Source organism: Mixophyes fleayi, chromosome 1 (genome assembly GCF_038048845.1).
Source record: "Mixophyes fleayi isolate aMixFle1 chromosome 1, aMixFle1.hap1, whole genome shotgun sequence".
NCBI classification, from domain to species: Eukaryota; Metazoa; Chordata; class Amphibia; order Anura; family Limnodynastidae; genus Mixophyes; species Mixophyes fleayi.
In genome coordinates this window covers 102,919,308-103,041,203 of record NC_134402.1, presented here as the reverse complement: position 1 = coordinate 103,041,203, position 121,896 = coordinate 102,919,308, and the positions used below count along the sequence as shown (strand labels likewise).

Here is a 121,896-nt window from a genome sequence, read left to right as displayed (position 1 = left end):
AGTTCTCTGTACAGCGCTGCGGAATCAGTGGTGCTATATAAATAAATGGTGATGATGATGATATGGAACCCTTGGCTTTCCCCCCTTTCATCATCCGACAGAGGACCAAGGTCTTTCTCAAAATCAGATTCATGTTTTTGTGAGGGAGTATTTTCAATCTCGAATAAGAGGTTATAAAGTATTGAGATGAGATCTCTTGTTGTGGGTTAAAGGCATTTTCGTTCAAAGGCCAATGTCTTTATGAATCTAAGCAGCTAGGAAGCAAGGTTATAAAAATATTTCAACTGTATATATTCAAATACTTTAAGATCTGGTGCTGGTATATTCTGGGTAAAATTATCCAGAATGAAACATGCTGGGATGCTTTAAGTCAAAATGGACACCCATATGTTGTCACCTCCAGAACACTTGAGGGTTTAGTCCTGGTGGTAAATTCGAGTTATCTCATATGGGAGTCAGTGATATGGTGGGCATGACATTTATCCCACAGCTGACAAGAGAAATGGATAATCAGGTGGGAATTATATGTGCCCTAGGGAGCCCTACTAAAGAGGTCAAGTTTGACAAATTAGAATAATTCAATTTCAACCCAGATTTTCATGTAAGGGAATGAAAACCATGTCACTATGTTGCTGAGGTGAGTTGCAAAATAATATAATTTAATATTTAGTAGAAAATCACACAGAGCCAAAATCCAAGAAGCATTTTTTCTCTAGGTTTTCAGGATTGTCATTGGAACTTGTATTTTTAAGGTTTGAAAGATATATAATATTTTTGAGAGAAAATTCAGCTTAATGGATATTATTCTACCCAGCTAATCAATGTTTGCACCATTTAAAGTCTCCTTTTGTGAGATTGCATGGGAGTAATTATGTGAATATAAATCCTCATATTTATTAGTTATGTAAACTTCCAAATATTTAATTTTAGACTTTTACCACCTAAAATTATTGTAAAGCAAATGTTGATCTGAGATCTATATGGGCAACACTTCTGTCTTATGTAAGGTTGATTTTGTACCCTGAAATTGCACTATATCGGTCTAGATTAAATTCAATTTGGGAGGGATTTGTATGGGGATTACATTGTCAAGAGATAATCATCCACGAAGAGGGAAAGACTGTATTTCTGTGATCTGATTGATATCTCTTTTCTATATAATAGGGGATATTCTAATGTGAACAGCAAGCAGTTCAATGGGCATCTTTGCTGTGTGCCATCACACCACGTAATTTCTGTGCATTTAGGAGCGAGATTCGCTGAGAATATTAAGAATAGTTTCATTAGATCTCCTAACAGCTGTAGTGAGTGTTGATTATATTATCATGTAGACTCATTGTAAGGTGTGTTTACTTTGACTCAACCAATATATAAGAAACCAGAAGAGTTGGATGGCTCAACACCAGTCAATCTTTTGTAATTAGATATCCAGATTTGTTATTATGTAGACTGGAGAATACTATCTATACATTATATATATATATATATATATATATATATATATATATATATATATAATGTAAAGAAATAAAGTAGTTCAATACATTTCTTGCAACTGCAGGTCATATATTGATTTGACCCCTCCATAGTTCTGCAGGTTAAATTAAATAACATCTTCATACCATATAGTCCATGAATTAGGAGTATATAGGTACAGGATTGTAGTGCATCCAGCATTTTTTATTATTAAGATCACTTTTTATGAGTACATTTTTTATTCTATATTTTGCATTCTAAATAAACTTTAATAAAGGTTATATTTTAACAAAAGGATGGTCCGAACACATGTTCAGTAAAATAACAAATTATTGAGGATTTTGTGCACCTAAATAAAGAAACTTCTGTTCTTTCTTCTCCCTACCTATGATATTGTTTTGTTTCCAGGTAGCACCCCAGTCAAATAGATATATATGATATATAATTGAGTAGTATATACTACTCATGAACATTCTCTTACTAAACTGGGCTAGAATCCTATAGTTGGTGCGGTTAAAGTCTCCTTTTGTGAGATTGGATGGGAGTAATTATGTGAATATAAATCCTCATATTTATTAGTTATGTAAACTTCCAAATATTTAATTTTAGACTTTTACCACCTAAAATTATTGTAAAGCCAATGTTGATCTGAGATCTATATGGGCAACACTTCTGTCTTATGTAAGGTTGATTTTGTACCCTGAAATTGCACTATAACGGTCTAGATTAAATTCAATTTGGGAGTGATTTGTATGGGGATTACATTGTCAAGAGATAATCATCCACGAAGAGGGAAAGACTGTATTTCTGTGATCTGATTGATATCTCTTTTCTATATAATAGGGGATATTCTAATGTGAACAGCAAGCAGTTCAATGGGCATCTTTGCTGTGTGCCAATATATATGTGAAAGGGAAGGGAGTTAGTCCCACTGATGGTAAATCTAGTGGAGACATTAGAATACAAAGAAAGTAAGCCCATTAGGAATTTACCACTAAATCCATACATTGTGAGGGTTTTCTCCATGACAGGCCATAGTATCATAGCATCCTATTAACGTTTTTTTCCATTTCCAATGATGACAGTACAATGGGGATTTTTGGGTAAATGGCTGTATATATTAAATCTATTGTGCAATGTATATTATCTTCCGCTTGCCTGTGCGAAATGAATACCACATGATCATTATAAATAAAATGCAGTAGCAGGTCTTTTAAGCCGAAGAGCAAGTTTCTTGGTGAAAAGTTTGATATCACAATTTAATTATGAAATTGATCTATTACTAGAGCAATTGTTCAGATCATTTTCTCCCTCTGGAATTACTACAATTTCTGGGTCTGGGAAGGGAAACCTTTACCTTCCAAGTTGCAGTTAAAAATACAGAACAGGTGTTATGGTTCTGTTCAAAACCCAATTCCTTGATTACAGCCATGGAGCCAGACACATGAAATAAACGTTTAAACTGTTTATTGCAGTAAAGGTATATTCCAGGGAAGGCAAATAAACAGTAGACAGTTCAAGCTGAATGAAACAACGGATTTCCAGATCTTGGCAAACATATAAATGATAAAGAAATGCAGCAAAATAACCTTAACTGAAACCAGGAACAGAGCCACATGAGCAGGCTAGCAGCTTCAATAACCAGCAAAGGGTTTTAGGTAAAGACAGGCATATATAAGCCACAGACAGGTGTGGATAATTAACTAGCAGTGCTAGTTAACACCTGATAGAGGAACGGCCGGACAGCAGCTCCTCTGGAGAATCACAGATACTGCAGGGTAATGTGCACACGGGGTAACAAGGCAAATCATAACACAGGGTAAAATGCACACAAAGAAACAAGGCAGATCATAATAACTGGTAAGGGAATAGAATTTGTTTAAAGATTTTCACGATTTTTGCTACTTTACTCGTTTCACTTACTTTCTTGGCTAATATTTCCTTATTTAGAAACACTAGAGTGCTTTGGATTAATTTAGGCAAATAAGTCTCAGATAAAAAGTCATGCATCAGGTATTCACAATTAGGGGGTAATGATTTTTGTTTGGATATATTATACAACGCAGTGTTGTAGTGAACAACCATACCGATCTGCACTGGATCATATGTCAAGACAGTTTTCTGATTTGTAATGGATTTAATTTTCCCCCTGGAGGTTTTCCTCTTTTTTTTGTAGTATTTTTGGTTTAATCTATATAATGTAACTCTTGTGTTTTAGGTAAGGAGCTGGTTTGGTTCTCACATGCTGTGATGTGTTTAGAGTATGTATCTTTCTTGGAGGATAATGTATGGTCCTTTTCCAAGGTCTCTACCTTCTCAGTTAGGTTGTTCGCTCTTTTCTTGGAGAATCTATAACCATTGCGGCTTTATTGGCCTCATACTCTGTTACTCTGGAAATGTCCAGGGGTTAACTGACAATCTTTTGTTGGAATATTAGATAATTAGGGAACAATTTCTGAATGATTGAGGAGGGATTTTTATTTTTTTGCATAATCTATTTTTATTGAAGTGAAACAGCATATACATATGTATGCAACAGTATTAACACATAAATATGGTACTTAAAGCATTCCGTTGCACAACAACAATTGCAGATTCACCCAAAGTGGTGTATTATAAAAGAAAGAAAATAAGGGGGATAGAAGGGGAAGGCTGGGAGGGAAGGCTTGGGGGGGGGGAGGGGGGAGTTGGGCCTCATACATTCCACTGAGCAAACAACACTGTGTCTTACAACTCAATCCATTCCGACCACAGCACGTAGAATGCTCTATTTCTATCCTCTGCCGAATAAATTACTTCATCCATAGCCATATAAAAGTCTATTCGTGTAAACCATTCTTTTATAGTGGGGACTAACGGTGATCTCCAGTGGACCGGTATCACAGCCTTAGCAGCGCTATTAAGGAATTTTACCGAGGACTTTTTGTATTGAGAGACTGGCATATTAGTGTCGTTGAGTAGCCAAAATCTCGGGCAGTTTGGTAATTCGGTTCCCACAATTGATTTGGAGATGAGAATAACCGCATCCCAAAAAGGTCTGATTGCCGAGCATTCCCACCAAATATGTAAAGGGGTGCCCGAAGCTCCTCTACACCTCCAGCAGACATCAGGGACCCCAGGGAACATCTTTGCCAAGAGACTGGGGCACCGGTACCACCGAGTTAATATTTTGTAGTGTGTTTCAACCACTCTTATACTAATTGAGCTGGCTTGAGTGCGCTGAAATATGCTTCCCCAGTCCGACTCAGATATGTCCATGTTTAACTCCCGCTCCCAGTCCCTGGTGAATTTGGGTAGCGCTTTGAATGAATGTACGATCAAAATCTTATATATAGATGATAAGGTGTGCCGCCGTACAAAGGGTCTCAAACTGCGTGCACGTCCTACCTGCCTTCTCACGGACTCCCCTAGAACCTGCAAAGTGTCTCAATTGAATATGCCTCCAAATTTCCACATTAGGTAGGCCCCAATTGGTCTGTAGATCAGCAAATGGTATGACTCCAGACCTGCCCACCAGCTGGCCGACACGGGTTATCCCCGCTTGGATTCAATGTTGGAAAGACTGTCTTGAGAAGCCCGGGGGGAAGTCTGGATTGTCGAAAAGTGCCGTCAAGGGAGAGTGTTTTGTGGAAATGTTGGGAGTAGTTCGCAGCTTTGACCATCTAGCCAGGGTGGGGGAGATAGTCGGGTGTTTAATCGTGGGAAGGGAAGACTGCCATGGGACAAGATCAATAGCTGTATCTAATACATAATCTTCAATCCAAACCCATTGCCTGTCTCCTCCTCCTCTTGTCCAGTCAAGAGCCCTGTTCAGCATAACAGCATCATAATATGTTAAAAAATGTGGCAGCTGAAGACCACCGTCATATTTGCGCTTATATAGTATGTCATGCTTGAAACGAGGTTTCCTGCCCCTCCAGACGAAATGTCTAATAGCCTTATGTAACTCATTGAACCATGAGGTGGGGACATGGATTGGGAGTGTGTGAAGGAGATATAGAACTCTCAGGAGTAGGTTCATTTTCACAATGTTAACTCTACCTGTCAGGGAAAAGTCCTTCTGAAGCCAGTCCCTTAAGTTGGAACGTATAGTTGCGGTAATGGGTAGGAAGTTATCCGTGTAAATCTTTGAGTTGTCTTTGTTTATGATCACCCCCAAATACTTAATATGTGTGGGGTGCCAGGCAAAGGGGAAAGCCAACTTCAAGCCTTCAATTACGTTAGGTGGAGTGGAAATATTGAGAGCTACTGATTTTGAGAAATTAATTTTAAAATTAGATAACTCTCTAAAAACCCGGAATTCCGATACTAAATTCGGAATAGAGACAATTGGGTTCGTGAGGATAGCAAGAAGATCATCCGCGAAGAGTGCTAATTTAAATTCTCTATCTCCCATCCGGACTCCGAAGATATCCAGGTTTGCTCTAATTGACCGCGCGAGTGCCTCCATACATAAGATAAAAATCAAGGGAGAGAGGGGAGGGATTTTTTAAGTCTCCAGATGCTTCTTGGAACTTTGAGTAGTGGAGTTGGACAGAATAATCATCACAGGCTTATGCTCAGGCCTGCATATAGGGAAGATTTTGGATGATTTGAATCTACCAGCAATAGTGTGAGCAAGCCATACTATTTCAATGTGGTAGAGTAGGGTCACTTACACCCCCTTTGAGGCTTTTGGATTGGTGTAGGTGGAATCAAGTACAGGTCAGACTGTAGCTAGTAGAACACCCAGAAGGGAAAGTATCAGGTGAAATAGGATAGGATATAGTGGGTTTGAGCAAGAGCTTTACAGATTGACGAGTCTGGTCATTGAAGCGTAGGTCAGAAGATATAACAGGGTGAGTATCTTGTGACATAGTCAGAGATGTACGAGGGGGAGGGGTTGGTTTGGTTTGGGTTTTGAAGGTAAAGGTGAGTAGCTTGAATTGAATTCTGTAAGTAATGGGAAGCCATTGTAACAATTTGCACAGTGGTGCAGCACTTTCATTGATGCATTTAAGATGGATTGCAGTGGGGAAAACCAGATGAGAAGGCCAGATAGTATGAAGTTGCAGTAGTCAAGGTGGGAGATCATGAGAGAATGGATAAAGGTTTTACTAACGCCAAGAGGAAAAAAGGGGTGTACTCTGGGAATGTTCCAAAGGAGATAACATGGCAGAGCACAAAAATGGATGTGTGGAGTAAATCTGAGGGCAAAGTTGATGATGACAGCAAACACAGGGAACTGGGGGGGGGGGTGTAATATTGCAAACTGTGTGGGAGATTAGAGGGGAGGTAGTGAAACTGGGAGGAGGAAAGATGATAAGCTCTCCTTTGGAGTTTTTGAGCTTTAGCTACCATTGGAATACCCAAGTAGAGATGGCAGAGGCAGTTGGACACACCAGATAAAAGAAGAAAGCGATCAGGAGGTGGAGAGATAGATTTGGGTGTCAACCTCAACTGAGTGGTGCTTATTCCAATTAAATTGAAGGAATGTTTAAAATGGTAGTAGGTAAACAAGGATAGAATAGTGCTGCAAAGGTCAAAGGAGTAAAGTGTGTCCAGGAGAAAAGTGTTGTGGACTCTAGTGAAATGGCAGGTATGTTAAGGAAGATCTGTAGGGACAAGTCAAACTTTGACTTGCCATGAGTAAATTGTTGGTAATTTTAGTGAGGATAGTCTTGGTGGAGTGTAGATGGTGGATGTCTAATTGCAGAGGGATGAGGGGTGGGTGAGTAGAGAAAAATGGGTCAGGTAGTTATACACAAGCCGATCAATTAGTTTGGAAAAGGGAGGTGAGAAATGGGGCAGTAGCTGGAGACAGTAAGCAGATTTCTGGGTCAGTTCCAAAAGACTAGAATGTATGCATGCAACTGTGTATGGCAGAAAGCTACTAAATAGGCACCTTAGCACAAAATGGAATGCATGATATGATAAGGTTTGGATATTAAGTAGACTGCCATGGATTGACCTCTGAAAGTAAAAGAGTTTCTTGTCCATTATATGACTTATTGGCGCATATGCAAATTTTACTATGTATATTGCTTTATCTTTCTACCTACTGTGTTTTTAGCCTTGTATTACATCATAAAGCAGAGATATTTAATATAGGACACAACTCTACAGTGATCTGTATTGCAGGCAACTGCAGCCAGAACAGCTTTGTCCTTTCTCAATGGGTATTTTATTTTTACCTTGTTCAGAAATCTGCTTTTACTGACTGGGACCTGGTGCTGACCTTGTTCTTTACTGTGTACACTAAAAGAAAATTCCGTAATAATGCCTTTAGCTTTGTCGACTTTTTTTTTTTTGTGAACCGTAAATAGCAACAAGTTTGATATAAATAAAAATGGTCTGCTGTAGCATACATTGCTGCTGACAATATAGTTAATTGATCAGTCAGTGATTTGGAATGTGAAACAGACTTTTACAGAAAAATGAAAGCAGAATGAACAACTGTAACCAGACAATGAAAGCAATTTTACAGTCCCATTATATCATATAAGTAGCAAAGTGACCATTTAATGGGTCTTCTTGGCACCTACAAACAGCACCACATTGTATTTTCACACTAGTCTTTAGGAAAGGAAACAAGTATACTCATAGCATTTCATAGCCATCTCAATGTTCTGCAGCCAAAGGGGTGTGGCATATCAATTTAGGGATGTGATACAAAGAGACATGGGGGTAAATGTATCAAGCTGAGAGTTTTTCGGCGGGTTTGAAAAGCCAATCAGATTCTAGCTATCATTTATTTAGTACATTCTACAAAATGATAGCTAGAATCTGATTGGTTGCTATAGGCAACATCTCCACTTTTCAAACTCGCCGAAAAACTCTCAGCTTGATACATTTACCCCATGGTTGGGACATTCAAGTGCATGATTCAATTGGGCATGCGACTTGACCAATAAAGTGAGTGTCGGGTTTAGGTACAATTTTATTGTTGCTGTTGAAATGTTTGAAGTTAAGTCTATTTTGCCAGATGTCGGCTCTTAAATGCTAGTTTCTAGTTATACCACTGCTCCACCAACTCCACTCAGTTTGATGTCAGTCATTCTGTAATTAATGGTGAAATCATAACATTATGTCACTATGCTGCCTCTTGTGATACCATCAATGATATCACTCAACAATATCTTCTATTTTCATGTCACTGATAATGATGGCAATGTCATCAATTCTAACACTCATTGCAATTGTCATGTCCACTATGATGTCGTTTAGGATCAGTTAGTAGCAACAGTTTTAGATCACTAACTGCTAACTCATCAGTCTTACTTACAATTATTGTCACCTGTAGTGATGTAATGTAACCCAGTTTGAGATAGATTTCATAACTCATGTAATACAATGTAGTGTCTTCAGTGATGTTGTCTAATATGTTCAGAAACGTTATCCATTGTGACATCAATTCTAATGTCATTGGAGTGTCACTCATTGTAATCATCTGGAATGTCATCTATCATGACTTGTCTGGTGATGACAAGAATACCTAGTGTGATACTGGAACAAACTGATGGTGTGCAATTTAGCTAGCATCATCATCATCACCATTTATTTATATAGCGATTATATAGTGATTCCGCAGCACAGTACAGAAAACTCATTCACATCAGTCCCTGCCCCATTGGAGCTTACAGTGTAAATTCTCATACACAAACAGAGAGAGACTAGGGTCAATTTTTTTGATAGCAGCCAATTAACCCACTAGTATGTTTTTGGAGTGTTGGGAGAAAACCAGAGCATCCGGAGGAAACTCACGCAAACACAGGGAGAACATACAAACTCCACACAGAGAAGGTCACGGTCGGGAATTGAACTCATGACCCCAGCGCTGTGCGGCAGAAGTGCTAACCCCAGGCACTAAGCAGACATTTAGATTGATGAACTAAGCAGTTTAAAATTAACAACAGGATCTTTACATGTACTCATTAGAAAGTCTCTAGAAATTAGAGCAGTTTATAAATGGTGAGACGGGTAGTTGTTAGATTTAACAATTCAAGACTCAATGGGGCTGATTCAATTCTTCCCGATCTGCTGTGGAGTGCCTCTGAAACAGTTGCATGGACATAGAGGCGCGCAGGAAACGTCATGATTTTGGGGTACATTAGTACCCCAAATATGCACAGTTGGTCATTGTGGTGATGTTCGGTGGCACATTGCACATATTTGAATTGCCCCCAATGATTCTTGTCTATATCCTACAGGGAATATGAAAATATTCAAATAAATCTCCCCCCAAAAAACACAACTTTTTTAACATTGAATCCACTTATCTACTGCCTTAATATTCACCAGAATAACTGTATTTTTTGAGACTGTGGTGTTCATTTTTATATTATGTAAGGCTTTCACCTAGAAGAAAAATAGGTGCTTTAGTACACATATAAACACGGTTTGCCATATTAAACACAACATTCACAAACTATATCATGTTTATTTCTGTATTGGCTGCTAAATAAGTAATCATCTGTGGGTAAGTTTGTGAAATACTTCTGGAAGTGAAAGGGCTAATGAAACAAAGTACTTGTTCAGATATAGCTGCCATCATTTTAAAATAATATCCAGGATCTCTGCAGATAATCAGGTGTGTCTCAGCACGTACTGTACAATACTGTCTACCACATGTGGTCCACAGGGCCACCAAAGCAAACACAGCAGTTGTATTCCTGACCTGTCGTCCGAAGTCTCCCTATATCTTGTCTGCATTGTGCTGTGGCTGGGATCAGAGTCTTCCAGTTCTGACCCTGGCAAATATAGTGAGACCCAGTATTTGACAATGAAAATAATCTGGCTAAATCAGAATGAATGCGCTTCACTCAGATTTGCTTCCAGACTGTCTGGAGAACTATGTAGCTTAGACTCGGAAGGTTGAAATATGCAGAGGAATGTGATGCTATGGGAAGAGGTGATGGCAGGGGTAGAAAGGGGAAAACTTCTTGCTACAGGATTGGGGAGGGGGACACGTGTTGTTACAAAGTGGGGGAGAGGAACACGTGTTGGTAGAGGGTAGGGGAGGAGAAAACGTGTTGCTAGAGGTTTAGGGAGGGGGAAGACGTGTTTCCACAGGGTGGGTGAGGGAAACACATGTCACAGGGTAGGGAATGCGAAATGTTGCTACAGAGATTGTGATCATGTTGGTTGTTGGTGGTGGTGCTAGTGGGGGGGGGGGGGGGGGGGTAATTAGGCTTGCTGTCAGATGTCCACAGTGTCCAAATTAAGATGCAGGAAATCACAGCAAGGTTTTAGGATAACACAGATAAGTGTAAATATTGTTAGCTTTGCATGTAAATCTATGTCTGGGTAAACAAATTGCATCCTGATTTTAAAAATAGCCTGTGAGGCTGTGTCTAAAACTGTATAAAAAGAAAGTCCTTGTAAACTGAAATGTATCATTCTGATGTTCCATCTGACTTGACCACCGATACTTTTAATCAGTAGAACTATCCTTACCAAGACACTTGAGCAAAATAAACTTCACACTCTGCTTCAAGACCCTGTTTGACAACTTCTTCAATATTGCTGTAATCCTGTGACCTACAGTTAGACCCAAAATCTAATCCGTTTCCGGCTGTCTGATGTTTGGACCCAGCTCCTAGTACCACCACCAAACTGGCTGCTACCCAGCAGCTCTGGCCAGTGTGATAGGCCAGGGGGGATCCATCTACAGCACCCTGATCCATAGTAAGTGTTCAGGGGTACCAGCCCAAGTGTACCAGCATGGGAGTACACTAGCAGCGACAGTTACCAAGAAGGAACGTGGTTCTGGGTGCCATAAGAGTCCAGTGGTGGCAGCAGGCTCCTCCTCCTACTGCGGCAGGAGGGGCATATTCGGAATAACGAAAGGGGGCGGTGGCAAAGTAAGCCCAGCCGGTTCCCAGCAACAACAGACAGGGTAGCATAGGCGGTCCATCCTGTCACATTCCTGTTTTTAGAGTTATCTGTGGAGAGTGTATAATATGACCTCTGAAAACCTACCTATTCAGACAAGCTTATAATATTCCTCAATCACCATCTTAACCTCACTACCTTTAGCCTGTTACACAATTTCACACAAGACAACTACCCCCGGACCAACATTGTTGTGTGACAGGATCATTTAGCTTATGAGTCACCTTACCTTTGCAGTCTGGCTGGGCCAAGATGCAAAATGTATACTTAACCTCATGTGTCAATCTCCCATTGTCCCATAGATTGTAAGCTTGCGAGCAGGGCCTTCTCACCTCTTTGTCTGTTTTACCCAGTTTGTTTATTAGTTTATTACGTTTGTACCCAATTGTAAAGCGCTACGGAATATGTTGGCGCTATATAAATAAATGATGATGATGATGATGACCTTCTGATGAGATCCTTGAATATGGTGAATCCAGGCTTATCAAAATCCTTTCACACGGCATCATTCATCTGCACTCTACAAATTGTACACTCAGGATGTTTTGAGCACACCATCTGTAAAAGACGGAGTAAACTAGGTATCGTTGATAACCTACATTTGTCCTTTTATAGTAAAAAATGCACTTTTAAAATTAGACTTCTAAGGAGGTATTTACTAAAACTACTAAAATAAAGGAAAAGTGGATTTGTTGCCTATAGCAACCAACAACATCTAGAATGTACTAGATAAATGATAGCTAGAATCTAATTGGTTGCTATGGGCAACACCTCCAAAAGTTTCCTTTTTTAAATGTTGTAGTAAATCTACCTCTTGGTTTTAACATACAGAAGGACTGATGGCTATAGGAATCCATGACCTCTAAGTTACCATGTAATTTGTCCAATTGCTGGTAATGTGCATTTAAAAAAAATAGTGTGAAAGACCTTTTTAAAAGAACAAGCGTGACATCGAAGCAAAATATAAACGTGAAACTTCATATTTTTTTAAATTGAATAAATCCTGTTCCATTCAAAGTTCAGTCACATTTAAAGCTCTAACCATTACATTATGCTTTTTTTTTAATCCTTTATTGTTTTTCTTTATTTGGCAATTAAAACAAATATAGGGTCTTCACTGTGAAGACATTACAGGGTATTGTACATGAATCACAGCAGTGTGTTTAGAAGCAGCCTGGACACTGTACAATAAAAAGTCTCTTTGATAAAGCTAATGCATTATATAAACATGTAGTACTTTGAGGACGAATTAAGCTAACACCTTTTCTTCAAGTATTGTCTTTACGAGAATTGGATCTGCCCGGCCATTTGTTGTCTTCTGGACTAAGCCAATGAGTTTGTGAATAACTTTAAGGTTTCCTTGTTGTATTGCAGCAACCTTTAAAAAACAAATACACACTATTACAATGCAATAATACATTATATTAAAGAGGAGTTAAACATGAAAGATATTATGCAAAAACGCTCAACTTTACATGAGATCCTATATGTTGTGATATGAAGTGTGAATTATACTATATTCCCATAGATTGTAAGCTTGAGAGCAGGGCCCTCTCACATCTATCTGTATGTATTACCCAGTATCACTTTATTACGGTTATTCCCCATTGTAAACCACTACGGAATTTACTGGTGCTATATAAATAAATGTTGATGATGATTGCCACCTAGTTTCATAATTGCTTTTAAAGTGGTCTAAAGGTACTGCACATTTAAACATTGTTGCTGGAATGTAAGCCTGTACATTTGTCTATAAAAAGAGTAAATTAAATATAATTTTTACTGTATTAGATGGATATTTATTTATAAGTGACAATTATTTTTGTTTATACAAGTCATGAGAATTGTATTACTATAAAAGTCTATGGGGTATATTTACTAAACTGCGGGTGTGAAAAAGTGGAGATGTTGCCTATAGTAACCAATCAGACTCTAGTTAACATTTATTTAGTACATTTTACAAAATGAGTTAGAATCTGGTTGATTGCTATAGATAACATCTCCACTTTTCAAACTTGCAGTTTAGTAAATATACCCTTAAGTTATTTTTGTATCTAACAGTGATTAAAGCAATGATGGGTAACAGGAGACCCTGTGCTGCATGCGGCCCTCTGAGTCTTAACCTGCGGCCCCATCTTCTTCCTGTGGAGGGGAAGGGGCATACAGTCTGCACCATATGGTCTACATCTTTCCTCCTTGGGAAAGAGCTGCATGATTTGTGTAAACCATAGTAAGGAATTTTAAGCTGGACCTTGGTATGCACTCGTGTACTGTAAAATGTTTGTGTCTATTTTTTGCTCCACTTACATATGTGAACAGGCACTCTCTTTAAGGGGCACTTAAGAACAACAAGCGGAATAGGTTAATTGATGGAATCCTCTCTACAGAATTGCATTGAGACTGTCCCAGCCTTTCATCTAACTTTTAAAAGCTTGTGGAAATTCTGGTCACCCAGAAGTCTCACTGAAATGGCAGAATTATAGATTTTAATACTTGTTTATCTTACAATAAAATGCCTGCTGATATGTTATTACAGATGGCTATATATTTATTTGATTACATGTATTGTTTTAACTTATTACTGAAATTAAAGGGAATATGTGGCCTTCTTAAAGGTTAGACAGACTACAGTGGGCACATATTGAGTAACTTACTCAAGGAAGGACTGAAAGATAGACAAGAGCAAGTAAAACAACAATGGCTATGAATACATAGTAACAAGAACTTAAATCAAAAGTCCCATCCCATATTTTACAGTGTATATACTAAAAACAGTATACAAGTAGGGGTAATTTACAAATGCTGGCGCCGTAGACAACACTGTTCCTCTTTTGTTATGTCATGTGCTGACTTCTGTGCACTTTTGATGGTTTTCACAGGTACCTGCATGGCTTAACACACCAAGATCGCTCCTATTGTGAGGAGCAAAAGTTTACTCCTCCTGATAGAAACATTTGGGTGTAAAGGTGCATTCTATACTAGATGTGGTAGCTGCAGTAACATGCCTAGATTTACAGCCAGATGGAAATTGCTTAGTGTGAGGAGACATTCTAAAGAACGCCAGTGGTTAGAGATTACTTTTAAAAATGTTTTATATGGGTTTGTGTGTACACATAAAAACAATTATCTTTTATTTGTAAAATGCAGATGATAGTGTTGTATTATTACCTCTTCTTTGTGTCCATCCACAATTCTCTGACAGATGTCTTCTACTTGTCTCCTATCAACGAGTTGTCCTAGATTCTTCTCCTTAACAATCTGTGTCGGGGTCTTCTTGCCTTCCTTGCACAGTTCCTGGAACACCTACAGTTTATCAAGAGCAAATCAATCTGTAATCCTCTCTTGGGTTCAGTTTCTCTGACTGATACTTATTTGCCTAAAGTGAGATCACACATTTTACACTTTGCAGTATTTCTAATGTGTGATCTAACAATTGCCCTTGTACTAATGAGACTACTGAAGAGGCTTGATAACATAATTAAGTTTCAGATTAAACGGAAAAAATCTTAATTGCTTTTTAGCATCAACAAAATACATTCAACATGAGAGAGTAAATAGTAGTTAAAGTTATCTCTTCCGCTTCAGTGATCCAAGGGACCAGAGTGCTATTTTGCAGTTCTTCTACATTGTCCATTCTTTTCAAAATGTAGAGAAAGTGCAGTTTTGTAATTCTGTAATTCATACCTTTTACAGGACCTCAGGTCTACAGAGTATGACTGTGTTTTAACAATCTGCCCTTTAGACATTACAGATGTATGAAATTCCCCATGCAGTATATTCTTTTTCTTCAATTAAGCACATAACACGCAAGTTGTGTAAAATATAATTTTGTTTAACATGTTGAGGAACTAGGTACTTTGTGTATTAGCAATCAAGTTACGAGAATGTCTTTTGGTAGCTTTTATATGCATAGAAAGAAGGATCAGGCCTTTTGCAAAACTAATAAAACAAAAAGTAAAGCAAGCAGAAAATTATGCTTAAACTTACATCTTAAATCGCGATCTCTAGTTTGGATCTGAAGGAACGCAAGCCGTTAGATCTTAATAACAACTGAAGAATTTTTAGGACTGTGTTGTCCACAAGACAGAAAAAGATCCTTGCCTCAAGCAGCATTTTGATGCTGCCGGCAAGATGCCTTTGCATGATTAAACATAAGCAATATTAAAATAAGTGACGGAGAACAGATATACTGTTAGGAATTACAGAACTGAGAAAATAATGTGTCAGTGTGGCAGGCAGAACATGGTGAAACAAATGACTACCGGCCTGTAGATAAGTGGACATGCATGTATATTGTACAGAGGTAGCATGCATCAAACTGTCTTAGTGAAGTGTGATGCTGACATAATCGTGCAACCATGCATGGCAATTTCTCCAGGTGTCATTTTAATGTTAAGCAACAAACCATTGCTACGTTTCACTTCCAACCACATGGTTTGCTGTTAAATCATTTTAAGTATAGGAGGTCATGGTGGGAACACAGTTCACACTGAATGATAGCATGCTGGAAGTATTGATTTGCAGGTCTGCAAAACTGTTTTTCCACTTGAACTCTGATGTATCAAGAAATAAAGAAGAAATGACTTAATTCTCATTTTAGATACAATGGATCAAGATGGAAGGTAATTGTATTTGCAATGTAATAAATAATTGTTTTGGGGAATTGTTTATTCAAATATAACTTATTTGATAGTTGTGTATATGTGTTTACTTTGCTCTCTTGTTATAATGAGCAGAGTTCTTAGGGACTCATGGAATGGAAAGTTGCCATTGTTTACCCTTGCAGCCACTGTCCTCAGGGAGAGCCACAGCGCTTTTTCAGGTTAGGGCTTCCAGCCTCTGAGAGAGAGTGCACACTCCCTAAGTCACTTATTAACCACTTTACTAAATAAAAACTACAACCTTCTCTTTTTTTAGTCCAAATTTGAAAAAAAACTAAAACAAACTATGAATGACCATTGTCAGTCACACACAAGTGCCACTCAATATATCATCTGGTGGGGGCCTGCACCTCTTTATATATATACTAGGTAAACCCAACGGTAACCACCTTAAATGAAACTGAAATGTAATGACTGAATTATTTTATTAACAGAATGCAATAACTTTTTTATACACTACATTACATGAAGAAATGTTAACAATAGAGTACAATGAATAAATAATTTTATATTATAAATCACTATATTAAAGTAACTAAAGAATTTCTTTATACACTACAGTTACATTACTGGACATGATCAGCATTCATTTTGATACATGTTTCTGTTTAAACGCAACATAAAGCTGTCCATGTGTAAACACCGGTTCTGGTAAACAGTCCAACCTTTTGAAGGTTTTGTCCTTGACTCTTGTTTATTGTCATGGTGAATGTGATAATTACGGGGAAAGAGAAAGAAAGGGAAAGAAGTGTCGCTTGGTTGTAGACAAATGCATGGTAATAAGATGTGTTTTCCTTCAGCCTACCCAGTTAAAACCATTAGATGTAATGTATTGAGATGTATATGCATCACCTGAAGCCTTGTTTCATTAACCAAACCTTTGCTAGTGTCCAAATTTTAACATAACATAACAATAGCGCCTACTTTTAAAGTAAAGTCATGTGGTGGCATCCTGCTTAATATAACTGACTGTAAGATCTTTGAACTGTACACTCTGGGCGAAAAGTAAGGGTTCCACCGCGTTGACATGCTCGAGGGTGAGCTCTTCTCATGTTTGTTGTAAACAAAGCGAGGATAAGTAAATAATAAAATAACACAGCAGTCCGTTATTGAGATCACCGCAGGACGCGCTGATATATGTGGCTGCAAATAACGGTCACAGTTTCGAGACCACCCAGCAAGTGCACAGAGAGAGTTCTCTAACTGTCACAGTTTCCACAGCAACCAGCAGATGCACAGGTGAATTGGCAACGGTCACATTCCAGAAGACAAAGCAAATGGCGAGCAGATGTTTGCAAAATAACTCCAAAACGATGCAACCGATTACAACGCCAATATTTTTCTACAAATCTAATGACCAAGACCTTTAATTTGGAATATGATGCCCTGCTCAGACAACGGCATTATAGAATTAAGTCACTCATACATAGCTATTATAGCTAATTTATATATATATATATATATATATATATATATATATATATATATATATATATATATATATATATATATATATATATATATATATATATATATATATAGGGATAGTTGAAGTGTTGGATCTTTGTGGATCACTATATAGCAGGTCCTGGATAGCGCTCCCTTTCCGATTGGTGGCAATTCCAGATGCTACATCTCAAAGCACCTGGTGGAGAAAGAAATGCTACAATCCCATGTGCAATCGACACACAGCCGTGCACAGTACACATCTGGAGGCAGAGGAGAACACAGCACACAAGGAGAGAACCAAAGAACCAGAGGACTGGAGAACATCCCCTGCAGTGGGCTAAATCAGTTACCTCATCCCCGTCCCACTACCAGCTGCTACTGCCAACACTTGCTACTAAACTGCACGGACAAACTCTTTCTTTACAGCATCCACTGTTACCTCCGCAAGGACCACAATTTTGAGCTGTATTGAGCTGTATTTTTGCACTTCCCCTCTGTACGCTATTATGTGGCCAATTCTAAATCAGGTTCTTATTGTATAATAAATATCGTCTCAGCAGTGGGTTCCTAGTAATACATTTCCCAGCAAGTCCTTCAAACTTTAGTCCTACATTGGGTTAAGATTACACAGACACCTTATGTGCAATGGAAAGCTTTTAGGGTCTTTAAAATGCACACTGACCTTACCAGAAGTTCTTTTCAGGTATTATCCAAGTCCTTCACCCCAGAACCAATTGATCTATATATATTGCACTGATCAAAAATACATTAATAGCTATCTGCAAGTTGGATATATGGTTCTGTATGCATAGTTTATCATTCAAAACTACTTTTTAAATCTAATACTAAATAGTTGCAGGTGATAGTCGTTATTTAATAAGAATAATAAATAGATGCATGCAAATAACTTCTATTTCCATCATCATCATTTATTTATATAGCGCCACTAATTCCGCAGTGCTGTACAGAGAACTCATTCACATCAGTCCCTGCTCCATTGGAGCTTACAGTCTAAATTCCCTAATATAGACACACACACACTCACACACAGACACAGACAGACAGAGAGGGAGAGACTAGGGTCAATTTTTGATAGCAGCCAATTAACCTACCAGTATGTTTTTGGAGTGTGGGAGGAAACCGGAGCACCCGGAGGAAACCCACGCAAACACAGGGAGAACATACAAACTCCTCAAAGATAAAGCCATGGTCGGGAATCGAACTCATGACCCCAGCGCTGTGAGGCACAAGTGCTAACCACTAGGCCACTGTGCTGCCCATTTTGAGAATGCTTTACTAATTTAGGTTTCCAAAGTAGACAAAAAAAAACTAAATTATGTCATAGCTCACCGACCTGTACATTTGGCCTATGTGAGGATACCACCCTTAGCTGAGATGGCAGTTACCCTCTGTGGGATTCAACTCACTCGGGTAGACCAGAATATATCCAAAATAAGACTATTACGACAGCACAACACCACAAGACGTTCACAAGTTACAGGGTAAATGGTAGCATGTATCCTCTGCAGCCTCTTGCAGTCAGCACTCCAAAGCAATAATCTCTGTCTCTTTCAGGGTCTTATCCTCCCTCAATATTACCACTACCGATTAGCAAAACAGTTAGGGTGTCCCCCAGCCTAGGATACTGGCTCACACCGACCCTGTCCTGGTAGGGTTTCCTCCAGCGGCACCACGATGCCTGGCCCAGAGTCCTTTTTGCTGATGTCTTGTACACCAGGATCCTCCAAACTAGAATAGCTCCCCTGGCATTCTCCTCTCCCTATATTATTTTCTGTATACACAGGAAGTAGGGTCAAATGTCTCAAGAAGGGATCTCCCAGTCAACACTTTAGCTGCTAGACATACTGTCCCTATTATCTTGATTATACAATAGAATGGCTTGACTCAATCAGCTGTTTTGGCTGGATACACTACACATGGGGTTACAATAGTACATCAAGGAATGACACTGCACGCTTACATGAAGCAATAAGACTTTTGACACATTATATCAGCAGTGTTACACAATATAAGTCTGTGATACCTTTTGATACAATTACATTTATATTGATACATTTCCCCATGCTATTTCAACCAATATATTACTGTGGAGGCATATCATTTAGATTGTTCTAACTTCATTACCTCTCAGATTACCTGTTGACCAAGCTAATTAACATGGGCTGCCAACTAGTTAACTCAGACATTGTTTTGATTACAAACCAAATCTTAGCTGCCCCTCATACAATAGACATTTGAGACAAATGGTAATTACATTAGCTAGCACAAGCAAAATGACTGCTGCTGTTCTGTTATTTTCACACAGTATGGCAATATTCTTTCTATTTATACTACATACAATATCACAGGTAATAGCAAGGGCAAAATGTACCTAATAACATGAAATAATAATACACATAATACACTGATTCTCTGGTGTATATACTTAGACTGGGCCAAGGATTAAAAAGTACATTAAACTGTGAGAAACGGGTGATGATTACAAAGTTCTCAGTCCAGTAGCACCCTGTTTCATCACAGCCTACATTGAGGAATTTGAACTAATCAAATACATGAACATTATAACATAATATCTATGGAGCACATGAGACTAGGTTACCCATGAAATAAAGAGATTCTTGCCTAATGCAGAGCTTTGGTGGAAGCAGCCAATATATGAAAAAAACACATAGTAATGTGATAGTAAAATAAATTAAGCAGAGCTCATATACTGCCAGGAACCACAGAACTGAGCTGCTAGGTGTCAGTGTAACCTGATTGACGTACATGTAATATAATCTGAAATTTAAGATTAGACCAATTATGTATGAGTGGTTTAGATGATTGTGCCAGTACGGTTAGAGGAAGAAGTGTGACTGGCTGAAGAATCAGGGCATGTGGAAGGCCAAAAACAGGAAGACGATATTTACAAAGGGGGAAAGAAGCAGCATTCAGTAGGTTGGATATGATGATCCTTGGGAACATAAACCCTCGGATGACATCAGAAGTAGACTGCACAATAGTAAAGCTTAGTGAATTTACTATATTAATAACCTTGCAATTTAAAGCCCAGAAGGATTTCCTGTCACTTAATACATTAATTATCTGTTATGACCAGGGTATAATTAGAGCGAATACCAGTTGAGGTGGTAATGTTTGATGTTATTTACTTGTTATGAGGTTCTTAAGACATATAAGAAGACGTTTCATCTATTTACTTGGGTAAGCAACTATGTCTATGGAAAGGGATGCAGCTGATTTTATTTTCCTCCAGCATTTTGAAGGTTAGTATTAATAAGACATCAGATGTTCTACATATCATAATTCCATGTTATCCTCCTGGCTTCAAACTGCTCATATAATTTATTGGAATGCGTTAATGTTTATTAGTATCTATTCTTATTTCAAACATTCCATGATTGAAGTGCTTCCACTAACTTGTGTATTTTGTGTGATCAGTCTTTTTCTCACACCAAATAAAACAAGAAGTGTCAACAAGTGTTTTGCTGGTTTTCAATACCAATTCTGAGACCTTCTATAGAAAGTGGTTACTTTTATTTTCACATCAATGTAAAACAGGAAACATGGGTTATATTTATGCGAGGGAGAGGTATTTGAAAGAAGTTTACTGATGTTTAATTCATCTCTGTACGAACAGTGCTGTGCTAAGGAGGCTGCAGGGGCAAAGTCAGGAAGTCCTAGTTACTAGCTACTGAGCGTGGACAATATGCCCAGTTAGTGGTGGTTACTGGGTGTCTGACCTCAGCTGACTCTGGGTTGTCCAATAAGCCGAGATTCAGTACACACTGACAGAGTGTTGAGTCTCAGGAGAGGACTGACACTCAAATCATGCTTGGTTCCATTTGAATTATTCTACAGTCTTGGGGTACCAAGACTAGGGAGGGAACTACTATTGGAAAGGTTGAGTTTGAGTTGAGTTCGGATAAAAAAATTTTTTTTGAGTTCTCCATTAAAGAAATCACAGTGATAAATTAATTTTGAAAGAAAAAAAAGGGTTTACTCAATAAACTATGTACATTATTTTCAACTATGTACTAACCAAATAGAAACATGCAGTTTCATGGGTAGACGAATGCTAGACACCAATGGCACCAACATAATTAAAGTCAGTGACACAACTGTAGCAGTAAGAACTAAATTTAATAATTAGTCCCTGGACCAAGTTTTCATATAAAGGCCTCATACACAAGGATATTGATGCAGTCAAACATATATCGATCAGTCACAACATTAGAACCCCTGAAAAGTGAAATAACATTGATTATCTTGTTACAATGGTACCCGTCAAGGGGTGGGATATACTAGGCAGCAAGTGAACAGTCAGTTCTTCTTGTTGGAGGAAGAAAAAATAGGCAAGTGTAAGGATCTGAGCTACTTTGACAAGGGCCAAATTGTGATGGCTAGACGACTGGGTCAGAGCATGTCCAAAACAGCAGGTCTTGTGGGGTGTTCTCGGTATGCAGTGGTTAGTACCGAACCGTCGCCAGGGTGCACCCTGCCACACTGCAAAATTGTTCAGGAAGGGTTTGAGGAACATGACAAAGAGTTCATGGGGTTGACTTGGCCTCTAAATTCACCAGATGTCAATCCGATCCAACACCAGTGGGATGTGCTGGAAAAACAAGTCCAAGCCATGGAAGCCCCTTGTAACTTACAGGACATAAAGGATCTGCTGCTAACGTCTTGGTGCCAGATACCACAGGAAACAGTCAGAGGTTGTGTGGCTCCACGGGTCGGAGCACTTTTGGCGGCAGGAGGGGGGCCTACACAATATTAGGCAAGCGGTTTTAATGTTGTGGCTGATTGGTGTATACTTGTGATGTAAGTAAAACACAGAACAAAAAAAGAGCACATGTACCTAACAAAAACCAACCACACATTTGGTGCACTTTCTAAGACCTAGGTGTACATACTCTATTTCTGTAGAGGTGATTACCCCTAAGCCCTTTCATATATTTTTAAAAAGAAAACTCAAACCACTTCAAGAATTGGTTATTGACATTCTGAGACTGCAAATCTGGTACAGTACTCCTACTACGTAATTATGTACTAATTGCATTATATAGACAAGATACACCAAATCACCTCTTTATGCAGCTTCAAACAGCAGCTGGTTTTACAAAGTTGCACTGTAGATAAAATGTCAAGAGACGAACTCCAGCAAAGGTAAAAAAGTTCTACAATTCATATTGGTGTCTATTTTGTATTACTTAGGCATTTGGTAATTAGCTTTCCAAGTTTCAAACTATGTAAGACATATCAGATGCCACTTCATACATAATATTTGTTTATGCTGCGGCTGATTTTCATGCATTTCAGGATGGTTTCATTATGAGGCTCTGTAGACTGTTCTTACTCAAAAGTGTTTTGGTGAAGTGCGCCTTTATATGTGCCTATTACCATCATGAAAAGTTAGCCTTTTTGTGAGAGACACAAACCACTGTCCCCAATGTTTTGGTTTTCAGGGACTATACAAAAGTTAGAAGGATAGGGGCCCTGGTTTATAAGTTGAAGAAACCTGTCCTAGCTCCAGTCACAGCAGGATATTAATCTATGATTGGCACCTACACTAGAGAAGTAGTGAAAACAAGGGAACTTCACTGAATGAGAAATTATTTGTTCAATATCATGTACTTTTAAAGCTAATGAATAATTTACAGAAAAATATAATTAAAGCCATACTTAAATAGACTATATTTATGCTTAATCTGATGAGTGCTAAAGATGTCCTTAGCACTTACAGGGTGCAAAGATCATGTGTGATCACAAGACAATAACCCTCTACACTACAGAAAAAACAGGAAGTCCAGGAATGGGGGAAGATGAAACATGTCTCACCCATCTTGGTTTCAAAATATCAGAGGTACCCTCATTTGAGAGAGGAGATTCCCCTCTTTTAAATGATATGTCCCTTTAGTAGTTATTGTTTGGTGATCACCAGACTAACACTCTAAACTACAGAAAGTCCAGAGAAGGGGTGGGTTATAATAGCCAGATCTCCTACATCCTGGTTTCAATAAACTCAGGGATGCTGTAAGTTGTCTAGTTTTCAAATTTTATGCCTTGTTCGGCCACCTATATTGTGCCTATACATTTTATGCTTTTCATTATCATTTTCAATTGCTTTTTGTTGTTTCGGAAAGGTGGATTGATGCCAAAACAAGAACCACAATGCACTTCTTTTAGTGCAGTTCCTTGCAATGTCAATTTGGCCATTTTGGATCGACTTTCTTCGCCATGTCAGAAAGTATAAGCAAACAAATGGGATTTTTTGAAATTTCAACGTTTTCTAAAAAAAAACAACAACAGGGTATCATTGGTATGAGTACTGCATAGACAAAATTACTAATATTAGTGTTTGAATGTGACCAGCCCAAAAAGTGCCAATAGGGGTTGAAGAAGTCTCTCAGTGGGCTATATGTAGTGCTTACGTTAAATGTAACAACTGGTGGTAGTCCCAAGTACTATTATCGCTAAAGTAGGGGTTTAGTAAAATAGATTTTAAAGTAGGAAATCTCTTCTAAAGCAATCTCCTCTTCAGGAAAAATGCAGAATTTGGAGCTGCCTCCAATCATCCAGGTACTGAAATCTGTAAGTTAACGATATAGTACAGTGCAATTGCCATGCTGCTGTCTAACAGCATAAGGTAAAATAGTTTATATCCAGCAAAGAGGCAGAATTAAGAAAAGAAAAATATTAGAGAAAGAGAAGCTTTATGTTTTTTTTCCTCTGTAAAATAAAAAACTCCTCTATTTGCAAAGGAGAGTTTACAAAAGCAGGAGAACAAATAGCAGAATGTGATTTCAGGCATAGGAAAGCTGAGAAGATACAATTTGTTCTGTCACATCCCACTGGCAGACACAATGAGCACAGCTTTTTGTAAAGTAGATTATAATCTACAATCATATTTATATTTGCTAGTTATTTTTCAGCCATGAATGTCCTTACACGCATATTGAATTGGCTGTCTCAGATGTCAAGGTTAAATAACACGCACTTTGAAGAAAAAAAAGAAAAGAAAAAAAGATTGGATCCACATGTACATAGTCACGGAACATATTGGAATCTCAAATATTTAGGAAGGCAAGGAGATTGCCCTCTATAGTACCATCTTTTTGGGGCAGTTTATATATATATATATATATATATATATATATATATATATATATATATAAATAATTATATTAAGCTTACAACGAGATACCTGTGTATCTCATTGGTGAGTAAACTGATCATTTCATCATGCATATTACATGCATTCACTGCACACTGTATGTAAACCACATGTATCAAACGCGCACTGATGGGTGCAAAAAATTAAAAGCACTTAAACGCCTGCCCCCTTCACACAAAGGATGCGGGCATTTTATGGGTTGAATCAATTTACATCAGAATGCACCATCAGAAACAGAAGTGGCAATTACACAAGTGAAAATATGCAGGTGCACAGAGAAACTGGTTTTCTGTTACATGAAGTGACAATATTTTTTTCATGAGTGCACCAGTTCTACAGTACAAGCATAGAGCAGCACTTCAAAATGGTGCCATCAAAAGTTTGCTCCTCCTGATGGGAGTTGCTGGGCAGATTAATTAACGTGTTCCTAGCTAAATGCGGGCACGTCATCATCCTCATATTACCGCCATAAGCAAAAATGTTAGCCAAGGGACGAGTGTAAAAAGAGTTTTGAGGGATGGAGAATGTGCATAACAGGTGGGTACTGTCCTCCTGCAAAATGCCCTTGCTTTTACACATGATCTGGAGGTGCTGCTACTCTGGAGTCTTCCTGTACTTACAATAGGACGCCTTGTGTACCTTCCATGTTTACATCCAGTAAAACATTTCAGTACACAAATGTGGCACATGGAATAAAGACAGTCCCAAAAGTCCCCTCACTAACATGATTTCATCATAAATGGGGCGCTCTAACAAACAGTACACAATGAATGAAGAGGGAGTTCCTAAATGAATAGGTGGCAGACAATGATGACATATTTACTCTTTCCACCATCACCACGGCGCATAGTATTTTCCAGGGGCAGGTCCCAAAAGCAGGATAGGGGCTACAGCTATTTATGTGCTTGAATGGTTACTAGGTGAATTAATAAATGAGCTTTTATGCTTCAGTTATGTCACTTGTTTCTAGTGCTTTAGTAGTTTGCACTCTCATGACTATTGACTCACAAAATGGCTGCCTTCAGCGTGTTTTTGTGATGGCTGCATTTTTTGAATGCTCAATACCATTGTTAATTTCTAAGACACCACAGCGATCCACGGCACCAGACAACGGAGGGAATTAAAGGATACATAAAATAATCATCTGATACAGCGTGAAAGCTTGCATAATCATAAAATGGCATTTTGTACACATACCTGTTTGGCGACTGATGAGGAAATTACTCTGGTCTCTAAAAGCGTCAGAAGTTCAGCTAATGAGATGGGACTGATCAGACTAGAAATAGAAAACAGTGATAGTTTACCAATCTTTCAAAAAATCTGAAAAATAAATGTTCGCTTACCCTTTTAAAGCACCAATGCACTCTTCAGGAGAAATTGCATGATAGTTATGAAATATTCTGCAGTTATATTGCCCATCATGTTATCTCTCCTACTCCTGTGTTTCATCACATTATTTTCAGGGAATAAAAAACATCTACATTTTTTCCTTCTGAAAAATGTTTATGCACAACCACTGAAAAATGACATTTAGCTTTTCAAGGACAATCCTATTTTGCAACTTGAAACTCTGAATTCCAGCTTCTCCTGCATCTTTATTAATAACATTTATAGAAATAAATAATTACCATTGTTAAACAGAACTCACCGACACGATTTGATTGTATGGCAATTAGAGACTGGGAGAACATTTTGTAAGGATTTCTTGTTTTTGGATTTGACAAACCCCGAAACTCCCCCTCCAAAAACCACAATAGGGAATCTTAGTTCTGGCACTTGCCAAACTGTAAATGTAATATACCTGTCCAATGATTGCTATATTGTTGATTTAAAGACATTAAGGGACAGCTTTACTAAGAGGCGGTTTTGACAAACATCATGGTTTTTGGTGATTTGATATGCAGTTTGCAAACCATGCGATTTACTAAGGGACAAGAAAACCATTCCTTAAGTTGTACAATGTAAGAGCCCAGCCTGCTCAGCATTGGCCACAGTTATCTCTGGGAGGGGCCCAGGCCTTCAGTTAGAGAGTACCAGCCCAAACCTGAGACGCATTGGGCAAATCCTGGTACTCCTGGCCAGTGGGAGCCAAGTTAATACAGTTAAAAATAATGCAAGCACTTATAGCAGTTCTACTGCCGGCATGCACTACCAGCCCATGAGTGTTATTACATACTGGCACTAGTAGAATTACAAGCGCCAGCATGCACATGGGCACCAGTTGCAGTGTCACTAGTGTTACCCCTTTAATAAATATCAAAATATTGCTCAGATATAAGATATTAAAGGAGTTGGCGTATGAAATACAAAATGGATCCATTAGGAAATAAAGTGCCTGATAGTCTTCCTATAAATAAATAATTAAGGACCCCCATAGGCTTTGTATAAATAAATAAGTGCTCCTGCAAGTCTTCCTATAAATAAGTGCTCCCGATAGTTTTACTATAAACAAATAAGTGCTCCTGATAGACTTCGTATAAATAAATAAGTACACCCGAGTCTTCCTGTCAATGAGTGCAAAGATTTTCTCCTATAAATAAATAAGGCTCCCATAGTCTCCCTATAAATAAGTGCCCCATAGTCTTCCTATAAATAATAAGTGCCCTAATTGTCATCCTATATATAAATACTCCCCTAGTCTTCCTATTAATAAATAAGTGCCCCAATAGTATTCCCATAAATATATAAGTGCCTCCTTTTTCTTTGCATAAACTAAAGTGCACCCATATTCTTCCTATAAATAAATAAGTGCCCTCATATTTTTCCTATAAATAAATAAGTGTCCCCATATCCTTCCTATAAATAAGTGCCCCCATATTCTTCCTATAAATAAATAAGTGTCCCAATATTCTTCCCATAATTTACTAAATGCCTCCATATTTTCCCTATTAATAAATGAGTGCCCCTATATTCTTTATATAAAAAAAATAAGTGCACCAATAGTTTTCCTATAAATAAATAAGTGCCCCCATATTCTTCTTATAAATAAATAAGTGCCCTAATATTCTTCTTATAAAAAAGTGCCACCATAGGCTTCCTGTAAATAACTAGATACCACATAAATACTCGTTGGCACCACATGCAGTTGAGGGGTTTGCAAAGCACCACACATCACTTGCAGTTTAAGTTTTCCACCTTAATAGTGTCTTAGGTGATATTGTCCATCTTTTCCATGGATCACAGTCTAGGAATAATTAAATAAAATAAATAAAGAAAAAGGTATGCATCATGGGATATGAGCAGTGGGTAACCGTATGTAAAAAGAAACCACAGCAATTGAGAAATACTGCCAGTTTATTAGAAAAAGCTCATGTCTCACCCAGTAAAAGTGAAGTACACAGCCATATAACTGGCTCAACTAGACTCACCTTTCTTTGACTGTGAGATTTTGCTGTCTTAAGTAACCAAGCAGATCCTTAATAACCCATCCAATTATCTTCTTGGGGTTAACTTTAGTTATTTTGGCTAATGTTTCAAAGTATTCTTGTAGTCCATCCTCATTCTAGAATAAAAAAAAAAAAATTAAATTGAGAACAGAAAAGGAATTATATTTGCAAAGTGGGTGTCTACAAAAAAGTCATACAGCAATGCAACCTTATGGAAATAAATACAGTGCCAGAGATAACTTTCATATACTGTTCAAAATGAGTACCATTGTAACATTACAAAATGATAACAAAATTAATAAGAAACTCTATGAAGTGCAAACTAATATGACCCCTCATTGGTTCTCAAACTGTGTTATCTTTGATGTCATAAAATATTAAAAATTTCACTTCTATGGATGTTAAATGCATTTTAGTTGCAAACATTCTGCGTTAAAATACATCAGATTTGTGACATGATGGCCCGTTTCCACCGAGTAGAAAGGAGCGAAGTATGGGTGTTTAAATAATCATAATAAAATGCATTGTCCATGGACTGGGCTAGGGGGCGTCAGCCACATGGGCTGGTTCCATACTTGGTTAGCTTGGGCTGAGTCACCGGGCTACCTGCTTTTTCTTGCCTTTAAAATGTTCCTCAATAGGCTGCCGAGTCTCGCCACGGGCTAAAATTTGCAAGCCAGCCCCTGGCCCCGTCACCATGAATTATAATTTTTCAGATTCAAGAGTTGATGAAAAACTACCAACATATCTAGGACTCCCAATGTGTCATAAAGTGTGCTCTATTTATAAATAGAATTTTTTGCTAGCTGTTGACACATTAATGCAATACTGTTACAGTAACATATTTCCAGGAAACTGATAGTTTGGAATCAGGATTCTGAATTCTGGAATTACACCATTTCTACTACTGAAATCTGCTACACTGATTTTAAATAAAAGAAAACAAGTGACAAAGATTGCTGTGACCCGTTTAAAAAGCCACTTGAAGCGGAGTTTCGAAAACACAGGAAGACAAACACTGCTAGAAGGGTGAAGGAAGCCAAATTTTAAATTAATGATGAGCTTGGTTTTACCTACCACGTATTAGCCTGGCATAGAAGATGAGGGGACACTACGAATGTACTAGCCTAGGGTGGCCTGAACCTTTAATCAGGCCCTGCACTTGAGGGCACCAAATATGTATGTGACTTGACAGCTGACCACCAGTATTGTCCATCCAGTAATTAGATGAAGGAAGCAGATTCAGCTACATGCTTCCATTTAACAATGTGTGTGCACTTCCCCAGTAATATATTGAACATGTTTGCTTTTTTGTTTTTGACAAGCAGCGCAATTAAGAGTCAATTACATGACCCCCTTTTTCAGGGATCCTGCTCGGTTTATTAATTATTCTTCAGTCGGTGGCTTCCTGATGGTCTATGTGGCTCCTACCTCCATTCTCCTCCCCACATCAATGTACATGCTGCATGCGCACACGCGCACACGCACACACAATCATTTGATTAGCTACAGGTTGTTCTATACTCTCTCATTTCAAAATTGGGGACATCTGGAGGAGCAGGAGGTAACAAATGAATACAATTTTGCTCCAACCTGTTACAGAAGTAAAAACTACCTGTGCCTGAGCAAACAATCACGGGATGGTTACATTTGTACAGTTGTCTTTGTTAAATTGACATATATTAATGTGCCTCACATGACTCAGGCAGACTGATAAACTACAATGTGAAAACCAATTTGGAACATCACAGGAATATGCTATTACGGATGAGAATCTATTTTAGTCAAAACAATACATTGTACAAGACAGCTGTTACAAACACAATGTGAATTCTGTGCTTGAATGCAAAAATCTGCACAGTACTTTGCATCATCTTTATCAAAATTACAGCTCGTACTGAGGGATTAATAATTTGTCCTCAATGATGTGGAATATAATAGGTGTGAAAAAAAACTAACAAATGCTTTCCATTAACTTTTCTTCTTGCTGGGTATGAGAATTGTCTCATTGATCTACTTGAAGACATTAACTTACAAGATGAAGCAAAGCACAGAGGAAATAATTAATTGTTTAAAAAAAACACACACTAAGCAGCTCAACCTTCGTGATGAGATAAATACATTTCACTACAGGTACACAACATTGCCTCCCTGCTGAGCTCTTTTAAGAGTGTTTAGAATCACGTATGTTGAAAGCTATAGGTAAGTTGCCTTTGCAGTTGTAAGGAAGGTGCTTGCAATCTTACAAACCCTTCTATGGAAACCTATTCTGTTTCCTTCCAGGCTAATTTAAATATTGCTGCTCCCACCTAGCATGTATGCATATAAAATTGCATCTTACTGCTCAATGAGTTAGAATTTGCTGTATAACAATTTGCACACATAATTGTACACTTTCTATGTTTTCTGTTATAAAGGAAGGGTGAATCTGGTAGTGCCATCTCATAGGGATGAGTGATATATATGTTATTACTATTGTAGTTCATATGGAGGAATAAATACATGCTTAGAGACTTACTGAAGTAGTTGCAATATAAATTTTTGAATATATCGGAGCATTCTCTTTTTATTAATGTTATTTATGTTTCCTTTTATGTTTTTTTAAATGTGCATAAAAAGTAGGCATATTACACAGCTTTAGAGGAAATCAGCGCAAGGGGTTCCTGTACAGTGTCGGACTGGGGCATGAAGGGCCCACCGGGGGACTGCAATGCTAGGGGCCGACCAGTAGGGGTGTGGCCGGCCATCATAGAGGCGGGACCAGACACTAGAGGGGGAGTGTTCAGCTCACGAAGGACAGCTAGTACCATAGTGTAGTATATAAAGAATGCAGTGTGTATATAGAGTACACAGTCTTGACCTGCCCCTTAGATTGGGTAGAACAGTCACCAAAAATTGGGATTGTTCCAGTAAACCAGGCTTGGCTAACCTGTGGCACTCCAGGTGTTGTGAAACTACAAGCCCCTGTAGCAGGGGGAACGCCGATCACCAGGTGAGCTGACCCCCCCTCTTGATCCAGAACGTGGCTGCCGGCTGGATGACAGGATACGTATGTTCAGCAGCCATACATTAATTCCTGGTTTAAGTTAAATATTCTACGAGTATTCCCTTTATTATTCCGCTCACGCTCAGACAGTTTGTGTGTAACACTTACTGACAAGAAGTCTGATGTGCGTAGGGGGAACTGTTCCCTGTGGTCAAACCTTATCTGTAAATATCTGACAAGAATCCATGGACCTGGTCTCCCAGCAGGCACACACTCCTTTGTCTAACACGCTGGCAGGATCTGGGCACACGTACTGCGTGTAACACGGGTGATATCAGGATGGTGATTGGGGAACTCTCCACACCAGGTCGACAGTGAGAATGATTACAAAGGTTTATAACAAGCAGACGAGATGAACTCTGTACACACAGCAGCAGGGACACTGGGGAGGGCAGCAGGGATACCGAACATGTGAGCTGAATGGGCTCCGCCCACTTCTAGAAGGGGGTGTGGCCGTAAGGCAGAGGGGCCTACCGGTGATTTTTCCGGTAGTCCTGTGTGCCAGTCCGACACTGTTCCTGTATATTGGGGAGGTGGTTCAGTTAGGAAAGAGAATGACTTATAGGGGAGAGGAAAATGCTGGGAACTGGTAGGAGAGACAATCTGGGGAGAACTAGGAGAGGATGCATGGAAGAGAGACAGGATTGCAGAGAAAGCAAGTGTGGCGAGGAGAGGGCATCTTGGGAAGAAGACCGTGAGGGAGATGATAAATGCAAAGAAAAATAGTAGAGAAGGTGAAGCTGGGGAGAGCGGAGAGAGCAGAGATGAGGTGATGCAGTGCAAATAAATTTTTGCCAGAATTGAAGAAAGAGGAGGAAATTGGAGTGTAATGGGAGTGAAAGCAGAAGATAAAAGGAAGTTGAGATAACTGGGAGGGGATGAAGAAGGAGAATGGAAACCACTGAGGAAAGCAGGAAGACTAAAGAGAGAAGATGAAGATGGGGAAGCTAGGAGTGGCTGCAAGGGAAACACAGGAGAGATCAAGAAGTGTCAAAGCATTGTAAAAGGAGTAAGCTGGAAAGAAAACTGTGGAAAAGCAAGAGAGAGGAGGGGAGCTGGATGCAGATAAGTTGGGAAAGTACTGATACAGTGAAGAGGTTGTTGAGGTTGTTGACAGGAGGATGAAAGCAGCAAAAAAGAGCTAAGGGAATGGAACGAAACATAAAAAAAGAGAATGCAGTATGTAGGGGTACATGTATAGGTTGTAGGTAGTGTACTGTTTAGGAAATGTATGGTGTTTTAGTGCAGTGCATAGGGACAGTATCATGTGCTAAGCAGGCAATGATCCAAGCTTTAGAGGAATTCTTACAATCTGGCAAACTTGTCACTTGTGTAAGGTGTATACATAGTGGAGAAAGCCACTTGTATGAAAGAGACTGAATGTGCATTGCAAAATGTGTTGCTTTTGCAAAGGTGAACCTAAATGGTCTGCCCAGTGCACAATCTACATGTATATTTTTAGCTTGCGCAATTTAGAAGTGAGCCCTGATAAGTGGAGAGGCGGAATCAGCTGTATGTGTGAACACTTTTCAGAACACATTACTGTCATTTAAAATACAACATACCATGTATAAGAAACACCTAAAATCTACATTATATATGATATACCGTATATACTCGAGTATAAGCCGACCCGAATATAAGCCGAGGCACCTAATTTTACCACAAAAAACTGGGAAAAATTATTGACTTGAGTATAAGCCTAGGGTGGGAAATGACTTGCTTCTTTTAATAAACTCAGGCTCCCAAAATGTCTCCAAAATGTACCAAAAAATCAGCAACCATATTAGTAAGGTGTATATAGCGTGTATATATAGTTTATATAGCGTTCACATGAGATAGCAAATGCCACAATTTGGAAAATAATGGAGAGGATATGTTTGTCATTAATAATTACTAGATAAACTGCTCACCCCAGGTACTGCGCCCGTCTCCTACTAGGCTATCTTTAGGACAGTACACACATCCTGTATCTCTTTCTCATCGAGCAGGAGCTCTGGATGTGTCCCTGTGTTTACTCTCCTCTGTGCCTGGTAGGGAGGGAGGGATTTTCTTCAGCCCCTAACTTCCGCAGTGGAACGCATGTGCGTTCCACTAACAGCAAGTTTGGCATTTGGAACGACGGGATCCGAGCACTGTTCGGGAACTTCCGGGCGCCAAACTAATCCAAACCGAGGCTATGACATCCAAGTCTCGCGTCGGATCTCGCGAGACTCGGATGTCATAAATACTCACCTTGCGGCCGCCATCTTCATTTCGCCTGACATCAGGGAAGAGGGAGGGTGTGTAGGGTAGTGGTGCTCTGTCCTTGTGTCCAGTGCTCTGTCCTTGCCGAGTCCAGTGGTGCATCAGTCCAGTGCTCTGTCCTTGCTGAGTCCAGTGGTGCATCAGTCCAGTGCTCTGTCCTTGCTGAGTCCAGTGGTGCATCAGTCCAGTGCTCTGTCCTTGCTGAGTCCAGTGGTGCTTTTGTCCTGTGCTGCTGAGTACAGTGGTGCTTTTGTACTGTGCTTTGTTCTGCTAAGTGCATCGTTATTTTAAAAGTATTAAAAAATCTTTAAAAAAATAAAAAAAAAAATTATACAAAAATCATTTTAAAAAAAATATAATTTTTTTTTTTAAAAAGTATAAAAAAAATTCTTGCAGTCCAGAAACATTAATACTGCAATCTATAAAAAATTGTTCACTGTTCTTGCAGTCCAGAAACATTAATACTGCAATATATAAAAAATTGTTCACTGTTCTTGCAGTCCAGAAACATTAATACTGCAATCTATTAAAAATTGTTCACTGTTTTTGCAGTCCAGAAACATTAATACTGCAATCTATTAAAAATTGTTCACTGTTCCAGCAGTATTTAAAAAATAGTACTGCAATACAACGTGTGCTGCATATAATGGAGTACCAAAATTTGGAGGATAAAGTAGGGAAAGATCAAGACCCACTTCCTTTAAATGCTGAACCTGCTGCCACTATTCACAACATAGACGATGAAATGCCATCAACGTCGTCTGACAAGGCCGATGCCCAATCTCCTAGTAGAGGGCATGTAAAATCCAAAAACCCAAAGTTCACAAAAATTACCAAAAAAGGAAATTAAAAACATCTGAGGAGAAACGAAAATTTGTCAATATGCCATTTACGACACGGAGTGGCAAGGAACGGCTTAGGCCCTGGCCCGTGTTCAGGACTAGTGGTTCAGCTTCACACAAGGATCTAAGCCCTCCTCCTCCCCCCTCCAAAAAATTTAAGAGAGTTATGCTATCAGCAACAACACAGCAAACAACTCTGCCTTCTAAACAGATGACATCACAAATCCCCGAGTCCAAGGGTGTTGGTGGTTGCGAAGCCTGACCTTCCCATCACTGTACGGGAAGAGGTGGCTCCTACTACCATTTGCAGCACGCCCTCTGCATATGCTGGAAGGATCACCCACAGTCCAGTTACAGATTTGGCTAATGAAGGTGTGAATGTTGTACACCGGGAGGAGGATATTGATGTAGCTGGCGATGAGGAGGAATTTGACGAGGAGGATGCTGATGTGGTTATCTTAAATGAGGCACCAGGGGGGGAATCAGTTGTTGTCCATGGGATGAAAAAGCCCATCGTCATGCCTGGTCAGAAGACCAAAAAATCCACCTCTTCGGTCTGGAGTTATTTTTATCCCAATCCGGACAACAAATGTATGGCCATATGTAGCTTATGTAAAGCTCAAAAAAGCAGGGGTAAGGATCTTGGCCACCTAGGGACATCCTCCCTTATACGTCACCTGAATAACCTTCATAGTTCAGTGATTAGTTCAGGAACTGGGGCTAGGACCGTCATCAGTCCAGGGACACCTAAATCCCTTGGTGCTGTTGGATACACACCACCAACACCCTCCTCGTCAACTTCCTCCACGATCTCCATCAGATTTAGTCCTGCAGGCCATGTCACCAGCCAGACTGAGTCCTCTTCAATCCGGAATTCATCCGAGGAATCCTGCAGCGGTACGCCTACTACTGCCACTGCTGCTGTTGCTGCTGGTAGTCGGTCATCTTCCCAGAGGGGAAGTCGTAAGACCGCTACGTCTTTCACCAAACAATTGACCGTCCAACAGTCGTTTGTCATGGGCACCAAGTACGACACTAGTCATCCTATAGCAAAGCGGATAACTGCATCAATAACAGCAATGTTGGTGTTAGACGTGCGTCCGTTGTCCGCCATCAGTGGAGTGGGATTTAGACGGTTGATGGAGGTATTGTGTCCCCGGTACCAAATCTCGTCGAGATTCCACTTCACTAGGAAGGCGATACCCGGGATGTACAAAGAAGTACGAACAAGCGTCCTCAGCGCTCTGAAAAATGCGGTTGTACCCACTGTCCACTTAACCACGGACATGTGGACAAGTGGTTCTGGGCAAACGAAGGACTATATGACTGTGACAGCCCACTGGGTAGATGCATCGCCTTCCGCAGCAACAGCAGCAGCTGCATCAGTAGCAGCATCTCCACAACGCCTGCTCGTGCCAAGGCAGGCAACGTTGTGTATCACAGGTTTTAATAAGAGGCACAACGCTGACAACCTCTTAGAGAAACTGAGGGAAATAATCTCGCAGTGGCTTACCCCACTTAGACTCTCCTGGGGATTTGTGGTGTCAGACAACGCCAGTATCATTGTGCGGGTATTACATATGGGCAATTTCCAGCACGTCCCATGTTTTGCCCACACCGTTAATTTGGTGGTGCAGCATTACCTCAAGAGTGACAGGGGTGTGCAGGAGATGCTTGAGGTGGCCCGCAAAATTGCTGGACACTTTCGGCATTCTGCCAGTGCCTACCGCAGACTCGAGCAACATAAAAAAAGTCTGAACCTGCCCTGCCATCACCTCAAACAAGAGGTTGTGACGCGCTGGAACTCCACCCTCTATATGCTGCAGAGGATGGAGGAGCAGCAAAAGGCAATTCAAGCCTACACAGCCACCTACGACATAGGCAAAGGAGTGGGGATGCACCTGAGTCAAGCGCAGTGGAGACTGATTTCCGTGTTGTGCAAGGTTCTCCAGCCTTTTGAACTTGCCACACGAGAAGTCAGTTCCGACACTGCCAGCTTGAGTCAGGTGATTCCCCTGATCAGGCTGTTGCAGAAGCAGCTGGAGAAAGTGAGGGAGGAGCTGTTAAAGCATTGCGATTACACAACGCATGTAGCTCTTGTGGATGAAGCCCTTCGTACGCTTTGCCAGGATCCGAGGGTGGTCACTCTTTTAAAGTCAGAGGAATACATTCTGGTCACCGTGCTGGATCCTCGGTTTAAAGCGTATGTTGTGTCTCTGTTTCCGGCAGACACAAGTCTACAGCGTTGCAAAGACCTGCTGGTCAGGAGATTGTCCTCTGAAGAGGACCGTGACATACCAACAGCTCCACCCTGATTTTCTTCCACACCTGTGGCTTCGAGGAAAAAGCTCAGTTTTCCTAAAAGACCCGCTGGCGGGGATGCTGAGAACATCTGGTCCGGACTGAAGGACCTGCCAACCATTGCAGACATGTCTACTGTCGCTGCATTGGATGCTGTCACAATTGAAAAAATGGTGGAGGATTATTTTGCTGACACCATCCAAATAGACATGTCAGACAGTCCATATTGTTACTGGCAGGAAAAAAAGGCAGTTTGGAAGTCCCTGTACAAACTGGCTCTATTTTACCTGAGTTGTCCCCCCTCCAGTGTGTACTCCGAAAGAGTTTTTAGTGCAGCGGGGAACCTGGTCAGTGAGCGGCGAAGGAGGTTGCTTCCGCAGAACGTTGAAAAAATGGTGTTCATAAAAATGAATTATCAATTCCTCAATCAAGTACAGCACTGGCCTCCAGATACTACAGAGGGACCTGTGGTTGTGGAGTCCAGCGGGGACGAATTGATAATGTGTGAGGATGAGGACGTACACACTGAAGGGGGAGAGGAATCAGAGGATGAGAGGATGAGGATGAGGACGACATCTTGCCTCAGTAGAGCCTGTTTAGTTTGTACAGAGAGAGATGAATAGCTTTTTTGGTGTGGGGGCCCAAACAAACCAATCATTTCAGCCACAGTTGTTTGGTAGGCCCTGTCGCTGAAATGATTGGTTTGTTAAAGTGTGCATGTCCTATTTCAACAACTTAAGGGTGGTTGGGAGGGCCCAAGGACAATTCCATCTTGCAACTCTTTTTTTGGCATTATGTGACCGTCCAACAGTCGTTTGTCATGAGCACGAAGTACGACAGTAGTCATCCTATGGCCGTGATGGCTAACCTATGACACGCGTGTCACTCGTGACACGCGGAGGCAGTTTGACTGACACGCCAGGCGATTCAGTCAAACTGCTTGATTTTAAACATACTAAATATTTTTTTCTGTACAGCAGCCGCGGGCGCTTCTTTGACAGCGCCGCGGCTGCTGTACATCTCCCCGTCGGCGAAATGGAGCTGCTGCGCATGCGCGGTCGCAGCAGCTCCTCCTTTTCATATCTCCCGGCATCACTGGCTGGATTACCTGGAGCACAGTAGGACTTGCACTTATTTTACAATTTAATATTTGATATATTAGCTTTAGATCCTGCCACGATCAATCTTCTGTAGTGTTTTTATTATTAGACAAAAGACTCCATTTCTGGTGAGCCTGCAGGGTATGCAGAGCTGTGTGTGCGATTATATATAAATATTGTATTATAGGATTAAAAAAGTAGAGGATTCCTCTACTTTTTTAATCCTATAATACAATATTTATATATAATCGCACACACAGCTCTGCATACCCTGCAGGCTCACCAGAAATGGAGTCTTTTGTCTAATAATAAAAACACTACATAAGATTGATTGTGGCCAGTATCTGGTTTCACTCTGTAGCCCAATGACACTATATACACATACATACATATATATATATATATATATATATATATAAAATTTACACATATACATACACTTTTTTTTTTTTTTTTTTTTTAAATGACACGCGACCCGAGGAAGGCTACACTTTTTTCCGATTTTTGACACACCAAGCTGAAAAGGTTAGCCATCACTGTCCTATGGCATAGCGGATAACTGTGGCCTGAACAGCTATGTTGGTGTTAGACGAGCATCCGGTACCCGCCATCTGTGCATTGAATTCAGACAATTTGAAGGAGGTATTGTGGCCCCGGTACCAAATTGGGTACCGGGGCCACTCCACTACGCAGTCCAGAAAGCTTCGTATCAGATATTAAAGTAATTAAATTACGTTCACTGTTCCTGCTACATCAAAAAAGAATGAAAATGCCCTGTCATCAACGAAAACAAGAGGTAGTGACGCGCTTGAACTCCACCCTCTATATGCTGCAGAGGATGGAGGAGCAGAAAAAGGCCATTCAAGCCTACACAGCCACCTACGATGGGCCACGTGTTTGTGCCGCCCACTTGTGTCGCTTAGCTTAGACATCCAGCTACCTCGATGCAACGTTTTGGACTAAAAAGAATATTGTGAGGTGTGAGGTGTTCTGAATAGACTGGAAATTAGTGGAAATGATTGCTATTGAATGTTATTGAGGTTAATAATAGCGTAGGAGTGAAAAAAAAACCCCAAAAACTGGATTTTAGCACTTTTTTTAAAAATAAATCAGAACCCAAAACCCTAAATCAGAACCAAAACCTTTTGTCAGGTGTTTTGGCAAAACAAATCAGAACCCAAAACCTCAAGCTAATCAGAACCCAAAACACTAAAAGTGGCCGGTGCACACCCCTATAAATAATTAACAGTAATGAACAGCAATAAAATAGCCAACGTATGGAGTGTGGATGTGATCATCAATGTGTAGCAGGGTGAAAACCATTCACATATGTGTGAAAGTCCCATTACTTTTGAACTCAACAATGAACTAATAAATTATCCATTGACTATTAACTATTTTTTATATCAAAACTCCTTATTTAAAATGGAATTAACTTTTACTGAAATGGATAAAGAAAATGCTTCAATGTATGGCTCATTTTCATTAAAATTCAACATTTAGACGTTTGCCTGTTATTTCTTTAGACATTTCAACATACACATTTTATCACTGAAAATACTTTGTGAATGTAAGGGTTAACCATCCTAATTAATAAATCTCTTTTCTCCACATGCTTATGATCCCTTGACCCCCTCTCCCTCATTAATGCCCCAGACAGCCGTACGTGCACGCCAGCACTGAAAGTACCTCAATGTAACATGTGTTCTTACTTCCTCTGTGAGCGGCATAGGAGCGGAACGGCAGCAGAACCTCCAAGCAAGGGGTAAGGAAAGGAATAAATATAATAGAAGGAGATGACTGGAGGAAGGGATAGAGTAGATATTTATGCATGTGTATACATATATGTGTGCATGGGAAACAGTGTGTGTGTGTGTGTGTAGGTTAGTTTGTTAACCCATCCTCTAAAAACAAACAAGAAAAACAAAACATGGTTTTCATGCCAAAAGATTAATTACTAATCTAACTATTTGCTACAATGTGGCTGTCCTTGAAGGAATGAAAGGACTACCAAGTGCAACAATTTCAATGATCATATAATCCACAAGTCAAGTACAAATAGTACAAGGTGTGTCAAATTTTGGGGAAAAAAAAATAAAAAATTGCAGAAGCAATGCACTGAAACACTCTTCAGACATATCGTGTAGGTTGAGAATAGTGTGTGCAGTATTAATGTTTGATCAATGCTGGAATTACCAGACAGAAATGTATGCATTAAAAAATACCCTATCAAACAATCAGGTAGTGGTTTCCTATCTTAAGTGAAAAACATCTTTTGGTTTTCAGTTATATGAGTTTGTAGTCTAATTTTTGTTCTTCTTTATTACTGGGACCTTAAGACAGCAGACACTTTAAGCAATTAATTATAAATCAGGTCTAGCTCATCTGTTAAAATGGTTAAGTTATACACCAAACATGAAAACTATTTATTCAAAAAATGTACTTTAAGCTTGATATTGGAGGATGGAGAAGATTGCCGCAGCAGGTTTAGCAGCATGCCAGGCTGTTAATATTGGGTTTTACACAGCCGCTAGAGAATTTGCCATTTGTTTCTCCAGCTGAAAAATACATAATATTTTAGCAATGAAAATAAATCACATATTAAAGTTTGCTATACAAGAACTATATTCTAAAGTAATGCATTGCCTGTATTCCTAACAGCCAAAGGTCCACGATATAAGCCAAGCAAATCACATCATGTTTTGCTTCATAAATGTTATGCATTGCAAAGGAAATTTGTTTTGCTGTTTAAACCGTAGATTGATTTTTTTTCAAAATGAATGCACATAGTAGAAATTGTTGCCTGTAGACACAGTAAAACAAGTTAGTCGACAAACAGTATTATATAAAACAAAGAGATTGCAGGTCATTAACCTCTGTGCTTTTACAAAATTTGATCAGGATACAAAGGAGCAAATGCCAGCCAAATTCTGTGTATCTTAGCCAGTTCTTCTCTTTTTTTTTTTTTCTTATAGGGAAGGGTTTATTATAAGAAAATAAGTTTCTCTTAACCATCTATTTTTTCAACTAATTAAGGGGTGCCATTGGAACGAGATTAACAATATTATTCACTTCACTTGTTAATTAAGGGAAAATAACAATAATAATCATCACAGTTATTCATTGTTCTTAAAGCGAAGCAAGGTGGGCTATGGGTAAGGATGAGAATCCAGGATACAGGTAAGGGGGCTGTAGCTACATTCATTCTTCCCGTTCTTTCTCTACAGGAAGCAAGAAACAGCTGGGGACTCACATAGTAGTGTAAAGGGTTAATTTTAGGAGGGGCTGACTGCTACCTTATCTTTGGAAGTGGGGGAGGCCAGTTAGTATCCATTGTTCTCCATAGGATTAGTCCAGACATTTTGTCTGCATCCCAGCACGGGGCTTCTGTGGAAGCACAGCTCATCTCCACTCCCCCTCCAACTGCCTGATCCAGCACCCACCAATGTTTAAAGAGTGAGAGAGCCAGGGGGTTTGCCCAGGGATGGGAAAACATTGTGGAAGTTTGACCCAATGTAACCTTGTAATGCAATATCAACGTGTGCTTTGCTAGATGACATGAGTCTGAACCTATATAAGTGTCAATAATCTTTTGAAACTAGCCAGGCCCGGGATACATAAGGATCTTGGTGGAGTTTGAAGCCCTAAAGTTGTAAAACATCTAGCCACTGAAGCAGAGCAGAGGTAAGAGATTCTCTGAGGTGCCCAAACATATATCTTAGTGAAAATTTACTTAGGAAAGCTCTGTGTCACTCTGGGAATCAACCTGACTTAATTGAAAATGTAATTCCAAAGGTGGGGGTGAAGAGCCTGTAAGCAGGGTTTAAAATCTTCTGATTTAGACATTACACTGTGCATTTTCATGAGGGGGTCTATCAAGACTGAAATGTCCCTTCTTTCTCAATTGCGTTCCCTCACGCACAACTAGTCTTAACTAGTAAATAGTGACTCTGGTTTTATTTTCTGAAACTTGTTTGTCCATCTTATTGTATGTCTTGTTATAAACTTTTTTGTAACTAAGCCTTGGAAACATTTTTCCAGATTAAATAAATTTAACCTAGTTTGTTCTCCGTGATTCTTTGTGAACTTACGAAGCCCAGGGGGGCTCATGCAACATGTGTATGTGATTTAAGTGTGAAACATTAATAAGTGGTTTGGTGAACGTAAGGACACCATAGTAAATCCTTTGTGGTGGCCTAAAAGGTGTATTCATTGCTAAGTGACTAAGGTCACGCCAGTCACGGCCAGCTGTTCAGATTGTTGTATCTGAGACAGGCTGGATGTTCGTGACAAACAGCTTCACTGCAATATCAACAATATATATATTTACAATAAACTACAATGTCCTCTTATCCCCATGTAATTAGACACTGCAGTTGTACTGTTGAGCTGGTTAACAAAAGCAAGGGCTATAAAAAGTACATGCTATAATCCACATTTTGCGAGAAACGAGGGACAGGCTGGCTAAGGTGTTATTAAAATTGTTTCGTCACAGACTGGATAGAGGATTTATAGTGACAGTATATAGGGCAGGGAGTGGACAAACACAAGTTGGAGTGATGGCGCATTTTGTGTAGGTTTGGGCAGCATGCATTCTGTGTGACATCTATACATGTTTAAAAATGAATTAGGCTTATTTTGTTGCTTTTTTAAATTACTTTATGATCCTTTTTGCTTTAAACATTTTGGGGAGCAATGTCAGGATAAGGGGCGATTAATCCACGGTTCTCTATGTCTCTGCAACACTAGACCATTTATAATAGTGAACTAATGCTAGCTGATAGAGATGTAGTCGGGGCTGTATTGGCTGTCTCCAGCTCCCACATGGTCACCCCCAGACTTGAAGAAGTCTGTGTCCATTGCAATCCCATTCTGAATTAGGAAATTTAAAAAAATGGTTCTCAGCGGCTAAATAGAGTATGGACCACAGAACTGACACTATTGTGTTCCATTTTAAAATGTCATTTCAGGTTGTTCAGCAGTCAGGAACTAGTTAAGTGTTTCCAATTTTATTCTTCAGAAATTACATTATTTTAGCAATCTATTACCTGTCTTTACTTTGTTACTGGCCTAAAAATAGACCATAGAACAAGTCTAACTCTTAATAACCAGGGGTATTTTATACCTTTGTGTCCAGAACAAATTTGACAACTTTGTCAAGGGTCTGTTAAACGGAACATTTTTTCAAACATTTCGACAGTCCAACAGGTTCAGTATGTCGACATGGTTAAAATGGCGACATTGTGACTGTCGACAGTCCCGATGTTGACATTCAAATGGTAATGCCAGCAGCCTGAACAATACAGCTACTAGACCAGCCAGCACAACACACATAATAATAAAATATTAATACATTAAAAAGAAGAAAACAAAAACAGCTTCCTAGTATCTGGCAGCTTGAACCTACAAGAACAGTAATTAAAGAAAAAATTAAATAATAACAAAAAAAAAAAAATCTACACCAGAGGGGTCTTTGCTTGGCAAAATAATAATAATAATAATAATAAAGAAAATAGTTGCAACGACGCATACTAGCTCTTGACAACAAGAGCTCTTGTAGCATAATGACAGACGTTAGGTCTATATAAAACATTGGGTTTTTCCACTACCCAGCTCTGAGGTCGTGAGAAAGCCCCACATTTTATTATTATGAGTACTGAGCCAGCGGGTCCGCCAACTAGCAGTGCTACTGCCGTTTGACTGTCGACAGTCACAATGTTGCCATTTTAACCATGTTGACATACTGAACCTGTTTGGTGTCGACAATCTGACTGTCAACAGATGGACTACATCCCATTGATGATCCCTGGTAATTTCTACATGCTGGTGGAAGACTACCATACAAACTGAAAACAGCAATTAAGTAAAAACCAAGGAACCATTAGAAACAGTTTTCTGCTAATACACTGACCCAGAGGTTATCATCTTTAACAGTTCGGTCCAGTGAGGAAGGGAGACAGAAAAACCTTTAGGATAATTTTAATAAAGTGGTATATACTGTGGGGCCAACATTAGACTTCCTAGTAAATGAGCATGGAAAAAAAGTCTTAAAGTGTCTTCTATGCAAGTCCTCAGGTAACCTATCCTAGAAAGGCAAGAGACCATTTATTTCTAAATGGTGATTCAAGTTACTGCAACTGATGATTCACAAAGATGATTCAAAAATCTCTAATAAAAAAATGTAATAATATAAAATACTAACCTAAGACTTAATAGTCCTCACCATATCCTTTACATCCCCCAAAAGAAAAAACAAACAAACAAAATCAACTATAAATAAATTAATTTGGCATATACTGTATGTGCACGGTACACCTCAGAAGTTTTAGGATGATGATGTAATTTTAATAAGTTCAGGCAATCTGTAAAACATAAAAAATACTATTTTTAGCTATAAAACAGCCCTCACCTTAGAGTGTGTTGTCAAATATACCAGACATAGTCATAGAAAAGTATGAGAGCACGAATTTTGCAAGTTACTCCTCAGGTATTATGAATGAGAATGGGAACCCACTTGTATGATCTTTGGCCTTTGCCCACAGTGGCACAAAATAGTTCCCATATGATGCTGTCCTAGTGAAGTCTACTGCAACCTCTCCATTATTTGTTCATACCGGCACCCTCCTTGATTCCCTATTGCCTGTTCATTTTAATACTGCTACCAAAGCTGTTTCCTCCTATTCTTATGAATTCAAATCTTCCATTATGAAAAAATTTCAAGAGTTCAAGTAAGTGGATCTCAAGGGAATGAAAACAATGAATAAAATAAATTTAATTAGCATTGTCAAAGACTAATGCATCATATGTCTGAATAGCTGGGCTTTTTGTAGACAGCAAAGTAACCAATATGTGACTTGGCTGTGAATGTACCTCTTTTGGACCTTTATTGCATGCCTCAATAGTTTCTGAATCTTCTCCTCAAACATTAATTGACAACAGATAGTCATAGAAACAGACGAAGTAGGAGGATGTGGGGGCCACTTAACTAGATACAGCCCTAGATAGTCAAACTTTTCGCTATGTACTTTTCTTTGTAATATATCCTACCTGGAAATGTTCTACAATATACAAGTATACTATCAGGCAACTTCTGAGAAACAGAGCAAATTGTTAATCACATTTTATGCTGCAAAAAAATGTACAAAGGGATAAAACTACATCTAGCTGAAAGATACACAATTATCTACTTTTCCCTCTGCTTATATTTGTTCTGTGAGAGCTTTAAAATCTTGCTGTGCTTGTTTAGATAAGGAAGCATTAGAATAACCAACTTGATAATACCTGGACATGTGATCTACATTGTTATGAGACTGATTTAGAATCCTCCTTCCTCCTTTAAGCTTGGTTCATAACCTGTGTAGGATTCAACACGCGTGACATGAGTTAATTAAAGCTATTCTTTTCTCAACTTATATGAATATCTTCAAGACTTTCAGAAAATATTATTGGTAAAACCAAACCGATATGTGTGTAAGTCTGTTTGGAACAAGGTAGCACCTATTAATTAAGAAGCTATGGTATGGTACACTCTGATAAAACAAGGGATAGAGGAAACGGTATTTGAACTACACATAAAAAGACAAAACACAGTAGGAGTCTTAGCACAATTAGACATTTAGAAAACAAGGTTAAAAATTCATGATAAAGTTGTAGGCACCACTAAGTGTCAATTGACAATCACAACTTTTGCCACATATAGAATGGAAGAACTTTCAGGAGCTTAGGAGAACAGTAAATAATAAAGTGAACATTGTGGTCATGGCTGGGTATTTTTCTACACAGAGCACCCTGTGAGTAATCCCATAAGATTCTTTAAAAAGTTTGGGCAGTTACTAAGGAGTCAAGAGAGTTAATTGAATTTGTATAGAGGCAATTGCTATGCTTGTATCTAGTTGTACCTTGTGCCCAAGGCTAAACACAAACTTTCACAGCTGCAGAGATAAACCACAAACAGATAATTGAAATTATTGATCTTTGTGTACATGCTGACCCTTGTAATACAGGTTGGCCTTCACTTCCATCGTTCCAAAGCACTTCATGTTGTTTCATTTTAAAACTGAACTAAAATCTCATTCAGTAATGGAACGACCTCCTTCCAATCTTGCGTTGTGCATCCACCCACGATCAGCATCTCCATAGAATTTAGAAAGTCATGGGGGTATATTTACTAAACTGCAGGTTTGAAAAAGTGGAGATGTTGTCTATAGCAACCAATCAGATTTAGTACATTTTACAAAATTACAGCTAGAATCTGGTTGGTTGCTGTAGGCAATACCTTCACTTTTTCAAACCCAGTTAATAAATATACCCCATGATCTTTTCAACTGATTGTTCTGACAGACGAAGAGCACAGCTCTGAAGCTAAATGTTGTAAAACGGTTATAGTGTGTACACATGAATCGGCATGCTGATCGGGACTTTTTTTTGCAGCCAAAAACCGTTATAAACAATGGTCAAAAATTTCTGTAGTGTGTACCCAGTCTTAGGTCTTTCTACGTTAGAAGAAGAATCTTTGCTTCTGTGAATGAATACTTTTCTTCTACACCAACTTGGTATAATAAACCTTTATGATTTTAGAGATGCCTTTTTGTCTGCCTGGTGATGCTCCCTCCATAGATGAACTGTCCCTTCAATTGAAGTATACCTGCAGCTCTCCATTTAGCCAGGGCTCAAACTGAGCCGAAATGCACGGCACTGCTTTCTGAAACTGTCTGCCCACGGAAGGGTGGGTGAGGTAAGGAGGACACAACAGATAGAGTAAAGCGAGACAGCGGTGCATGCAATATTATATGGGAGAATGGAGGGGGTGGAGGCTTATGCAGCATTTTAAGAGAGAATGGAGGAACCAAGCTGGCTAAATCCCATTCTGGTATAGCATAGATATTAGACTTCTTTCTAGTAGACAAATTAAGTTCTGCTTTTACTCACCTTTTCCAGAAAATGTCTGATCAGCAGACTGATCTCTCTTGCAGAGCAAGAATGTCTACAATCAGAAATGTTGTCAAGATATGGGAATGCTTATAAATAGATTTGTGAATGTTGTTAGTTTCTCTTTTATAGAAGGCAACCTGTATTTTAGGCTTAGTGGTGTTTTAATGTCAGCCAATGTAACTCTTTGGGGGGAATTCAATTAGCCACGAAGTTCTTCAGAACATCGCGACCACACATTTTTACCGTTACTACGGTAAAATCTCCGTTCATTATTCCTTGCACCTCTATGGTATGCGAGGAAAAATCAGCAGAGATTTCTGTAAAAATCCAGCAGATTTCCCCCTCAAGTGTTGCATCTTCTGAGAGCTAGAGAATGAAAAATAAAGTACTAGCCATAAATTTCTAGACAAAGGAGGAGTAACATTCTTGCAAATATACATTATAAGAATATTTTTACTCCCTATGGAGTTTTGTGATCTGTGACTCACTGTGTTACCTACTGCCTTATTCCTCAGAGACTGGTAATGTCCTTATAATTTATAGATGAGGATGCATTATACCAAAAGGATGGAACCTTATATTGTTAACTATACCTCTGAACCGCTGTACCGTAGCCCGGTAACAACAGTTTCCTGTGCACATGAACAAACTTACCACCAAAGTAAAACTGTGCTCGGGTAATATTCCGTATTGTTCAACAAGCCGCTCCCTGGTGACACTGGGTAGTTCTGGGAGTCTCTCCTTAATCAAATCAACATTTATGATCTGATCGGCATCCATGTTAGATGGCAATGACTGAGTATCATAAAGTATCAAAGGGGGGAGGTTAGGTTCTGGCATAAACCTTTGAGAAAATAGAAGAATGTAGAAAAAAAAATAAGAAAACCCATATTGAAATTTAAATCGGATTATGTTTTTTCCATAATAAAACTGCTATTGTAATACAATGACCAACAATTTCACAATGTCGCTAATTTTATTCATTCCCTGTAATCCTTTTACATGTATTTGCCATAAATTTAATCTCAGACAGTTAAAAGGGAAAAATTCAGCATTTTCTTTTTAGCCCTCCCACAGATGAGTACAATGGAGCACAGTTAAAAACTCAGAGTTAGGAGGCTTGTAGTGGTGCAATATGAATGCAATATAAATATACATACTATTATCAATGTCTGTAGCACCACTGTTCTGCACAAAAGGATTAACTTTTAAACAATTCAGAAAAAAAAACCATTCCATAAAGTCCCTTCTATATCAACCTTTTGAAAGTCTGCAATTTTAATATAAGTAGGGTAAATAACTATTCCCATCCAAATCCCCATGTCAGTGCTGGGCATACCTGTGACATTTTACATAAAAAAAAAAACCAACACAATTTATTCACATTCCCTTATTTATCATGATACAATCTGAGGGTCACCTAGCAGCAGATATTTCTGTGAAAGCAAAAATTCATATAACACAGTGGTGTTCATGAATTATTAAAGAGAGCTAAAAATAGATACTAACCGGTAATCTTGCTTTCCCTCCTTGTCTCTCATAGGTATAGTGACTCTTACATAAAACAAAAGAGAAAAAAAAACAATGTGAAAAATGGCAGAAATGACTAGCGTAAAAATGCTGTTAGCGGTCAATTCCTAAAGCAACACCTTGGTCTTAGAATCATATCAATTAAAAAAGAACCACTAAACCTAAAATATAAGCTACGCAAAAATGCCAGCCATTACAATCAAAATTATACATGTGAATGTGAAATAAAAAAATATATATATTATATAAATGTGTGAAAGTGATATTCTTTTTATAGACCTCAGAGTTTCTGTCAGTAATAACATTAAACAACACCACACAAATAGCTGGAGATCGACACCGGAAAATACTTCTGTGAAGGTTTCACATTTTAAACCAATATATTTGTGAACATTACATAAACCAAATTGTATTTTAGGTTTACTGGTCAGTTATTTAAGTATACAAAGCATTAAAACAACAAAACAGTCAAATAATTTTTATGCAAAATATATCAAGTATTTCCTGAAGCACCGCAAACAAATCAACGCTCATCATGTAATGTAGATGACCTACTGACAATCTAACATATGACAAACAACTTCATACCCATATTTGTAGTCAAACGCTCTTGTTTCGTTCATAATTGTACCTCCATTATCCATGATTTCAGTTTGCCTTTTAATTTCATAATCTAGGTAAAAAAATGGAAGATATGTTAATGTTGTCAATATCATGTCCCAAAATTCTGTACATATAATAAAAAAAGAGAATATCATCATAATGCGTTAGGCTATGTACACACTGGTATTAAAATTCTGCATTTAAGATGTGTTTCTAATGCATGGTATTAATTACATGTAAACAGATGTGAAAATAGAAATCATTCTACCAAATGTGGCAATACATATTTGCGTTTTTATATGTGTTTAAATTGCATTTACTGCAGAACATTTTTTTTCAAAGCTTCCTGTTCCACTTCAGATATTCTGATACACATCCACATTCAAACTTAAGCTCATCTCAATGAGAGCACATTATAATATGCCTTTTCTCATAACCTCCTGCATTGTCCCAAATGCCTATTTTAATAGTGCAGATTGAACACATTAGAAAACACATATCAAAACGCATATAGAATTAATATTTAACACATAAATAAACAGACTGTGACTTTCAGTCTTGTGTTTTAGCATGTAATGAAAATGAATTTCACAAGCCTGTCTGTACATACTAAGATCCTGTACAATGTGAAGATTATATGGAGCTGTTGTGCTCTATTCAAGGAGCTAAAATAATACTAGAATCAAACAGCATGCAGTAAGAATGATTGTGTAGTATTATGCATGTTCTAATAAGCCCTTTTCTCCAAAATATATAAAGGTATAATGAACTATTGACCAAAAATTGTTACAGTACCGATGGCCTTTGCCAGAAAACGTGCGCTGTTAATGTTCTTAACTTCTGTCCTCACACCATACGGCTCTCCGGGACGGTTAATAGAAATGTTTGCATCGACTCTCAACTGGCCCTCTGCAATGAAGAAGCAGCAAATAAACCGGGACTGTTATTTTTTTTATAAAACTTTTCAATTTGTACCGGCAGATGTGTGAAATCTAAAATCTACTTACATTTTCATTCAAGGAGATTATAAGTGAACCTTGGTGTCTCTAAAACAGATTTGTCTAACTGGATGTGTGGTAAAACAAAATAAAAAACAACTTTTTCATTTGTGTCCCCTTTCTAAAATAGCTGCTAAACATTATCCGTATTTCTTTAACATTAAAATAGCGTCTAAACCTTATTCCTAGAATGCAACTTACATCACAAAGGTGCTGCCAACTATGGAAAAGCAAGAGACAGACCCACTATTGGGATATTAACAGAATGTAACAGAAAGGAAATTCATTCTTTAATGTACGTCAAATATATCTGCTCGCAACAGAGTAAACCTTGCTCACTCACATCAGAAATACTGTACATAATATGCTTGCTATAAATAAAGAAACACAACATTATACCCTAAACTTTCCAATTAGCTAAAGAGGAACATATGAGATGTTCAGATTTCAATCTGTGTTCTTACACTTATTATTATTATTATTATCATTATTGTTGTACTTGTTGTAACAGGCAGTTCATAAAACAGATAAAGAGGGACATACAAGCTAGATAAAATAAATGCAGATGTGAAAAAGTATTCAGAAGGTCTTGCTCTTGCTTTCATTCTAGTAAGTCAAAGGGAAGAGATGAGAAAAACCAGCAAGTGTTACTCAGAGTGGAGATTGGAACAGCAGCAATACTGTACTAGTGTGGAGAGTATCAGGAGTGAGTAGGGAAGGCTTTAATCCTCCCCAAAGGGCATTTAAAGATTTGAAGTCTGGGGAGAGTTTAATCAGGCATGGTAGGGAATGTGATTAGTGCGGCACAAAAGAAGTCATGAAGATGGAAGTGATGAGAGGTTATCAGAGAGACTGCACTGGTCAGAGGCAGAATTAAGAGGGTATTAGAGAGTATTTCAAAATGAGGTAGGAGATGTATAAAGGGGCAATGTTGAAAGTTTTGAAGGTGAAGAAATTGAACTGAAATGTGGAAAGAGGGCGTATTCAAGCAAGATTTTAACGTGCTACGGAATTTGCTGGCGCTATATAAATAAATGTTGATGATGATAAATGTTGGTGGTGGAGGCAATTTGGCTACAAGAAAAATTTGATGCAAGGAGTAAAGCAATGTGTGCAGTAAAGGATGATAAGAAGGGCTTGGAAGACAGGAAATTGTAGCGTTGTTAATGGTAGAGGAGAAAGGCCAGGTAAGGAAAGGTAGAGTTGGGTATCATCAAAACCCTTTCCTTTCTTTCATCATCTCCAGTCTTGACAATTGCAACCTCCTGCTATCCTCCTGCTATCTGGCATTCCAGACACCCAGATATCCACACTTCAATCCATCCTAAATGCTGCTGCAAGACTGATCTTCCTCTCTCATCCCTTCACATCTGCTGCACCACTTTGCAAATCCCTACACTGGCTCCCTGTGTCCTCCAGAATCCATTTTAAATTACTCACCTTTAACTACAAAAGCCCTCAACACCACTCCTTCATACATCTCAAATCTCATATCAAAACATTCTCCCTGCCGCCCTCTTAGATCTACCTCTGACCTGCGCCGTGTCTTGTGTTTGCTAACCACCTCTCACTCGCATCTAAAATACTACTCCTATGCTGCTCCCTACCACACCCAATCAGGTTTTCCCACAGCCTGCAAATCTTTAAATGTTCTCTAAAGACCCATCTATTTTTTTAAAGCTTACCCTATCCTTGATGATTCTATTCACACTAATACACCCTCACAGCTGTCCCAATCTCCACTCTAAGCCACACTCACTCGTCTTGCTTCAGCTCTGCCCTCTTTCACTTAGAATGCAATCTCTCCAATGAGCAGGGTCCTCCATACCCTTTGTTTGTATGTCTGCATTTATTTTGTCTGCTTTGTATGTCCTTGTTTTATGTATGTCCTGTTTTTCCTACTGTACAGAGCTGCAGAGCACTGTGGTGCCTTACAAATATACGATAATAATAATAATGATATTAGAGATTTGAGGGCTTGTGGTGATTCTAGGAGAAAGGAAGACTTTGTAGCTCTATTTTGGAAATATTGAGATAGGTATCATAGGGCAATGTATTTCGAAATACCAGAGACAGTCAGTCACACTAGATACCAAGAAGGAGAAAGGCCAGGTAAGGAAAGGCAGTTAGGTAACATCAAGTGGTACTTGGGGGCAATAAGTGAGTTGCTTGATGAAGAAGCTTACAGTGAGAAAAGCAAAGAACTGAGAACAGAGGTTTTTGGGACCCTAACAATGTGTTTAGAAGGAAGGATGTGGCAAAGATAGACACAACAGAGGAGCGACTGGATAGGTAGGATGCAAACTGTGTCACAAATGCCAACTTTGCTGAAGGGTGTGCAGGAGAAGAGGGTGATCAATGGAACCGACAGTGGCTGAGAGGACCAGGAGGATGAGTATGAAGAATTGATCCTTACACTTTTCTGTGAGAAGATCACAGGTCACTTTTGTGATGGCTGTTTCAGTGGAATGTTGGGGGTGGAAGCCTGATTGCAAAAAGTTGAGAAAAGTGAGAGAGAAGAGAAATTGTTTTAGGCAGTTGAATGCAAGCAGCTCAAGTAGTATGGGGGCAAAGTGGAGGAGAGAAACAGGCAGTAAGTGACAGAGGTGTTAGGACAGATAAGATGAGCGCATTTTTTGTGCCAGTGCAGGCAGATAGATTGAAGAACAGATCTAATTGCAGGCACACAGTAGGCGAGATGGAGCAGAGAAGATGAATGGAGAGAGGATACGGGAGCAGAAGTCTTGCAGACAGTTAGTGGGAGAATGAAGTGAGAGTGGAATGGGGAGTAAAGGAGAAAGTGGATGTGGTATGTGTTTGTAGTAGGTGGCAAAGTTATGGGTTGTGGAGGATGTCATGCAGGTGGGCAACGAAGCGAGTTGAAGGTGGCAAAGAGGCATTAGAGGTTAGAAAGTGGGTGGAAATTAGTGAAAAAGTGAAGCAGGTTTGCTTATTAAGTGAAAAGGAAGTGTTTAAGGAAAAAGACAAAGATGTAGTTAAGGCAATCTGCATTGAAACAAGATATCTTTGAGTGGTGCTCGGTAGTGCAGAAGCACTTCTGCAGGTAGCAGTTCTGTTTGCTGTGCTACAGTTGAGGTTCGTAGTTTTAGTCAATATGAGAAGTAGGTCAAGAGCATTTAAATATTGCTGTGTGATTATGGATTTGTGGTGTGGGGAGGATGTAAGGAGTAAGAAGAGGAGAAGAAACTAAAGGAAAGTAGGAAGTTAGAGATGGAGCACAAGAGAGTGTCCATCAGTGGGTGGGAGATGATACTGCATATGAAAGTAAGTTAATGGATAGGAAATATCTAAGCCACTCAGCATAGTTGTGCCTTGAGAAAGACTCTTATGAGTCGAAACGCGTTGGTGAGTTGATGGGGTAGACCAACCATTCATACTCTCCATAAGTACTACAGAATATTCCTGAAGCTCCATATCCATTAATACTTATTCCAGAGGGGTGCCGTTTGTGTTTTGGATGCCTTATACCATTTTATATGTGGTACGAATATCTGTATGTCTATGTGTGGAGTTGCTAAGTTAGTGATATATGTTTATAGATCTACACAAGTTTTTATATGTGAGTGAATTAATATCTATTGTTTTTTAATCAAATCAAGAGTATAACACTATGTGTGTGTTCTTTTTCTTATGTTCAGGTTGAATTTACCCTCTACTCCTATGATGAGAGTCTACACAGAAAAAGGTCAGCGTGAGTGGACTATATATCTATAAGAGAGTGAAGAAGTTGGTGCTATTCTTAGAAGAATCTTCTTTTTACTTTTTGACCGGGACTGGTGAAAAAAAGCTATATTCATAACATTGTGGACTGCTTATCCTAATTTCTCTTTCTGGCTCGGAATGGATACAGAGAAAGATACTTTATGGACATTGCCCGTGAGAATTTGATGCAATTTGTTACTTATGTGCACTGATATTAGTAGGCGCCTATTATTCTTTGTTCTATTTTGGGAAAGTTGTCAAGGAATTAGGAAGTAGAAACAGGAAAGCAATAAATGACAGCAACACGAAGATAGAGCAGATATAAGACAGATGATGTAGACTTCAAAATTAAGAGAAGGAAAAGGATTGTTCCGAAGATAGGACTTGGAAGTAAATACATCTTGGCAGAGTTTACAAACTGTTGTAGCGCATTTTTACAAATTAACATAAAAACACGGCGTACTATACTCAACTTAAAATATCAGCAAAACATTATAGCTCATCATACTACTATATGGAATATGTAGTATTGAATTTAGAAGTTTTAAAGATCTGTGGGAAAATCTGCAATAATATACCATATATGATAAAACAAAGCTCAACAAATCAACAGAGACATACATTGGTTTCCTGTAAAATTAAAGAGACATCATCAATTATGTCAACGGAAGCACATTTTCCATTGCATTTTTAAAGATCTTACTGGCTCCTAGATTTGGCTACCAGAGGTAACATTTAAAAATGTAACTTCTCATACAGGCTTAGGGATATTACAAACAAATATAATACAATAAAAGTTATACCACTAGTCATTTGTTCCATTTAATTTTTATTGAGTTTTGAAGGGGGCAAAGTGACAGGCAGTAGGTACCGTGGCGGTATGGCACCTCCACTTTGACCACTGGTTACAAATATAACTGACACTAAGGAAACTCAGGTTCCCAATGCAACAAGGGATATAAGAGACTACATGTCAAATTGTATAACTTGGCCATGCTTGCTACATCATAAACTATCTCAATTTACTTATTTCTTGTTCAGCTTGACATCTGTTAAAAAAATCCCATGTGATACAGAAACTCCTTTTACGACAGTTGGAGTAGCTTGAGTAAATGGTCCTGATAGAACATCTCACAAATTTCCCAGTAGTTGAGCTCAAACTGAAACTACTTCTGGTTGCAGTCCCAAATTGGATGTGATTCAATCAGAATAGAACAGACCTTTATTTTATGATATTTGTAGCTATTTTAGGACATATGTACATAGATTCTGTCTATAATTGAAATATAAAATTTGTCCTTTTTTTATTACGCTGTATGCACAAAGCATCAATACATCATTGTGGAGAAAACCCTTGGGGATTCGCCACAAATGTGCATTACATTGGCATTTAACTGCTGTAACATTTCCCAGTCTGTAACCTATTTCAAAGATGTACACTGTAAGTATTTAAAGCAAATCGCAGGGGGAAATAGCAGAGAAACATAAGTCATTTGACAAACAGCACTATAGGCACAGTATCTTGACTTTTATAATTTTTCCCGTGATTCAGTGAAGATGTTAATAACCTGTGTAGTTTAACCAGAAGCCACCAAAGGAACACACTGCTCTTATGGTTAATGTGAATTAATTTTCATCCTGTTATGTTCTCAAGTCTGAAATTATATCACTAAGAAGCTGCTCACTCCTCAGAATGAATGAAAAGAGGTCATGTTTGCAAATTAAGGTCCGACTGGCTCAGGCTCACCTGTTTAACATGTTTTTATTGGCTAGAGATAATTTTTTAAATGTGGCTCCCCATGCTATCAGGATTAATGAAGAGTTTTCTTTCTATTACCCATTCTTCTGCAATATTTATATCTCTCAATTAAGCCAAGTTCCATTGCTATGGATAATAAGAAAGACATCAAATATGTCTACTGTATCACTGGAATCACAGATACAAAGCATTTTTCATTGTTTAAAACAAGAAGTTATTCTGAGATCATAATAATAAGCCAAATCTACACAGTACTCCCTCCCAGATAGAGCTTACAGGCTGCTGCTCAAATTGCTGTTTAAATAAAACAGATCAGACAATGCTGCTGAGGGGTATGTCCCAGCACAATGTAAATGGTCGCCTTCAGCTGGTTTAAATTCATCAGCATGATAAGTTATTCGCCCTGTATAATTTTAACCTGTTATTGGGCAGATAACGCAGCAGTGGGTAAATATGCATATATTGGGATTACCTACATGCCAGCCTCCAGTTGTAAGACACAGCTTCGAATTACAGATAATTTTAGAAACATTCTGTTGGAGAGTGCATCTAACAAATGATAAAAGATAGGCGAGTTCGTTTTTGAAAAAATGATACTGTGGGTCATCAATATACAATGCATGGCAACAGTGAACTATTTATTTATGAGAAAGATCCAATAGATATTTGAATCGATGATCGTAAAATTACAATTTATATACAGGGCGTTTCAAAAAGATGGACCCAATTTCAAAGCAATATATTTAACGATGGCCGCATGTTACAATTACACAAAAAGTTACAAACGGTTTAATGAGTTATCAGATTTTACTAACCATTTTATAAATGCTCTGTGTGCCTCCACCTGCTGTATGGACAACATACAATAGTGTTTGGGACGATAGGTGAATTTGTCTCAAACACCTCTGAGTGTCTTCTTCCACTGAATTCCAAACTGCCATGATTTTGTTTTTGAGGTCATTCAGATTAGTAATGGTGACACGAAAACACAGTTTTTGACATATCCCCACAAAACAAAGTTGCAAGGTGCAATGTCTGGGGATCTTGGGGGCCAAGAGTGTAGTGCAAAGTCTTAGAGTGCTTTGCAACCTATCCATTGTTGAGGCAGTGTGTCATTTAGAAAAACGTCGAACCTGCAGGTGCCAATGTGGTGGTGCTCCATCTTGCTAAAAAATCATCAAGTCATCGGAGATATAGATTTCAAATTGGGTCCATCTTTTTGAAACACCCTGTATTACAAGTTGTAAGTTGGATATGCTTTTTTATTGCTGAATGCAAACCAAAGGAACAGGCTATAACAAAACATGTGATTAAACATGTGATCAAACATGTGATCATTCATAGCAGGTTACTGAAATCCCTTGAGGACACTGAGGGGGGATATTTTAAAGTGCTGTTTAGTGTAAGCCCATCTTTTGGGGTTTTTTAATTTTTTTTACATGGTATGAAACTGCCACAGAAAGCTCAAACCACAAGCTGTTTGAACTATCTGTCCATTCAGCACATAAGAGGAGGTACAATATACTTCTTAATCGAGAGGGCAATCACTGTTTATTGAATAGGAAGTAAAAAAACAGATAATAATGACCTTATGGAGTAAATAATTTTATGAATATATTAGAGAATGCAAATTATTTTAACATTATATTATGGGGCAAAATTATTTTCTAATTACAGGGGCAATACAATTTGATTGCTAACAGGGCAATAACATTTTTTTTTTATGTCAAAGTAACGCTTATTATTTCAATACTGTGAACACGTGGACAAACATAAACTTCAAACTGAACATAAGATACAATGGTTTCTTGACCTGCACCCAGGCCCACTATACAAAGGCTTCTTGGCCTGCACCCAGGCCCACTATACAAAGGCTTCTTGGCCTGCACCCAGGCCCACTACAACAGTATCAATAGACATTCCCTATATCTCTATGGACCACCTTGCACCCCAGTGGAAAGAAACATCTGGTAAAGCAGTGAAGGCAGTAAGTTGGTAGCTCCTTGGAAAAGCACTGTATCTCAAAAGCGTATGTCAGCCACACATGTTATATCCCCTGGGAGTGGTGAAATAAGAGCTTTTATTTGACTGCAACAGCAAAAATACAACAGATGGCACCCAAAACTTTTCCTGAGATTAGGCTTTGAGTAAAAGCATGCCAGCAGAACACCGGCGACTAAAGACCCCAACATATAAGCCCCAAGACATATTTAAGAACCTAGTTATGGGTATCAGAGGTAAACAAGTGTGGACCACACAACTTTTGCGATCCATTTAGATCTGTAGGATCTGATTTATTAGTGGAAATAAAAGAACAAGATAATTACTCACTAGTGCAAACCTTTGTGGAGGGCATGTAATTAAGAGGCAAAATCACTGGCTTCAATGTTGCAATCTTACAGCTGATTCTGCTAAAGGCCTTTGCTAGCTAGGTGTATTAGGTTGATGCTCTGATCACATTATCTCTCCTTTACGAAATTGAACCACTTCAGAAATATTTGTGTTACAGAACAGGCTGTCTGGGACTGGACATTTACCTTTGTAGATGTCTATAATCAAGGCCACCATAAGGGGGCTACAGGAGGCACTAGTGTACAGGAACCAGGCTGATCTGGGGGCCCTCCACCAGAGGCAGCAAGACATTTGCCACAAAAGAGCTTGGAAGCCTTTTCATCATCACTAGGATTCCGTACAAGGCAGCAACTAGGAAATGAGCAGATACACATGGAGGTGGACTCCTTATGGGGTCTGTGCTAGAACACCAGAGCAGCAACAGTTGGACTTCTACACACAGAACTTCTAACACCACTATGTATGTGCTATTGTCATTTTAATGTTACTAAACCTCTGCACTTTTACCACTAACCCATCTACCTCTTCATTCTTTAGGTCAATCTGCTTTCAGCTGATCACCACAAACAACAACGATTCTGCAGTTCAGGATAAAGAAAGTACATCTCTACAACAGTCATAAGAGATGCACCTACACACAGGAAATGTATCCCTCTTTAGAACACACCATCCAGGCATGAATTATTTCCTCCTGCACGCCCCCATCCTCCACTGTGACCATTAAGTTGAACTGTCAGGAACTTATTGGATGAATTCATCTGAGTAACAAATCCCCCCCGGCAATACCAGTTAGTGACACCCTATACTGACCATTCCATGGAAATTGCTATCTCATTTATTAGAGTATTTTATTTCATAACACCCTATTACGTGTTCTACTTATAAGCACACCATTTTTACCCATGATCTATGGACATTGAAAGCCCTCTACATTTTAGAGTATTCTATCTCCATTTATAAATTTTTATTTCATGATACCCCATCTGTGTTTTATCCTGTAATACCTCACCCCATCTAATGCAGCTCATATTCTGCAGTCTAGTACATTCTTGTGCTATTGTTCTCTAGTCTCATTTTCTTCTTGTTTTTATTTTAATTTTGATCTTCATTTCTAGTACATATAGTGTTGTAACATCAATCTTACTCCACATCATGTTTAAGACTGTCAATTCTCAGATCTTGGCAATTCATTTTACCCTCATTCTCAGCATATTGTATTAGCAAGACAATCAGTCAGTTTTTATCTGTATTTTATATCTATAATCAGGATCACATCTTGTTTCTTATCTGTTTTATTACCTACTGCACTTTTGTGATTGCACATAGGTTTTTACAATTGCATTCTGTCTGTATACACCAAGGGACCCACAACACAACACAACACACTGGCCCATAGAACACACCAGGTAATATTTATCTGGTCCCACTATGTTAGAACCCACACAAACCCCATCATCTAACACACCAATCTCTTCATCTCTATAGCTTTCACCACCTAATTTTGCGCCAGATATTCCACAACCTCATTTACTCTAAGTACTCATATAGGGACAGACATCATCTCAATCATATCATCATCATCATCATCAACATTTATTTATATAGCGCCAGCAAATTCCGTAGCGCTTTACAATTGGGAACAAACACTGATAAGACAATACTGGATAATACATACAGACAGAGAGGTAAGAGAACCCTGCTCGCAAGCTTACAATCTTTAGGACAATGGGAGTTAGAAACACAAGGACATGCGCTACATCATATTGCACAATGGACCAGCTAGAACGCAAAGGTAAAGGTATTGAGTGGGCTGTGTGTGTTGCAATGTTGGTCAGAGGGGGTTCTTGTCTTGCGTTAGCAGTGTAGAGGATGGTAATAGGGTAATCTAGGGAAATTAAGATGGTGGTTGAGGAATATCATAACCTTGTCTGAAGAGGTGGGTTTTCAGTGAACGCTTGAAAGTTTGAAGACTAGAGGAAAGTCTTATTGTGAGTGGGAGGGAATTCCACAAATTGGGTGCAGCCAGGAAAAAATCCTGTAACCGAGAATGGGAGGATGTGATGAGAGTGGAGGAGACGTAGATCTTGTGCAGAACGGAGGTGTCGAGTAGGGAGATATTTTGAGATAAGTGAGGAGATGTATGTCGGTGCAATTTTGTTGATGGCCTTGTATGTTAGTAGAAGAATTTTATATTGGATTCGTTGATATACAGGCAGCCAATGTAGAGACTGACGGAGTGGCTCAGCAGAGGAATAACGGTTAGTAAGGAAAATCAATCTAGCCGCTGCGTGCAAAATAGATTGTAGGGGTTCAAGTCTGACTTTGGGAAGACCAGTAAGGAGGGAATTGCAATAGTCGATGCAGGAGATGATGAGTGCATGAATTAATGTTTTTGCGGTGTCTTGTGTCAGATATGTGCGTATTCTGGAAATGTTCTTTAGGTGTATGTAACATGATTTAGATATAAAGTTGATGTGGGGAATAAATGACAGTTGTTAATCAAGGATTACACCTAGACAACGAGCTTGCGGGGTGGGATTTATGGTCATGTTATCAACAGAAATAGAAATGTCAGGCAGGAAGCTCCTGTTTCTCAAGGAGAAGTGGCCAACCAGTCAGAGACCAAGAGCCAAAAAATATCTATAGATACCGCAAAGAGCCAACTTTAGTTTTTACATGTGTGCACATTATATATATATATATATATATATATATATATATATATATATATATATATATATACATACATACACCCAGTATAAACATGTGCATGCATGTATACATACATACCTTACCCACATACATTGAAAATATAATAATTTCCAATATCTTGCGAAGTAAAAAAAGAAAATGAAATCCAACACTGCTAAAGTGTTCAGAATAATTATCAAATCAGCACAGCTCTGTACTGCACAGCTCTTAGCTCACTGCTCTGTCCACCTGCCATCAGCTCTCCCCACATTCCATTAAATCTATCCCCATGCAAATCAGACCACCCCAACTGCAACCAGATTTCACCACACAGCCATCACGTGCCTATCAGCCTCCACACATGCCATCAGATCTATCCACATTCCTCATACATTCCATCAAACTGCCACATATGCCCTTCACCACATGCTTCTTAAATGCTCATCAGACCTCCACCACATGCCCCTTGCATGTCCATCAGACCTCCCAACATGCCATTATACTTCTCCACATGCAAATCAGACCTCCCCACCTGCAACCAGATTTACCACATGCACTTTACATGCCATTAGACCTCCCCACCTTCCTCTTACATGCCATCAGATCTCTACACATGTCCTTTATATACCTATCAGCCTCCTCACATACCTCCTATATGCCATCAGACCTCCCCAAATGCCCCTTACATGACCATCAACTTCCCCACACGTTGGACACCGCTGATCTACAGCACTTCTCCACTCTTCCCCTACTCCACTCCCTTCACTTGAGCTCTAATTCCACAGCAGGATGGAAATTTTTCCTCCGGTGGTGCAAAACCCCTGGAAGGCAGCCTATACTCCCACCAAGATAAGATGTGGGGGGAGGGGGGAGGTGTCAGTGTTTTCTCTTGACCAGGGCACTAAAATGTCTAGTTATGACTCTGAGGACCCAGGTGCCCTGGTCTGTGCGTATCACCATTAATATATCTATGCTCTGGGACCAGCCACCAATGAACTGCCTTTCTTTCTGGACACACCCCTCCCCCCTGTCTCACATCCTCCACTTCTCTTCTTCATCCCAGTTATTCCTTCTACTCCTACTTCTCCTCCTCTAGCCAGTTTGTTCCACCCCTCCCCTCTCTAAATGTGGCTGCCTCCATCAGCATTGGTAGGTCAGTGACATGGGGTGATTAATGTTATATGTGTGGTGTTTTTAAAATATGTGGGGCAATTTTAAAAATACCCAGAAGCAGAAACTCACAGGGTTCACCAGGATACTTACCCTGTACAATGGCAGTCACTGGGCTGCTGCTAATACTAATAAAACCTTTCCCACAGTCCGCGCAATATACAGGATATCTCGCTCTCCCTCTTGGTAGCTGTGCTGTTTTTATCAAAGGAACAGCTACTTTCTTTCTGTGGTAATGCGCATGTGGGAAGGTCTGAGAGAAGAAAGGGGGCCCTGCAAATTTCATTTGTACTGGGCCCCACAATTTCTGATGGCAGCCCTGTTTATAATTGCTGCAGCTAACTCCTCTTCTGTCTTGTAACACTGAATAACTCGGATCCCTTCTCATAAATTTGAAATAATTTGACATTGTTTTAATAAGGAAATAAAGCAATCCTGGTTAGTCTAGTGGCTTCAAAAAGAGAGACTCATGAGCTCTCAGGTTATACAGTTCCAAATAGCACCTGCAGAACAATTATTTTTTACTTTGAAATACTATTCAATTGTGTTTTCTTATGCATTTCTAGCTGGCTACAGATCACTAATTAAACGTGATCAAATATTGCTTTACTGCAGGAGACATAGGCTCTGCCCTTATCAGTAGGCAGTTCTAATGACATTTTGGTAATCTTGCTGGGATTTTATAGCAACCCCAATGAGGAAGGCTCCACATACACGATGGAGAACATAAAGCTATTTTCTGAATGCTATGTTTTACCGATTGCATGTTAGGAAAGTGACAGCCCAGTTCTAGTCCAGAGGTGAATAGAAAAAAAGCCAAAACACGAAATCTACAGAGGCCAGTCATTAAGGAGTTAATTACTTCAGGTGCACTGATGCTAGTTTGGGCATTACAGAAACCATCTATCACTTAACAGGAGTATCAACATTACACATATATATTCAGATTGTAAAGTTCCATGATAGCAGAGAGCTACTGATGATATGGACATTGTATTTAATATTCACTGTTTGGTTTCTGTATAATTTATGCAACATACAAGAACATTAAGCATTGCTGTATACTACTGTACAGCTAGAAAGTGCCAGGTTTCTGATACAGTTTAATGACCGTGCTGTCAATGTAACTCCAGATTTGTAAATTAAATATGACAAATATAAGATATGAAAATGGAAAAAATAAGCCGCTCTGAAACCTCTGCTACAAAGTAAGCAATTAAGTGATGTTCTAGTCACTCAGAAAAATAGAACACATTCACTTGCTAAAGTCCCACAGGAGAATAGGAAGTGAAGATAATGTCTTCTGAGTCTGAGTTTATCATGTATTTGATACCCTCTGATGCAGCTGCAGAAAATGTATTTGTATCATTTGAAAAACCTGACACACAGTAGCTACACGGCCCTACATTTTAGTAATGAACAAGTTCATAACACAGACAAGAATCATAATCCAGTACAGCAAATAGGATAGACAAGGTGTATTCAGTGTATATGTACACATATACATACACACTTGCAGCTTATTATTGTCTTTATATAAATAAAGGAAAAGAGAAAGAGAAAAGAAAGAAGAGAGGGACTCACTGGCCCCTCTACTTTACTGTTTCATGTAAAGAAATGAACCAAACTATCAATATAAATGTTACTTTAAGATATTGTGCTGGTACCACATCTTACCAAATTTATAGCCTGGTTACTACTCCAAAGTTGTTAAAGAATATGAAAGCAAGCACTACTGGGACTTCATTTCCTTGGTGTGCAAGGGTTAGTTTATTCCAATGGTAACATTTTGGATTCAAACATGACCCTTGCCCTTATATACCCCAACTCATTATAAGAACACAGGGGACAGGTCAACCCTTTTTCATACTGATGGTAACAAACTGTGTCTTGATAATCATAATGATATCAGAGCAGAACAAACGTTGTTTTAAACATATCAGAACAAATTATACAATACTATATATTGTTATACAACGATCAGCCACATCTATATCTACTAATACAAAATGTATCTAGTAATATCAACTTTAATTTTGTAGATGGTGCTTCTTTCAACACGAATATTCATGAATTTCAAAAAGAAGAATGTTCTCATCATGGTATTAAAACATCCACCAAAAACGTTTTCCATATAAATATTCCTAAACTTTATTAGTAATGATGAATATCAATCTCTAAAGATAATGTAAGTGATAGGATCAAACAAGAGCTCTATATTTGTGAATAGGTCAACTATGATTATTCTATTACTATTCTATCATTACTATTACTCACTGTGGGTATGCACACGGGATGTGTCATGGTTAACATAACCGCTGTGTTACATAGAAAGACAGCCATTTAAATGGTCAATTAACTTTTACCTGGAAACAATCAATTAACCCTCACGAGTACAGAAAATATTTAAGATGGACATTGAAAGATCAACAAATTGACACTTTAAAAGGACACTAAGAAAGGGAACAGCTTTTGCAGGCAATCAATTAATCCATACAAGTACAGGAAACACTATTAATAATGAAAGGTAGATCATTAGGTAATAGATCTCATAGTTATTTTGTACAATATATAACATACATATATACATGAATATAATGACAATTCATTCAATGTGCAATAAACCACTTGTAAATGGAACTATATATATGTAAGTAATCATACATACATTATAGGCTGGTGGCTTGTGATCACTTGGACACATACATCTGTTAATATAATCCAGTGGTCCAGCCAGCGTTACATAGATTGCATAGACTGACCCTAGCATGTATAGCTAAATATAACAATAATGGCATGATGTGATATAGTTATATGATCTAAACTAGCAGTGTCTATGTCAATAACTATAATAATAACTATAATAATCAGTATGGTTACTAATGGCTGCAATCATACTCTGCACATCCATATCATTTTGGGCAGTCATGCCAGTGGATTTGTGTACAAGAACATCAAGGCGTCAATAACATGATGCAATTGACAACGTGACTCAGCATTCAAAATATAATCATATTCAGTACAGTCACGAAAATTGGAACATAGTGAATAGTATCCATCAGTCAACTACATAGATCTGCATAACAAATAGACAAATATCTGGATATCTAAATCTCTAGGCCCCTTCTGGTGTAGAACAACTGCAGAACATTGCTATAAATAACTTAAGTGACTAATAATCCATTAATAAGCATATTGTTATCAGACTACAAATCACATTTGTTAGTAGTATATCATGACTGCATAGTTATGCTTGAGAACACATAAGTAAAGAATTATTGTTATTTTTCAATCCATGAGCATAATAATATCTGCCTACAAACTGTGGAAAGCACTGTTTACCATTTACAAACAGATGAAGAGCAATAGTAGTAGCATGATTTAAAGTCAAGTCAAAATCCAGATCTTAACCTATAGTAAATTCAATGTACTCATAAAATTCAGCAAGTCAATGCTGCCAGTTAAAACATCTGTAAAACAATAATCTGACATGAGATATAATTACACCAGATCACATAGGTGGTCATCTAGTAAGAGACATATTGGAAAAAAGTTATCATTTAGTCATAAACCAGGTTTAAGATTAATAAAAGTCAGAAATGGGATGTCCAAGGCTTATAAAACACAAACCAGGAACAAACATACAAAGTTTTCCCCCGGCACACTGCTATAGCCAGCAAAAGACCTGCCATTTCTACTGTAGATTAAAATGCAAAAGTCTTGGTTGCACACATTTGCAAATGTATGATAAAGCCACCCGCCACTCCAAGGCGCTTTTGCTAATAGGGTGGTCCTAACTCTAAACAATGAGAGTCCCATATATTTGGGCCATACATATGTGTTTTTAAATTGAGAGCTAACTTACCAAAGAGGTACCTCAGAAGCCTCCAAACAGCAGTATCCCCTCTCAGCTACTGACACCAACATGCCTCTCAGACAAATACAGAAGTGGAAGCTGCTCAATAAACTTATAGGCTATAGCAGGTGCATGAAAGGGTGGGGTTATCCTAAAAGGAAAAAATACACAAAGTTTTCCCCAGCACACTGGGGAAAAAACACAAACCAGGCAAACCAACAGAGCAATAGTGGCCAGTGTCTCCAATCCGTATCAATGTGAAAATGCCTCTAAATTAATAAAAGAGTACCACCTTTGCAGAAAATATACAGCAAATGATCAATAGACCTATATACACGTAAAGTATCCCATAAATCACATGAAGTCCGGAAGTTGGGATCCACGTGTACATAATGTTTAGAACAGTCTTGTCACTGGCCAAAACAGCAATCAAGAGTAATTGAGAATTGTTATTTCATCCCTTTGGGACTAGAGTTTGGGTACTGGAGATGATATGATTAATCTCCATGTAGCATAGTGTTAATGATGGATGCTTGAATAACAGAAAATTATCGACAACAGTGTAATCAATGGAGCCTACCCACGGGCATCTAATGGATGAAGGTGCATGTCCATCTTTTCTTTTATTGTCCTGTGCGTCTTTCCCACATATGTTGAGTAAGAGAGGATGTAAAATGCATACATAGCAGCACATGGGAAGCAATGATTAATTGGAATTTTACCAGCAATATGCAGATGATGGAAAGAGTAGCCAAGCTGCATAAATTGGTGAGTCTCTTGGAGAGCTGAAAAGTTTATTCAGTAGAGAACATTCCCATTATACTTGTTACATTTGCCAATATTTACTGAGTTATCAATAATTTTACAATTGTAATTCTCTTTCCGATTACTCGTGCAACTGTAGGCAGCTATAGCATGTTCCGTCATTTGGACATACCTGTCCGCTGACTTAGATACACTTTTAGGAGAATAACCCTTAATAAAATGGATTAAAATGAATTCCTAATTGGGTCGGCAGTGGTATCCGCTATTCAAAACACAGGTATTTTTGTCCCTGTTCTTTCCAAAAACCTGTATTTTTGGACTTGCATTAGATCAATTACTTATAATTGTCCGGTCCAATATGTTACTAGTCTATTTGTATTGGCAAAGGCTATATTTGCCAGAATGTGGATGGCCAGTGAATACCCCAGCTTTCATAAGTGGATTGCATTATTTAATGAGGCTGTATGGCATGAGAAATATACTCATCACTCTCAGAATGCAATGCACAAATATTTTAAGATACAGTCCAGATGGGCTAAATATATGCCTTGCAATTGCATTCAGATTATTTCACCTGAGCACTTTTCTCTGGCACCTAACCACTCCTGCTGATATGATTGTGGACACCATGAGCGCCCCACTATGGTCTCCAGTTCTGTGTTATTCTATGAGTAATCGCTGTTTTTTTTGCCCACCCCAGCTCTGTTTTCTACTTCCATATGTTTTGGATGTGCATAATTTTCCTGTTAATGCACGGAATGTAAGAATTTCGTTTTCTTTTTGTACTATAAAACTTTCAATACAAAGACAGGATTTCTAATGACAGAAGGTGAAATAATGTATTTTAAAAGCTTCTTATTGAAAAATATATTTTAGTTTTGGGCTCATTGCTAGAATGGCAGGATGTGAGCCAAAGAAGAGCTTATCTATATGTACCAAAATGTATAGAACACATGCAAGTGCTTTGGCTGTATGTCCAGACAAGAGTGTAATGTTATATACTAAACAAAAAGAGTTTTGATAACAAGTTGTATTTGTGTCTGAACATCTATAAAAGTGTGATACGATCATTCTTTGGCATCTCTGATTCCGCATGAACTCAGAGATCCATACTGTGTTTCTAATAAAGATATATACTTTCATCACCTTGGCATAGTCTTTTACTTTATCGCCTCTCTCCATACATGTGTAGACATCCTACTAAGTTCATGTTCAAGATCTGAATGATGGCTCAGATTTCTTCTGAATATAGTAGGCCCTTGAATGGTAGTGGATGAGTGTGATAACAAGCTGTTGACATCAGTAGGTTTGGAAGAAACAGTAGTTTGCAGACCTCCTCTCGCCTTGATTATATTCAAGGCCAAAAAGTCGATCATTTGGGAGGTATGCTATATGGTGAATTTGAGGAACTGATACAAGTTGGTTCATCACGGTTTTAATTTCACCGCCCTATTGCATAAAAATATCGTCAAACTAGTGATAGTAAAAGAGGAAATATTTAATAATTGAATCCTTATGGAAACATTATTCATCTTCAAACTTGAACATGTATATTTATATTTATAGCAGTTTTGGAACACTGCATATAAAAACACTCTCAAAATCTAAATTGTATTGTGATACATATGACTCAGCAAAGGTCCCTTATTGAAAGAATGAGTGACATCCCTGCATATGAGACTCGTCCAGCGCTGCCTACACTCTGGGTTGCTTTGTGGGGACGTAGTTGTTCTCTTCTGTGGTAGATCTGATGGGAGCCTGAAGGTGATTGGCTACTAAGTTTGAAGATCGTTAGTTAATAAATGTAATTCTTATGTATTTATAATTTCCCCATATAGGAACCAGGTTTGTGTTGTGCTGCCAGAAATAATATAAACATAGTGTTAAAGAGTTGAACTCATTCTTAGATGTTGCATTACTGTATTTATTGTGGACTATGTGATTGATCCAGATGGTGTGAGGAAATGGCCTTTGCTTCATATCCTCATTCTATACCTTCCCTCCACTTCACTTTGTTACAAACTACAGTAGCAGGTCCAATTGTCTGTACAGTGGATAACATAATGGACATACCTCTAAGGCGAATTGCTTGTTTACATGCTGACAGAGGAACTACTATGTTTTTACAAACTTTTTATCTATACATAGTTGCCTTTTCCCTAACCAAGATGCCCTTGAAGATAGCCAGTTGTACTGAAACGATCATTAGGTGTCCAGTGTAGTAACTACGTTCCAAGAAACCTTACCCAACACAAACACATATATATATATATATATATATATATATATATAGTGCATAGTAGATTAAAAAAAAAGTGGACACATGCTGGGAAGACACAATTTTTTTTTAAAAAAAGAAAAATCATTAAATATTATAGAGCCAAAAGAAAAAAAAGCACCACAACTGTTTCTGTGAGATCCAGCACAAATTAAGCAACTTATTTTTATACATATCACAACACAGGAAGAAACAGGCAATTATTGATCCATTACCTGACATGTTTGCAAGACTTGTTCCAAGAGACTTCAATATTAGCTGAAGTTCTCTCACAGCAGCAGCAGCTTCCTCTCCACAGGTCATGTCAGGTTCCATTACAATTTCCATAAGTCCAATTCCTATAGAGTGAAACATTCGGTTTAGTCATTGGAAACATAATCCCTCTTTGAGAGTCTGAACACCTTAGGGCAGGGGACAAACCCCTTGGTGTTCATTTTATTACATATAATATAAAATACTACCTAAATATGTGCAGGATCAACAGGTGAACTTATTAAATCTCACTTAACATTCTGTACATAATTTTTCCCATGTATGTTAAACAAAGTTGTTTACTCATTGCTCCAAACATCAGGATATTTAAAATGTGAACATTTTTTCAGGTATTACATCATTTGTTAGGTTCTCAAGGCAAGTAGGCCCATTGTGATGAATGAAACATCAAATTGCAATTAAAGCCTGGTTATCATTGAGAAATGTTTGTGCAGTTCACCAAGAGTTAATAAGAGGCCATGACACACACAAAATTCTTCATATTAATTCAATACTTTACAATGACACCATAAAAATACAACCGCCTGATGATCCTGGAAATGGTAATCCTGCATTTTGCTGTCAGCCTTCCTGTTTCTCAATTACAAAATTATGCATAAGGCACTTATTTATTGTGCACACTGCTTTTAGTGAATATAACTGCATAAATCAGAAATATTAATTTCTGAATATTAAACGCCTGTATCATTTATTTTTGCGCTAGAACTACTGCCAGAAAGAATTACTTTCAAGCTTGCCCACCACGAGAAGGCATATTACAAATAAAATCACACACACGACAGGTGGATCCTTTATTCTGGGAGATCTATCAGTGATGACAAAGTGCTTGTGGGTAATAAGGAGGGCAGGAGCAGGAAGAGTATATGGTTTTGCCATTGTAATGCATTTTCTTTACTTTTGTTTGAAAAAATGGTACAAACAACAATTTGTAGAATACAAAACCATAACATGTATTCATAATATTTTTAAATAATGTTTAGAATAGTGAATAAAACAGGGAATAATAATAAAGAAAAAAAGTGAGGATATAAAAAAGGGAAAGGGGGCTTTGAAGGTGTGAGGCACATAATACGGGACAATATAACAAAATAGGTAATTCCTTAGGTGCTGCGATGGAGGCTCCGATTTTGATCGGAAGGGGATCTTGAAGAAATGAGGCAGTGTCAAAGGTTACATAGGGGAAGCTTTGCTCAAGCTTGAAAGCTTAGAGACTACTCTAGGGGAACTTATGTGGATACTTCGCTATGCAAAAAACCAGAGGGCTTCCATCTAATCAAATTGAAGTGTTTTATCGTGGAGAAAGAATGTTAATGTTTTTCAAATATGCAATATGTCAGACATACTTCTTAAAGGCTCGGATGGAAAGAGGATTTAAATGCTTCCAATTTTTGCCAATTAGTCCTTTAGTTGCTGCCAATAAGTGGAAAACCAGTTTTTGCCTTTGTACACTAACATCTTGGGTAGACAGAGACTAGAAGCACCATGGATCATCCAGTATCTGTTGTTCTAGTACTGAATTGATACAGTCTTGAAAAGGGAATGTAACAGCTCCCCTGTGGCCACACTCTAGCCAGCAATTGGGGGTAGCTATAGCAAACATTTTGGCTCGTCTATCAGGGGTATAATACCACCTGTGGTAGATTTTGTATGCAGTTTTCTTGATGCTGGTGAAATTAGAGCTTGTAGCAACTCCGTCTCTAGTCTCCTCCCAGCCTGATTCATCAGGTGTGGGGCCCAAATCTCTTTCCCATTCATTCTCAGTATTACTCTGCGAGCCAAGGGTGTCATCAATTAAGAGTTTGTACAGAGGTATTATCATACCCTTTCTCAGTGGAGTCTTCAGACAGATACCTCTCAAATGGAGTTGGGTCTCGTAGAATATCTACTGTGGCAAGAGACATAAGGAAATGTCACAAGTGAAAAAATTAATAAAACAGAGATGGATGAAGAAGGGAAATCTCAGCTGAATGTTCTGCAGTGATGCCCAGTGACTCTGGATAGCCAGATCGTTAACGACTTTGATATCTGCCTGCATCCAAAGCTTAAAGTAGGCACCTGACATTCTTGGCGACAAATCTGTGTTATCCCATAATGGGGTCAGAGATGAGTTCTCCGTGGAGAGCTTTAATCGGGTCTTACAGTAATCCCAAATATTTAAAGAAAATTTGAGGAAAGGAACGAGGTTCATTTCGGGGTGGTGGGGCTCCGGATTGCAGGCAAGCCCAACAGAGATGCAAGAAAGTTTAGGTGGAGGAAGCGTGTTTCGATATCCAGCCAAGCAATTGTGTCCTGAGAGGCAAAAGTTATTGCTAATTAACTCTGACATGAGGGTAGGCAATATAGTTTCAAATCAGAGAAGAGTCTACCACCTTTGATTCTAAGAAAAAAAAAAAAGAGAAGGGGATATTCTTGGGGTTTGTCGTGCCATACAAATTTAAGAAATGCTGATTGAAGCTCCCTAAAGACCAGGTTAGGCTTTAACTGGGAGGGTTTGAGTTTGAAAGTGATAATAACCTCAAAATTAAATTAATAGTGAGTGTTATGATCCTACCTAGCCACGAAATAGTAAGCTTTATCCAGTAGAAGCAAATAAACAACCCCCAAATATTTTATCTTTTGTTTCAGCCACCTTAGGCTATAAGCCGATTGGATAACCGTCTTAATTTGTGATGGGACATGTAGAAGCATGGCCTCTGATGTTTAATTAATTTTAAAACCTGAAAGTGCATCATACTCATATATTAAGCTGTATATGGCACAAAGATTTGGGGTTGGGTAAGAGATGAGAGAATGTCATCTGCAAAGAGAGATATTTTGAATGGAGTTTCTCCAACTCTACTCTGTGAACAGCTGAGTTTTCGATTAATGCCGCTAAGGGTTTTATCCCATGGCAAAGACAAAGAGGCGATAAATAGTGGTCTTGCTAGTCCCATTGAAAATGGAAATTGGGTCTGATGGATTTCCATTCACCATCACTTTGGCCAATGGGATTCTGTACAGTGCCTGGATGGCAGTAAGAAATCCCAAAGGTTTAAAGTGTTTGGAACATAAATTATCAGGAAACTCTGTCAAAGGCTTTTCAGAATTACCGGTAGGGATTTTCTTCTATTTATGATTTGAAAAAGAACTATTGCCCTTCTTGTGTTGCACCTGGCCTATTGCAGTGGCTGAAGCATGTAGTCTGGACAAACCAACTCTATCGAGGAAGATATTTATGACATCCTCTGAAAGGGGAGGGGGCTCCAGATGGATTCAACCTGCTCTAGATTATGTAATATAAAATAGTATGATTGAAATTCCTGGGGTCATAGGAGATGGTACCTTTTGCTGTTGGATTGGGAGGACATTATTCTGTGCGGCTTTGGATCTCAGTTTAGAGGCGAAAATGTTGTATGCCTTGTCTCCTTTTTCATAGAAAGTTTGAGTCAACCACTTCAAGTTCTTGGCAGTCTATTTAGAGACAAGGAGATTCAACCTGGCTCTTAGCCTACTAAGTTGATCAAGAATCTGGGTATCAAAGGTTCGCTTATGGCGCAGTTCCTGGTCATGTAACTGCATGATTAGGTTTCTATGGTTGATAATTTTATTTTCCTTATGAGCAATGGTCATGCTGGTGAGGTGGCCTCTAATCACTGCCTTGTGGGCCTCCCATAACACCATTGGGGAGGTCTCTGGGAGGCCATTAATTTAAAAATAATCAGAGAAAAGAGATTTAATTTGTATGCTGTAATTGGTATCATGAAGGCGTTTTTCATTAATCCTCCACCTAGGGGTAGCCGAGCAGTAAAAAAAGGGAAATATATTGGGACATAAATATGGGTTAACAATAATTTATTTATATATCTATAGAAGGAAATTAATAATGATTAATCATATAGCAACTGAAAAACAGAACTCTGATACGCAATTTAATCATTAAACTGATGAGCTTCTTTTAATAGGGCAACGATAAGACGTTAAAAAAATATACAATTATCAGCAAATTGTAATCTTTGAAAATATTATTGAAATAATTTATATGCAAAATTGGAACACACTCTACATGAGATTGGATTATGGAGAAATATTTTATTATGGCAATTCTCAATATATATTAGAGATAAATTTGAAAAAGCTAAATAAACAATCTCCATCTAAATTTCTTATCAAGAGTATTACCAACATTTAAATAAACACATATAGTAACTGGGCTATAGAAGGCTACAATGTCATGAGTAATCTTCATAAGTAATAGACGCAAGTATGAAAAGGTTAAACAGGAAACTTACATTAGTATTTAATATTAAGAGTATATGAAATAATATAAACCAAACATGACAGAACTTAAATTATTAACAAAAATGAAATGTAATAGATATGCCCTAACAGATTTAATAAAACGGTAAACACTAGGTAGGCAATGAAAAGGAATGAACTATAACAAGAAGGCAAGCAGGATTTAATAAATGTGACTAGGAGATAGCAATAGGATTGGGAAATACATCTATGATGTGGAAAACAGAGAATGGATGAGAACAGCTTAAATATCCCAACTCCACTCACTTACCACTTTTTAGCCTTGAAAAACAAGACACAGTAAAACGTGTGTTGGCATAAGCTGCGGGTGTATGAATATGTGTGATTTATAATTTGGTTATTAAGCCAGACAGTAACAGCTTGTAGAAATATTAGATAATATAAGAAAGGGACAGGAATCTTACTTCTAAATATCAATAGATATGTCCGAGCTAGATATCCAGGTTTGCTATACCTTTTGATAGATTGTATTACTGGTGAATGAGGCTGCTGTACATTTATAACTGTATGCTAGAACACTGAATCACACTATCTTATCAACGTTAAAAATAATTTAAGAAAAAACTGATATATCAATACATGGTTGAGAAAACTGGCTATAGAGTCAGCAAAGGTATGCGGTCTCTGTGTAAGATATATACAGCAGGGACCTTTTCCGATCACTTGTGATTTGAATGCAGGTGAATGAATTAGATAAATAATAAATAATCAGGATCCAATTCAAAAGTAGGTGTGCAACTACATAACTGTTATTCTATGGGTAACATATACCAGTATAATGATTGTGTAAAAGTTAGAACATCACAAGCAGTAACTTGTATATAAAGGAGGGTATACAATCTGTTAATGTTTGATAATGAATATCACAAGGGATAACAAAAGACAATTTGACCTTTTGAACTGTATACTTTGGAGATAAAAGCAGAACCAGATATTTGAATCTATTGATATAGAATTAAGAGCTGAGAAAATAATTCTGTGAACTCACATAACTATCTTGATTGCTTTTTAGACCACACACTGTGAAATATCAATTTACATATGAAAAGAAAATGAACATTAATAATTGAAACCAAAAATATATACTCTTGATCAGAACAATGTATTAAGAACCTCTCGGCTATATAAAACACAAACATAATTATAAAGGAGAGGAAATAAAATAGTTGGGTAAATGATGGTAACTTAACCAATCAGTGAAACTATTAAATAACAAAATAAAAATTATGTGTATGTGGAACTAAGATATTTAAGATAAATTATTGATATCCCAATAGAACTAGTAACAACCTGTGAATAAAAAAAATTATGGAACCAATGTTTTATAGAACAAGAAACTAACTACACACACCAAATACCAATGTATTCAAGTATGTCAGCTATTACCAAAGGAAGATCAGCAACATATGGTTAATATCCTCAAAATCATAAGAACTAAAACTACTGCAAATAGAGAATCATACATAATCAAATAGGTACATTGTAACAATGGAAGAATAATAGCATACATAAAACAAGCAAGATGTATTGTTACAGAAAATACAAACAAAATATACAAACTAATAAGAACATACACAACAGCATTTTTAAATCACTTTATTCTTTCTTTAATCACTTAACCCATTATTTTATATTTCACTCGTAATTTTAAATGAGTAAAATAATGAATATAAATTGCTTCTTAATATGTGATATACTAAAGGTTACATTTTAATTACTCTCAAAGTGCATTAAAATTAAAAGACAGTTTTTTCTTGCAGAATTAAGTATGATGGGGCATGGTCAGACCAAACTATGTAATGTAATTTGTGCTGCTTGGAATTTAAAAGTTAAGTTGTGGCTGAGCAGGACCATATCAGTTGTGGATATTGAAGAAGAATGTGTAGCCTCATATATTCGGTTTCAATTATTAATGTTCATTTTCTTTTCATATGTAGATTGATATTTCACAGTGTGTGGTCCAAAAAACAATCAAGATATTTATGTGAGTTCACAGAATTATTTTCTCAGCTCTTAATTCTATATCAATATATTCAAATATCTGGTTCTGCTTTTATCTCCAAAGTATACACTTCAAAAGGTCAAATTGTCTTTCGTTATCCCTTGATTCCAAAATGAAGTGTCATAGAGGTGGTGAAGCTTAAGAAGGTCTGGCAAAGCTTTTGGTTTCCGAGCAAAAGTATTATCTACAGGGCGGGACACAGGGGAAGATCTATGAAGAGTATTATTTAGAACCAAATTAAAGTCCCTTGTCATAATAATCTTTAGTCATACAATGATGATGACCTTCACTGGGTGCATATATAGTCACTAAAGTACAAACAGTATTGTTTAGTTTACCAGCAAATTGTAACTCATTCTCAATTAGGACAATGACATACGGAGAAAAAAAATTATCGCCCAAAACAGTAGCTCCTAAAGTATTTTGTAGTAGAATTGCCTGGTGTCTGTCACACAGATGAGTTAAACAATAAGTCCACTTTTAAGTTAAAATTGTAAATCACAACAAACATAGGAATATTTGAAATAACTATTTACTAGTCTGTAACTATCTAGCAGTTTTTTGAGTCCTGGTTCTCTTCTTATACTCATGTTGTTACTGGTGACAATTGTTAACAGCACAATGCTGTTTAAATGCCCAATCTCAGATGATGTCACACAAAGTAATACAAAAAGATGAGGGTGCTAACACCGTAATCCAGAGCAACCAATTCTCTTGTATCTAAATGAAGGTATAAATGGCAGCACTCCAAATATAGGCAAACGCAAGCTCTACATATTAATTAATAAAAAAGTAGGGTCACAAGGTGAAGTCTCAGATGAGGGATGGGTAGAAGGATCAGCATTCAAAAAAACCTGTGAGTTGTCCAGTCATTTACTACCAAATTCCTTTTTGGATCTCTCCTAATCTATAGAGCCTTATGGGAGTCGACTGACGTATTATATATTTAGGCACCCTAAAATTACTTTAGAGAACGACAATAGCTTTCTTTACTGAGCAAATATGAAAACTGAAGACTGGCACATAAGAACACAGTACATGTCGTCTATCCTCTCCATTGTACTTTTACTGCCAACATAAGAAGCACTGAAGAATCCAATGTTTCTGTGTCTCCACCGATTATAGAAAGCCAATTTGGACATGTGGCACTAGCTATTGGCATAAAAATCTAGCATTATATTAGATTGTAAGACTTTATATTTTAAATTGAAACTACTGGATCACTCACCCCAGCTCACACTTACCAGCTCTATTTAAGTCAATGAGGGTTTGTCGCCTTGAGTCATCATGCAGACTCTTGCCACTGTCCTGCTCCAGCTGGACTTGTTTAATCCTGACACACTTAGTAACCATCTGATTCCATTTTGTTCCTACTTGATAACGGTATGTGAGAATACCATTGACTGCGATTGGAAGCCTTTGTTGAGTAATTTGATAACCAGCCTGCATAATATCATAAAACATATTAGTGAAATACATGTTCTCATTGTGGCTTATTAAATCCTATTTATTGGCATATGACTTACTGCAATATTCAATTAGGACCAATTTGTTACTAAAGGCACCTGCTACACACTGATCTATCAAACAAGGGTCTGTAAGCGACATATTTGAGAAACTATACTGAAATGGCCATGTAACACAACTAGAATTGCAGTCCCATGAAGAATTGTCCTTGTTTACTTATCCACTTCATGACCAACTTAATTTGAAGTTAAGAATTTTAATCAGCTCAGACTAAACCGATTAGGAATATTTATTGTGTAACATTTACCTGCACTAGTGGCTTTCAGAGTAAAGTGGATATAATAGAGTTGCCTCTCTTAGATCCAGTTTGCATGGATCAGATATCAGTAGCAGGCAGGATAAGCAGCTCATATTCTAGTAAGACTTATGACAACCTTCTATATGTGAAAGCTGCACATTTTCCATATTAATGGAACTGTAATATTTAATTTCAAAATGTCAGTGAAAGTCATAGGGCTAAACATTTCCACCACAACATTAGCCCTGTGGCTTATAAAAAATTGAAACAATAAACTAAACAACTGATATAAATCACCACATGACATACTGGTTGGACTAGTAACATTTATATTGGCTTAAACAGTATAAATTACATAAATGTGGAAAATGTGCAGCATCCATATAACGAGAGGTTACCATAATTCTTACTAGACACTTACTGTGAGGTTTTACAATCCTTACCAATGGTATCCTTTAATACTGTATTTTTATAAATGTGACTTTATACTACTACCCAATGCTATCACAATCTTTTACATTGTCTAGCAACCTCAAATCCTCTACACACATCATAGAGACTCCTTCCAGCAGCACCTTGCGCTATTCACACATCATTCTCACATGACATAGAAATATTCTACATTCATACTCACTGCCACCCTCACTTCAGATAGACAACTCACTTCATTCCTAAATCAGCATACTACATTTTAACCTCTCATAATTTCTACATTTTAGCACTTTTGCCTTTCTAGATTTTCATCCGTGATTGAAACATGAAGTTTCCCCCTCACTTAGGCAAATACGATATTTTTACCAACGACAGGGAAAAGTCCCGATCAGCATTGTGATTCATCTGTACACATTATATACAATTACCTTCAGATCTTTGTTTTTTCATCTGTCATAACCATCGGCTGCAGCTTGACACCTGTGCAGGTGTCCTAACTGATAGGAGGTTGACAGAAAGCATTTATGAAGGAATATATACTGCCTTCATAAATGAAGTTTATGTGTCTGTAGTGGGCAGCACAGTGGCCTAGTGGTTAGCACTTCTGCCTCACAGCACTGGGGTCATGAGTTCGATGGCCTTATCTGTGAGGAGTTTGTATGCTCTCCCTGTGTTTGCGTAGGTTATCTCCGGGTGGTCCAGTTTCCTCCCACACTCCAAAAACATACTGGTAGGTTAATCGGCTTCTATCAAAATTGACCCTGGTCTCTGTGTGTGTGTGTGTGTGTGTGTGTGTGTGTGTGTCTATGTTAGGGAATTTAGACTGTAAGTTTCAATGGGGCAGGGACTGATGTGAATGAGTTCTCTGTACAGCGCTGCGGAACTTGTGGCGCTATATAAATAACTGATGATGTTTGTCGCACATTTACAGGAGACATGAAATTCCCCACAGAGACCCCGAGAAAGCAGGTGAACTGGATTCCACAAGGTGGGTGCTGAAAGGTGAGCCCAAGTCCTACTTTTAGCTAAATTGCTGTTCCACTTCTGCAGAGTGCATACACACTGCAGAATTGGAACAACATTGTTCAATCGCTGAATGAGAATTTTGATGAATCTGATGTGCTTTGGAATGATAATTGTTCATCGTTAAAGGGTATCCGGTACTGTAATATCGGGGCAATCAGTCGTTTTTCATCTGATTGGCCCAATAATTGTCTGAAAACACAGTAGTGTGTACCAACAATCTAACAGACCAGCGACAAACAAACAAGCCCACCATTCAACAAACCTACTCTCCGCGGCAATAATCGGTTAATTACTATGGTGAAAAGAGACAATTTGACATCAGTTTAAAATGATACACAATGATAAACCCTAATTTGCAGTAAATTGACAAAGTCACACATCCATACAATTCATGGCCAGACCTACAGTGAAATGACCACTGTCAGAGACATCCCTTTAATAAAACAATTGTTGCAGTGTCCTCAGTTAAACGTCTGGTACTTTTTTCCTCATTGTCCCTCGTATGCAAAACTGTTGCTGGAAAGAAGACATGTCTGAATTTCAATGCAGATTTTAAAATGCTGGATACTACAGCATGATTAAACACTCAGGGACAGTAGACACAGTACATTAAGTTAATTCATCACAAGGGAAGAGTTGAGTGTTTATACACATGTACAATTCAGATTGATGGATCCACACTTTATATCATTCTGTGCAAGAGGGGACAAGGTCACAAAAAAAACACTGATGCATGAGGGCATTCATTTTCATTAAACTGCTTATATTGAGAAAGAAAAATTTTATATCAATCTTCTTCAAAATGTAGCTATACTAATGGCAAACATCCGGCCACCTTAAGGTCTCCTTCCTCTTTAATAAGTTCACTAAAGCACTAGTACGCAATGTTTTTTGATTTTTTTCTTTAGCATGTACCCAAAAATTGTCAGTATGGTATTTTTCTGGTACCCCAAAAAATATATTTCCTAAGTGAATACATTGACAATCAGGGGGACTCTAAAAAGAGATTCTGGGACTCTAAGTGGGGGCTGATACACAGGTTTCACACCCCTAATCTATAACTATCCTTGCCTATTACTAGAGCCTCCAACTTAGGGGCATATTCAATTGTACGCGTTACTCGCAAAAGCAACGCGGCTTGCGCACTATTACCATTATTACGCTAATAGTGCACGTAATTACCGTTATTACGGTATATTTGACGCCGGCTTTCTGCTCGCAGCTCAGGAAGCTGCGAGCTGAAATCCGGGTTAGAATTACCGTAATAACGGTAATACTTTCAACGCGGCATTATTTTTGCGAGTAACCCGGACAATTGAATATGCCCCTTAAGGTTTTCCAGGTTTGGATTTTTTTTTCTGTTATTTACAGCACCATGCCTAAAAAACTCATTTACATATAATAAATAAAAAATAATCACACAATTTTTCCACCTACTTCGCCTGGAATTCACCTTAATACATTGTTTAGCAGTGCTCTTCACAGTGACAGTAAGAGTCATGAATAGGCATTCACCTCGGTGTATAGAATAATCACTAAGTGACAGAAATCAGTTACTGATAGTAGAGAGGTTATGATGTTTTTCTGTAGAGAAGCTTCAAAATCAAATACACTTTGAGGAACTTTTATCAGTATCTCAACTTCCTTTCCCCCAACTGGTCATGTTTTCAAAACACATCAGTCAATTTAAAAGCCTATAGATATTAGAAGAAGCAGGGATCTCCATTTAAACATAAAGACATGATCACAAACATTAGGCATCAAATAAATTTTTTATGTGCCTTGTCAACGCCTGTTAAGGAGAAGGTAGAGCAACTGTGCTGTTGATTAAACAAATTATCTTTGCAAGTCTGCATTTCCTTTTTTAACTTTCAGGCACCTAATTTGGTTGCTTTAGACTGGACCCTGGCAGCTTTTTTTCTGGGAGTTTGTAAAATGAATATGGATTAACAAAATAATGTATTATTTAACGTCCGGGATACATTAAATCCCAGAAACATGACACTTTAGAACTTCTCTATTATTTAATCCAAAAAAAGTTAACTTCCAGAACAACTGAACACTATGAAACAGTTATTTATTGAGTGCTGTATTTGCAGGCCAGATTCGCCTCTAAGTCAAGGGCAGTTACAGTCATTCACAGTATGATTCCCAGTAAACACAGCTTGGATAGTACAGAGAGTGAGGACGGTGCAGTCTACAAATAATGGATGGTCCAAAAATGCTGCATGCCTTGTGCAGGATCTGGTCCCAGTTTGAAGTCAGTACCATGAGTACAATGAGTACTAGTAGTGCACGTTCATATCTGTCAATCACTATGAGGACCATACGTGCTGGCAGCATAGCTCAGTGCAACATACAATGTGTGGCTGTGCAACCATAGTAGGAGCCTTTACGCTGGTCACAAACCAGGTGATATAGCCAGAAAAATAAACAACCAACTGCGTGACCATAAAACTAGTCTGATATCTGACATAAATCCACCGGCAATCAATATGATCATTATCGAGGATGTTTATAAATGTGGTTATAAGATTTCTGCTAGTGGCCATGTTACGAACGCACTAATAGGCAGATCTCATCCAATTTTGCCAAACTCATGAAGACTAAATTGAAATGTGGTCATGTCACTTTGCTCAGACAGAAAGATTTGTCAAATGTTTACATTAGAAGTTAGAGCCATTTATACTGGCCATACACCAACCAATGTGGAAACCCAAAAGCCTGATATACTAGTATTCTTCCTGTAAATTTCTAGGCAGCTGTAACGGCACAAATAGCCGTAATGACACCACAATTTTGTCAAGTATGTGATTTATCTCATCATCCAGTATGTTCAATACTAATGATAACATTTATTTCTGAGAAGTAAATTAACACCTCTTAACATTTTTTTTAAGAGGTATTTCTATCGAAAGAAGAGAATGGCATTATATCAGTAAATTAAAAAGTTCACTTTTTGAGACAAGAGAGCCCATCTTCTTCATATCTATAGAAGAACAGAGATTACCTCTTTTAAACAGAAATGTAAATACTAGTAACAATAAACATTACACTAGTCCACATTGCATTATTACATCTGAACTACATCTGGAAAACGCATGGGAACATTGCTACCGGAGGAAACTAATACACCAGTTGAACCGTGTCTACGGAGAACGGTTTCAGATCCCCTGTCCCGAAGCAAAGCTGCTCTGCTTTGTGGTTCAACCAAAATGCCATCATGTGAACATTTAGTTGACCACTTTTCATAATCTGATGAAAAACCTCGGCATATAAAGGCCACTGTATGGGATATGGGCATGCCTGTGTAGAAAAACTGCCATGCAGCTGTCTACCCCTGTGGTTTGACTTGTTTCCTTACGATATGACTGATCTGAAACTTCCTAGAATAAAACTCTGTTGACTGTGAGCCTCGAAGGTCAAGACCATCCTTCACAAGACCTAGATACGAAAGAAGGACAGATGCCCATCTGAAAGCCAACAAAGACTTTACCAGACTGAAACCTATTTTGTACTTTGACAAAAATATTCTCTGCGGTCAAGAGACTAACAGCAGGCCTAGAAAGACAAGCCTCTGAGTAGGACTAAGGATGAATTAGAAATCACTAAAAACTGAAAAACTAGACCCAATGAGACCACGACCCAGAGCCGTGTCCCCCAGATATTAGGATACCTTCGAACCATAGTCTGTGAAGATGTTCCCAAATACAAGCCATCGGAAAGCAGACCTGAGCACTGTCCCAGCGCCATAGTAACCCAACTCAAAGCTAAGATGGTACTGAGAGCAACCCCAGCCGCTACATATGTAGATCTAAAGTTGGTCTCAACCATATCCTTGCCATCCCAACAGGTTGCAGCATAGGAATCAGCTCTTAGACAAGTTCACTATAGGGGCATCACCTCAGGAGATTCCCACTTAGCTGTGACCTTATTGATAGAGGATAGAAGGTCTGTTAACTGCTTGAGATCTGAAATTTTTGTTTTATTCTTCACATAGTAAACCCAATATAGAAGAATAGAGGAATTAACCAACTGTTTCTGCTTCCTAATAAACCGCAAATTGACAGATACACTATTCTGCATGTTTAGAGCCTGTCCCGCAATACACCCTCAGCCCCCTATCATCGGACAGAATCCTTGTCAACACAAGGAATGCGTCATACTGGCATACCATACATTCACAGTCTAATCCAACCACAGACTGAAGCACCACAGGGGTCAGACTCTTCTGAAGGCTAGCTGGAGAAGTAAGAACTAACCGTTTCTCTGAAGAGAAGGAAACTCAATTAACTAAATGTGAGTGTAACTTACATTATATGATACTATATTATTAGAAGCTACATCACTGTCTGTGCTTTGCATCTTCTTTCCTCTTTCCACATATCACGAGTTGGATTGAAAATAGTGACTAGACTGTAAGTCACAAACTACCTACAGCGGGTATCTTCAGCTTAGAAATACCCCTAGTAGACTTTACATTTGGAACCTTTTGATTATTCACAAACTGACTTCAAGGATCATCTCCTGGTACATACCAAATATCAGCCATTATGTTGTATGCGTCCAATCATTAGGTTAAATGACCTTTAATATGTACTATTCTATAGACCAGCAATCTGTGTCATTATTGTAGATTTCAATAAACTGTATTGCATTATTACCCTCACTACCTCTATTACACCTTTACAGTCTATCACGATGATTGTAGAGTTTGAGTGTTCTCTTTTTACCACTAGTGGTACCCACCCTCTTTAATCTGACAATACTCCCTTTATCAGACCAGACAGCTAAAGAAGTGGCAAACAAGGGAGACACACAGCTGCAGCACAGACAGATAAGAGAATGAGCGTCCAAGACAGACAAGACCCCAGCAGAGTTTGAGGCACTATTGCACCCAGAAAACTACTCTTTAATCTTATACTACCCTGGAGATGTAGAGATGTAGTAGTAGAAAAGGTGCAACCTCTGAATCCGGCTGTTCTGGCAGACTTTTCTGAGTATAGGCAGCCTGCCAAAGAGGAGGTGCATGAGGATGGCACCTTCCCCAGGGCCAGGCACTAATAATGGACACTGTCCTGAGACAAATCCCCCTGCCAACAGTGCCTTGACGGGGCAGTGCATGGGCGACAGACCCTAGCTGAGTCACCTCCTGGATCGGAGCTGCTGCAGAATAGTACTTCCTCAGCCCGCTGTTAGCATCCTGTAGCCACCCAGACTGTATGGTGTTAAGTTCCAGATAAAAAAAAATGGCAATAAAAGCGCATCGCAAGAAAGCACCCATCCATGAGGCGCCCTAAAAAAAACTAAATTTCCCTGTAGGGAAATGGTATAAAATAGAGTTGTTAAATAGTTTGCAGAATTTTTAAAGTGCCAAAGATTCTGAGTCTCTATACCCCAAGCTCTCCAAATGTCTCCTAAGTGGTTTACAAAGACATATAGAAAGTGTAAACAGTGATTCTCCTGTTCATTGCACAGCATGCGGGACAATAAGAATTGGGGCAAAGCAATTCAGGTCAGTTAAAGGGACAGTATATTGCAAAGCTACTTACTTTATGATGGCAACAAATGCTTTGTGTGGCTCCCAAAGATTATTGCACAAAAATGTCAAACTGAAATGTTATCATAAGTTCTAATGCTTTACCAAATCGCAGAGTAAGAAATGCAGCAGTCTCTGCTTATTAATACATCTATTTAATTAGAGAGAACAATACAGCAGAATATACAAGTGAATCTGTTTTCTACATACATTGACATCAAGTCAAAATGTCAGCAGCTCAGAAAATATCTGCTATTAAATCAAAGTCAATTCATTTATGTAAAGGTAGTTCAATACCAACTGAAAGGAGGAGAAACAATAGGATGTAGTATGGTCAGTCAAATCTTTAACTATAAATAAATGAATAAACAGATAAGTATGTCAATGACTGAAACAATTAGCTTGGTGCACCCAAACTCCAGACCTCAAGTCCCCTTAATAGTACAGATTGTAAGGATATTGATGCTTGAGCACAGGCGACTTAACTAATTCCCTAAGTTATTTTGACTCAACTACCTATGCTCAAGCATGGATAACCTTAAACACCTGACTGTTAGGGAGGCTTGAGGAGTTGGGAAGCACTGAATCAGGTGGCTCCTGCTGTCGCTGAAGAGCTTAGTGGTGGCAGCGACTACACTCCTACAACTAATGGCTTTCGCAGGCAGGGGGTGTCTAATGGGCGAGCAGCACCAGTAGGAGTGGTTAATAAATGCAGGTTAAAGACGATTGAAGGGTATCAAAGGCAAAGCTGTAAAACTACAGATAAAATGACTAAAAGGTCAAGGGGCAAAGTAAGCAGTTTTTAACCATTTACACTTAGAAAATAAAAAAAGAGAATCTTAAACACATAACAAAAACAAAAGATAGTTGACTATTCTACAGTGACTTTAAACACCCAAATTAAACAGACGTTATGCAACATATTTTCATAAACAAAACACAACACTAAAGGGGGAATTCAATTCCCCCGAATTAGTGTGGCGTTAAAACCATTACCGTTATTACGGTAGTTTTAACCCGGCTTGAGCAAAAAGCCAGCGTTGAAACTACCGTAAAAACGGTAATTAAGCGCACTATTACCGTAATGACGGTAATAATGCGCAGGCCGCATTACTTTTACCCGTAACGCGGCCAATTGAATTCCCCCCTAATAAGGATGAAAATTGACTGTTTATAATTGATTCAAATAAATACTTACAGGCAGGTCAGCATAGAAATAATGCTTTCGATCAAACAGGGACTTCTTGTTTATAGTGCAGTTTAAAGCATGGCTTGTCATCACCGCTGCTTCCACACATCTCTTGTTGATTGTCTGTAATAAACAAACATACACATTAGATATGTGACTGGAGCATTTTATTTTAACCAACCATAAGAAAAAGAGAGAAGTGGATTTACAGTAATGTCATCCCTGCATGTGGCAGTCACGTCCTGAGAAGAGAGAAAAGCAGAATTCTTTTGTGAGCTAGGAGTTCACAGATCAAGGAGTTACACTAATAATCAATTGGAGACTCAGTGATGCTCAGCATCCTGATGGAATGAGTCTCATTCAATTTGAGGAGACAACATGAATGAGATCATTAGAGATAAATTCAGCAAGTTAGATAAATTGGGGGTTAACTTCCACAGATGTTAGTCAAAGTACAATTTCTGTACTATAGTGTTAAATTAAACAGTAACCTAAATAATGAACCAGAAATTAAGTTTTAAACTTCAACAAATTTGAAAATGCTGCATGGTACTGGAGTTCATCTGTAAAATTAATTTAGAGTTGCACTGACCATTTATATCAGTGGTCAGGGAACAGGGGTAAATTATCCCAAATGGGGTAAAAATGAAATTCCTGGGGGTAATGCTGTCAGTTGGATTGTAGACCCCTTTAAATGTTTAATTGCTGTTGTACCAGAAGAGCCTCAAGGGTTGGCAGAGGCGCTTCTTGAGCTTCGATGCAATAATGAAGCACGTATTACACTTGAAAACAAAGCAGATCTGTCATATTTTTGGATGTCAACGGCTGCAAAGGCATTTAAAATTGCACATGAGGAGGCAGTCAAAAAGTTGCTGCCTTTTGCAACAACCTACCTTTGCGAACAAGGATTTGCCACTCTAACGAACACAAAAACAAAGCAGAGAAATCGAATGGACGCTGAAGACTGTATCCAAATTGCTCTGACATCAAAATGCCCCAATATTGATGCTCTCGCATCAAAAATAAAGCAACATCGTTTCTTCAAAAACTTAAGTTTTGAAGTTGAAGCTTTCAAAGAAATTTTGAATAGATTCAATACAATTTTGAATTCCAATAATTAATAATATATGATTTCCTTCCTTTCAAATCAAGGGAGTAATGTCGGCGTATCTAAACATATTTGGGGGTAAAAGGTAAAAAAGTTCCCTGACCCCTGATTTAGATTATCAATATAAAATGGGATTTTTTTTTACTTACCGTAAAATCTCTTTCTCTGAACACAACTTGAGGGACATTGCTCACCTTGTGGTATAGAGGGCGCTGTCAGAGAAACGGCACTAAAAAAACTTGTCTAGCCTGCCCCCCTGCCCTCTATGCCCCCTCCACCGGAATAGCTCAGTTTATTTACTAACCAAGCCACATGAAGGGGCAAAAAAAACACAACAGAACTGTTAGAACAAACGGTGGGAGTGCAGTGTCCCCCAACTTATGTTCAGAGAGATGTTACGGTAAGTACAAAAATCCTGTTTTCTCTTTCACGCTAATTGGGCGACACTGCTCACCTTGGGGACGTTCCAAAGATGCCCCTATGGGTGGGAATGCTCAGAATGAGCGCCACGTAGTACTTTACGGCCAAAACTAGCATCTTTTCAAGCAAAGACATGGAAACGATAAAACCTGGTGAATGTATGAACAGAAGACCAAGTAGCTGTCCTACACAACTGCTCAGCCGAGACCCCATGCCGCGCCGCCCAAGAGGCGCTAATCGACCACATGGAATGAGCTGTCAGACCTTCAGGAACCGGAGAACCCTTTGAAATGTACGCCTGCCAGATAGTAGCGATGATCCATCTAGCCTCCGTCTGCTTTATGGCCAGCCCGCCACACTTGCGATCGCCATATAGGACTAGAATACTATCAGTCTTCCGAATTGAAGCTGTCCGGTCAACATAAATCCTCAAAGCTCTGACCACATCTAAGGAGAATGAGTCCTGACCAGGCCCAGCAAATCCTGATGAAGAACTGACAGAACAATATCCTGATTTACAAAGGCTTAGTTCTAGGCACTGCATTATCGTCATTGAAAATCAGAGGGGGAGCCCAACATGACAGTGCTGCCACCTCCGAAACCTGTCTGGCCGAAGCAATGGCCAACAGAAAAGGTCACTTTCCACGAAAGAAGTTTTAGAAAAAAAGACTCCAAAGGTTCAAACGGCGACTTTTGATGCAAGAAAAGGACCAAGTTTAGGTCCCACGGAGCCACTGGCGGAACAAAAGGCGGCTGTACATGAAGTACCCCCTGTAGAAACGTCTGCAATCCGGTAACAGAGCTATACGTTTCTGAAAATACACCGACAATGCAGCTGCCTGGACCTTAGAAGGACTCAATTCCTTGTCCAGACCATCTTGAAGAAAAGCCAACATCCAACTGTCCGACTTGTATTCGGATCGGCATACGTGCCAGGAAGGACTGTGCCTGAACTAGAGCATTGAATACTGCCAGTAGTTCTAGAACATTTATGGGCAACCACGCTTCCAAGTCCCTTGCAATCTGAGGTGAAGAGTGTCACTACATGAGTGCCAGGTGACCTTTTTCCCGGGAGCCCTACAAAATTATGGGGGGTGGCACTAAAGCTCCTCTGGCGCTCTCCCTGTAGTAGCCGCGGCGGTCACCCGGTGATCGATGCAGAGAAATGCTAGCTATCTATATAAAATCACAAAAAACGCTAATACTAGACTAAAAGTGCCCTACTCCGTAGGCAGTAAGAAAAAAACTGAGCTCTTCCGGTGAAGAGGGCATGTAGAGAGGAGGGGAGCAGGCTAGATAAGTTTTTTAGTGCCATTACTCTCACAGCGCCCTCTATATCCCTAGGTGAGCAGTGTCCCCCAACTAGTGTGAAAGAGAAAGAAGGTTTGATATAGTGTTGTGATTGATAGCCCTATATAATTTCAGACCCAAGGTAGTGAAATGTAAATGTAAAAATCGTACTCTAAAATACCCAAAAACTGTAAGTAAAAAACGTAATCCTTCCTGTTTCACCTCACTGGCTTCAATGTATGACAATCCTATGGTATTATGAAATACAAATATAATACATGACTGCTGCCGGTTTTAATATAAACAGCTGTGAAAGACATTAGTATTCTCGTTTTATATATATAGCGACAATAATATTACGCAATGGTGTCCAGGTAATTCATATCAGTCCCTGCCCCATTGGATCTTACATTCAACATTGCCTAACACACAGGGGTCCATTTTGTCAGAAGCCACCTGTGAGATGAAACCGGAGTTTCAGAGGGGAGAAAACCCACGCAAACACGAGAACATACAAACACCACACAGATAGGCACTTGACTGGAGGCAGAAATGCTAAGCACTGTGCTGTCCAGCTAGTCACTCGTTTCTAGTTATCAAAGACAGCAATATCCTGCGTAGTCACAAAACAGACAATTGGTTATATTTATGAAAACTGATGCAAGGCTACAAAGTGGTGGTGCCTGTAGCAACTCATCGAATGTTCGATTTCTTTTTTTCTAAAGTGAACTAGAAAAAATACAGTACAAATGATTGATTGATATGAGCACAAATAACCCATTATTATGCACAAGCTTTCATAAATGTCCCCCAATGTGCAAACTAACATAATAAAGCCCAAGTACCTGTATTTTCAATGTAGTTCATGTTAGTTCAGCTCTGTAAATTCTACAATTTTATATGGAGTAGCAGCCTGCATTTTACTTGTAATTAGCCTTTAAATCAATGCTTAAAGGTTATACCAACGATATAATTTAAAAAGGAAGCAGAACAATAGGCTAATCAATGGGGAGCATCCCAAATCATAGCAAACACGCTCATGTATCAGGGCGTGGGTGGCTGTGTTTTGTTGACTGTATTCTAATTCATTCTTTCCGTTAAATACTCAGACAGAGCTCCATATAACATTTTGTTAAATTGCATATTTGAGACCATATACATTTTTTCTATTCATATTACTAAGGCAGTTTTTTAACATAGTGTTGGGGTGTGGGGCAATTCCTAATATAATCTCGGAACATTCTGAAATAGATTGACCCGTTCAGAGTTCCCACAGACTCATTTTAAAGCAGCACTACACCCATCAAAAATACTGTTAATTTATTTTCGTTGCTTTAAATTGATATAAATTACATTTTTCTTAAATGGAGAGGTAGAGGTAGAGCAGATTGTAATACATGCAGTAGAAAGTCGGAAGCTACTATCTATTCTAGATGCTGGTCCATGAAATGATTTATAGGAAGGGCACACAGTATTTTACAACAGAAAGTGATGACATTAAATGTAATTATATTATATAAATATAGCATTACTATGGGGAATTAGTCTTGTATAATTCAAATATATTCTAGACTATAATTGTATATATTTTTGTATTACATATGTGTAGAGGTCATTTGGACAGCATGGTGGTACAATGCTTAGCACTACTGTTTCAAAGTACTGGGGTCATCAGTTTGATTTTGACATGTGCACTATCTGTGTAGAGTTTGAATTTTCTCCCCGTATTTGCATAAGTTTCCTCAAGCCAAAAGCATACTAGTAGGTGTATGTTAGGGAATTTAGATTGTAAGCTCCAATGAGGCAGGAACTGACATGAATGACTACATATTCTATGTGCAGCACTACACAGTATAATTGGCTCTATATATAAATAAAATAAAATAAATGCATTTGGTTTGTTTCAGTATTGATATAAATCCAAAAAGAGTTTTAATATTAGCGTATGGTATAAGCAGATACATCTATATTTATAGAGGGAAGCATTTCTTTAAAAACAAGCATGTTGTGTTCACTGCAGATAAAGGTACAAGTAGAGTGAGTTAGTGACAAAAGGCACAATTGCAGTGAGAAAAACCATGCCACCCATTTGACAATCCAATAGTATGCGAGTGTGGCATGGTTTGTATGAAATAAAATCGTTCTATCTGTATTTAAATCTATAGTACTAATACTGAAAACAGTGGGAAAAAACCAGCTAATATTTTCCAAATGTCAATATAGGTAATTCACTTTTAAAATAAGAGCTGTTGTCCAATTGTCTGTGCCTTTAGTAATGGTTCCTCATATCTGAAAAGATTACAGTAATCCAGAATGCTACACTAAGTCAATATTAATGCTATCCATTCTTTTCTGTCAAAAGGTGACACAGAAGAGAAAATGTGATTGTTAATGTGAAATTGAGATAGCACTTTTTTAAGTTTAAAAGAAAATTGGCCTTAAACTCATTTTATCCTTATGAGCAAAATTGAATAAATGACAGTACAAAAACTGCCTGTGCTTATCTCTTTTTTTTTGGCATCAGCTAATGCTATAATATCAAATAAAGCAGATAGAAAATGTTCAGAATAAAGGGAATATTACAAAAGACATTTAAAACTGTACAAAGCCTTATAAAATAGCAAACGCTATTGTTATGATGTTTCAAAGACAACTGTTATGATGGCTTGTAACTTTGTATGTAAAAAAAAAATTAATTGACGTTCTGGGTCCAAAACAGTAAATTTGTTTAAAAAAATGACCCAAATCTATCAAATGCACACAGTTCAGTCTGTTAGGCAAGGGCATAACTGCTATGAATACAGACAACCCTATTAGAGGTCGCAATCCATTAGATTATACACTATCACAAGCAGGGACATCGATCTTGCCTGATCCCAGCTCATCCACATGTGCGTCCTTGTATCATTATCACCAACATTTATTTATATAGTGCCATCATATTCCATAGCGCTTTATAATTGGGGACAAACACAGTAATAAACAATACTGGGTAGAACAGACAAGAGGGCCCTGCTCGCAAGCTTACAATCCATAGGTCGATGGGAGTTGGAAACATGGTGTTAAACCTACATATTGCGTATTGGTCCAGCCAGATTGCAAAGGTAAAAAGTAATCCAGTCACACAGCAATGTTGGTCTGGGGTCAGAGGGTTGGTGTCTTGTGTAAATGTTTTATATATATATATATATATATATATATATACCTTGCCTATTACCTCTTATGTACAGTATTATGCTCTCCGAATAATCTGTATTTTGCTTGTTGGTCCTCTACATATTTCTATATGTTGTACTTACACACTGTTTGGCACAGAAGATTTCTGCAGTGTCCTTGAAATAAATGGTAATATCAGTGAGCGCATGTGCTGCTTTGTTACATTTATCAGTAACACCATGCATTGCATTAAACAAGGTATGTCCCTTTACAGATAAACAGTTCTACAAAACAATTTAAAAATACATTGTCATATACCTACCCTGTTACCCAAAGGTAAAAAAAAACATAAACCTAACACAAACACACCAACTGAAATCTACAATGCTTCTGATTATTACTGCTATAGGCCCTTCACATCAAGGCCCCAAGAGGCCAATAAGCATGTTTCTCAGTGGTTTAGCAGCAATCTTGATATTGCTAAAACCCTTGAAGTACTGAAGACAATAAAAGAACAATGTGTTATATACATGGCGGAAGTTCTGAAGAGAAGAACATTGCATATTATCAAGGCAAAATTACACTACTAATTTAGGTTTATTTTCCTACAGGGACAATACATTCCACAAATAATGCAATAATCCAGGACTCAAGAGCATTGCATAATGCTCACAGTTTTTCTCAGTCTATCAAATTGTTAATTATGTAAACCTCAAAAAACAGCTCAAAACTATGGACGTTTAAGCAATGTTTTTGTTTCTCATTCCTATCCCCTAGCTGATAATGCAATCATTGATGCTATTTATTTTTCATAAGTTTTCTGCTGTCTTTTGATTGAAAAATAAGCATACATTGAAATAATTTTCCCAGATCTCATCTTTTTGTGAACTGGATGCTTCAGGTGTCATGTATCAATTTTATTTTTACAAAATGTTAAAGCAGTAATCTGTGCTCTCACATGCACTTCCCTCTACAATTTACTACAATGGAACTTGAATACCTAAGCACCCATTGCCTCTCTATGTCACTAAGGAGCCCCTAATTGCTTTGAGGTGACATGGAAAGAGACAATGGGCAGGAGCGCACAGCCACCATAAGTGGTCATGCAGTTCATGCCCTTCCCAGTCACTTGAGCGCACCACTCAAAGTGGCAGGTTCAGTCTGCGTGTAGCCGGCTTAAGTCTTATTGCCAATAAGAGAGGAGGGCGGAGCCCAAAAACACACACACATTATATATATATATATGCACAAGTTAACCTGTGCATGATACTCATGCATTTTAGTCAAATCAAGCTACTTAAGGTGTTAAAAAGGTTCTTGTCATGCATTTGGGGCTAGGCCAGGCCTCCTCGGGTGAAGAGCGTTACTTCCCGACATAAGCGCCCTTTTTTAACGTGGTTTTGTCCACATGTCACCACCTCATCATTCTTCTCCATCACCTCATACTGCATCTTCATCGCCACATCCTTAATCTCCATCGTCTTACTATTCTAAAACCTCTCGATACACAACGTTTCTGCTAAACACCTTATCGCTGTGCTCAATCAGTCTTCCTTGAAGGGCAGTATTCATAACCTGCACTTTCACATCACTGCTTCTCCGTACTCGTGAAAATGCGACATACAATTGTCCATGACCAAACACAGGCTCTGGTAAATAAATACCCACACGGTCAAGAGTTTGAGCCCTCAACTGGTAAATTTAGCCTTTACTACCCCTCCCACGGGGGGAAGAGGGGATGATGGAAGTGAACTGACTTCACTATTATAATTTTTTTGTCAAATAATGTCAGTATACCAAATTTCAGGTCAATTGGATGAGCCCTTTCTGAGAAAATAGTTTTTTCCACACACACACACTAACGCACGCCTCTACACATGTGTGTTCATGAGGTAAAATTACCTCACGAAAATGAGTTTGAGCCCTACCAAATTTCAGCCCTTTTTGAATTTTTTTTTCCCACACACACTAAGAATTTAGTAGGTCAGTGTATAACTCTGCCCAGCAGGTGGCGCTGCAACTTGTTTTTTTTTTTTCACACACACACACAGACGCCACTAAGCATTTATATATTAGATATATATATATATATACATACACACAGAGGACAACATAGATCCAAAGCAAGCAGGCTTGACCATCATGCTAGAAATAGTTACCATCTAACAGGAGATGGAGTCAAACTGTGGGGAAATATATTGATTAATATAGATTATATAACAACCTTCTGTAGTAACACTAAAGGGGAAAGAAGAAAAGTAATTTGTTGAAGCAAAGATTTATCTGATAGGGATTTGTCTGACAAGATAACACTTATTATGCACAAGACCTGGAGTGACTGTTCTGTTTGAACTTTGGTATTTTAACTATATAAATTACCATTAATTTACAAGGACAATCCCCCTTTTACACTGCAGATCCCCTGCCTGCTTTCATGAGGGAGCTCACAGTACAAAAGTAAGGGGCCCAGGGGATGGCTCAGGCTACATAAGAGGTGTAAGTACATTTTATACAAATGAGTGAAATTGTATTTTGTTTTATTAATGTATAAATTAGTTTAGTTTTATGAAATAGATATGGTCCTGTTATTCTGTCTATTTATCTTTAGTGGCTGCATCGATACAAAATAAACAAATAAAGATTTTATATTTACGTACACTGTATTTTATGCATCTTGACAAGTGATATAACTATTCATTTGGCCGGCTACAGATGTAGTGGTATTAAAATTTTTGCCCAATAAAACTGCATGTGTCGCTCTAAACCGAGTGTGACATAAGATGAACGGACATGTGTAGCCAACATTACACTGACTTGTATGTTATAAGAGACTGCAAATGCACAGTTTTACACTGTAAGCTCAACGTCACTTCTGTAACCTCCAGCAATACAGTCTCATCCACTGTGTGACAGCAAAAAAAAAAACGAGAATGCTCACGACACTGAGCACTTTCCAACCTGTTGTGCGAGCTAATAAAGCACGCACAGTTTGGCCAGCACTTGGAACAGAATCCTGAGGACTTTAGGTAATCTCTTACGAAAGGGAACATTACTGAACTCCTAATGTATTTATGTATTAGACAGTTGCTTTATGGACAGGGAAACAAAAGACGTTTTCTCTGAAGTTCCCATTTAATATCAAATAACTGATTAATTTCCATTTTGAGTTGTTTTTTTAAGGCTAGAGACACATGGAGACTTCAGTGCTGAAGTGTTTTTCCCACGGGAACCCAGCACTACAATTTGTATTAACCTGCACATTGCAAACATAAAGTTTCTGGAGCGCTTGTAGGGATAAACTCTATGAACATCAAGGGCAGCTTCCATAGGCCTTTATGAGCACTAGTATGTCTGGGAAATGGAATTTGAAAGAGAAATGTAGCGTAAAAACCGAAATAGTCTAGCATTACATATGGACTTTCTCTGCTTAAATAAGAGTGAAAGGTCATTGTAAAAAAGTTTAAAATTGAACATATACTGGCTTGTTTTCTCGCTTGCCAAATTTCATGAGTTAGTTCCAGCTAAGGGGTTGATTCAATGCAGCACGAGTCTCGTGGGATATTATGGTAGTAAAACAACACTTATCTTTGCTGCAACCTTACATGTTTTATGTACCTTGATACCCGGAAATATCCGCAGGAGCACACAAGTCTCCACCGGGACTTTGCGCTGAATTGAATCACCCCCTATATCTTAGCTGCAGCTACTTCTATGCCTATAAATAGATTTTTGCTGGTTACCAAGGAAAGGCTCATCTTCCTAAGGGTAGCCATGTGTAAGTGACTGCTTCTCACTCACTGGAGCGGATTTCACCTGATTCAAGGTCCCAAAGTCAATAGAAACCAGGGAGAAGTTAGGACTTTTACATATAACATGAAATTGTAACTAGGAAATAAAGACAACCAGGTAAGGAATTGTATTGAACAGAGCTATAACCAATATGGGGAAGTGATGGAAGGGTTTTGAAGACACTATAACAAGTACACGATTTCAACAGTTACACAAACATAACCTAATAGGAATGAAAACTCTGCTCAAAGAGCTTACAATCTAAGAAAATGTAATAGAAACAAGAGGTGAAGGAATATGTAAGTTGACAGCATGCATTGTTCATCAGATTCTGATGTGAGTGGAGCAAGTTATTATGGTGACTAGTTATACTTATTTTAATTGTTAAATAGCTTGGAGACTGAGTGTTTGGTGACATGTGGAAGAGAGTCCTAGAGGATAGGCATGAGAAAACCCTTGAGAAAGAGGAGCTCATGTGTAAAGCAAAGGTTCCAAAAGAGGGAGTATCTGGAGATTAGGGAAGACTGGTAAGGAGGTGCAAGATTGCTAAGGACTTTGTAGGTTAAGTCTAGGATTTAGAACTGTATACTGTATGTGATAAGGCACCAGTGTAGAGACTGACACAGAGGAGTAGCACTTGAGTAATGGGAGAAACTGCATGAGTCGAGCTATAAGAATTCATAACACAGAGTGGAGCCAGTCTCTACAGCAGTGGACCACTGAGGCGATTGTTTAAATAGTCTACTCAGGATAGGATTAGAGCATGCACCAATACTCTAGATGTATCAGACATAAGAAAGAGACGGATGTGAGAGATGTTTTTTAGCTGAAAAATGGCAGGTAGTTGTTAGAGCTTGAGTGTGAGGTATTAATGAGAGTGCGGAATCAAAAATGACTCCTAAGCAGCGGGAATCTGTAATGATTGGAGTTAGTACATACTGCCTAAAGGTCTGGAAGTAATTTTGTTGAAATACAGGTAAAGACAAATATGAGAGCAGTGTATGGTGGGTAACTTCATTCCCTTGTTGATATTTACCTATGTAATACTTACTGGCAGAGTTCCTGGCAAAGAAGCATCAAAGAATGACACTGTCGAGTTTGGAGGAGCAGCAAACTTAACTTGTGAACTTGAAAAAAGCTTGGAGACAGAATTAATCTGTGCATGGACTTCAAGTCCAACAACACTTTCCCAGGACAGAGAACTGCAAGAGACAAAAAAAAATGGTTTAAATTGTTAGTTGAGTGCTTCACAGCATTGTTTGTTTTTTGTTTTTTTATTAAAAAAAAGCAAACTACAACTGAGATTTATAGATATTAGTTCTTAGAACTGTGTGTGACTTGAGGGACTAAGGAAGTATAAACTGGCATTTGTAAATATTAAAATGGACAGAGCACAATCTGATTTTCTTTGGTGTTGGTAAACATCAATGAGTGATCATACCTCAAAAAGTAGAACTAAAAAAGCTGTACTGGGAAGCTGGGATTTGTGTTTATCAAAAGATTTGGTGAACAAAATGATAAAGAAACGTAGGAGACATCTATTTCTCTAAAATGTGAGATAAGCAATACCCAGGCGTGGGCAGACTAATCAATGGTTTTATCTGTTAGGATTTTCAATGAACACACTGCACGACCTGCGTTTCTTTTCAGTGAGACTCTCTTAGGAGTCTTTTAAATCTGACATTAATCCAACAGCACTATTGTTTATTGATCTTTTAGTCATAAAGCACTTCAACTTACAGCAGATATAGCAACAAGAACATTTTGGGCATCATTTAGAATTAGGAGTAAAGCTTCTGGGCAAACCAGGTTACAATGTAAGGGGTGCAAATGCATTTATTCATTTTTTACATGCAGGAAAATACTGGCTGTTTTTGCATGTAACACTCCAATATACTACAGCTTTTTTTTTACATTCCAATCCCAACTAAATGTGTCTGCAAATTTGTTCCTTTTTAGGCTTTGCTCCTAATTTTGAGGCTCTTTCTATTCTAAATTCTCCTATTTACATGAACACTATATTGTCCACTCTACATTCAGTTCTACTTGTTATTTTTATCAATCTGTGTCTCTGACACTGTCAACTACCCTGCCAAGCAGGAAAAAAAGCCAGGCATACAGACAGATTAAATGAAGACTTGTTCGAAGGAAGCAAACTCTACTACCTTATTGTTAAAACAATAGGAAAATTTATACTTGAACTCTTAATCTTATTGTAGTACAACATATCAGTTAATGGTCTTGTAAATTAATTAAAAGATAAAAAGGCAAACTGTTTAATATGCATCAGATGTGCAAAGCAGATGTCTTTACTACAATATAAATAAGAAGTGAATTTGATATGTTTTGTAAAATAACCTGTAATGCCAATCCAGATGAACATATGGTTCAAAAGCCATTGCATGGTAAAAACCAAGCACTTTTTGTACAATTAAATGTCTGGCAAACACTATGCATATTCAATGAGTGATGTCATGTATAAAGCATGTATGACAATTGTAATTCATAGAACATACATGTACTTAAATTAAATCTGCATCTATGAACTTATTTTATCTGGATAAACAGTTGGGCATACATTATCACATAGTTACTGATCAAGAATATAGAAAAGAATATTATGCATGTATAAAAAAAAAAAAATCACAATTTGTACAAATTCCTTTACTACTACTTATAGTAAAAAAAAGAAAAAATCCATCAACAGCAACTTATTATTATATGTGATGTATTGGTGGCAAAGTGGCCTAGTGGTTAGCACTTCTGCTTCACAGCACTGGGGTCATGAGTTTGATTCCTAACCATGGCCTTATCTGTGTGGAGTTTGGTTGTTCTCCCTGTGTTTGCGTGGGTTTCCTACGGGTGCTTTGGTTTCCTCCCACACTCCAAAAACATACTGGTAGGTTAATTGGCTGCTATCAAAATTGACCCTAGTCTCTCTCTGTCTGTGTGTGCGAGTATGTGTATATTAGGGAATTTAGATAGTAAGCTCCAATGGAGCAGGAACTGATGTGAGCGAGTTCTCTGTACAGCACTGCGGAATTAGTGGCAATATATGAATAGTTGATGATGGTAGAGCTGGAGAAAGCCAAATGAAAACCAGAGCAAGGCAGCTACTAATTTATCTTCACAGTGGGGGAATAATCCTTACAGACTCCATAAATAGCAATTAAATTGCTTCTCTGGTTCATTCCAATAATTAAAGCCAGAGATGGCATATCCTGTAAGAAATACATCAATACACTTTTAAATTCAGTTAATGACTTGGCCATCACAACCTCCCATGGTAAAAAAAAAATTGCATAGTCTCATTATCCTTAAAGTGATGGGCCCCTTTTCCAGGGGAGGGCTGGCAAATTTCCGCCCGGGTGGCAAGACTCGACTCAGCAGTCTAATTTAATGTGAAAAAAAATGCAGGTGGCCCAGCCCAAGATAGCTCACTATGGGACTGGCCCGGGTGGCAGGTGCCCCCCTGCCCTTTTCATACTGATGGTAAAAACTGTCTTAATTCCAGTTGAGGTGGCTGTGCCCTTTTCTCCTGAACAGTTCTGGCTATGAAAATCGCATTAGACAAGCTTTTGTACTGACCTCAAATATACTTATATATACTAATAAGGTCACCTCTAAGGCGCTTTTCCTCCAATATAAACAGGTCCAACTAGTCTATTATTTTGATATTTATATAACACACACATCTTTTACAATAAAGTTGACCACCTCTGAACCCTCTTAAGATCTGCTATGTCCTATTTAGTAGTAAAAAAAGTGACTTATACAGCATAAAAATGATGTATGCATCACATGTATTTATCTATCTATCAATCTACCCATGCATATTTTACTACCCTACTAGGCAGCAGCAACCAAAGCTACTCAATTTACTTTCTGCCAGTATCCCTAAACAAACTGAGATAACGGATAAATATCAAAATACTACTACCTGCTTACATACATGTGAACACCATTTTTCATTATTAGATACTACTGGAAGATACATCAATGTACATTACATGCAAATAATTTGTATGCATACATTGGGCATTATGCCAGTCAACATCACCTGAGAAACTAATAAGAAAACAATATAGTTCTATTTTATATTAGATACTACCCTTAAAAGAAAGAAAATTGACACAAAATAATTGACACTGAGCTCTTATCTCAATATCCAGCCAGGTAACCCAATTTATTTAGTCCTCAACTGTAAATAACAGTCTCTGGTGATTTAGGATATACAGTATAGTGAAGACAACACCAGATTGGAAGGCTGCATTAACAGTCCTCCTATCAGGTGTCACTTTCACAACACACCTTCCGCATGACTGTTTGAATGTCATACCACTGTTCCTTGAATTTGAGGAAAACTGGGGGAAAAAAAGTCAAAGATGCCAATATAATGATGGAGAGCACAGGGGAAGGCTGACTGCCGAAACCATGTCAATGGGAAAGAGGGTACAAATCGTGGCCATCCTCTTTAATATTATTTCACACTAGTACCTATTTTTAATTTTTAGGTATATTTTGATAGCTTATAGACTAGAAAATAAATATTTATTCAAAACGGAACAAGGTTTAACTCAATATGAATAGTTGCTAAGGTTGAGGACAGTAAAGGTAGATATAAAATATTGCATACGGAATAAAGGAAATGGTGCATTGCAGTACTACTGACAATAGGGCCAAACTCGTCAACACTTTATATTATCCCTGGTAATTAGGAGTAACTGAAAACTTTATTTCTTATTAATCTTTCTCTTGCTCCTCATCCACTGTAATAAGAAATACAAAATGCCCAAAACGCAAAACCCCAGGCAGTTCAATACATTAAACTGTGTGATAATATACCCTGTGTCTCTAGCATATTTGCAAGTGGTGCTGGCTGTTCTCGATCCCCTCCTTACACTGCACAGATGTTTAGCTTTAGCAAGTTGACCAGACTGCACACCTTGCACCAAAAACAACAAACATCCACGGCTGCCGTCCTGCAGCAAGGTCGCAGCCATTTCTAAGCAATGACTATGCCACGCACGGAGGTGTGGGAATAGAAGTCTTCAATGCTCCACCTCGGCTATCTTACAAGCAGAACATCGGCGAGCATAAACTACATTTCCCGGGGTGCATTGCGCCAGGAAGTGTGCAGAAGATCAGTGTGTATACAGCGCTAGGAGACACACGTGTTAACATTGCGGGTTGTTAGTTAGCTAGAAGAATGTAAAAGTAGCAGTACTACTGTAATCAATTCTCAGACAGGAACTTGTTAGATACATTTATAGGTAAAACCGCAACTGTTTGTGTTCAATTTGTCTATTGGAATCTTGCTATATGCTTTAATATACAAAGGGGGGGAAGGAGTAAAAGGTTTATTTATGTAGTGCACTTAACAGGTATTGTTATTTTAATTATATTTTATTCAGATCCACAATTCATCTCTCTAGAATTGATTATATTTTATATAAATCCACAATTATTTTTTTCCTACACCAAAATCAAATAAATATAACATTGATAATTTATTAAAAGATCTGTTAATATATATTCAGCAATATTATTGAAAGAAACATGCTATTAATTTCAAATGTGTAAGTGTTTGTCTATTAAAATTTGTATGATGAGCATGTGCGTGTACTATACTTTCCATTATATACAAAATTTGTGATAAATTGACCTCTAAAGTTAAAACAGTTGTAATAGTGATCTTATAAGCCTTCTAAAAAAATCACAAAATAGTATACTGACTGATTATATTATTTCTACTCTTTAGTATCTGTTTGATACTTCTCCTGCGTAATATTAGAAAATAAAATAGTTACCCTCACTCTGGAAAAATAGAGATCTGTAATAGGTGTGTTTGAATCTGTTTATGCAATGCCTATGAGCATGTTTTTTTTATATAGTTCGGTTTCATATGGCGAATAGTCAGAAGTGCTGATTGTTCTATAAATGTAATCCGTTAAAATTCCAAACGTATTTGATAGTAACACGCTGATATATCCAATAGAGTATAATGCAATGGGACAGTTGCTCTTATCTTATTTTTAACTCTGATAAAAGTTACAATAATGAATAATTATTTTTTTTCAGAAAATATGCCAGCCTTCATATCTCTCTTATGCTTCTGTCCAATATATAACACTGACACTTGTTCCCATGTTTACTGTAAAGATCAATAAAATACCATCAAGGTGGCACATATCTATGCTGCGAGACCTTGCTGCACAGTAGAGGTCACTGTGGTGGGCATAGTTTGGTTAGATGGGGGTATTGTTTAATTTGTCTTGATATTCCAATCAAGAATGTTGGCAGGTATGGGACTGACATACTGCGTTTCACAGTGTCCGTGTCTGCTCTGTTTGACTTTTATGTCTAATTAACTCCCATGTTAAAAAAATCTGGTCACACCAATCATCCATCAAACATCCAAGGGAGAATGGAGCAGGCTGTAGGATGACTATTGCTTGTTAAGTGCTACTCAAGCTCCTAAATGGTCTGGCCATGCCCCCTCCACATTCAAACATTTGGAAACCCCCTCTAGAAATCCTATGTTTTGTCTCTATGTATTATGTATACAAAAAACTTACAATTATAGAAGGTTAATTGCATAAGTACTGATATACACATTGAGAGTCCCTGGTAAATATCTCAAAGGGTTCTCTTGAGCATAAATGCTGACAGTGGAGATCATTCATAATAAGCAAAATTAGCTCCCTGATCTCCGCCAAAGTGCATGGGTTTGTGAAGCAAGATGACGTTTGCTGAGAAGCAGAAAATTGCAAGCTTTGTCAAGGGTAGAAGTTGGGCAGACTGCAAAATAGACGCATCAGTACACCTAGTTATGAAAAATATATTTTTTTTTCAGAAAATGAGAATTGAAATGGCATAAAGAAATGGAGAGAGCACATTTTTTGGAGCGTTTCATGTTGTGCGAAGGGGCTCACAGCCATTTTCACTCGATAACTTTTCCGCAAGCTCAGATTTGGCAGTCTTCTTGTATCATCCTTCATATTGCAGCTCTGCAGAGGAGTGCATTGCTATGTGCATACTCAATAATGTAGTAAAAGGTTTAAGACACAAAAGGGATATGTCAGAATAATAGACCCTATGTCCCCTCAATGTCATGATTAATATATGCCACAAATGAGGCTAATCAGAGCAAGAAAAAACTAAAAATGGTTCTAAAATGGTAGGAGGTTGGACTCTGTTGTGGCTCACATTTGCAAAGTGTATCTCTTGTTTTTTTTCACATTTCTGCACATCTAAGCACATTTATAGGTTGTCTTTTAAGAGCAGAGATTATGCTCCTTGACGTGCACAAAGTAGATGATCCAGACGCACTGTTGCAAAACAATGCCTTTTTGCAGTGAACATCAAGTAGGCTTTGTAAATGAGACCCTCGTCCCCCAGTGCTCAACTGAAAAAGATCTATTAAATGCCACTAATTTTGGTTTTGGTAGAGATTGTCATATAAAACACTTTTCAAGTTCTATTCTTTTTATCTTTCTAAAAAGTTAAGGGGGTGCTGCATACATCTGGTAGCATATAATGTAAGTACTTTGGAGGCAATAAAAATCGTGGTGTGTATATTTAGAAATAGAATATATATTAGATATATATGCCCATACACATATAAAAAGTAAAGTTGGCTCTTTGCGGTACCTATAGATATTTTTTGGCTCTTGGTCTCTGACTGGTTGGCCACCCCTGGCTTGGAAGAAAACCATTGAGTATTTTTTTGCTGACATTGGGCCTGATTCATTAAGGAAAGTTAAGCAATAAATTGAGTAAGTATTCTTACTCAAGTTTTCTGGATAAATCATGTTGCAATGCAAGAGGTGCAAATTAGTTTATTATTTTGTAAACAAATACTTGATAGTCTATTTGTACATTGGAATTTAAAAATGATCTAGTACATGTTCTACCTCAAATATAAATCTGACATGACATTTTAAATTTACCTCCCCCTTCAATGCAACATGATTTTGCCTTACCTGTTACTTTTGCTTTTGCTTTTACTTTCCTTAATGAATCAGGCACTGTATCTGCAGCAGGTGCAGTGCATGTAAACAATTACAAGTACATATTCAAATGTGCAACACCACTTAATTTAAATTAAATGTGATATGGAACACATCTGCAGTTTTGACCATGGAATATGTGCAATGCATTTAATGGCAGCAACAGCAATATGTAATGCATCTAAAAGTTAAGCAACAGAAGAGCTATTTTTCATTTGTAGCCCATCTGAAGTGAGGAACCCACATTGTTTCCATAGTTGCCCATAGTCATGTACTGCACAAAATGCATACTGAGAATAGTGCAAATGTTTACAGAGCCTTAGCATTACATTTTTACAGAGCCTTAGCATGTATGTATGCTCTTGTGGAGGTTAGTAACCTTAGGTGAGTAATCATAGTTAGGGAATCAGGGTTTATCGTACAATAGGGCAGTCTTTGTTTCCATGCAATTGTTTAAGTACCCTTAAAGAAATACCTTCCTTATGACAGTGAAGAGTGAAAGGTTTATACCTGTCCAGAAGACCCAGAGAAAAAGAAAGTGCCTGTTTGATGGATATGTAAGCTTCTTCTTCTTGTGTTTGGTAGGTTATTGTAGGTTATTAGATATTCATATGAGTTAAAGCCTAAAGAGGTTTGACAATTGTAGCATAACCCAGAATCCACTGGCAGCAATAACTGGCCATACCCTATAATGTTCTGGGAGAAAATAGTAGGCATTGCAACCTTAAGAATTGCTTCTATTCTGTCAGCACAAAGGGAGCATTTTTCAGTTAAAATGTCATGTCATAAGTAGTGCAATTTAGGTAAGCCGAACTGAAGTTTTTCCTTGATGATTTGTGTCTCTTCTGAGCGAGAAAGGAAATTTAAGTTTTGCAAACTTATAAAGATTGTGAGGCTAGCAACAAATCATCTAGATACTGGTAGTGGACACTGGTGGAGATTTGTGAGAAGAGGGAAGAGCTTTCAGTGTAGTTTTGCAGTGTGGTCCAGGTATACTGGCACCCCATTAGCAGAGCGGCCAAGAGGAATTTGGGGTCCGGGACAGCAACTTTCTGGGCCCGCCTCCACACACAGTTGGAGAAGGGATGTGTGCCACTGTGCAGTGGTGGTGCCGTCGAAGAGGGCGTGGCCACATCATGATGGGGCGTGACCAACATGGGGTGGGGCTGCGCCTCTTTAGACAAGACATATTATGTATTAAAATGCTATTGCTTTCACCTATCTATTATTGCAGCTTTCACAACCTGGTACTGGATTCTTGTATGGATCCTGGAATGCTGGGACCTGTTTGAAAAATGTATAGGTACATGAAATGTGGAAAGCAAACCAATAAGTGACCACAGAAAATAGAGAGAATAAGGAGAGCACCCTTGTGACCGCCAAACAATACACAGCACCCTTGTGACTGCCACAAAATACAGAGGGCGCCCTTGTGACCGCCACACAATACAGAAGCACCCTTGAGACCGCTACACAATACAGAGGGCAATCTTGAGACTGCCACACAATACAGAGGCCAACCTTGTGACCACCAACTCAAGTACTTAAGATCACATCCAGATAAACATGCGGAAATAGATCAGGAGATCACGTGAAAAAATAATTTGACATGTTGCAGGTATATTGCTTTTTGTAAGGAAAGTCTCTGACTTTCAACAGGGATCTCAGCAGAATGAAGCATTTTTTTTTTCTTGTCTTTTTTTTTTTACTGGATTGCTAGTCCTATCAATCCGCAGTCAAAAGGGCCGTTAAACTTACAAGCAAAGAAGATCAGTTTATCACCATAGTGAAATACAGTTGATCGCACTCTATGCTGCCAATCACAACTAAAATAGATTCTGTCCTTCACATCCCACAATGCCATAGAGATACATATATACACATACACAGTACGATATACACACACAATTCCATATATGCATACATACACACACACACACAATGCCATATATATAGACAAACACAAGGGTATTACATACATACACATGCACACAAAGCCATATACATACACAATGCCGTATACATACACATCTACATAATACCGTATACACACACACATTGTCATATACATACATACATACATACATACACAATGCTATATACATACACATATACTGTACATAATGCCATTTACATACATACGCGCACACAAAGCCATATACATACACAATGCCGTACCATATACACAATGCCATATACACACACATACATGCAATTCCGTATACATATACAATGCCAGGTATATAAGACCCCCACTCCGTGGCCCGTTGTACTTACCTGATGACATCCATTCTCTGTATTAGATTACTGACAGGCTGGTCCAATTAGCTTCACCCCCTCCCCGATTAGCTCTGCCACCTTACGCCAAGTGAATAGGAAGAACATTTTTAAGAAACGTTGGTGGTCTGCAGTGCGGCCTGGCATGCCCGGGCCCCGATAATTAGCACCTGCTCCTCCCCTTCCTCTAAGCCCCTGCCGATTAGGCATATACAAATAGGAATTGGTATTGTCTGGAAGACTAAAAAGAGAAGGACGGGTAAACCACCATAAAATAAGTACACTTTGGTGGTCCTTGTCTCAAACGTCCTGCATGAAAGGCCTTAGATCTTCCTCAGTTAGGGGGGGACAAAGGATACTGAGGTACATTAGAAGTGGTCTGTGAGGATTCAACCAAATTTCAACAGCTAGAGCAGTAAGAATTTGGCTTATTTTATTTGCATGATGTGACCCCAAACAAGATTACAACTGAAACATTCTGTTTTTTGGATTTCAGATGACTGTTATACAGCTAGAACAGTGTGGTTTAGTGAAACAGACAGTTTCTGGACAAAGGTACATCTAAATACATTTCACCCATAGCACAAATATAATATAGTTTAGTTTATAAATTAAATCTCTCCCTAGGAGAATGACAGGAGAAGTAGGTTTTATTAAGGCTGGGTACACACTACAGGTTTTCCAGCCAATTTTCGGGCCAATTACCCGATAAACAACTTTTCGGCCTGATATTGCATTAGTGTGTATACTTATACGATGAATGATAGTCGTTTCAAAATTCAAATCGTCGTATTATTTGACTGCTCGGCAGAACTAAAAATCTTGTTACAATCGCCTTCCGGTCCTGCAATGTGTAGGAAATCACAACCAATTGCTTGACCAACTGCCATTAGTTCCTCAAACAGCGACTCCTTTCTAGACACGTTCCATATGACATTCATGTGTTGCTGTATGCAAGTGTATACAACATGTATTGTTATCACATGTGAAAATACATATTCTCATTACATTATCATTTATTTCTTGAAGTGACATGTGACCTTATATTTGATTTCTTATTATTATATGTAATTATTTTTAAAATACAACAACATAATTTTCTTATTTTTGTGTATTGGTTTTACATAATACAGACAGTAAAACCTATATGTGTATTAAAAAAAAATATATATATATACTGACCTTCTGAGCTGAGGTAAGGCAGACCGGAAGACCGGGTTCCGTCATCGATCAGTCGGCGGAGACATAACAGTTATCAGTGCAACCCGTTTAATAGCATTCTCTTTGCAAAGTGACATCCTAATGGAAAGAGGACACTGATTAGTGTTAGTCGAAGCTGAGTGGAGTTTGCAAGCAGTGAATTTGCTGTGGTTGATGATCCAGATATAATATATCTTCACAAGCAGTTTACACATCGGTTCCTGACTCACTTGGCTGTTTGGAGACTACGTTCAGATTATTCTGACACAGATAAGCTGTTTATTTATATCTACTTAGTACGCTGCCACCTATTATTTACTGTACATCACGGGTGCCTTTGCAACTACATCTTTTGTTTTTCTCTGTCTGCATTTCGGAATATAGTTGGAGTATCTGGAAGCTGTTGAATAATGACTGTACCAGCTTGCTAAGATTCATACTCTGCATATCAGCAATTATTGACTGTCTGGGTGATTGTTACCAGCTAACACTACCTATATTGGCGCCATTTCATCCTCCTATCTGTGTATATATTGATTTATTCATTATCGGAGTACCATCCGTAATCTAGGAGGGAGGCTGCCTTATCTTATGAAGAAAGTGTTTTCCTATATTGGATATTTATTAATTTCTACTCACATATTCTGTGTTTGAGCGCCACGTTTTAATCTATCTGCTGCTTTATATATATATATATATATATCTATAATATAAATGTCTAGTGGCGTGTGTTAGTCTGTCTGTGTATGTGTGTGTGGAAAAAATAAAACCAAGCTGCAGCGCCACCTGCTGGGCGGAGTTATACACTGACCTACTAAATTCTTAGTGTGTGTGGAAAAAAAATTTCAGAAAGGGCTGAAATTTGGTATAATAAGATGTTTTTAATTTGTTAATTTAATTAGTTAATTGTTAAAAGTGTTTATAAAGATTTTAAAAATATATATATATATTTCTTGAAGGAGAAGTGACAGTTGGGAGTGGTTGGTAGTTGCCGGGGGTGACAGTGGGGAGTGGTTGGTGGTTGCCGGGGGTGATAGAGTGAGAGGAGTGTGATACTCAGGACCGCTGAGAGAGATCCCTGTGTCTGGATAGACATCTGGATAGATGTGGCGATGAAAATGAAGGATGAGGTGATGGAGAAGAATGATGAGGTGGTGACATGTGGACAAAACCACGTTAAAAAAGGGCGCTTACGTCGGGAAGTAACGCTCTTCCCCTGAGGAGGCCTGGGCTATGGCCCAAATGCATGACAAGAATCTTTTTAACACCTTAAGTAGCTTGATTTGACTAGAATGCACGAGTATCATGCACGGGTTAACTTGTATATATATATATATATATATATATATATATATATATATATATACATATATATATATCAGCTGCTGTGGAGAAAGGTTGAAAGTCACAGGTGAAGATCCACATAGATGTGAAGAATTCATCCCTCATTGAAATCTATCTACATTTTGTATCAATATATGTGTCGTGAATCTGTTTTTTTTGGTGAGGATATGTGAACCACTCCTCAGAATAGACAAATTATCTCTCATGCCAACATCTTGCAATAGAGAAGGACATTCTTTTCTCTGTATCTATAAGTGAGCACCTGATGTATGTATTCATGTATATTTCTGTAAGATTTGTTCTAAACAGTGGCTGTTTTGTGGAATTCTAAGTGCAGTATTCCTGTTTGAGCTATTGTGTTCTATGACTTTATTATCTATCCAGACTTTGGGATACATTTTTCTGTTCAGTTTATTCTCGCTGATTGTGGAGATCGCTCTTTATTTCTTTCTCTCAATTTGACCCGGGAGTGCCATACTAAAGTACCATACTAAAGAGAGCTATTTGAATTGTAGCTCTCCTTATATCACTTGGAAGTGTTTGGTGATGACACACATATAGTATTCTAAGTGAGAAGGTTTCATATTAAAGTGATCCACTTTGAATATGTTATGCTATATTTGCATGGAGGATTGGCTACACTGATTTCTACTCATGGATACTTTGTGAACAAATCAACAGCCTATTGTTGTTTCTACTTGATTATTTTACCTCCAGCTTCATTAAAAGAGTATAGTCAGGTCTAGGAGGATTCATTCACACTGCTTTATTAATAGATGGACAGCATTTTAACCATTTTTTTGTGCAGACTCTCACTGGATAAGCCAGTTTACAGGGACATTGAGTTCCTGAATTTGCACTGTCCTGGGTAGGGCTCCTTTAAGTACTAATTGTGAAATGTCAGTTTACTAAGTGAGATTATTTGTTTATATGTGGTGTCCTGATAAGTATATTAATGTATATTAATCTATTGTTGGTATTATTAAACTGTCTATATTTTTGAGTACTGAATGAGAGTAGCTTTTTATATATACCGTATTTCCCCATGTATAGGACGCTTCACTATATAAGACGCACCTATATAAATCATGTGAAAAAATTGAGAATAAACATTATCCTCAATTTTTTCACAGAGTATTTGTGCAGCTTATACAGAGGAGAGACAATGCTATAGTGAATTCTGACTTACCCTGTCAGATGATTCCTCTGTCTGGTAAAGTCTTCTGTCTTCTCTCTGTCTGATCCTGATGCTGGAAACCCGATTCAGGTCCTCTCTGCGATATCTGGATGTCCTTTTGAGGACCTTGACAATCCTTTCAGGACCTCAAGGTCCTGAAAGAATGCCTTTCAGGACCTTGTCAAGGGCCTGAAAGGACATCCGGACATCGCAGAGAGGACCTTAATCGGGTTTCCAGCATCAGGATCAGACAGAGAGAAGATTTTACCGGAGAGAGGAATCATCTGACAGGGTAAGTGCTTCTACCCCTGTATAAGACGCACCCAGTTATTAGACCCAAAATTTTGGGGGAAAAGGTGCGTCTTATACATGGGGAAATACGGTAATTAATATATATATATATATATATATATATATATATATATATATATATATGTATTTGTATCTATGCAATTGATTATTCTTTCCTGAGTTGGCTCAGCACCACAAAAATAGCTCTCGTTTTTTCTATTTTTCTTGGGCCTAGCATCACCCTTGTTTTTTAAACTGCGACTCATACACAGTCAAACAAATCTTTAGTTCTGAGTACTGTTTTTGTTTGTTAGTTTTCCTTTCATATCCCCTTAGCGCCGGTCATTTTTTTTGATTTTCAGAAATCAAAATGGTTGTAAGGAGGAACTCATGTCAAATCTAAAAGTTCCTCCATTGGAGGATTTCTTTGTGTTGTGGTTTAGATAGAAATAGTAAAAATAGAATAGAACTGTGAAGAGAGGGACAATATTGTCTGACGCTCCTTAAGTTTCTCTAATTCCTTCTCAAATGTATCTTTCTCTATATAATAAGATACATCTAGACTTCTTAGTTTCTCTCTTTCAGTAGCTTCATGTTGTCAGTCAGTATAAATCTTCCAGAGAGTTATTACTGAAGGTACAAAAAGGATAAATCCAGACATCACCAATTCAGCTTTTTCCACAACAAATAGAAAATGTAAAAAATGAGATGTGTGTTCAAGGCATGCCAGCACTCATAGTGTCTGGTCATTGGGACTATCCAGAGTACACCCCTGCGATTGGAGTCTTCCACCAGAATCCGGACCCTGTGTCGCGAGCTGCCTTTATGTCTTGCTCTGTAACTGTTTCTTCCTTGCGAGCACCACTCGTTCTGTTAGGCAGCAAGGATGCTGCTTTTTTTTTTTGCTTTAGGTGATCTCATAGTCGCATTTGCCCTATTAGGGCAATTGTAAAGTGACATTTGTGAATACCAGTTTATTAGTAAGGGCAGTGGTAGAAGTGGGAATTTAGAAGTGTGGTATTGAAATTTGAAGAGAATGGTCGGTGGCTGGGCGGCCTAAGCTTTCTCTCCTTTCCTGTGCCCAATTACCTCTCTCCTCTGTAACCTTTCATTAATGTCTTCCGCTCTTCTATATGTCTCTAATGTCTGCCCTGTGTTTGTTCATCTCTTCCTTATGTCTTCCATGTGTCCCTTCTCCTTTTCCTTATTTGTTTCCATTGTCCGCCCCCACTCACATTGTACCCCTATCTTCATCCCAGATAGCCCCCTTTTTAAATCCCCACCTATTCTCCTTTGTGCCTCATCCCATATTCGGTCCATTACTTTATCCTGGGACCTCTCTCCCCCTCCCTTTAGGTGGATCTGTAGTCCCCATCCCCTACACTCAAATTGTTTAATATAAAATTGTTATATATATATATATATATTTTAAATATACAAAATAAATTATATTTGTGGAAAACATTTAATGAACAATTCTCCCTATTGGGTGGTTGTTTTTACAAATCCTCACCTCCTTTGTAGCTCCTTACTTTCACTGTGGGTTCCCTCCTCCTGTCCATAGCACCACTTTGGACCAACACCATAATCCTAGACTAATAATGACTGACACTTGTGCTTTCAATGTCAACTTCCATAGCGATGTAATAGGAGGTCACAAACAATTCCAAATACATTTTGCACATCAGGTGCCAGTAAATGTATAATTCATTTAAATGTGACAGGAGCAGGGCAGATCTGTAAATTTTCTTTGGGGGAGGCGCCGTCACTTTGATTGGCCTCACCCCCTTCATCTTTGCATGGGCGAGCTGCTTGCGACCAAACACATTCAGTACAAGAGGCTGGGGGCTGGGAGGCAGGCAAAGAGTCCTGTCCAGCTGCTCCGATTGTATTTTAAACATAATCAGAGAAGCTGGGCAGCATATTCGCCCTGATCGCCCCCCTCTGAATCTGCTAATGGACACAAGACTTTCACCTCTACACACAGTACGGAGGGCACCACTACAGCAAGCCGCAATCTTCTTACAGAGCTGCTACCAGCTACCTTCCTCTGACAAAGAAAATAGCTGATTTGCGATAGCTTAAATGCAAACTGAGGCAGCAGTGTTTGACTCTGCACTTGTATGCCCACTGTCCAAATCTACAGTGTGAAGATGACAAAGAAGTCGTATTGTGCAGTATCCAATTGCATACAAAACAGAAATTATGCAGTAGTGCTGTATTCAGATATAAGTAGAATTAGAACAGTAAAAAGTACATAAATATAAATATATATAAATATAATTTTACTTACAAAAAAATAAGGTATAAAGTAAGCTTTATAAATCTGACCATCTAACCAAATTAATACTACTTTACAAAACTAATATTAATCTCCTCTCACACCCAATTAAAATAGAAACTATTAAAATTAGTGTTATATTTACCCAGTGCTGCACATCAGACTGCAGATGACAACAGGTTGTTTATTTGCCCTATTTTCTATATGTCAGAAAACACTAGAGCACTAGATGGAAAACTGGAAAAATAATACACTAGAGACAAAAGTGACGGCGGCCATTTTGTGGAGTTAGGGTGGGACTGGAAACACTAAAAATTAAAAAACGTGAAAAAGATTACAGCCAAATGTAGAATATTTTGCGGAACAATTTTGAAAATTGTATGTCTGGGTTGAAATGTTCATTATTAATATTTTGTGCTTATTAAATCAGCCCTGGCATTTAATGCACACAGGCCCACCTGCTGTGGGTTCCACGCAGAATATTGTTGCACCTGATGTAACAATGCTGGTGCAGTGCAACCTGAGGCATTGGCACAAACTTATGAATCACGCTTGGTCTTCTGCCCACCCTGATCATTTCCTTTGTTGTGCAAAGCAGCTGGAGCACCAGGAAAATGCATAAAGCCATAATGTTTAGAATAAAAAAATTTTTTAGTGTTGCTTAACCCAGTAGTACTTTATTATAATAAATGATATATTTAAAAAAATGAAAAGAAATAATGCAACAAAAAAACAAACTTTATTGCATTTTATTTTATATGTTTCTTCACCCTACAGCACCATTTTCGTTACATACCTGGCTGATTATAGTGGGGTAGATATTTATATCATATTATAGCAATATATTATATAATACTGTTCTATTACAGTACTGAACACAGGGGCTGATTTATAAAAGTGCAAAAAGCCCTTTTGCTTAAAAAAACTGATGTTTTTGTCTGCAAAAGGGCTTGAGCAGAGCATTCGGTGTCAATTTGGCACCCTGGCCCAGAACTGGATTAAGGCTCTGGGGGTCCTGGAGCACTTAAGAAAGGGGTGCCTCTATGATGTAACATGGTTATCATTTTAGACAAATACACAGGCAATACTATGTTCAGTCACACGATTTCGGGACTGCCCCACCAGATTCAGGACAGTTGTCAGATTGTTCTACCTGTTCTTGTCACTTTCACCACCTGTGGCTGCTGGTGTCTTTAGATCAGTTGCTGCTTTCTGGATCCTGTGAATGTTGGGGGTCCTATTTGGATAAAAATGGGTACATGAAACTTAGAAAACTCCAGCCAGCCCAGACATTAAATCAATAGCACCCACGTTTTTTTTTTAAATAAACTTTTTAGGCCCCCACGTTTTATAATTAGGCCTCCCTCTAGACCCAACATTAAAATAACAGTACTCACATTTGATAAATAAATCTATTTCCCTCCAAACAGCCCTGATATTAAATTATAAGCATACACATTTAATAAATAAACCTATTTCCCTCTCCAGACAGCCCCAGCAATAAATGAAATAGCATTTATGTTTAATATAACCATTTCCCACAACCATTAAATAATAAATTCGCATTAAAGCCCTCCACTCCAAACTAAGCCCCATATTCAATTAATAGCCACAAACCACTCCAGCATTAAATTAAAGGTCCTGTTGCCTCACCCCAAATTAAGGATTGGAGCCCTGTTTGGAAATTTAATAGATACTGTTCACCTTCTCAAAGCTGTACAACTAATAAACACTCTAGGCACCTCAACCAGCTCCAACATTACATTGTTAGCACCCCCATTACATCAATAAATACCATGACAATACATTATTAGTACCCAAATTACAGCAATATATAACCCCCCCCACACACACTCATACTACACCAATACCCCCACATTACAGCAACCTACATTACCCCCACATTACAGCGACCAGCATTACCCCCACATTACAGCAATCAGCATCACCCCCACATTACAGTAACCTGCATTACCCCCACATTACAGTGACCAGCATTAGCCTCACATTACAGCGACCAGCATTAGCCTCACATTACAGTGACCAGCATTAGCCTCACATTACAGTGACCAGCATTAGCCCCACATTACAGTAACCTGCATTAGCCTCACATTACAGTGACCAGCATTAGCCTCACATTACAGCGACCAGCATTAGCCTCACATTACAGTGACCAGCATTAGCCCCACATTACAGCGACCATCATTAGCCTCACATTACAGCAGTCAGCATCACCCCACATTACAGTAACCTGCATCACCCCCACATTACAGTAACCTGCATCACCCCCACATTACAGTAACCTGCTTTACCTCCCACATTACAGTAACCTGCATCACCCCCACATTACAGTAACCTGCTTTACCCCCCACATTACAGCTGCCGGCCACTATTAGGCTATGGGCAGCCCCATTAGCTTTCAGGTCCCAGTAGGATGTAATGGCCAGTCTGCAATGGCCCATCTAGCCATCGGCCCTTCTGGCATTTGCCAGAAGTGCCAGATTGCCAGTCCGCCCCTGCCCTAGGTATAAAACCCGAAATAGGGAGTTCAAAAAGTAATTAACCTATTTTGAGACACTAGGACTAAACTCATAAACAATCCCACTCTATTTATTTTTTCTTCTCTTCTGTAAGCTGTACCTTAATGTAAAAAAGCACATTAATGTTGACCTCCTTTGCATAAATCAATCTTGACCCTGTTACGAAATTAATATAACATTTTGTCAATTAATGCAATGTAATAATAATCCCCCTCACATCCAATAAAGAAAAATTAAAATTAGTGTTTTAGTTACTTAGTTAGTTGCTATTGTGGGCAACCATCATCATCATCATCTATTTAGACTTGCCCTTGACCACTTACACTTACAAATCATATGGCTTAGACAGCATATATGCCTGTGCCCTGGTCTTCATTTGTTTGCATTTGCACGGTCACACCCTTACTGTACTCGTCTTACGTCAGAATGCCCCTTCCCTTCCCTGTTCTGCCTCCCCATGCACAAGCAGGCATAAGTGTCAGATTCACGCACATCATCATAGGCTCATACGCATGTGGTCACTTTTCTGGGCATGCGCAGAGCAATTTGACACAAGATACGCTATGTAAACTGGCATAGTGTCAGGGAGACCCGCCTCTGTTGGCTCTGTGCATTGATAACTTATCAAATAATTAAACAGTCAAACAATATATCACCTCTATTTTGTCAGAAAACTGCTCCTGACTACCTTTCCTGTCACAAATCGCACTCTGCGCCCTTGTGACTTGGAAGTTTACTGTAAGGGGACACACAACATTCCAGCAATTCAATCTTGCACTGACCTATCCTTAAGGTTACAGATCTAACTGGTCCCTTCCCTCAACACAGGCACTCAGGTCTACACCTCTCCTCTGCCACCATCTGCGTATACTCTGTGCTCTGATAGCTAAAAGAATTAATACTTGCCAAGCTGGTATTTAAAGGATTAACACAGCCAAGCAATCAACCTCTTCCAAACGCCAAGTCAGAGCAATAAGGACAGCACTTATTAAATTTTAGATTTTATATATGAAAAAAGTACAATGCTTACAGACTATACAATTAATAAAATATGAAATAACATACAGCAAAACAAATCAGAGTAAAAAGGACACAGTTGCAGAGTATAAACTTACATGCGAGTTATATAATCTGCACCAAGGAAAATTGTCTTAGAAGATGGACAGCTTATCAATGTTGATTGATTTCCCAGAAGTCTGACAATATCTTTTAAGTGGTCTCATCTTTTAAAGACACTTTGTCACCTTTCCCCTCAATACAGGGGTTGGTCTCCATCGTCCCTGTTTTAACCCCAATGCTAAAATGTAACATATCTTTTCTGGGGAGTGTCACACAGAACCAATTTTAACATTAATAAATCCAATACAAATTTAGGTCAAGTGGACTCATTTCCTCTCAGTCCCTGCGTGACAGACAGCATTATTCAATGTGTGGGTTTCTCTTCATTATACTATTTATGAATATATGGTTGATCACTAATTATATTGATTGTAAGTGGTATTTTGGAAATGGAATAATTTTTGTCTATATAAAATATTGCAAGCCATGATCACAGAGCTCTGTGTCTCTTTGTGTAAGACCCCCGTTGCTAGCGCAGTTCCTTAAAGTCTCTTCAGGTGCCAAAAAAACACTCCAGTAATAGGACATAGCTCACCCCAGGGGGCCTTTGAAGCTACTCAGTTCCATCTAAAAGCGACAGTGTTATCTTATAGTTCTTGGGTCTGCAGGACCACAGAATAAATACAGGCCAGTATTTCTGGTCTCACATTTTACACCTTGAGTTAGCTCATTAAGCCTGTGAGAACAGAATTTGCTTTGAAGTAATTTGCATTATACCCTAGCTTACAGAGAATCACAAATTATAAGTGGGCAGCACAGTGGCCTAGTGGTTAGCACGTCTGCCTCACAGCACTGGGGTCATGAGTTCGATTCCCGACCATGGCCTTATCTGTGTGGAGTTTGTATGTTCTCCCTGTGTTTGCATGGGTTTCCTCCGGGTGCTCCGGTTTCCTCCCACACTCCAAAAACATACTGGTAGGTTAATTGGCTGCAATCAAAAATTGACCCTAGTCTCTGTCTGTCTCCCTCTCTGTCTGTCTTTGTGTGAGTGTGTGTATATATTAGGGAATTTAGACTGTAAGCTCCAATGGGGCAGGGACTGATGTGAATGAGTTCTCTGTACAGCGCTGCGGAATTAGTGGCGCTATATAAATAAATGATGATGATGATGATGATGATGATTCATTTGATATACAGTATTTACAATGCCGTCCCTTATGATTATGCTTTATTCTCTACAGTTTATATTATGTGTTAATTCTTATAACTGTAATTCCTCCCTTTTTACTATACATAGTATTCATTCTGCATCAGCCCCCACGTGTCTTATTAAGCACAGTACCTTAACCAATTACAGAATTTGTTACAGAAGCAAGTATCAATGTTATCTTCACACTTACACAATGATCCATTTCTTTCTGCTATGAATCTTTGTAAATCAGATACAGAAATCATTTTTAACTCTTTAAGGTCTGGGTAGTAAGGCTTTCACAGTGCTGATCAGAACATAAATTACCGGTAAATAAGTAAATTGGATTTTTTTTATGTATCTTTTAACTTTGAATTGTAAGGACTGTTTGATTTGGTCCACTGTATATAATAATGCTAGTAATCAGGCTCTACTCTAGTCTAAGGACAGGGGGTGGGCCTCTCCATCATTGTTGCTTGATAAGCTTTATATACAAATGCTGTAAAATTACTTCATAAATTATTGTTCTATTACGGCAATACAATGTGCAGGTCATTGTTAATAATTGTTTAAGCACTGTGCTGTTATTCATTTATTGTATTTTCATGCTGTGCCTGTTTCTCTTTTAATGAAGTTAATTAGTCCTTGTACTTTTCTCCTTCCCTAAAACCTTTCTCTGCAATCAATATTTAGCAACCCATGATCTCTTGACAATCCTTTGTGTTCTGCCTTGTAAATCTGTGTGTTGGTGCATCTTAATCCTAGAGCTTGGCCTTACCAGGAAACAATTTTCTGGGAACACAGAGGCAAGTGTTTCCAATTTAATTTATACAGAAAATTAGAATTTTTAATTCATATTTAACAATTGATAATAACAAGAATTGCAAACATTGTTATTCATTGTAATGTTCCCTTATGGTGAAAACAAATTTTAAATTTAACAGCTTCACTGCAGAGTTAAAGCTACATCCACACTGATGTTTACTAATGGCGTGCAAGGAGTATTGGATGAAATTTTTATCCTCCTCCTCTTGATTCCAATTCTTTCCTGCATACCTGAAAATAAAAGTGTGGATTTTATCCAACGGCTATTACTACATTGTTGTAAAAATCTAAAGAATATTGGTACCAAAACAAGTTATAATCTTTAGTAAGTTTTCTCCTGGACAAAACCATGTTACAATGCAAGGGGTGCAAATTAGGTTTTTATTTTGCACATAAGTTAAAAACTGTGGCACGCAAGTACTTGATAACCTATTTGTACCATGAAATTTAAAGTTGATCTAGGACAAATATAAACCTGCCAGCACATTTTCAATTTACATCCCCCTCCAATGCAACATGGTTTTGCCAAGTTGCAAAGTTACTCATTTTTTGTTGTATAAATCTACTGACAACTGCTGAAGAATATCGTAAATATATAATATAACCCATGCATGCAAATATTTCTGTGCAATTAAAACCTAACTAATTGTTCAAATAGCTTGTGTCTTGTATCTGTATCTTAGTAGCCTGGAAAGCCTGTAATGTCAGCCAAAATCAGTAGAGCAAAAAAGGCAGTAGAAAGGTTATTACCCATTTAATTATAACATTATTGCAAAATTGTTATTAAGTATTTTGAGATAAAAATTATGTGAACTTCCCTTTTTAATATTTATTTAATCAAATAAGTTTGCTTTGTACACTTCATGAACTAATTGTGTATACAATACATATGAAGTGAGATTTCTTTCACAAGTGTCATTTTTGTTATTCATTGTTGCATTCAAACCAGGTATAGAAGTTGCTGCTTAGCAACAGATAAAGGATGCAAATGGGATTGTCCGCAATGGAAATGCTTTCACTACACCATGACATTTTTACTAATATTAGTGAGAAAATCTATCATTTTTTTACATGTTTGGATATTTCTGATGCATATTTTTTTGTTTTGCTTTTGACAAGTAAAACCAGTATTTGACATTGTAGGCCTAATTCAATGAGGAGCATAAATGGTGATACCTTGTCTATAATGCGCGCAATTACTCTGCGCCTGTCCAGAACCGGAACATACGCCATAGAATGCAGCAACGTCCAATTCATCTTCGAGCGCATAGGATCCTTACTATAGCCTATGACTTCTGGGGCGGAACGGGGAGGTGAATTGACATATACATGTATTCAATGTATAGTAAGGGCGTGCTAAGGTTGAGCGCACACAGCAGCATTTGATTCAAGCTTTGGGCATCTTAAAGGTACATGATTTTCAGTAGTAACACTTGCACCAGCTACAGGTCTGGTGTAAGTACGATTACTAGTGATGATGACTGTGTATGCATGCTAGTACATGTGTTTACAACTGTAACATTTTATTTTATGTACAGTAGACATTAAGAACATCCTAATAAATGTATTTGTATGGGTTAAAAATAAATAAATAAAAAACCTCCTTTTTTATTTTTTTATGTTTTGTCATTAATTATGATATTATTAACAGGTGACATTAATTGAATCGTTTTTTCCTGTGCATTCTTTTATGACATTCTTTTATGACTTGATACTTCACATATGTATTGGACGTATCCTGTAGTGTCTTGTCATGAGTATACCTGTGCGTTTTGCGTTTGTTAATGAATCAGGCCCTGTATATAAAAGACTGTGTATTAGTGCCATGACTAATTTACCTGAAATAACCTGCACTTACACTGAACTAAATATGCCCATATGTGGATTGGTTGATACCTACACAAGAGCAGGACCAGTGATATCAAATGCAACTCAAATGTTTGCAGTCTCAACATTTTGATCTGCATAAGATCCCATAGGGCACTTTCCTGAAAGATTAGGAAGGTGTTTCAGCAATCTGAAAATGAGTGGGGAGCTAATATTTTACATTTGAACTGAAATGTAATGGGATGGGATGACAAGATGCAATGGGATGACAAGTTATTAGTGTGTAATGTGTTCTACCTTCATGGTTTATTTCTGAAAGATTAATTTTGTGGGTTTAGTGGTCCTTATTTACTACATATAGAGACTGTACAAAGAAGGGCAACCAAAATAGTGCACGGTCTTCAGCAAAAAATTTATCTGGAAAGATCTTAATATGTATAGTATGGAGCAGAGAAAGGAACAGGGGGACATGATAGAAATATTCAAATATATCAAGGTACAGGAGGGAAACATTCTTCAAAGGAAGAGAAATATTATAACACGAGGGCATGTACTGAAAATGGAGGGAAGTAGGTGCAGAGGTAATTTGAGGAAAAACTACTTCACAGAAAGGGTAGTGGATAAGTGAAATAGCCTCCCATCAGAGGCTAAAACAGTAGAGCAATTTAAACATGCTTGGGATAGACATAAAGATACCCTTACAAACAATAAGTGATCAGATAGGGTTTGAGATTACCAAAGGTTAAAATATGGGCAGACTAGATGGGTCAAGTGGTTCTTATCTGCCGTCAAATTCTCTATTTTCTATCTTTCTTTTAGTATAAAAAATGGGTAAGACCCTTACAACTAGGGATGTGCACCGGCCACTTTTGGTGTCTCGTGTTTTGTGTTTTGGATTCGGATTTGCTTGAGGTTTTGGGTTCGGATTTGTTTTGCAAAACACCTGACGAAAGGTTTTGGTTCGGATTTAAGGTTTTGGATTCGGATTTATTTTGAAAGAAAACATAAAAAGTGTTAAAAACAAGTTTTTGGGTTTATTTTCACTCCTACGCTATTATTAACCTCAATAACATTCAATAACAATCATTTCCACTAATTCCCAGTCTATTCTGCAGAATCAGTGAACTTTGTAATATTGCAGTACCAATGGACTTATACTGCAGGATTGTTTTTGGATATTTTTTTTTAATTTCTTTTTTTTATAACTTTTTTAAAAATTTTTGTGCTGTGCCGCTCATCTCTACTTACAACACGCAAATAAAGATGTTAGAATTTAGCAGGGCTGACTTTGTAGTGATAGGAGAATATGTAAGTGAGTCTGTAGCAGAGTGAATAGAGTGCAGGAGTAGTGGAAAAATGAAAGAGTAAAATTCTAAAAACAAGAGACCTTTGTGTCAGGTAGGTTAGAAAACACTCAAGGAAATGTAAGCCAATATAGTTTTCAAAGGAGATAGTAGCGCTGTAAAAGCAAAAAATATTGCTTTTAGGGAAATGTAAGCAGACTCAAGGAAAATGAAGATACAATAGGATATGGGGTCAAGCAGAAAGAGGCTAAAAAAATCAGATGTACAAGGCTCAGAGAGAAAATCGCTCAGAAAAGGGGCCAAAAATATTTTTAGACATAAATGAGGAGAATAGCAAAATAATAAATAGTAAAACTAAAGATGGATGTAAAAGTCTAAAGGAGAGAGACAAGTGTGTAGCAGATCATGTAAATAAATGTATAAATATCTGCTTAGTATGTACAGACGGAATACATCCTAGAATACTATCTTAAAGGGGAGTGGATACACCATTAACTGCAATATTCAACCAGTCACTATTAACAGAAGTAGCCCCAGAAGACTAAAAAATAACAAGTGCACTTCCACTTCAAAAAAGGAAGTAGAGAAGGCAACTACAGACCAGCCAGGCTAACATTAATATTGAGGAATTTAATAAAAATACTGTGGACATAAATAATTCTTGAATATTTAAGTTTACTAGGAGATGATCGTGTCAAAGAAATCTAATTAATTATTTGAGTTGGTGACTAAGGTAATAGTTTAAAAGGGAGTCATTGATGTAGCTTATCTATATTTTAGTAAGGCTTTTGACCCTGTACCACATCAAGTGCTGATAAATAAAATGGTTGGGAATGGACTCAAAGGTGATTGAGTGGATATGATATTGGTTGAAGCAGAGACGTCAAAGAGTTGTAGTAAATGGAATACATTAAGAACAGGAAAAGTTACAAGTGGAGTACCCCAAGAATCTGTGCTTGGACCAATTCTCCTTAATATCTTTTTCTATTTACTACTGGTAATTGCCACAAAATGTGTCTGAAGGTGTAGAATTCTTTAACTAACTTGAAATGATACTAGAATATCATATGGACAGTGGTTTTGGAATCTACCCCTGCTATCTACTCTGCATGCACCGCTGCCATCCGCTGTTCCGTTCCACCTCCAAGTGGTAATAGCTGTGGTTCACCTTCTGCTGCATAACCTGGATACCGCTGATCTCTGCTCATCTGTTCCACTCGTTACTGGTAATCGCTGTGATCAATGCCTGCTATCTACTCTGCATGCACTGCTGACCTCCGCTGATCCATTCCACCTCTAAGTGGTAATAGTCGTGGTTCATCATCTGCTGCATATTCAGTATACCGCTTATCTCTGCTGAACCCTGCCTAATTACCTCATTGTGGATTGCTCAGTCCGGGCTCATCATCTCCTCCTTTCCAGTGTTCTACTAACACTCATGTATCTGCCCTTCATTGGGATTTACTCCTCAGTGTCAAGTTGCCTCTTAAAGTCACCTCTCTGTCCTGTCTCACTGGGAACTTCCCTAGGGGTCCGCAACCTGCAGGGTGGAAGCCGCTAAGCCCAAATCTCCTTGCGGGGAACCCTGGTGAATACCTTCCGCCCTGTAAGCCTCCACGCCTCTGGGTGAGTCTAGCAAATACCAGCTGAGATAGCAGGATCTCACTCATCCTTTGTGTACAAACCTGACATATAGGAGCAGGGACAGGTATAGATAAGTGGGAGCAGGGGGGTAAGGGACAGTGAGAGAAGCAGGGGGTAAGTAAGAGAGTGTAACAATTGTCTAGTCTGAACGCAGAGAGCCCTGGGGTGTTGGATACACGTGTTAGCCTGGTTGAGTGCTGGCTGAACAGTGGCACAGAGTCTAACGGGTTCCCCATCTTCACCAAGAACCGTCACAAGGCAGGATGGACTTTAGCAGCCAGGAACACGCAGGTCGCGACCCCCTGAACAGTCACTAGGCGTAACACAGTGGAGAGAAAGGGAAATCCGAAAGCAGGTCAGCTAGCCGAGGACTAGTACACTGTGGGTAGCAAAGTACAATATCAGTATG

The 121,896-nt window shown here is 38.3% G+C and overlaps 1 protein-coding gene across 1 annotated transcript; it reads right to left on the bottom strand.

The window, feature by feature from the left end:
• Positions 1-12,398: 12,398 nt before the first annotated feature.
• Positions 12,399-99,539, bottom strand: GATB (glutamyl-tRNA amidotransferase subunit B). The gene is made up of 13 exons (XM_075198790.1): positions 99,363-99,539; positions 95,569-95,719; positions 84,764-84,877; positions 76,048-76,246; positions 68,448-68,570; positions 49,436-49,549; positions 48,626-48,710; positions 48,017-48,061; positions 47,162-47,351; positions 28,023-28,156; positions 25,852-25,930; positions 14,518-14,652; positions 12,399-12,727 (listed from the first exon to the last, which is right to left on the bottom strand). The coding sequence occupies exons 1-13, from the start codon at positions 99,518-99,520 to the stop codon at positions 12,599-12,601; spliced, it is 1,656 nt and encodes a 551-aa protein (XP_075054891.1). The 5' UTR covers positions 99,521-99,539; the 3' UTR covers positions 12,399-12,598.
• Positions 99,540-121,896: the final 22,357 nt, after the last annotated feature.

What these genes read in the sequence shown, in the direction of transcription:
- GATB (XM_075198790.1), bottom strand. Translation starts at nt 99,520, where the DNA reads ATGGCTGCGACCTTGCTGCAGGACGGCAGCCGTGGATGTTTGTTGTTT. An exon ending in GAGGGAAAGCAAGATTACCG is followed by an intron (nt 47,352 to 48,016) that starts GTTAGTATCTAT and finishes ATTTTCTCAAAG; the next exon opens with GTTTATGCCAGAACCTAACC. An exon ending in AGCACAGTTTTACTTTGGTG is followed by an intron (nt 28,157 to 47,161) that starts GTAAGTTTGTTC and finishes TTTTTATTCTAG; the next exon opens with AATGAGGATGGACTACAAGA.